Source organism: Aristolochia californica, unplaced genomic scaffold (assembly GCF_029961685.1).
Source record: "Aristolochia californica isolate CCGP_79_NKW_82.1479 unplaced genomic scaffold, dmAriCali1.0.hap1 SCAF_7, whole genome shotgun sequence".
NCBI lineage: Eukaryota > Viridiplantae > Streptophyta > Magnoliopsida > Piperales > Aristolochiaceae > Aristolochia > Aristolochia californica.
The window spans coordinates 19,218,106-19,362,284 of NW_027182268.1; positions in this window are offsets into that span (position 1 = coordinate 19,218,106).

The window sequence follows — 144,179 nt, forward strand, 5'->3', positions numbered from 1 at the left end:
TCTTTATTTAATTTTTTTATTTTTTAAAATTTTTTCCGTACATCAACAATAAAATTTCATTTTGTTGTGATCTTTTTATCTTTTTTGTTTACGGGTTGAAGGGAGAGCGAAAAACTCAAAGTTTTGATTTAAGAAAAATGTGTACATCTAAAATGGAAATGCACAATGCACAAATGTAGAGAGAGATAATTCCAAAGAGTGTTTGAAATTTTTAGGGATTTTAAGCACTTTTTCGTTTTTATATCTCAGGTTTCGCAATTGTCGGGAAAAATTGGTGGCGAAGGATTTTTAACTGAGTGTTGAATTGCAATCCATTAGTCATTTCTTACAAAACTATAGCCCGTTACGCACGATAAATCACTTTACAATCATCTATGACTGTTAAGTCAAATTTTTGAAAATGGGCAAAATAATGACTTGTTAGACTCGGTTAAATATCCCCCCACACGTTCACTTGAGAATTTAATGAGCGTTTCTTATTCTCTTTAATAGCTTTGAATCCATAGGTCATTTGAATCTTTAACATGTTTCAAGCAACATATCCATTTTTAAAACATGTGCAGAAAAAATCTCCTTCATGTAAAATTCCAAGCATAATAGGTTGGACTAATGGAATTTCCCCAACTTGGATAACTAAACTTTTGTGTTCATTTGTGGTGTGTGAATAAGAATTTTTTATTTACATTAGTTATTGTTTTAAATTTTTTCCACACATCCATTATGAAAATTTTATTTTATTGTGATCTTTTTGCCTTTTCTGTTTACGGGATGAAGGGAGAACGAAAACTCAAAGTTCAGATTTAAGAAAAAAGTGTACATCTATAATGGAAATGCACAATGCACAAATGTAGAGAGAGATAATTACAAAGTGAGCCTGTAATTTTTAGGGATCGTAAGCACTTTTTCGTTTTTATATCTAATGTTTTGCAATCGTCGGGTAAAGGGGGAGGCGGGCGATTTTTAACTGAGTGTTGACTTCCAATCCATAAGTCATTTTTAACAAAAATATGGCCCGTTACGCATGACAAATTACTTTACAATCATCAATGATTGTTAGGTCAACTTTTTTAAAATGGGCAAAATAATGGCTTGTTTGATCCGGGCAAATATCCCACCGCACGTTCACTAGAGAATTTAAAGAGCGTTTGTTATTCTCTTTAAAATCGTTGGATCCATAGGTCATTTCAATCTTTAACATGTTTCTAGCATGCATATCCATTTTTAAAACATGGGTAGAAAAAATCTCCTTCATGTAAAATTCCAAGATATTAGTGTTGGACTAGTGGAATTTCCCAAAGTTGGATAACAAAAATTTTGTGTTCATTTGTGGTGTGTGAATAAATTTTCTTTATTTACTTTACTTACTGTTTTAAATTTTTTCCGTACATCAACTATAAAATTTTCATTTTGTTGTGATCTTTTTGTCTTTTTTGTTTACGGGTTGAAGGGAGAGCGAAAAACTCGAAGTTTTGATTTAAGAAAAATGTGTACATCTAAAATAGGAATGCACAATCCACAAATGTAGTGAGAAATAATTCGAAAGAGTGTCTGTAATTTTTAGGGATCGTAAGCACATATTCGTTTTTATATCTAAGGTTTTGCAATCATAGGGAAAAGGGGGAGGCGGGGGATTTTTAACTGAGTGTTGACTCCAAATCCAAAAGTCATTTCTTTCAAAAATATAGCCCGTTACGACAGATAAATCACTTTAAAATCATCTATGATTATTATGTTAGCTTTTTTAAAATGGGTAAAATAATGGCATGTTTGACTCCGGTAAATATCCCACTGCAAGTTCACGTGAGAATTTAATGAGCGTTTGTTATTCTCTTTAAAAGCTTTGCATCCATAGCTCATTTGCATCTTCAACATGCTTCAAACATGCATATCCATTTTTAAAACATGTGTAGAATAAATCTCTTTCTTGTAAAATTCCAAGCTATTAGGGTTAAACTAGTAGAATTTCCCAAACTTGGATAACAAAACTTTTGTGTTCATTTGTGTTGTGTGATTAAATTTTCTTTATTTACATTTGTTATTATTTTAAATTTTTTCCATACATCAACGATAAAATTTTTATTTTGTTATGAGCTTTTTGCCTTTTTTGTTTTCGGGATGAAGGGAGAGCGAAAACTCAAAGTTTTGATTTAAGAAAAAAGTGTACAACTAAAATGGAAAAGCACAATGCACAAATGTAGAGAAAGATAATTCCGAAGAGTGACTGTAATTTTTAGGGATTGTAAGCTCTTTTTAGTTTTTATATCTCAGGTTGTGCAATCGTCCGGAAACATGGGTGGTGGAGGATTTTTAACTGAGTGTTGAATTGCAATCCAATAGTCATTTCTTACAAAAATATTGCCCGTTATGCATGATAAATCACATTACAATCATCTATGATTGTTAGGTAAAATTTTTGAAAATGGGCAAAATAATGACTTGTTAAACTCTGGCAAATCTCCCACCGCACGTTCACTTGATAATTTAATGAGCGTTTGTTATTCTCTTTAAAAGCTTTGGATCCATAGGTCATTTGAATCCTTAACAAGTTTCAAGCATGCACATCCATTTTTAAAACATGTGTAGAAAAAATCACCTTCATGTAAAATTCCAAGTTATTTGGGTTGGACTAATGGAATTTCCCAAACATCGATAACAAAACTTTTGTGTTCATTTGTGGTGTGTGAATAAATATTTTTTATTTAAATTACTTATTTTTTTAAATTTTTTCCACGCATCAACTATAAAATTTTATTTTGTTGTGATCTACTTGCCTTTTTCGTTACGGGATGAAGAGAGAGCGAAAATTCAAAGTTCTGATTTAAGAAAAAAGTGTACATCTAAAATGGAAATGCACAATGAACAAATGTAGAGATAGATAATTCCAAAGTGTGTGTGTAATTTTAGGGATCGTGAGCACTTTTTCGTTTTTATATCTCAGGTTTTGCAATCGTCGGGAAAAGGGGGAGGCGGGCGATTTTTAACTGTGTGTTGACTTCCAATCCATAAATAATTTCTTACAAAAATATAGCCCGTTACGCATGACAAATCACTTTAAAATCATCTATGATTGTTAGGTAAAATTTTTGAAAATTGGCAAAAAAATGGCATGTTTGACTCGGGCAAATATCCCACCGCACGTTCACTTTAGAATTTAATGAGAGTTTGTTATTCTCTTTAAAAGCTTCAGATCCATAGGACATTTGAATCTTTAACATGTTTCAAGCATGCATATCCATTTTTAAAATATGTGTAGAAAAAATCTCCTTCATGTAAAATTCTAAGCTATTAGGGTTGGACTAATGGAATTTTCCAAACATGGATAACAAAACTTTTGTGTTCATTTGTGGTGTGTGAATAAATATTTTTTATTTACATTAGTTATTGTTTTGAATTTTTTTCACACATCAACTATAAAAATTTTATTTTGTTGTGATCTATTTGCCTTTTCTGTTACGGGATGAAGGGAGAGCGAAAACTCAAAGTTCTGATTTAAGAAAAAAGTGTACATCTAAAATGGAAATGCACAATGTACAAATGTAGAGAGAGATAAGTCCAAAGAGTTTTTGTAATTTTTAGGGATCGTAAGAACTTTTTCGTTTTTATATCTAAGGTTTTCTAATCGTCGGGAAAAGAGGGAGGCGAGCGATTTTTAACCGAATGTTGACTTCCAATCCGTAAATCATTTCTTACAAAAATATAGCCCGTTACGCATGACAAATCACTTTACAATCATCTATGATTGTTAGGTCAACTTTTTCAAAATGGGCAAAATAATGGCTTGTTTGTCTCGGGCAAATATCCCACCTCACGTTCACTTGAGAATTTAATGAGCGTTTTTTTTCTCTTTAAAAGCTTTGGATCCATAGGATAATTGAATCTTTAAGATGTTTCTGGCATGCATATCCATTTTTAAAACATGTGTAGAAAAAATCTCCTTCATGTAAAATTCCAAGATATTAGTATTGGACTAGTGGAATTTCCCAAACTTGGATAACAAAACTTTTGTGTTCATTTGTGGTGTGTGAAAAAATTTTCTTTAATTACTTTTTTTATTGTTTTAAATTTTTTTCGTAAATCAACTATAAAATTTTCATTTTGTTGTGATTTATTTCCCTTTTTTTTTACGGGACGAAGGGAGAGCCAAAAACTCGAAGTTTTGATTTAAGAAAATTGTGTACATCTAAAATGGAAATGCAAAATGCACGAATGTAGAGAGAGATAATTCCAAAGAGTGTCTGTAATTTTTAGGGATTGTAAGCACTTTTCGTTTTTATATCTCAGGTTTTGCAATCGTCGGGAAAAGGGGGAGGCGGGGGATTTTTAACTGAGTGTTGACTCCCAATCCAAAAGTCAATTCTTAAAAAAACAAAGCCCATTATGCATGATAAATCACTTTACAATCATCTATGATTATTATGTCAGCTTTTTTCTCATGGGCAAAATAATGACATGTTTGACTCGAGTAAATATCCCACCGCAAGTTCACTTGAGAATTTAATGAGCGTTTGTTATTCTCTTTAAAAGCTTTGCATCCATAGCTCATTTGCATCTTTAACATGTTTCAAACATGCATATCTATTTTTAAAACATGTGTAGAAGAAATCTATTTCTTGTAAAATTCCAAGCTATTGGGGTTAAACTAGTGGAATTTCCCAAACTTGGATAACAAAATTTTTGTCTTCATTTGTGTTGTGTGAATAAATTTTCTTTATTTACATTTTTTATTGTTTTAAAATTTTTCCATACATCAACTATAAAATTTTTATTTTGTTGTGAGCTTTTTGCCTTTTTTGTTTTCGGGATGAAGGGAGAGCGAAAACTCAAAGTTTTGATTTAAGAAAAAAGTGTACATCTAAAATGGAAAAGTACAATGCACAAATGTAGAGAGAGATAATTCCGAAGAGTGTCTGTAATTTTTAGGGATTGTAAGCTCTTTATCTTTTCTATATATCAGGTTTTGCAATCGTCGGGAAAAGGGGGTGGCGGGGGATTTTTCACTGAGTGTTGAGTCCCAATCCAAAAGTCATTTCTTCCAAAAATATAGCCCGTTATGCTTGATAAATCAGTTTACAATCATCTATGATTATTATGTCGGCTTTTTGCAAATGGGCAAAATAATGGCATGTTTGACTCGGGTAAATAGCCCATCGCAAGTTCACTTGAAAAATTAATTAGCGTTTGTTATTCTCTTTAAAAGCTTTGCATCCATAGCTCATTTGCATCTTCAACTTGTTTCAAACATGCATATCCATTTTTAAAACATGTGTAGAAGAAATCTCTTTCTTGTAAAATTCCAAGCCATTAGGGTTAAACAAGTGGAATTTTCCAAACTTGGATAACAAAAATTTTGTGGTCATTTGTGTTGTGTGAATAAATTTTCTTTATTTAAATTTTTTTTTTTTTTAAATTTTTTCCATACATCAACTATAAAATTTTTATTTTGTGTTCAGCTTTTTGCCTTTTTTTCTTTCGGGATGAAGGGAGAGTGAAAACTCAAAGTTTTGATTTCAGAAAAAAGTGTACATCTAAAATGGAAAAGCACAATGCACAAATGTAGAGAGAGATAATTCCGAAGAGTGTTTGTAATTTTTAGGGATTGTAAGCTCTTTTTAGTTTTTGTATCTCTGGTTTTGCAATCGTCGGGAAAAATGGGTGGTGGAGGATTTTTAACTGAGTGTTGAATCGCAATCCATAAGTCATTTCTTACAAAAATATAGCCCGTTACACCTGATAAATCACTTTACAATCATCTATGATTGTCAAGTCAAATTTTTGAAAATGGGCAAAACAATGACATGTTAGACTCGGGTAAATATCCCACCACACGTTCACTTGAGAATTCAATGAGTGTTTATTATTCTCTTTAAAAGCTTTGGATCCATAGGTCATTTGAATCTTTAATATGCTTCAAGCATGCATACCCATTTTTAAAACATGTGTAGAAAAAATCTCCTTCTTGTAAAATTCCAAGCTATTAGGGTTGGACAAATGGAATTTCCCAAACTGGGATAACAAAATTTTTGTCTTCATTTGTGGTGTGTGAATAAATATTTTTGATTTACATTAGTTATTGTTTTAAAATTTTTCCACACTTCAATTGTAAAATATTTATTTTGTTGTGATGTATTTGCCTTTTCTGTTTACAGGATGAAGGGAGAGCGAAAACACAAAGTTCTGACTTAAGAAAAAAGTGTATATCTAAAATGGAAATGCACAATGCAGAAATGTAGAGAGAGATAATTCCAAAGAGTGTCTGTAATTTTTAGGGATTGTAAGCACTTTTTAATTTTTATATCTAAGGTTTTGCAATCGTCGGGAAAAGGGGGAGGCGGACGATTTCTAATTGAGTGTTAATTTCCGATCCTTAAGTCATTTCTTACAAAAATATAGCCCGTTACGCATGAAAAATCACATTACAATCATCTATGATTGTTAGGTCAACTTTTTGAAAATGGGCAAAATAATGGCTTGTTTGACTCGGGCAAATATCCCACCGCACGTTCACTAGAGAATTTAATGAGCGTTTGTTATTCTCTTTAAAAGCTTTGGATCCATAGGTCATTTGAATCTTTAACATGTTTCTAGAATGCATATCCATTTTTAAAGCATGTGTAGAAAAAATCTCCTTCATGTAAAATTCAAAGATATTGGTGTTGGACTAGTGAAGTTTCCCAAACTTGGATAACAAAATTTTGTGTCCATTTGTGGTGTGTGAATAAATTTTCTTTATTTACTTTTTTTATTATTTTAAACGTTTTCCGTACATCAACTATAAAATTTTCATTTTGTTTTGATCTATTTGCCTTTATTGTTTACGGAATGAAGGGAGAGCAAAAAACAAAGTTTTAATTGAAGAAATAAGTGTACATCTAAAATGGTAAAGTACAATGCACAAATGTAGAGAGAGATAATTCTGAAGAGTGTCTGTAATTTTTAGGGATTGTAAGCTCTTTATCGTTTTTATATCTCAGGTTTTGCAATCATCGGGAAAAGGGGGTGGCGGGGGATTTTTAACTGAGTGTTGACTCCCAATCCAAAAGTCATTTCTTACAAAAATATAGCCCGTTATGCATGATAAATCACTTTACAATCATCTATGATTATTATGTCGACTTTTTGCATCTGGGCAAAATAATGGCATGTTTGACTCAGGTAAATATCCCATCGCAAGTTCGCTTGAGAATTTAATGAGTGTTTGTTATTCTCATTAAAATCTTTGCATCCATAGCTCATTTGCATCTTTAACATGTTTCAAACATGCATATCCATTTTTAAAAGATGTGTAGAAGAAATCTCTTTCTTGTAAAATTCCATGCCATTAGGGTTAAACAAGTGGAATTTCCCAAACTTGGATAACAAAAATTTGTGTTCATTTGTGTTGTGTGAATAAATTTTCTTTATTTACATTTTTTATTGTTTTAAATTTTTTCCATACATCAACTATAAAATTTTTATTTTGTGTTGAGCTTTTTGCCTTTTTTGCTGTTGGGATGAAGGGAGAGTGAAAACTCAAAGTTTTGATTTCAGAAAAAAGTGTACATCTAAAATGGAAAAGCACAATGTACAAATTTAGAGAGAGATAATTCCGAAGAGTGTCTTTAATTTTAAGGGATTGTAAGCACTTTTTAGTTTTTACCTCTCTAGTTTTGCAATCGTCGGGAAAAATGGGTGGTGGAGGATTTTTAACTGAGTGTTGAATCGCAATCCATAAGTCATTTCTTACAAAAATATAGTCCGGTACGCCTGATAAATCACTTTACAATCATCTATGATTGTCAGGTCAATTTTTTTAAAATGGGCAAAATAATGACATGTTAGACTCGGGTAAATATCCCACCGCACGTTCACTTGAGAATTCAATGAGTGTTTGATATTCTCTATAAAAGCTTTGGATCCATAGGTCATTTGAATCTTTAACATGTTTCAAGCATGCATACCCATTTTTAAAACATGTGTAAAAAAATCTCCTTCTTGTAAAATTCCAAGCTATTAGGGTTGGACTAATGGAATTTCCCAAACATGGATAACAAAAATTTTGTGTTCATTTATGGTGTGTGAATAAATATTTTTTATTTACATTCGTTATTGTTTTAAATTTTTTCCACACATCAAATGTAAATGTTTTATTTTGTTGTGATCTATTTGCCTTTTCTGTTGACGGGATGAAGTGAGAGCAAAAACACAAAGTTCTGACTTAAGAAAAAAGTGTACATCTAAATTGGAAATGCACAATGCACAAATGTAGAGAGAGATAATTCCAAAGAGTGTCTGTAATTTTTAGGGATCGTATGAACTTTTTCATTTTTATATCAAAGGTTTTGCAATCGTCGAGAAAAGGGGGAGGCGGGCGATTTTTAATTGAGTGTTAATTTCCGATCCATAAGTAATTTATTACAAAAATATAGCCCGTTACGCATGAAAAATCACATTACAATCATCTATGATTGTTAGGTCAACTTTTTAAAAATGGGCAAAATAATGGCTTGTTTGACTCGGGCAAATATCCCACCGCACGTTCACTAGAGAATTTAATGAGTGTTTGTTATTCTCTGTAAAAGCTTTGGATCCATAGGTCATTTGAATCTGGAACATGTTTCTAGAATGCATATCCATTTTTAAAGCATGTGTAGAAAAAATCTCCTTCATGTAAAATTCCAAGATATTGGTGTTGGACTAGTGGAATTTCCCAAACTTGGAGAACAAAACTTTTGTGTTCATTTGTGGTGTGTGAATAAATTTTCTTTATTTACTTTGTTTATAGATTTAAATTTTTTCCGTACATCAACTGTAAAACTTTCATTTTGTTGTGATCTATTTGCTTTTTTTGTTTACGGAATGAAGGGAGAGCGAAAAAATCAAAGTTTTGATTTAAGAAAAAAGTGTAGATCTAAAATGGTAAAGTACAATGCACAAATGTAGAGAGAGATAATTCTGAAGAGTGTCTGTAATTTTTTGGGATTGTAAGCTCTTTATCTTTTCTATATCTCAGGTTTTGCAATCGTCGGGAAAAGGGGGTGGCGGGGAATTTTTCACTGAGTGTTGAGTCCCAATCCAAAAGTCATTTTTTCCAAAAATATAGCCCGTTATGCTTGATAAATCAGTTTACAATCATCTATGATTATTATGTCGGCTTTTTGCAAATGGGCAAAATAATGGCATGTTTGACTCGGGTAAATATCCCATCGCAAGTTCACTTGAAAAATTAATTAGCGTTTGTTATTCTCTTTAAAAGCTTTGCATCCATAGCTCATTTGCATCTTCAACTTGTTTCAAACATGCATATCCATTTTTAAAACATGTGTAGAAGAAATCTCTTTCTTGTAAAATTCCAAGCCATTAGGGTTAAACAAGTGGAATTTCCCAAACTTGGATAACAAAAATTTTGTGTTCATTTGTGTTGTGTGAATAAATTTTCTTTATTTACATTTTTTATTGTTTTAAATTTTTTCCATACATCAACTATAAAATTTTTATTCTGTGTTGAGCTTTTTGCCTTTTTTTCTTTCGGGATGATGGGAGAGTGAAAGCTCAAAGTTTTGATTTCAGAAAAAAGTGTACATCTAAAATGGAAAAGCATAATGCACAAATGTAGAGAGAGATAATTTCGAAGAGTGTCCATAATTTTAAGGGATTGTAAGCTCTTTTTTTTTATCTCTCTGGTTTCGTAATCGTCGGGAAAAATGGGTGGTGGAGGATTTTTAACTGAGTGTTGAATCGCAATCCATAAGTCAATTCTTACAAAAATATCGCCCGTTATGCATGATAAATCACTTTACAATCATCTATGATTGTTAGATCAAATTTTTGAAAATGGGCAAAATAATGACTTGTTAGACTCGGGTAAATATCCCACTGCACGTTCACTTGAGAATTTAATGAGCGTTTGTTATTCTGTTTAAAAGTTTTGGATCCATAGGTCATTTGAATCTTTAACATGTTTCAAGCATGCATATCCATTTTTTAAACATGTGTAGAAAAAAGCTCCTTCTTGTAAAATTCCAAGCTATTAGGGTTGGACTAATGGAATTTCCCAAACTTGGATAACAAAAATTTTGTGTTCATTTGTGGTGTGTGAATAAATATTTTTTATTTACATTAGTTATTTTTTAAAAAATTTTCCACACATCAACTGTAAAATTTTTATTTTGTTGTGTTCTATTTGCCTTTTCCGTTTACAGGATAAAGGGAGAGCGAAAACACAAAGTTCTGACTTAAGAAAAAAGTGTACATATAAAATGGAAATGCACAATGCACAAATGTAGAGAGAGATAATTCCAAAGAGTGTTTGTAATTTTTAGGGATCGTAAGCACTTCTTGATTTTTATATCTAAGGTTTTGCAATTGTCGGGAAAAGGGGGAGGCGGGGGATTTTTAATTGAGTGATAATTTCCAATCCATAAGTCATTTCTTAAAAAAATATAGCCCGTTACGCATGAAAAATCACATTACAATCATCTATGATTGTAAGGTCAACTTTTTGAAAATGGGCAAAATAATGGCTTGTTTTACTCGGGCAAATATCCCACCGCACGTTCACTAGAGAATTTAATGATCGTTTGTTATTCTCTTTAAAAGATTTGGATCCATAGGTCATTTGAATCTTTAACATGTTTCTAGAATGCACATCCATTTTTAAAACATGTGTAGAAAAAATCTCCTTCATGTTAAATTCCAAGATATTGGTGTTGGACTAGTGGAGTTTCCCAAACTTGGATTAAAAAACTTTTGTGTTCATTTGTGGTGTGTGAATAAATTTTCTTATTTTAATTTTTTTATTTTTTAAAATTTTTTCCGTACATCAACTATAAAATTTTCATTTTGTTGTGATCTATTTGCCTTTTTTGTTTACGGAATGAAGGGAGAGCAAAAACTCAAAGTTTTGATTTAAGAAAAAATTGTACATCTAAAATGGTAAAGTACAATGCACAAATGTAGAGAGAGATAATTCCGAAGAGTGTCTGTAATTTTTAGGGATTGTAAGCTCTTTATCATTTTTATATCTCAGGTTTTGCAATGGTCGGGAAAAGGGGGTGGCGGGGGATTTTTAACTGAGTGTTGACTCCCAATCCAAAAGTCATTTCTTCCAAAAATATAGCCCGTTATGCTTGATAAATCACTTTACAATCATATATGATTATTATGTCGGCTTTTTGCAAATGGGCAAAATAATGGCAAATTTGACTCGGGTAAATATCCCATCGCAAGTTCACTTGAGAATTTAATGAGCGTTTGTTATTCTCTTTAAAAGCTTTGCATCCATAGCTCATTTGCATCTTTAACATGTTTCAAACATGCATATTCATTTTTAAAACATGAGTAAAAGAAATCTCTTTCTTGTAAAATTGCAAGCCATTAGGGTCAAACAAGTGGAATTTCCCAAACTTGGATAACAAAAATTTTGTGTTCATTTGTGTTGTGTGAATAAATTTTATTTATTTACATTTTTTATTGTTTTAAATTTTTTCCATACATCAACTATAAAATTTTTATTTTGTGTTGAGCTTTTTGCCTTTTTTGCTTTCGGTATGAAGGGAGAGTGAAAACTCAAAGTTTTGATTCCAGAAAAAAGTGTACATCTAAAATGGAAAAGCGCAATGCACAAATATTGAGAGAGATAATTCCGAAGAGTGTCTATAATTTTTAGGGATTGTAAGCTCTTTTTGGTTTTTATCTCTCTGGTTTTGCAATCGTCGGGAAAAATGGGTGGTGGAGGATTTTTAACTGAGTGTTGAATCGCAATCCATAAGTCATTGATTACAAAAATATAGCCCGTTACGCCTGATAAATCACTTTACAATCATTTATGATTGTCAGGTCAAATTTTTGAAAATGGGCAAAATAATGACATGTTAGACTCGGGTAAATATCCCACCGCACGTTCACTTGAGAATTCAATGAGTGTTTGTTATTCTCTTTCAAAGCTTTAGATCCATAGGTCATTTGAATCTTTAACATGTTTCAAGCTTGCATACCCATTTTTAAAACATGTGTAGAAAAAATCTCCTTCTTGTAAAATTCCAAGCTATTAGGGTTGGACTAATGGAATTTCCCAAACTTGGATAACAAAAATTTTGTTTTCATTTGTGGTGTGTGAATAAATATTTTTTATTTACATTCGTTATTGTTTTAAATTTTTTCCACACGTCAACTGTAAAATTTTTATTTTGTTGTGATCTATTTGCCTTTTCTGTTTACTGGATGAAGGGAAAGCGAAAACACAATGTTCTGACTTAAGAAAAAAGTGTACATCTAAAATGGAAATGCACAATGCACAAATGTAGAGAGAGATAATTCCAAAGAGTGTCTGTAATTTTTAGGGATCGTAAGCACTTTTTCATTTTTATATCTAAGGTTTTGCAATCGTCGGGAAAAGGGGGAGGCGGACGATTTTTAATTGAGTGTTAATTTCCAATCCATAAGTCATTTCTTACAAAAATATAGCCCATTACACATGAAAAATAACATTACAATCATCTATGATTGTAAGGTCAACATTTTGAAAATGGGCAAAATAATGGCTTGTTTTACTCGGGCAAATATCCCACCGCATGTTCACTAGTGAATTTAATGAGCGTTTGTTATTCTCTTTAGAAGCTTTGGATCCATAGGTCATTTGAATCTTTAACATGTTTCTAGAATGCATATCCATTTTTAAAGCATGTGTAGAAAAAATGTCCTTCATGTTAAATTCCAAGATATTGGTGTGGGACTAGTGGACTTTCCCAAACTTGGATAACAAAACTTTTGTGTTCATTTGTTGTGTGTGAATAAATTTTCTTTATTTACTTTTTTTTTTGTATTAAATTTTTTCCGGACATCAACTATTAAATTTTCATTTTGTTGTGATCTATTTGCCTTTTTTTTACGGGATGAAGGGAGAGCGAAAAACTCGATGTTTTGATTTAAGAAAAATGTGTACATCTAAAATGGTAAAGTACAATGCACAAATGTAGAGAGAGATAATTCCGAAGAGTGTCGGTAATTTTTAGGGATTGTAAGCTCTTTATCGTTTTTATATCTAGGGTTTTGCAATCGTCGGGAAAAGGGGGTGGCGGGGGATTTTTAACTGAGTGTTGACTCCCAATCCAAAAGTCATTTCTTCCAAAAATATAGCCCGTTATGCTTGATAAATCACTTTACAATCATCTATGATTATTATGTCGGCTTTTTGCAAATGGGCAAAATAATGACATGTTTGACTCGGGCAAATATCCCATCACAAGTTCACTTGAGAATTTAATGAGCGTTTGTTATTCTCTTTAAAAGCTTTTCATCCATAGCTCATTTGCATCTTTAACATGTTTCAAGCATGCATATCCATTTTCAAAACATGAGTAGAAAAAATCTCCTTCATGTTAAATTCCAAGATATTGGTGTTGGACTAGTGGAGTTTCCCAAACTTGGATAACAAAACTTTTGTGTTCATTTGTGGTGTGTGAATAAATTTTCTTTATTTACTTTTTTTTTGTTTTAAATTTTTTCCGTACATCAACTGTAAAATTTTCATTTTGTTGTGATCTATTTGCCTTTTTTATTTACGGGATGAAGGGAGAGCGAAAAACTCAAAGTTTTGATTTAATAAAAATGTATACATCTACAACGGAATGCAAAATGCACAAATGCAAAGAGAGATAATTCCAAAAAGTGTCTATAATTTTTAGGGATTATAAGCACTTTTTCTTTTTTATATCTCAGGTTTTGCAATCGTTGTTAAAAGGCGGAGGCAGGGGATTTTTGACTGAGTGTTGACTCCCAATCCACAAGTCATTCCTTAAAAAAATATAGCCCGTTACGCATGATAAATCACTTTACAATCATCTATGATTATTATGTCGGCTTTTTCCAAATGGACAAAATAATGACATGTTTGACTCGGGTAAATATCCCACCGCAAGTTGACTCTAGAATTTAATGAGTGTTTGTTATTCTCTTTAAAAGCTTTGCGTCCATAGCTCATTTTCATCTTTAACATGTTTCAAACAGGCATATCCATTTTTAAAATATGTATAGAAGAAATCACTTTCTTGTAAAATTCCAAGCTATTAGGGTTAAACTAGTGGAATTTCCCAAACTAGGATAACAAAACTGTTGTGTTCATTTGTGTTGTGTGAATAAATTTTCTTTATTTACATTCGTTATTGTTTTAAATTTTTTCCATACATGAACTATAAAATTTTTATTTTGTTGTGAGCTTTTTGCCTTTTTTTTTTCGGGATGAAGGGAGAGCGAAAACTCAAAGTTTTGATTTAAGAAAAAGTGTACATCTAAAATGGAAAAGTACAATGAAAAAATGTAGAGAGAGATAATTCCGAAGAGTGTTTGTAATTTTTAGGGATTGTAAGCTCTTTTTAGTTTTTATATCTCAGGTTTTACAATCGTCGGGAAAAATGGGTGGCAGGCGAATTTTAACTGAGTGTTGAATTGCAATCCATAAGTCATTTCTTACAAAAAATATAGCCCGTTACGCACCATACATCACTTTACAATCATCTATGATCGTTAGGTCAAATTTTTGAAAATGGGCAAAATAATGGTTTTTTTGACTCAGGCAAATATCCCACCGCACGTTCACTTGAGAATTTAATGAGTTTTTGTTATTCTCTTTAGAAGCTTTGGACCCATAGGTCATTTGAATCTTTAACATGTTTCTAGCATGCATATCCACTTTTAAAACATGTGTAGAAAAAATCTCCTTCATGTAAAATTCCAAGATATTAGTGTTGGACTAGTGGAGTTTCCCAAACAAGGATAAAAAAACTTTTGTGTTCATTTGTGGTGTGTGAATAAATTTTCTTTATTTACTTATTTTATTGTTTAAAATTTTTTCCGTACATCAACTATAAAATTTTCATTTTGTTGTGATCCATCTGCCTTTTTTGTTTACAGGATGAAGGGAGAGTGAAAAACTTGAAGTTTTCATTTAATAAAAATGTGTACATCTAAATCGGAAATGCACAATGCACAAATGTAGAGAGAGATAATTCCCAAGAGTGTCGGTAATTTTTAGGGATCGTAAGCACTTTTTCGTTTTTATGTCTAAGGTTTTGCAATCACCGGGAAAAGGGGGAGGCGGGCGATTTTTAACTGAGTATTGACTTCCAATCCATAAGTCATTTCTTACTAAAATATGGCCCATTACGCATGACAAATCACTTCACAATCATCTATGATTGTTAGGTCATCTTTTTGAAAATGGGCAAAAAAATGGCTTGTTTGACCCGGGCAAATATCCCACCGCACGTTCACTTGAGAATTTAATGAGCGTTTGTTATTCTCTTTAAAAGCTTTGGATCCTTAGGTCATTTGAATCTTTAACATGTTTCTAGCATGCATATCCATTTTTAAAACATGGGTAGAAAAAATCTCCTTCATGTAAAATTCCAAGATATTAGTGTTGGACTAGTGGAATTTCCCAAACTTGGATAACAAAACTTTTGTGTTCATTTGTGGTGTGTGAATAAATTTTCTTTATTTACCTTTTTTATTGTTTTAAATTTTTTCAGTACATCAACTATAAAATTTTCTTTTTGGTATGGTCTATTTGCCTTTTTTGTTTACGGGATGAAGGGAGAGCGAAAAACTCGAATTTTTGATTTAAGAAAAATGTGTACATCTAAAATGGAAATGCACAATGGACAAATGTAGAGAGAGATAATTCCAAAGAGTGTTTGCAATTTTAAGGGATTGTTAGCACTTTTTCGTTTTTATATCTCAGGTTTTGCAATCGTCGGGAAAAGGGGGAGGCGGGAGATTTTTAACTGAGTGTTGACTCCCAATCGAAAAGTCATTTCTTACAAAAATATAGCCCGTTACGACTAATAAATCACTTTACCATCATCTATGATTATTGTGTCAGCTTTTTGGAAATGGGCAAAATAATGGCATGTTTGACTCAGGTAAATATCCCACTGCAAGTTCACTTGAGAATTTAATAAGCGTTTGTTATTCTCTTTCAAAGCTTTACATCCATACCTCATTTGCATCTTTAACATGTTTCAAACATGCATATCCATTTTTAAAACATGTGTAGTAGAAATCTCTTTCTTGTAAAATTCCAAGCTATTAGGGTTAAACTAGTGGAATTTCCCAAACTTGGATAAAAAAACTTTTGTGTTCATTTGTTTTGTGTGAATAAACTTTCTTTATTTACATTTGTTATTGTTTTAAATTTTTTCCATACATCAACTACAAAGTTTTTATTTTGTTGTGAGCTTTTTGCCTTTTTTGTTTTCGGAATGAAGGGAGAGTGAAAAAAAAAAAGTGTACATTTAAAATGGAAAAGCACAATGCACAAATGTAGAGAGAGATAATTCCGAAGAGAGTCTGCAATTTTTAGGGATTGTAAGCTCTTTTTAGTTTTTATATCTCATGTTTTGCAATCGTCGGGAAAAATGGGTGGTGGAAGATTTTTAATTGAGTGTTAAATTGCTATCCATAAGTCATTTCTTACAAAAATATAGCCCTTTACGCATGATAAATCACTTTACAATCATTTATGATTGTTTGGTCAAATTTTTGAAAATGGGCAAAATAATGACGTGTTAGACTCGGGTAAATATCCCACCGCATGTTCACTTGAGAATTTAATGAGCGTTTGTTATTCTCTTTAACATCTTTGGATCAATAGGTCATTTGAATCTTTAATAGGTTTCAAGCATGCATATCCATTTTTAAAACATGTGTAGAAGAAATCTCCTTCATGTAAAATACTAAGCTATTAGGGTTGGACTAATGGAATTTCCCAAACTTGGATAAAAAAACTTTTGTGTTCATTTGTGGTGTGTGAATAAATATTTTTTATTTACATTAGTTATTGTTTTAAATTTTTTCCACACATCAACTATAAAATTTTTATTTTTTTGTGATCTATTTGCCTTTTCTCTTTTCGGGATGAAGGGAGTGCGAAAACTCAAAGTTCTAATTTAAGAAAAAAGTGTACATCTAAAATGCAAATGCACAATGCACAAATGCAGAGAGAGATAATTCCAAAGAGAGTCTGTAATTTTTAAGGATCGTAAGCTCTTTTTCGTTTTTATCTCTAAGGTTTTGCAATCGTGGGGAAAAGGGGGAGGCGGGCGATTTTTAACTAAGTGTTGACTTCCAATCCATAAGTCATTTCTTACAAAAATATAGCCCGTTACGCATGACAAACCACTTTACAATTATTTATGATTGTTAAGTCAACTTTTTGAAAATAGCAAAATAATGGCTGGTTTGACTCGAGCAAATATCCCACCGCACGTTCACTTGACCATTTAATGAGCGTTTCTTATTCTCTTTAAAAGCTTTGGATCCATAGGTCATTTGAATCTTTAAGATGTTTCTATCATGCATATCCATTTTTAAAACAAGTGTTGAAAAAATCTCCTTCATGTAAAATTCCAAGATATTAGTGTTGGACTAGTGGAATTTCCCAAACTTGGATAACAAAACTTTTGTGTTCATTTGTGGTGTGTGAATAAATTTTCTTTATTTAATATTTTTACTGTTTCAAATTTTTTCCTGACATCAACTATAAAATTTTCATTTTGTTGTGATCTATTTGCCTTTTTTGGTTACGGGATGAAGGGAAAGCGAAAAACTTGAAGTTTTGATTTAATAAAAATGTGTACATCTAAAACGGAAATGCACAATGCACAAATGTAGAGAGAGATAATTTCCAAAGTGTGTATGTAATTTTTAGGGATAGTAAGCACTTTTTCGTTTTTATATATTAGGTTTTGCAATCGTCGGGAAAAGGGGGAGGCGGGGGATTTTTAACTGAGTGTTGACTCCCAATCCAAAAGTGATTTCGTACAAAAATATAGCCCGTTATGACTGATAAATCACTTTACAATCATCTATGATTTTTATGTAAGCTTTTTGCAAATGGGCAAAATAATGGCATGTTTATCTCAGGTAAACATCCCACCGCAAGTTCACTTGAGAATTTAATGAGCATTTGTTATTCTCTTTAAAAGCTTTGCATCCATTGCTCATTTGCATCTTTAACATGTTTCAAGCATGCATATCCATTTTTAAAACATGTGTAGTAGAAATCTCTTTCTTGTAAAATTCCAAGCTATTAGGGTTAAACTAGTGGAATTTCCCAAACATGGATAACAAAACTTTTATGTTCATTTGTGTTGTGTGAATAAATTTTCTTTATTTACATTTTTTATTGTTTTTAAATTTTTTCCATACATCAACTATAAAATTTTTTTTTTTCTGAGCTTTATGCCTTTTTTGTTTCCGGGATGAAGGGAGAACAAAAACTCAAAGTTTTGATGTAAGGAAAAAGTGTACATCTAAAATGGAAAAGCACAATGCACAAATGTAGAGAGAGATAATTCTGTAGAGTGTCTGTAATTTTTAGGGATTGTAAGCTCTTTTTAGTTTTTATATCTCAGGTTTTGCAATCGTCGGGAAAAATGGGTGCCGGAGGATTTTTAACCGATTGTTGAATTGCAATCTATAAGTCATTTCTGAAAAAAATATAGCCCGTTATGCATGATAAATCACTTTACAATCATCTATTATTGTTAGGTCAAATTTTTAAAAATGGGAAAAATAATGACTTGTTAGACTCGGGTAAATATCCCACCGCACGTTCACTTGAGAATTTAATGAGCGTTTATTTTTCTCTTTAAAGTCTTTGGATCCAGAGGTCATTTGAATCTTTCAAATGTTTCAAGCATGCATATCCATTTTTAAAACATGTGTAGAAAAAATCTCCAGCATGTAAAATTCCAAGCTAGTAGGGTTGGACTATTGCAATTTCCCAAACTTGGATAACAAAACTTTTATGTTCATTTGTGGTGTGTGAATAAATTTTTTTTATTTACATTAGTTATTGTTTTAAATTTTTTCCACACATCAACTATAAATTTTTTATTTTGTTGTGATCTATTTGCCTTTTCTGTTTACGGGATGAAGGGAGCGCGAAATCTCAAAGTTCTGATTTAAGAAAAAAGTGTGCACCTAAAATGGAAGTGCACAATGCACAATTGTAGAGAAAGATAATTCCAATGTGTGTCTTTAATTTTTAGGGATCATAAGCACTTTTTCGTTTTTATATGTAAGGTTTTGCAATCGTCCGTAAAAGGGGGAGGCGGGCGATTTTTTACTGAGTGTTGACTTCCAATCCATAAGTCATTTCTTACAAAAATATAGCCCGTTACGCACGACAAATCACTTTACAATCGTCTATGATTGTTAGGCCAATTTTTTGTAAATGGGCAAAATAATGGCTTGTTTGACTCCGGCAAATATCCCACCGCACGTTCACTTGAGAAATTAATGAGCGGTTGTTATTCTCTTTAAAAGCTTTGGATCCATAGGTCATTTGAATCTTCAACATGTTTCAAGCATGCATATCCATTTTTAAAACATGTGCAGAAAAAATCTCCTTCATGTAAAATTCCAAGCTATTAGGGTTGGACTAATGGAATTTCCCAAACTTGGATAACAAAACTTTTGTGTTCATTAGTGGTGTGTGAATAAATTTTTTTATTTAAATTAGTTATTGTTTTAAATTTTTTCCACACATCAACTATAAAATTTTTATTTTTTCGTGATCTATTTGCCTTTTCTGTTTACAGGATGAAGGGAGAGCGAAAACTCAAAGTTTTGATTTAAGAAAAAAGTGTACATCTAAAATGGAAAAGCACAATGCACAAATGTAGAGAGGGATAATTCCAAAGAGTGTCTGAAATTTTTAGGGATCGTAAGCACTTCCTTGTTTTTTTATCTAAAATTTTCCAATCGTCGGGAAAAGGGGAGTCAGGCGATTTCGAACTGAGTGTTGACTTCCAATCCATAAGTCATTTCTTACAAAAATATAGCCCGTTACGCATCACAAATCACTTTACAATTATTTATGATTGTTAGGCCAACTTTTTGAAAATGGGCAAGATAATGGCTTGTTTGACTCGGGCAAATAATCCACCGCACGTTCTCTTGAGAATTTAATGAGCGTTTGTTATTCTCTTTAAAAGCTTTGGATCCATAGGTCATTTGAATCTTTAACATGTTTCTTGCATGCATATCCATTTTTAAAACTCGTGTAGAAAAAATCTCCTTCATGTAAAATTCCAAGATATTAGTGTTGGACTAGTGGAATTTCCCGAACTTAGATAAAAAAACTTTTGTGTTTATTTGTGGTGTGTGAATAAATTTTCTTTATTTAATTTTTTTATGTTTTTAAATTTTTTCAGTACATACTCTATAAAATTTCATTTTGTTGTGATCTTTTTGTCTTTTTTGTTTACGGGTTGAAGGGAGAGCGAAAAACTCAAAGTTTTGATGTAAGAAAAATTTGTACATCTAAAATGGAAATGCACAATGCACAAATGTAGAGAGAGATAATTCCAAAGAGTGTCTGAAATTTTTAGGGATTGTAAGCACTTTTTTGTTTTTATATCTCAGGTTTCGCAATCGTCGGGAAAAATAGGTGGCGAAGGATTTTTAACTGAGTGTTGAATTGCCCATTAGTCATTTCTTACAAAAATATAGCCCGTTACGCACAATAAATCACTTTACAATCATCTATGACTGTTAAGTCAAATTTTTGAAAATGGGCAAAATAATGACTTGTTAGACTCGGGTAAATATCCCCCCACATGTTCACTTGAGAATTTAATGAGGGTTTCTTATTCTCTTTAATAGCTTTGAATCCATAGGTCATTTGAATCTTTAACATGTTTCAAGCATGCATATCCATTTTTAAAACATGTGTAGAAAAAATCTCCTTCATGTAAAATTCCAAGCTTAATAGGGTTGGACTAATGGAATTTCCCAAACTTGGATAACTAAACTTTTGTGTTCATTTGTGGTGTGTGAATAAGAATTTTTTATTTACATTAGTTATTGTTTTAAATTTTTTCCACACATCAATTATGAAATTTTTAGTTTGTTGTGATCTTTTTGCATTTTCTATTTACGGGATGAAGGGAGAGCGAAAACTCAAAGTTCAGATTTAAGAAAAAAAAGTATACATCTAAAATGGAAATGCACAATGCACAAACGTAGAGAGAGATAATTGCAGAGTGTGTCTGTAATTTTTAGGGATCGTAAGCATTTTTTCGTTTTTACATCTAATGTTTTGCAATCGTCGGGAAAAGGGGGAGGCGGGCGATTTTTAACTCAGTGTTGACTTCCAATCCATAAGTCATTTCTTACAAAAACATAGCCCGTTACCCATGAAAAATCACTTTTCAATCATCTATGATTGTTAGGTCAACTTTTTGAAAATGGGCAAAATAATGGCTTGTTTGACTCGGGCAAATATCCCACCGCACGTTCACTTGAGAATTTAATGAGCGTTTGTTATTCTCTTTAAAAGCTTTGCATCCATAGGTCATTTGAATCTTTAACATGTTTCTGGCATGCATATCCATTTTTAAAACATGTGTAGAAAAAATCTCCTTCATGTAAAATTCTGAGATATTAGTGTTGGACTAGTAGAATTTCCCGAACTTAGATAACAAAACTTTTGAGTTAATTTGTGGTGTGTGAATAAATTTTCTTTATTGACTTTTTTTATTTTTTAAATTGTTTTCGTACATCAACTATAAAATTTTCATTTTGTTGTGATCTTTTTGTTTTTTTTGTTTACGGGTTGAAGGGAGAGCGAAAAACTCAAAGTTTTGATTTAAGAAAAATGTGTACATCTAAAATAGAAATGCACAAAGATAAAATGTAGAGAGAGATAATTCCAAAGAGTGTCTGAAATTTTTAGGGATTGTAAGCACTTTTTCGTTTTTATATCTCAGGTTTTGCAATCGTCGGGAAAAGGGGGAGGCGGGGGATTTTTAACTGAGTGATGACTCCCAATCCAAAAGTCATTTCTTACAAAAATATATCCCGTTACGACTGATAATTCAATTTACAATCATCTATGATTATTATGTCGGCTTTTTGCAAATGGGCAAAATATTGGCCTATTTGACTCGGGTAAATATCCCACCGCAACTTCACTTTTGAATTTAATGAGCATTTGTTATTCTCTTTAAAAGCTTTGCATACATAGCTCATTTGCATCTTTAACATGTTTCAAACATGCATATCCATTTTTAAAACATGTGTAGTAGAAATCTTTTTCTTGCAAAATTCCAAGCTATTAGGGTTAAACTAGTCGAATTTCCCAAACTTGGATAACAAAACTTTTGTGTTCATTTGTGTTGTGTGAATAAATTTTCTTTATTTACATTTTTTATTGTTTGAAATTTTTTCAATACATCAACTATAAAATTTTTATTTTGTTCTGAGCTTTTTGCCTTTTTTGTTTTCGGGATGAAGGGAGAGCGAAAACTCAAACTTTTGATTTAAGAAAAAAGTGCACATCTAAAATGGAAAGGCACAATGCACAAATGTATAGAGAGATAATTCCAAAGAGTGTCTATATTTTTTAGGGATTTTAAGCTCTTTTTATTTTTTATGACTCAGGTTTTGCAATCGTCGGGAAAAATGGGTGGCGGAGGATTTTTAACTGAGTGTTGACTTCCAATCCATAAGTCATTTCTTAAAAAAATATAGCCCGTTACGCTTGACAAATCACTTTACAATCATCTATGATTTTTAGGTCAACTATTTGAAAATGGGCAAAATAATGGCTTGTTTGACTCGGGCAAATATCACACCGCACGTTCACTTGAGAATTTAATAAGTGTTTGTTATTCTCCTTAAAAGCTTAGGATCCATGGTGATTTGAATCTTTAACATGTTTCTAGCATGCATATCTATTTTTAAAACATGTGTAGTAAAAATCTCCTTCATGTAAAATTCCAAGATATTAGTGTTGGACTAGTGGAGTTTCCCAAACTTGGATAACAAAACTTTTGTGTTCATTTGAGGTGTGTGAACAAATTTTTTTAATTTATTTTTTATTTTTTAAAATTTTTTCAGTACATCAACTATAAAAGTTCATTTTGTTGTCATCTATTTTCCTTTTTTGTTTACGGTATGAAGGGAGAGCGAAAAACTCGAAGTTTTGATTTAAGAAAAATGTGTACATCTAAAATGGAAATGCACAATGCACAAATGTAGAGAGAGATAATTCCAAAGAGTGTCTGTAATTTTTAGGGATTGTAAGCACTTTTTGGTTTTTATATCTCATGTTTTGCAATCGTCGGGAAAAGGGGGAGGCGGGGGATTTTTAATTGAATGTTGACTCCCAATCCAAAAGTCATTTCTTACAAAAATATAGCCCGATACTACTGATAAATTACTTTGCAATCATCTATGATTATTATGTCGGCTTTTTGCAAATCGGCAAAATAATGGTATGTTTGACTCGGGTAAATATCCCACCGCAACTTCACTTGAGAATTTAATGATCGTTTGTTATTCTCTTTAAAAGCCTTGCATCCATAGCTCATTCGCTTCTTTAACATGTTTCAAAATGCAAATCCATTTTTAAAACATGTGTAGAACAAATCTCTTTCTTGTAAAATTCCAAGCTATTAGGGTTAAACTAGTGGAATTTCTCAAACTTGGATAACAAAACTTTTGTGTTCATTTGTGTTGTGTGAATAAATTGTCTTTATTTATATTTGTTATTGTTTTAAATTTTTTCCATACATCAACAACAAATTTTTTATTTTGTTGTGAGCTTTTTGCCTTTTTTGTTTTCGGGATGAAGGGAGAGCGAAAACTCAAAGTTTTGATTTAAGAAAAAAGTGTACATCTAAAATGGAAAAGCACAATGCACAAATGTAGAGAGAGATAATTCCAAAGAGTGTGTGTAATTTTTAGAGATCATAAGCACTTTTTCGTTTTTAGATCTCAGGTTTTGCAATCGTCGGGAAAAGGGGGAGGCAGGCAATTTTTAACTGTGTGTTGACTTCCAATCCATAAATAATTTCTCACAAAAATATAGCCCGTTACGCATGACAAACCACTATACAATCATCTATGATTGTTAGGTCAACTTTTAGAAAATGGGCAAAATAATGGCTTGTTTGACTCGGGCAAATATCCCACTGCACGTTCACTTGAGAATTTAATGAGCGTTTGTTATTCTCTTTAAAAGCTTTGGTTCCATAGTACATTTGAATCTTTATCATGTTTCAAGCATGCATATCCATTGTTAAAACATGTGTAGAAAAAATCTCCTTCATGTAAAATTCCAAGCTATTAGGGTTGCACTAATGGAATTTTCCAAACTTGGATAACAAAACTTTTGTGTTCATTTGTGGTGTGTTAATAAATATTTTTTATTTAGATTAGTTATTTTTTTAAATTTTTTCTACACATAAACTATAAAATTTTTATTTTGTTGTGATCTGTTTGCCTTTTCTGTTACGGGATGAAGGGAGAGCGAAAACTCAAAGTTTTGATTTAAGCAAAAAGTGTACATCTAAAATGGAAATGCACAATGCCCAAATGTAGAGAGAGATAATTCCAAAGAGTGTCTGTAATTTTTAGGGATCGTATGCATTTTTTTGTTTTTATATCTAAGGTTTTCTAATCGTCGGGAAAAGAGGAAGGCGAGCGATTTTTAACTGAATATTGATTTCCAATCCATAAGTCATTTCTTACAAAAATATTGCCCGTTACGCATGACAAATCACTTTACAATCATATATGATTGTTAGGTCAACTTTTTGAAAATGGGCAAAATAATGGCTTGTTTGACTCAGCCAAATATCCCACCGCACGTTCACTTGAGATTTTAATGAGCGTTTGTTATTCTCTTTAAACGCGTTTGTTATTCTCTTTAAAAGCTGTGGATCCATAGGTCATTTGAATCTTTAACATGTTTCTAGCATGCATATCCATTTTTAAAACATGTGTAGAAAAAATCTCCTTCATGTTAAATTCCAAGATATTAGGGTTGGACTAGTGGAATTTTCCAAACTTGGATAACAAAACTTTTGTGTTCATTTGTGCTGTGTGAATAAATTTTCTTTATTTACTTTTTTATTGTTTTAAATTTTTTCCGTACATCAACTATAAAATTTTCATTTTGTTGTGATCTATTTGCCTTTTTTGTTTACGAGACGAAGGGAGAACGAAAAATTCGAAGTTTTTATTTAAGAAAAAAGTGTACATCTAAAATGGAAATGCACAATGCACAAATGTAGAGAGACATAATTCCAAAGAGTGTCTGTAATTTTTAGGGATTGTAAGCTCTTTTTTGTTTTATATCTCAGGTTTTGCAATTGTCGGGAAAAGGGGGAGGCGGGGGATTTTTAACTGAGTGTAGACTCCCAATCCAAAAGTCATTTCTTACAAAAATAAAGCCCGTTACGCATGATAAATCACTTTACAATCATCTATGATTATTATGTCAGCTTTTTGCACATGGGAAAAATAATGACATGTTTGATTCGAGTAAATATCCCACCGCAAGTTCACTTGAGAATTTAATGAGCATTTGTTATTCTCTTTAAAAGCTTTGCATCCATAGCTCTTTTGCATCCTTAACATGTTTCAAACATGCATATCCATTTTTAAAACATGTGTAGAAGAAATCTATTTCTTGTAAAATTCCAAGCTATTAGGGTTAAACTAGTGGAATTTCCCAAACTTGGATAACAAAACTTTTCTGTTCATATGTGTTGTGTGAATAAATTTTCTTTATTTACATTTGTTATTGTTTTAAATTTTTTCCATACATCAACTATAAAATTTTTATTTTTTTGTGAGCTTTTTGCCTTTTTTATTTTCGGGATGAAGGGAGAGCGAAAACTCAAAGTTTTGATTTAAAAACATGTGTACATCTAAAATGGAAAAGCACAATGCACAAATGTAGAGAGAGATAATTCCGAAGAGTGTCTATAATTTTTAGGAATTGAAGCTCTTTATCATTTTTATATCTCAGGTTTTGCAATCGTCGAGAAAAGGGGGTGGCGGAGGATTTTTAACTGAGTGTTGATTGCCAATCCAAAAGTCATTTCTGACAAAAATATAGCCCGTTATGCATGATAAATCACTTTACAATCATCTATGATTATTATGTCGGTTTTTTGCAAATGGGCAAAATAATGGCATGTTTGACTCGGGTAAATATCCCATCGCAAGTTCACTTGAGAATTTAATGAGCATTTGTTATTCTCTTTAAAAGCTTTGCATCCATAGATCATTTGCATCTTTAACATGTTTCAAACATGCATATCCATTTTTAAAACATGTGTAGAATAAATCTCTTTCTTGTAAAATTCCAAGCCATTAGGATTAAACAAGTGGATTTTCCCAAACTTGGATAACAAAAATTTTGTGTTTATTTGTGTTGTGTGAATAAATTTTCTTTATGTACATTTTTTATTGTTTTAAATTTTTTCCATACATCAACTATAAAATTTTTATTTTGTGTTGAGTTTTTTACCTTTTTTGCTTTCGGGATGAAGGGAGAGTGAAAGCTCAAAATTTTGTTTTCAGAAAAAAGTGTACATATAAAATGAAAAAGCACAATGCCCAAATGTAGAGAGAGTTAATTTCGAAGAGTGTTTGTAATTTTTAGGGATTGTAAGCTCTTTTTAGTTTTTATCTCTCAGCTTTTGCAATCGTCGGGAAAAATGGGTAGTGGAGGATTTTTAACTTAGTGTTGAATTGCAATCCATAAGTCATTTCTTAAAAAAATATAGCCCGTATGCCTGATAAATCTATTTACAATCACTTATGATTGTCAGGTCAAATTTTTGAAAATGGGCAAAATAATGACATGTTAGACTCGGGTAAATATCCCACCCCACGTTCACTTGAGAATTCAATGAGTGTTTTTTATTCTCTTTAAAAGCTTTGGATCCATAGGTGATTTGAATCTTTAACATGTTTGAAGCATGCGTATCCATTTTTAAAACATGTGTAGAAAAAATCTCCTTCATGTAAAATTCAAAGCTATTAGGGTTGGACTAATGGAATTTCCCAATCTTGGATAACAAAAATTTTGTGTTCATTTGTGGTGTGTGAATAAATATTTTTTATTTACATTAGTTATTGTTTTAAATTTTTTCCACACATCAACTATAAAATTTTTATTTTGTTGTGATCTATTTGCCTTTTCTATTTACGGGATGAAGGGAGAGCGAAAACACAAAGTTCTGACTTAAGAAAAATGTGTATATCTAAAATGGAAATGCACAATGCAAAAATGTAGAGAGAGATAATTCCAAAGAGTGTCTGTAATTTTTAGGGATTGTAAGCATTTTTTCATTTTTGTATCTCAGGCTTTGCAATTGTCGGGAAAACGGGGTGGCAGGGGATTTTTAACTGAGTGTTGACTCCCAATCCAAAAGTTATTTCTTAAAAAAATATAGCCTGTTACAGATGATAAATCACTTTACAATCATCTATGATTATTACGTCGACTTTTTGCAAATGGGCTAAATAATGGCATGTTTGACTCGGTTAAATATCCCACTGAAGGTTCACTTTAGAATTTAATGAGCGTTTGTTATTCTCTTTAAAAGCTTTGCATTCATAGCTCATTTGCATCTTTAACATGTTTCTAACATGCATCTGCATTTTTAAAACATGTGTAGTAGAAATCTCTTTCTTGTAAAATTCCAAGCTATTAGGGTTAAACTAGTGGAATTTCCAAAACTAGGATAACAAAACTTTTGTGTTCATTTTTGGTGTGTGAATAAATTTTATTTATTTAACTTTGTTATTGTTTTAAATTTTTTCCATGCATCAACTATAAAATTTTTATTTTGTTGTGAGCTTTTTGCCTTTTTTGTTTTCGGGATGAAGGGAGAGCGAAAACTCAAAGTTTTGATTTAAGAAAAAAGTGTACATCTAAAAAGGAAAAGCACAATGCACAAATGTAGAGAGAGATAATTCCGAAGAGTGTCTGCAATTTTTAGGGATTGTAAGCTCTTTTTAGTTTTTATATCTCAGGTTTGGCAATCGTCGGGAAAAATGGGTGGCAGAGGATTTTTTACTGAGTGTTGAATTGCAATCCATAAGTCATTTTTTACAAAAATATAGCCCGTTATGCATGATATATCACTTCACAATCATCAGTGATTGTTTGGTCAAATTTTTGAAAATGGGCAAAATAATGACTTGTTAGACTCGGGTAAATATCCCACCGCACGTTAACTTGAGAATTCAATGAGTGTTTGTTATTCTCTTTAAAAGCTTTGGATCTATAGGTCATTTGAATCTTTAACATGTTTCAAGCATGCAGATCCATTTTTAGAACATGTGTAGAAAAAATCTCCTTCATGTAAAATTCCAAGCTATTAGGGTAGGACTAATGGAATTTCCCAAACTTGGATAACAAAACTTTTGTTTTCATTTGGGGTATGTGAATAAATATTTTTTATTTACATTGGTTATTGTTTTAAATTTTTTCCGCACATCAACTATAAAATGTTTATTTTGTTGTGATGGATTTGCCTTTTCTGTTTACGGGATGAAGGGAGAATGAAAACTCAAAGTTCTGATTTAAGAAAAATGTGCACATCTAAAATGGAAATGCACAATGCAAAAATGTAGAGAAAGATAATTCCAAAGAGTGTCAATAATTTTTAGGTATCGTAAGCACTTTTTCGTTTTTATATCTAAGTTTTGCAATTGTCGGGAAAAGGGGGAGGCGGGAGATTTTTCACTGAGTGTTGACTTCAATCCATGAGTCCTTTCTAACCAAAATAAAGCCCATTACGCATTGCAAATCACTTTACAATCATCTATAATTTTTAGGTCAACTTTTTGAAAATGGGCAAAATATTGGCTTGTTTGATTCAGGCAAATATCCCACCGCACGTTCACTTGAGAATTTAATCAGCGTTTGTTATTCTCTTTAAAAGCTTTGGATCCATAGGTCATTTGAATCTGTAACATGTTTCTAGCATGCATATCCATTTTTAAAACATGTGTAGAAAAAATCTTCTTCATGTAAAATTCCAAGATATTAGTGTTGGACTAGTGGAATTTCCCAAACTTGGATAACAAAACTTTTGTGTTCATTTGTGGTGTGTGAATAAATTTTCTTTATTTACTTTTTTTATTTTTTTAAATTTTTTCCGTACATCAACTATAAAATTTTCATTTTGTTGTGATCTATTTGCCTTTTTGTTTTACGGGATGAAGGGAGAGCGAAAAACTCATAGTTTTGATTTAAGAAAAATGTGCACATCAAAAACGGAAATGCACAATGCACAAATGTAGAGAGAGATAATTTCAAAGAGTGTCCGTAATTTGTAGGGATTGTAAGCACTTTTTCGTTTTTATATCTCAGGTTTTGCAATTGTCGGGAAAAGGGGGAGGCGGGGGATTTTTAACTGAGTGTTGACTCCGAATCCAAAAGTCATTTCTTACAAAAATATAGCCCGTTATGTATGATAAATCACTTTACAATCATCTATGATTCTTATGTCGGCTTTTTGCAAATGGGCAAAATAATGGCATGTTTGACTCTGGTAAATATCCCACCGCAAGTTCACTTGAGAATTTAATGAGCATTTGTTATTCTCTATTAAAGCTTCGCATCCATAGCTCATTTGCATCTTTAACATGTTTCAAACATGCATATCCATTTTTAAAACATGTGTAGCAGAAATCCATTTCTTCTAAAATTCCAAGCTATTTGGGTTAAACAAGTGGAATTTCACAAACTTGGATAACAAAAATTTTGTGTTCATTTGTGTTGTGTGAATAAATTTTCTTTATTTAAATTAGTTATTGTTTTAAATTTTTTCCATACATCAACTATAAAATTTTTATTTTGTTGTGAGCTTTTTTCCTTTTTGTTTTTCGGGAAGAAGGGTGAGCGACAATTCAAAGTTTTGATTTTAGAAAAAAGTGTACATCTAAAAATGAATAGCACAATGCACAAATATAGAGGGAGATAATTCCAAAGAGTGTCTGTAATTTTTAGGGATTGTAAGCTCTTTTTATTTTTTATTTCTATGGTTTTGCAATTGTCGGGAAAATGGGTGGCGGAGGATTTTTAACTGAGTGTTGAATTGAAATCCATTACTCATTTTTTACAAAAATATAGCCCGTTACGCATGATAAATCACTTTGCAATCATCTATGATTGTTAGGTCAAATTTTTGAAAATGGGCAAAATAATGACTTGTTAGACTCGGGTAAATATCCCACCGCACGGTCACTTGAGAATTTAATGAGCGTTTGTTATTCTCTTTAAAATATTTGGATCCATAGGTCAGTTGAATCTTTAACATGTTTCAAGCATGCATATCCATTTTTAAAACATGTGTAGAAAAAATCTCCTTCATGTAAAATTCCAAGCTATTAGGCTTGGACTAATGAAATTTCCCAAACTTAGATAACAAAAATTTTGGTGTTCATTTCTGGTGTGTGAATGAATATCATTTATTTACATTAGTTATTTTTTAAAATTTTTTCCACACATCAACTATAAAATTTTTATTTTGTTGTGATTTATTTGCCGTTTCTATTTACGAGATGAAGGGAGAGCAGAAACTCAAAGTTCTGATTTAAGAAAAAAGTGTACATCTAAATTGGAAATGCACAATGCACAAATGTAGAGAGTGATAATTCCAAAGAGTGTCTGTAATTTTTAGGGATCGTAAGCACTTTTTCCTTTTTATATCTAAGGTTTTACAATCGTCGGGAAAAGGGGGAGGCGGGTTATTTTTAACTGTGTGTTGACTTCTAATCCATAAATCATTTCTTACAAAAATATAGCCCGTTACGCATGACAAATCACTTTACAATCATCTATGATTGTTAGGTCAACTTTTTGAAAATGGGCAAAATAATGGCCTGTTTGACTCGGGCAAATATCCCACCGCACGTTCACTTGACAATTTAGTGAACATTTGTTATTCTCATTAAAAGCTTTGGATCCAAAGGTTATTTGAATCTTTAACATGTTTCTAGCTTGCATATCCATTTTTAAAACATGTGTAGAAAAAATCTCCTTCATGTAAAATTCCAAGATATTCGTGTTGGACTAGTGGAATTTCCCAAACTTGGATAACAAAACTTTTGTGTTCATTTGTGGCGTGTGAATAAATTTCTTTATTTATTTTTTTTATTGTTTTAAATTTTTTTTGTACATCAACTATAAAATTTTCACTTTGTTGTGGGCTATTAGCCTTTTTTATTTACGGGATGATGGGAGAGAGAAAAACTCAAAGTTTTGATTTAATAAAAATGTCTACATCTAAAACGGAAATGCACAATGCACAAATCTAGAGAGAGTTAATTCCAAAAGGTGTCTATAATTTTTAGGGATTGTAAGCACTTTTTTGTTTTTATATCTCATGTTTTGGAATCGTCAGAAAACGGGTGAGGCGGGGGATTTTTAACTGAGTGTTGACTCCCAATCCAAAAGTAATTTCTTAAAAAAATATAGCCCGTTACGCATGATAAATCACTTTACAGTCATCTATGATTATTATGTCGGCTTTTCAAAAATTGGCCAAATAATGGCACGTTTGGCTCAGGTAAATATCCCACCGCAAGTTCACTTGAGAATTTAATGTGCGTTTGTTATTCTCTTTAAAAGCTTTGCATCCATAGCTTATTTGCATCTTTAACATGTTTCAAACATGTATATCCATTTTTAAAACATGTGTAGAAGAAATCTCTTTCTCGTAAAATTCGAAGCTATTAGGGTTAAACTAGTGGAATTTTCCAAAATTGGATAAAAAAACTTTATTGTTCATTTGTGCTGTGTGAATAAATTTTCTTTATTTACATTTGTTATTGTTTTAAATTTTTTCCATAAATCAACTATAAAATTTTTATTTTGTTGTGAGCTTTTTGCCTTTTTTGTTTTCGGGATGAAGGGAGAGCGAAAACTCAAAGTTTTGATTAATGAAAAACGTATACATCTAAAATGGAAAAGCACAATGCACAAATGTAGAGAGAGATAATTTTGAAGAGTTTCTGTAATTTTTAGGGATTGTAAGCTCTTTTTGGTTTTTAAATCTCTGGTTTTGCAATCGTCTGAAAAATGGGTGGTGGTGGAATTTTAACTGAGTGTTGAATTGCAATCAATAAATCATTTCTTACAAAAATATAGCCCGTTACGCATGATAAATCACTTTACAATCATCAATGATTGTTAGGTCAAATTTTTGAAAGTGGGAAAAATAATGACTTATTAGACTCGGGCAAATATCCCCCCGCACGTTCACTTGAGAATTTAATGAGCGTTCGTTATTCTCTTTAAAAGCTTTGGATCCATAGGTCATTTCAATCTTTAACATGTTTCAAGCATGCATATCCATTTTTAAAACATGTGTTGAAAAAATCTCCTTCTTGTAAAATTTCAAGCTATTAGGGTTGGACTAATGGAATTTCCCCAACTTGGATAACAAAACTTTTGTGTTCATTTTTGGTGTGTGAATAAATATTTTTTATTTAAATTAGTTATTGTTTTAAATTTTTTCCACACATCAACTATAAAATTTTTATTTTGTTGTGATCTATTTGCCTTTTCTGTTTACGGGATGAAGGGAGAGCGAAAACTAAAAGTTCTGATTTAAGAAAAAAGTGTTCATCTAAAATGGAAATGCACAATGCACAAATGTAGAGAGAGATAATTCCAAAGAGTGTCTGTAATTTTTAGGGATCCGAAGAACATTTTCATTTTTATATCTAAGGTTTTGCTATCGTCGTGAAAAGGGGGAGGCGAGCGATTTTTAACTAAGTGTTGACTTCGAATCTATAAGTCATTTCTTTAAAAAATATAGCCCATTACGCATGACAAATCACTTTACAATCATCTATGATTGTTACGTCAACTTTTTGAAAATGGGCAAAATAATGGCTTGTTTGACTCGGGCAAATATCCCACCGCACGTTCACTTGAGAATTAAATGAGCGTTTGTTATTCTCTTTAAAATCTTTGGATCCATAGGTCATTTTAATCTTTAACATGTTTCTAGCATGCATATCCATTTTTAAAACATGTGTAGAAAAAATCTCCTTCATGTAAAATTCTAAGATATTGGTGTTGGACAAGTGGAATTTCCCAAACATCGATAACAAAACTTTTGTGTTCATTCGTGGTGTGTGAATAAATTTTCTTTATTTACTTTGTTTATTGTTTTAAATTTTTTCCGTACATCAACTATAAATTTTTCATTTTGTTGTAGTCTATTTGCGATTTTTTTACGGGATGAAGGGAGAACGAAAAACTCGAAGTTTTGATTTAAGAAATTTGTGTACATCTAAAACGGAAATGCACAATGCACAAATCTAGAGAGAGATAATTCCAAAGTGTGTGTGTATGTTTTAGGGATTGTAAGCACTTTTTCGTTTTTAGATTTCAGGTTTTGCAATCGTCGGGAAAAGGGGGAGGCGGGGGATTTTTAACTGAGTGTTGACTCCCATCCAAAAGTCATTTCCTACAAAAATATAGCCCGTTATGCATGATAAATCACTTTACAATCATCTATGATTATTATCTTGGCTTTTTGCAAATGGGCAAAATAATGGCATGTTTGACTCGGGTAAATATCCCACCGCTAGTTCACTCTAGAATTTAATGAGCGTTTGTTATTCTCTTTAAAAGATTTGCATCCATAGCTCATTTGCATCTTTAACATGTTTCAAACATGCATATCCATTTTTAAAACTTGTGTAGAAGAAATCTCTTTCTTGAAAAATTCCAAACTATTAGGGTTAAACTAGTGGAATTTCCCAAACTTGGATAACAAAACTTTTGTGTTCATTTGTGTTGTGTGAATAAATTTTATTTATTTAAATTTGTTATTGTCTTAAATTTTTTCCATACATCAACTATAAATTTTTATTTTGTTGTCAGATTTTTGCCTTTTTTGTTTTCGGGATGAAGGGAGAGCGAAAACTCAAAGTTTTCATTTAAGAAAAAAGTTTACTTTTAAAATGGAAAAGCACAATGCACAAATGTAGAGGGAGATATTTCCGAAGTTTGTTTGTAATTTTCAGGGATTGTAAGCTCTTTTTAGTTTTTATATCTCAAGTTTTGCTATCGTCGGAAAAAATGGGTGGCGGAGGATTTTTAACTGAGTGTTGAATTGCAATCCATAAGTCATCTCACACAAAAATATAGCCCGTTACGCATGATAAATCACTTTACATTCATCTATGATTGTTAGGTCAAGTTTTTGAAAATGGGCAAAATAATAACATGTTAGACTCGGGTAAATATCCCACCGCACGTTCACTTGAGAATTTAATGAGCGTTTGTTATTCTCTTTAAAAGCTTTGGATCCATTGGTCATTTGAATCTTTAACATGTTTCAAGCATGCATATCCATTTTTAAAACATGTGTTGAAAAAATCTCCTCCATGTAAAATTCCAAGCTATTAGGGTTGGACTAGTGGAATTTTATCCACACATCAGCTATAAAACTTTTATTTTGTTGTGATCTATTTACCTTTTCTGTTTACGGGTTGAAGGGAGAGCGAAAACTCAAAGTTCTGATTTAAGAAAAAAGTGTACATCTAAAATGGGAATGCACAATGTAAAAATGTAGAGAGAGATAATTCAAACGAGTGTCTGTAATTTTTAGGGATCGTAAGAACATTTTCGTTTTTATATCTAAGTTTTGGCAATCGTCGGGAAAAGGGGGAGGCGGCTGATTTTTAACAGAGTGTTGACTTCCAATCCATAAGTCATTTCTTACAAAAATATAGCCCGTTACGCTTGACAAATCACTTTACAATCATCTATGATTGTTAGGTCAACTTTTTTAAAATGGGCAAAATAATGGCTTGTTTAACTCGGGCAAATATCCCACCGCACGGTCACTTGAGAATTAAATGAGCGTTTGTTATTCTCTTTAAAATCTTTGGATCCATAGGTCATTTTAATCTTTAACATGTTTCTAGCATGCATATCCATTTTTCAAACATGTGTAGAAAAAATCTCCTTCATGTAAAATTCCAAGATATTAGTGCTGGACAAGTGGAATTTCCCAAACTTGGACAACAAAACTTTTGTGTTCATCTGTGGTGTGTGAATAAATTTTCTTTATTTACTTTTTTTATTGTTATAAATTTTTTCCACATATCAACTATAAAATTTTCATTTTGTTGTGATGTATTTGCCTTTTTTGTTTACGGGATGAAGGGAGAGCGAAAAACTCTAAGTTTTGACTTAAGAAAAATGTGTATATCTAAAATGGAATTGCACAATGTAAAAATGTAGAGAGAGATAATTCCAAAGAGTGTCTGTAATTTTTAGGGGTTGTAAGCACTTTTTCGTTTTTGTATCTCAGGTTTTGCAAACGTCAGGAAAAGGGGGTGGCAGGGGACTTTTAACTGAGTGTTGACTCCCAATCCAAAAGTCATTTCTTACAAAAATATAGCCCGTTACGCATGATAAATCACTTTACAATCATCTATGATTATTATGTCGGCTTTTTGCAAATGGGCTAAATAATGGCATGTTTGACTCGGGTAAATATCCCACCAAAGGTTCACTTTAGAATTTAATGAGCGTTTGTTATTCTCTTTAAAAGCTTTGCATTCATAGCTCATTTGCATCTTTAACATGTTTCAAACATGCATATCCATTTTTAAAACATGTGTAGAAGAAATCTCTTTCTTGTAAAATTCCAAACTATTAGGGTTAAACTAGGGGAATTTCCCAAACTTGGATAACAAAACTTTTGTGTTCATTTGTATTGTGTGAATAAATTTTTTTTATTTAATTTTTTTAATGTTTTAAATTTTTTCCATACATCAACTATAAAGTTTTTATTTTGTTGTGATCTTTTTGCCTTTTTTGTTTTTGGGATAAAGGAAGAGTGAATTCTCAAATTTCTGATTTAAGAAAAAAGTGTACATCTACAATGGAAAAGCAAAATGCACAAATGCAGAGAGATCATTTTGAAAAGTGTCTGTAATTTTTAGGGATTGTAAGCTCTTTTTAGTTTTTATATCTCAGGTTTTGCAATCGTCAGGAAAAATGGGTGGCGGAGGATTTTTAACGGAGTGTGTAATTGCAATCCATAAGTCATTTCTTACAAAAATATATCCCGTTACGCATGATAAATCACTTTACAATCATCTATGATTGTCAGGTTAAATTTTTGAAAATGGGCAAAATAATGACATGTTAGACTCGGGTAAATATCCCACTGCACGTTCACTTTAGAATTTAATGAGCGTTTGTTATTCTCTTCAAAAGCTTTGGATCCATTGGTCATTTGAATCTTTAACATGTTTCTAGCATGCATATCCATTTTAAAACATGTGTAGAAAAAAATTTCTTCATGTAAAATTCCAAGATATTAGTGTTGGACAAGTGGAATTTCCGAAACTTGGATAACACAACTTTTGAGTTCATTTGTGGTGTGTGAATAAATTTTCTTTATTTTTTTTATTGTTTTAATTTTTTTTCTGTACATCAACTACAAAATTTTCATTTTGTTGTGATCTATTTGCCTTTTTTGTTTACGGGATGAAGGGAGAGCGAAAAACTCGAAGTTTTGATTTAAGAAAAATGTGTACATCTAAAATGGAAATGCACAATGTCTAAATGTAGAGAGAGATAATTCCAAAGAGTGTTTGTAATTTTTAGGGATTGTAAGTACTTTTTCATTTTTATATCTCAGGTTTTGCAATCGTCGAGAAAAGGGGGAGGCGGGGGATTTTTAACTGAGTGTTGACTTCCAATCCAAAAGTCATTTATTACAAAAATATAGCCCAGTACGACTAATAAATCACTTTACAACCATCTATGATTATTATGTCAGCTTTTTGCAAATGGGCAAAATAATGGCATGTTTTACTCGGGGAAATATCCCACGCAAGTTCACTTAAAAATTTAATGAGCGTTTGTTATTCTCTTTAAAAGCATTGTATCCATAGCTCATTTGTATCTTTAACATGTTTCAAACATGCATATCCATTTTTAAAACATGTGTAGTAGAAATCTCTTTCTTGTAAATTTCCAAGCTATTAGGGTTAAACGTGGAATTCCCAAAAGTTGGATAACAAAACTTTTGTGTTCATTTGACGTGTGTAAATAAATTTTATTTATTTACATTTGTTATTGTTTTAAATTTTTTCCATATGTAAACTATAAAATTTTAATTTTTTTATGAGCTTTTTGCCTTTTTTGTTTTCGGGATGAAGGGAGAGCGAAAACTCAAAGTTTTGATTTAAGAAAAAAGTGTACAGCTAAAATGGAAAAGCACAATGCACAAATGTAGAGATAGATAATTCCGAAAAGTGTCTGTAATTTTGAGGGATTGTAAGCTCTTTTTAGTTTTTATATCTTAGGTTTTGCAATCGTTGGGAAAAATGGGTGGCGGTGGATTTTTAACTGAGTGTTGAATTGCAATCCATAAGTCAATTCTTAAAAAAATATAGCCCGTTACGTATGATATATCACTTTACAATCATCAATGATTGTTAGGTCAAATTTTTGAAAATGGGCAAAATAATGACTTGTTAGACTCGGGTAAATATTCCACCGCACGTTTACTTGAGAATTTAATGAGCGTTTTTTATTCTCTTTAAAAGCTTTGGATCCATACGTCATTTCAATCTTTAACATGTTTCATGCATGCATATCCATTTTTAAAACATGTGTAGAAAAATCTCCTTCATGTAAAATTCCAAGCTATTAGGGTAGGACTAATGGAATTTCCCAAACTTGGATAACAAAACTTTTGTTTTCATTTGTGGTATGTGAATAAATATTTTTATTTACATTAGTTATTGTTTTAAATTTTTTCCACACATCAACTATAAAATTATTATTTTGTTGTGATGTATTTCCCTTTTCTGTTTACGGGATGAAGGGAGAACGAAAACTCAAAGTTCTTATTTAAGAAAATGTGTACATCTAAAATGGAAATGCACAATGCACAAATTCAGAGAGAGATAATTCCAAAGAGTGTCTGTAATTTTTAGGGATTGTAAGCACTTTTTCGTTTTTATATCTAAGGTTTTGCAATTGTCGGGAAAAGGGGGAGGCGGGAGATTTTTAACTGAGTGTTGACTTCCAATCCATGAGTTATTTCTTACAAAAATATAGCCCATAACGCATTGCAAATCACTTTACAATCATCTATAATTGTTAGGTCAACTTTTTGAAAATGGGCAAAATAATGGCTTGTTTGACTCGGGCAAATATCCCACCGCATGTTCACTTGAAAATTTACTGAGCGTTTGTTATTCTCTTTAAAAGCTTTGGATCCATAGGTCATTTGAATCTTTAATATGTTTCTAGCATGAATATCCATTTTTAAAACATGTGTAGAAAAAATCTTCTTCATGTAAAATTCCAAGATATTAGTGTTGGACTAGTGGAATTTCCCAAACTTGGTTAACAAAACTTTTGTGTTCATTTGTGGTGTGTGAGTAAATTTTCTTTATTTACTTTTTTTATTGTTCTAAATCTTTTCCATACACCAACTGTAAAATTTTCATTTTGTTGTGGCCTATTTGCCTTTTTTGTTTACGGGATGAAGGGAGAGCGAAAAACTCAAAGTTTTGATTTAAGAAAAATGTGTAGATCTAAAACGGAAATGCACAATGAAAAAATGTAGAGAGAGATAATTCCAAAGAGTGTCTATATTTGTTAGGGATTGTAAGCACTTTTTCGTTTTTATATGTCATGTTTTGAAATCGTCGGGAAAAGGGGGAGGCGGGGGATTTTTAACTGAGTGTTGACTCCATCTCCAAAAGTCATTTCTTACAAAAATATTGCCCGTTATGACTGATAAATCACTTTACAATCATCTATGATTATTATGTCAGATTTTTGCAAATGGGCAAAATAATGGCATGTTTGACTTTGGTAAATATCCCACCGCAAGTTCACTTGAGAATTTAATGATCGTTTGTTATTCTCTTTAAAAGCTTTGCATCCATAGCTCATTTGGATCTTTAACATGTTTCAAACATGCATATCCAATTTTAAAACATGTGTAGTAAATATCTCTTTCTTGTAAAATTCCAAGCTATTAGGGTTAAACTAGTGGAATTTCCAAAACTTGGATAGCAAAACTTTTGTGTTCATTTGTGTTGTGTGGATAATTTTTCTTTATTTACAGTTTTTATTGTTTTAAATTTTTCCTTACATCAACTATAAAATTTTTATTTCGTCATCAGCTTTTTGCCTTTTTTGTTTTCGGGATGAAGAGTGAGCGAAAACTCAAAATTTTGATTTGAGAAAAAAGTGTACATCTAAAACGGAAAAGCACAATGCACAAATGTAGGGAGAGATAATTCCGAAGAGTGTCTGTAATTTTTAGGGATTGTAAGCTCTTTTTAGTTTTTATATCTCAGGTATTGCAATCATCGGGAAAAATGGGTGGCGGTGGATTTTTAACTGAGTGTTGAATTGCAATCCATAAGTCATTTCTTACAAAAATATAGCCAGTTATGCATGATAAATCACTTTACAATCATCTATGATTGTTAGGTCAAACTTTGTAAAATGGTCAAAATAATGACTTGTTAGACTCGGGTAAATATCCCACCGCACGTTCACTTGAGAAGTTAATGAGTGTTTGTTATTCTCTTTAAAAGCTTTAGATCTATAGGTCATTTGAATCTTTAACATGTTTGAAGCATGCATATCCATTTTTAAAACATGTGTAGAAAAAATCTCCTTCATGTAAAATTCCAAGCTATTAGGGTTGGACTAATGGAATTTTCCAAACTTGGATAACAAAACTTTTGTGTTAATTTGTGGTGTGTGAATAAATATTTTTTATTTACATCAATTATTGTTTTAAATTTTTTCCACACATCAACTATAAAATTTTTATTTTTTTGTGATCTATTTGCCTTTTCTGTTTACGGGATGAAGGGAGAGCGAAAACTCAAAGTTCTGATTTAAGAAAAAAGTTTACATCTAAAATGGAAATGTACAATGCACAAATGTAGAGAGAGTGTCTGTAATTTTTAGGGATCGTAAGCACTTTTTCGTTTTTATATCTAAGGTTTTGCAATCGTCGCGAAAAGGGGGAGGTGGGCGATTTTTAACTGAGTGTTGACTTCCAATCCATAAGTCATTTCTTACAAAAATATAGCCCGTTATGCATGACAAAGCACTTTCCAACCATCTATGATTGTTAGGTCAACTTTTTGAAAATGGGCAAAATAATGGCTTATTTGACTCGGGCAAATATCCCACCGCACATTCACTTGAGAATTTAATGAGCGTTTGTTATTCTCTTTAAAAGCTTTGGATCCATAGGTCCTTTGAATCTTTGACATGTTTCTAATATGCATATCCATTTTTAAAACATGTGAAGCAAAAATCTCCTTCATGTAAAATTCCAAGATATTAGTGTTGGCTTGGTGGAATTTCCCAAACTTGGATAAAAAAACTTTTGTGTTCATTTGTGGTGTGTGAATAAATTTTCTTTATTTACTTTTTTTATTGATTTAAATTTTTTCCTTACATCAACTATAAAATTTTCATTTTGTTGTGGTCTATTTGCCCTTTTTGTTTTTGGGATGAAGGGAGAACGAAAAACTCGAAGTTTAGATTTAAGAAAAATGTGTACGTCTAAAATGGAAATGCACAATACATAAATCTAGAGAGAGATAATTCCTAAGAGTGTCTGTAATTTTTAGGGATTGTAAGCACTTTTTCGTTTTTATATCTCAAGTTTTGCAATCGTCGGAAAAAGGGGGAGGCGAGGGATTTTTCACTGAGTGTTGACTCCCAATCCAAAAGTCATCTCTTACAAAAATATAGCCCGTTACTACTAATAAATCACATTCCAATCATCTATGATTATTATGTCAGCTTTTTACAAATGGGCAAAATAATGGCATGTTTGACTCGGGTAAATATCCCACGGCAAGTTCACTTGAGAATTTAATGAGCGTTTGTTATTCTCTTTGAAAGCTTGGCAACCATAGCTCATTTGCATCTTTAACATGTTTCAAACATGCATATCCATTTTTAAAACATGTGTAGTAGAAATCTCTTTCTTGTAAAATTCCAAGCTATTAGGGTTAAACTAGTGGAATTTTCAAAACTTGGATAACAAAACTTTTGTGTTCATTTGTGCTGTGTGAATAAATTTTTTTTATTTGCATTTGTTATTGTTTTAAATATTTTCCATTCCAAATATAAATTTTTTATTTTGTTGTGACCTTTCTGCCTATTTTGTTTTCGGGATGAAGGGAGAGCGAAAACTCAAAGTTTTGATTTAAGAAAAAAGTGGACATCTAAAATGGAAAAGCAAAATTCACAAATGTAGAGAGAGATAATTCCGAAGAGTGTCTGTAATTTTTAGGGATTGTAAGCTCTTTTTATTTTTTATATCTCAGGTTTTACAATCGTCGGGAAAAATGGGTGGCGGAGGATTTTTAACTGAGTGTTGAATTGCAATCCATAAGTCATTTCTTTAAAATATATAGCCTGTTACGCATGATGAATCACTTTACAATCATATATGATTGTTAGGTCAGATTTTTGAAAATGGGCAAAATAATGACTTGTTAGACTCGGGTAAATATCCCAACGCACGTTCACTTGAGAATTTAATGAGCGTTTGTTATTCTTTTTAAAAGCTTTGGATCCATAGGACATTTCAATCTTTAACATGTTTCAAGCATGCATATCCATTTTTAAAACATGTGTAGAAAAAATCTCCTTCATGTAAAATTCCAAGCTATTGGAGTTGGAGTAATGGAATTTTCCAAACTTGGATAACAAAACTTTTGTGTTCATTTGTGGTGTGTGAATAAATATTTTTTATTTACATTAGTTATTGTTTGAATTTTTTTCCACACATCAACTATAAAATTTTTATTTTGTTGTGAGGTATTTGCCTTTTCTGTTTACGGGATGAAGGGAGAGCGAATACTCAAAGTTCTGATTTATGAAAAATGTGTACATCTAAAATGGTAATGCACAATGCACAAATGTAGAGAGAGATAATTCCAAAGAGTGTCTGTAATTTTTAGGGATCGTAAGCACTTTTTTCGTTTTTACATCTAAGGTTTTGCAATTGTCGGGAAAAGGGGGAGGTGGGTGATTTTTAAATGAGGGTTGACTTCCAATCCATAAGTATTTCTTACAAAAATATAGCTTGTTACGCATGACAAATCACTTTACAATCATCTATGATTGTTAGGTGAACTTTTTGAAAATGGGCAAAATAATGGCTTGTTTGCCTCGGGCAAATATCCCACCGCACGCTCACTTGAGAATTTAATGAGCATTTTTTATTCTCTTTAAAAGCTTTGGATCCACAGGTCATTTGAATATTTAACATGTTTCTAGCATGCATATCCACTTTTTAAACAAGTGTAGAAAAAATCTCCTTCATGTAAAATTCCAAGATATTAGTGTTGGACTAATGGAATTTCCCAAACTTGGATAACAAAACTTTTGTGTTCATTTTTGGTGTGGGAATAAATTTTCTTTATTTTATTTTTTTATTGTTTTAAATTTTTTCCGTACATCAACTATAATATTTTCCTTATGTTGCGGTCTATTTGCCTTTTTTGTTTTCGGGTTGAAGGGAGAGCGAAAACTCAAAGTTTTGATTTAGGAAAAAAATGTACATCTAAAATGGAAAAGCACAATGCACAAATGTGGAGAGAGATAATTCCGAAGAGTGTCTGTAATTTTTAGGGATTGTAAGCACTTTTTAGTTTTTATATCTCAGGTTTTGCAATTGTTGGGAAAAATGGGTGGCAGAGGATTTTTAACTGAGTGTTGAATTGCAATCCATAAGTCATTTCTTACAAAAATATAGCCCGTTACGCATGACAAAACATTTTACAATCATCTATGATTGTTTTGGTCAAATTTTTTAAAATGGGTAAAATAATGATTTGTTAGACTTGGGTAAATATCCCACCGCACGTTCACTTGAGAATTTAATGAGCGTTTGTTATTCTCTTTAAAAGCTTTGGATCCATAGGTCATTTGAATATTTAACATGTTTCATGCATGCATAACCATTTTTAAAACAGTGTAGAAAAAATCTCCTTGATGTAAAATTCCAAGCTATTAGGGTTGGACTAAAGGAATTTCCAAAACTTGGATAAAAAAACTTTTGTGTTCATTTGTGGTGTAAGAATAAATATTTTTTATTTACATTAGTTATTTTTTAAAATTTTTTCCACACATCAACTATAAATTTTTTATTTTGTTGTGATTTATTTGCCTTTTCTGTTTACGGGATGAAAGGAGAGCGAAAACTCAAAGTTCTGATTTAATAAAAAAGTGTACATCTAAAATGGAAATGCACAATGCAAAAATGTACAGAGAGATAATTCCAAAGAGAGTCTATAATTTTTAGGGATTGTAAGCACTTTTTCGTTTTTATGTCTCAGGTTTTGCAATCGTCGGGAAAAGGGGGAGGTGGGGGATTTTTAACCGAGTGTTGACTCTTAATCTAAAAGTCATTTCTTAGAAAAATATATCCCGTTACGAGTGATAAATCACTTTACAATCATCTATGATTATTATTTCAGCTTTTTGCAAATGGGCAAAATAATGGCATGTTTTACTCGGGTAAATATCCCACCGCAATTTCACTTGAGAATTTAAGAATTTAATGAGCGCTTGTTATTCTCTTTAAAAGCTTTGCATCCATAGCTCATTTGCATCTTTAACATGTTTCAAACATGCATATCCATTTCTAAAACATGTGTAGTAGAAATCTCTTTCTTGTAAAATTCCAAGCTATTAGGGTTAAACTAGTGGAATTTCCCAAACTTTGACAACAAAATTTTGTTCATTTGTGTTGTGTGAATAAATTTTCTAAAGTTACATTTTTTATTGTTTTAAATTTTTCCATACATCAACTATAAAATTTTTATTTTGTTGTGAGCTTTTTGTCTTTTTTGTTTTCGGTATGAAGGGAGGGCGGAAACTCAAAATTTTTATTTATGAAAAAAGTGTACATCTAAAATGAAAAAGCACAATGCACAAATATAAAGAGAGATAATACCAAAGAGTGTCTGTAATTTTTAGGGATTGTAAGCTCTTTTTAGTTTTTATATCCCAGGTTTTGCAATCGTTGGGAAAAATGGGTGGCGGAGGATTTTTAATTGAGTGTTGAATTGCAATCCATAAGTCATTTCTTACAAAAATATAGCCCGTTACGCATGATAAATCACTTTACAATCATCTATGATTGTTAGGTCAAATTATTGAAAAAGGCAAAATAATGACTTGTTAGACTCGGGTAACCCCATCGCACGTTCACTTGAGAATTTAATGAGCGTTTGTTATTCTCTTTAAAAGCTTTGGATCCATAGGTCATTTGAATCTTTAAGATGTTAATACATGTGAAGAAAAAATCTCCTTCATCTTAAATTCCAAGATATTAGTGTTGGACTAATGGAATTTCCCAAACTTGGATAACAAAATTTTTGGGTTCATTTGTCGTGTGTGAATAAATATTTTTTATTTACATTAGTTATTGTTTGAAATTTTTTCCACACATCAAGTATAAAATTTTCATTTTGTTGTGATCTATTTGCCTTTTTTGCTTACGGCATGAAAGGAGAGCGAAAACTCAAAATTTTGATTTAAGAAAAATGTGTACATCTAAAATGGAAATACACAATGCACAAATGTAGAGAGAGATAATTCCAAAGATTGTCTGTAATTTTTAGGGATTGTAAGCACTTTTTCGTTTTTATATCTCAGGTTTTGCAATCGTCGGGGACAGGGGGAGGCGGGCGATTTTTAACTGAGTGTTGACTTCCAATCCATAAGTAATTTCTTACAAAAATATAACCCGTTACGCATGACAAATCACCTTACAATCATCTATGGTTGTTAGGTCAACTTTTTGAAAATGGGCAAAATAATGGCTTGTTTGACTCTGGCAAATTTCTCACCGCACGTTCACTTGAGAATTTAAAGAGCGTTTGTTATTCTCTTTAAAAGTTTTGGATCCATTAGTCATTTGAATATTTAACATGTTTGAAGCATGCATATCCATTTTTAAAACATGTGTAGAAAAAATCTCCTTCATGTAAAATTCATAGCTATTAGGGTTGGTCTAATGGAATTACCCAAACTGGGATAAGGAAACTTTTGTGTTCATTTGTGGTGTGTGAATAATATTTTTTATTTACATTAGTTATTGTTTTAAATTTTTTCCACACATAAACTATAATTTTTTTATTTTGTTGTGATCTATTTGCCTTTTTTGTTTATAGGATGAAGGGAGAGCGAAAAACTCAATGTTTTGATGTAAGAAAAATGTGTACATCTAAAATGGAAATGCACAATGCACAAATGTAGAGAGAGATAATTACAAATAGTGTCTATAATTTTTACGAATTGTAAGCACTTTTTCGTTTTTATATCTCAGGTTTTGCAATCGTTGGGCAAAGGGGGAGGCGGGGGATTTTTAACTGAGTGTTGACTCCTAATCCAAAAGTCATTTCTTGCAAAAATATAGCCCATTACGACTGATATATCACTTTACAATCATCTATGATTATTATGTCAGCTTTTTGCAAATGGGCAAAAAAATGGCATGTTTGACTCGGGTAAATATCCCACCGGAAGTTCACTTGAGAATTTAATGAGCGTTTTTTATTCTCTTTAAAAGCTTTCCATCCATAGCTCATTTGCATCTTTAACAAGTTTCAAACATGCATATCCATTTTTAAAACATGTGTAGCAGAAATCTTTTTCTTGTAAAATTCCAAGCTATTAGGGTTAAACTAGTGGAATTTCCCAAACTTGGATAACAAAACATTTGTGTTCATTTGTGTTGTGTGAATAAATTTTATTTATTTAAATTTGTTATTGTTTCAAATTTTTTCCATACATCAACTATAAATTTTTTATTTTGTTGTGAACTTTTTGCCTTTTTTGTTTTCGCGATGAAGGGAGAGCGAAAACTCGAAGTTTTGATTTGAGAAAAAAGTTTACATCTAATATGGAAAAGCATAATGCACAAATGTGGAGAGAGATAATTCCAAAGAGTGTCTGTAATTTTTTGGGATTGTAAGCACTTTTTCGTTTTTATATCTCAGGTTTTGAAATCGTCAGGAAAAGGGGGAGGCGGGGGATTTTTAATTGAGTGTTGATTCCCAATCGAAAAGTAATTTCTTGCAAAAATATAGCCCGTTACGACTTATAAATCACTTTACAATCATCAATGATTAATATGTCAGCTTTTTGCAAATGGGAAAAATAATGATATGTTTGACTCGGGTAAATATCCCACCGCAAGTTCACTTGAGAATTTACTGAGCGTTTGTTATTCTCTTTAAAAGCTTTGGATCCATAGGTCAAATCAATCTTTAACATGTTTCAAGCATGCATATCCATTTTTAAAACATGTGTAGAAAAAATCTCCTTCATGTAAAATTCCAAGCTATTAGGGTTGGACTAATGGAATTTCCCAAACTTGGATAACAAAACTTTTGTGGTCATTTGTCGTGTGTGAATAAATATTTTTTATTTACATTAGTTATTGTTTTAAATTTTTTTCACACATCAAATATAAAATTTTTATTTTGTTGTGATGTATTTGCCTTTTTTGTTTTCTGGATGAAGGGAGAGCGAAAACTCAAAGTTTTGATTTAAGAAAAAAGTATACAACTAAAATGGAAAAGCACAATGAAAAAATGTAGAGGGAGATAATTCAAAAGAGTGTCTGTAATTTTAGAGGATTGTAAGCACTTTTTCGTTTTTATATCCCAGGTTTTGCAATCGTCGGGAAAAGGGGGAGGCGGGGGATTTTTAATTGAGTGTTGACTCCCAATCCAAAAGTCATTTCTTACAAAAATATTGCCCGTTACGACTGGTAAATCACTTTACAATCATCTATGATTATTATGTCAGGTTTTTGCAAATGGGCAAAATAGTGGCATGTTTGGCTCGGGTAAATATCCCACCGCAAGTTCACTTGAGAATTTAATGAGCGTTTGTTATTCTCTTTAAAAGCTTTGCATCCATAGCTCATTTGCATCTTTAACAAGTTCCAAACATGCATATCCATTGTTAAAACATGTATAGTAGAAATCTCTTTCTTGTAAAATTCCAAGCTATTAGGGTTAAACTAGTGGAATTTCCCAAACTTTGATAACAAAACTTTTGTGTTCATTTGTGTTGTGTCAATAAATTTTCTTTATTTGCATTTATTTTTGTTTCAAATTTTTTCCATACATCAACTATAAAATTTTTATTTTGTTGTGAGCTTTTTGCCTTTTTTGTTGTCGGGATGAAGGGAGAGTGAAAACTTAAAGTTTTGATTTAAGAAAATATTTTAAATCTAAAAAGGAAAAGCACAATGTACAAATGTAGAGAGAGATAATTACAAAGAGTGTCTATAATTTTTAGGGATTGTAAGCTCTTTTTAGTTTTTATATCTCAGGTTTTCCAATCGTCGGGAAAAAGGGAGGCGGGGGATTTTTAACTGAGTGTTGGCACCCAATCCAAAAGTAATTTCTTACAAAAATATAGCCCGTTACGTATGATAAATCACATTACAATCATCAATGATTGTTAGGTCAAATTTTTGAAAATGGGCAAAATAATGACTTGTTAGACTCTGGTAAATATCCCACTGCACGTTCACTTGAGAATTCAATGAGCGTTTGTTATTCTCTTTAAAAGCTTTGGTTCCATAGATCATTTGAATCTTTAACATGTTTCAAGCTTGTATATCCATTTTTAAAACATGTGTAGAAAAAATCCCCTACATGTAAAATTCCAAGCTATTAGGGTTGGACTAATGGAATTTCTGAAACTTGGATAACAAAACTTTTGTGTTCATTTGTGGTGTGTGAATAAATATTTTTTATTTACATTAGTTATTGGTTTAAATTTTTTCCACACATCAACTATAAAAATTTTATTTTGTTGTGATCTATTGGCCTTTTCTGTTTACAGGATGAAGGGAGAGCAAAAACTCAAAGTTCTGTTTTAAGAAAAAATTGTACATCTAAAATGGAAATGCACAATGCACAAATGTAGAGAGAGATAATTCCAAAGATTGTCTGTAATTTTTAGGGATCGTAAGCACTTTTTTCTTTTTATATCTAAGGTTTTGCAATCTTCGGGAATAGGGGGTGGCGGGCGATTTTTAACTGAGTGTTGACTTCCACTCCATAAGTCATTTCTTGCAAAAATATAGCCCGTTACGCATGACAAATCTCTTTACAATCATCTATGATTGTTAGCTCTACTTTTACATAATAGGCAAAATAATGGCTTGTTTTACTCGGGCAAATATCCCACCGCACGTTCGCTTGAGAATTTAATGAGCATTAGCTATTCTCTTCAAAATATTTTGATCCATAGGTCATTTGAATCTTTAACATGTTTTTAGCATCCATATCCATTTTTAAAACATGTGTAGAAAAAATCTCCATCATGTAAAATTCCAAGATATTAGTGTTGGACTAGTGGAATTTCCCAAACTTCGATAACAAAAATTTAATGTTCATTTGTGGTGTATGAATAAATATTTTTTATTTACATTAGTTATTGTTTTTAATTTTTTCAACACATCAACTATTAAATTTTTATTTTGTTGTGATCTATTTGCCTTTTCTGTTTACCGGATGAAGGGAGAGCGAAAACACAAAGTTCTGATTTAAGAAAAAAGTGTAGATCTAAAATGGAAATACACAATGCACAAATGTAGAGAGATAATTCCAAAGAGTGTCTGTAATATTTAGGGATCGTAAGCACTTTTTCATTTTTATATCGAAGGTTTTGCAATCGATGGGAAAAGGGGGAGGCGGGCCATTTTTAACTGAGTGTTGACTTCCAATCCATAAGTCATTTCTTACAAAAATATAGCCCATTACGCAAGACAAATCACTTTGCAATTATCGATGATTGTTAGGTCAACATTTTGAAAATCGGCAAAATAATGGCTTGTTTGACTCCGGCAAATATCCCACCGCACATTCACTTGAGAATTTAATGAGTGGTTGTTATTCTCATTAAAAGCTTTGGATCCATAGGTCATTTGAATCTTTAACATGCTTCTAGCATGCATATCCATTTTTAAAACATGTGTAGAAAAAACCTCCATCAGGAAAAATTCATAGATATTAGTGTTTGACTAATGGAGTTTCCCAATCTTGGATAACAAAACTTTTGTGTTCATTTGTGGTGTGTGAATAAATTTTCTTTATTTACTTTTTTTATTATTTTAAATTTTTTCCATACATCAACTACAAAATTTTCATTTTGTTGTGATCTATTTGCATTTTTTGTTTACAGGATGAAGGGAGAGCGAAAAAATCAAAGTTTTGATTTTAGAAAAATGAGTACATCTAAAACGGAAATGCACAATGCACAAATATAGAGAGAGATAATTCCAAGGAGTGTCAGTAATTTTTATGGATTGTAAGCACTTTTTCGGTTTTATATCTCCGGTTTTGCAATCATCGGGAAAAGGGGGAGGCGGGAGATTTTTAACTGAGTGTTGACTCCCAATCCAAAACTCATTTCCTACGAAAATATAGCCCGTTACCCATGATAAATAACTTTACAATCAACTACGATTATTATGTCGGCTTTTTGCAAATGGGCAAAATAATGGCATGTTTGACTCGGCTAAATATCCCACGGCGAGTTCACTTGAAAATTAATGAGCGTTTGTTATTCTCTTTAAAAGCTTTGCAGCCATAGCTCATTTGCTTCTTTAACATGTTTCAAACATGCATATCCATTTTTAAAACATGGGTAGAAGAAATTTCTTTCTAGGAAAATTCCAAGCTATTAGGGTTAAACTAGTGGAAATTCCCAAACTTGGATAACAAAACTTTTGTGTTAATTTGTGTTATTTGAATAAATTTTCTTTATTTACATTTGTTATTGTTTAAAATATTTTCCACACATCAACTATAAATTTTTTATTTTGCTGTGAGTTGTTTGCCTTTTTTGTTTTCAGGATGAAGGGAGAGAAAAAACTCAAAGTTTTGATTTAAGAAAAAAGTGTACATCTAAAATGGAAAAGCAGAATGCAAAAATGTAGAGAGAGATAATTTCGAAGAGTGTCTGTAATTTTTAGGGATTGTAAGCTCTTTTTAGTTTTTATATCTCAGGTTTTGCAATCGTCGGGAAAAGCGGGAGGCGGGCGATTTTTAACTGAGTGTTGACTTCCAATCCATAAGTCATTTCTTACAAAAATATAGCCCGTTACGCATGACAAATCACTTTACAATCATCAATGATTGTTAGGTCAACTTTTTGAAAATGGGCAAAATAATGGGTTGTTTGACTCGGGCAAATATCCCACTGCACGTTCACTTGAGAATTTAAAGAGCGTTTGTTATTCTCTATAAAAGCTTTGGATCCATAGGTCATTTGAATCTTTAACATGTTTCAAGCATGCTTATCCATTTTTAAAACATGTGTAGAAAAGAGCTCCATAAAGTAAAATTCATAGCTACTAGGGTTGGACTAATGGAATTACCCACACTTGGATAACGAAACTTTTGTGTTCAATTGTGGTGTGTGAATAAATATTTTTTATTTACATTAGTTATTGTTTTAAATTTTTTCCACACATCTACTATAAATTTTTTATTTTGTTGTGATCAATTTGCCTTTTCTGTTTACAGGATGAAGGGAGAGCGCAAAACTCGAAGTTTTGATTTAAGAAAAATGTGTACATCTAAAACGGAAATGCACAATGCACAAATGTAGAGAGAGATAATTCAAAAGAGCGTCTGTAATTTTAGAGGATTGTAAGCACTTTTTCGTTTTTATATCCCAGGTTTTGCAATCGTCGGGAAAAGGGGGAGGCGGGGGATTTTTAATTGAGTGTTGACTCCCAATCCAAAAGTCATTTCTTACAAAAATATTGCTCGTTATGACTGATAAATTACTTTACAATCATCTATGGTTATTATGTCAGGTTTTTGCAAATGGGCAAAATAGTGGCATGTTTGACTCGGGTAAATATCCCACCGCAAGTTCACTCGAGAATTTAATGAGCGTTTGTTATTCTCTTTAAAAGCTTTGCATCCATAGCTCATTTGCATCTTTAACATGTTTCAAATATGCTTATCCAATTTTAAAAACTGGGTAGAAGAAATTTCTTTGTTGGAAAATTCCAAGCTATTAGGGTTAAACTAGTGGAATTTCCCAAACTTGGATAACAAAACTTTTGTGTTAATTTGTGTTGTGTGAATAAATTTTCTTTATTTACATTTGTTATTATTTAAAATATTTTCCACACATCAACTATAAAATTTTTAGTTTGCTGTGAGTTGTTTGCCTTTTTGGTTTTCGGGATGATGGGAGAGCGAAAACTCAAAGTTTTGATTTAAGAAAAAAGTGTACAACTAAAATGGATATGCACAATGCAAAAATGTAGAGAGAGATAATTTCGAAGAGTGTCTATAATTTTTAGGGATTGTAAGCTCTTTTTAGTTTTTATATCTCAGGTTTTGCAATCGTTGGCAAAAGGGGGAGGTAGGGGATTTTTAACTGAGTGTTGACTCCCAATCCAAAAGTCATTTGTTACAAAAATATAGCCCGTTACGCATGATAAATCACTTTACAATCATCTATGATTATTATGTCGGCTTTTTGCAAATGGGCAAAATAATGCCATGTTTGACTCGGGTAAATATCCCACCGCACGTTCACTTGAGAATTTAATGAGCGTTTGTTATTATCTTTAAAAGCTTTGGATCCATAGGTCATTTGAATCTTTAACATGTTTCAAGCATGCATATCGATTTTTAAAACATGTGTAGAAAAAACCTACTTCATGTAAAATTCCTAGCTATTAGGGTTGGACTAATGGAATTCCCCAAACTTGGATAACAAAACTTTTGTGTTCATTTGTGGTGTGTGAATAAATATTTTTTATTTTCAATAGTTATTGTTTTAAATTTTTTCCACACATCAACTATAAATTTTTTATTTTTTGTAGATCTATTTGCCTTTTCTTTTTACGGGATGAAGGGAGAGCGAAAACTCAAAGTTCTGATTGAAGAAAAAAGTGTACATCTAAAATGGAAATGCACAATGAACAAATGTAGGGAGAGGTAATTCTGAAGAGTGTCTGTAATTTTTAGGGATTGTAAGCTCTTTTTTGTTTTTATATCTCTGGTTTTGCAATCGTCGGGAAAAATAGGTGGCGGAGGATTTCCAACTAAGTGTTGAATTGCAATCCATAAGTCATTTCATTCAAAAATATAGCCCGTTACGCATGATAAATCACTTTACAATCATCTATGATTGTTAGGTCAAATTTTTGAAAATGGGCAAAATAATGACTTGTTAGACTCGGGTAAATATCCCACCGCACGTTCACTTGAGAATTTAATGAGTGTTTTTTATTCACTTTAAAAGCTTTGGATCTATAGGTCATTTGAATCTTTAACATGTTTCAAGCATGCATATCCATTTTTAAAACATGTGTAGAAAAAATCTCCTTCATGTAAAATTCCAAGCTTTTAGGGTTGGACTAATGGAATTTCCCAAACTTGGATAACAAAACTTTTGTGTTCATTTGTGGTGTGTGAATAAATATTTTTTATTTACATTAGTTATTGTTTTAAATTTTTTCCACACATCAACTATAAAATTTTTATTTTGTTGTGATCTATTTGCCTTTTCTGTTTACGTGATGAAGGGAGAACGAAAAGTCAAAGTTCTGATTGAAGAAAAAAGTGTACATTTAAAATTGAAATGCACAATGCACAAATTTAGAGAGAGATAATTCCAAAGATTGTCTGTAATTTTTAGGGATCGTAAGTACTTGTACGTTTTTATATCTAAGGTTTCACAATCGTCGAGAAAAAGGGGAGGCAGGCGATTTTTAACTAAGTGTTGACTTCAAATCCATAAGTCATTTCATAAAAAAATGTGGCCCATTATGCATGTCAAATCACTTTACAATCATCTATGATTGTTAGGTCAACTTTTTGTAAGTGGGCAAAATAATGGCTTGTTTGACTTGGGCAAATACCCCGCCGCACGTTCACTTGAGAATTTAATGACCGTTTGTTATTCTCTTTAAAAGCTTTGGATCCATAGGTCATTTGAATCTTTAACATGTTTCTTGCATGTATATCCATTTTTAAAACATGTGTAGAAAAAATCACCTTCATGTAAAATATTAGTGTTGACCTAGTGGAGTTTCCCAAACTTGGATAATAAAACTTTTGTGTTCATTTGTGGCGTGTGAATAAATTTTCTTTATCCACTTTTTTTATTGTTTTAAATTTTTTCCGTACTTCAACTATAAAATTTTCATTTTGTTGTGATCTATTTGCCTTTTTTGTTTACATGATGAAGGGAGAGCGAAAAACTCAAAGTTTTGATTTAAGAAAAATGTGTACATCTAAAACGGAAATGCACAATGCACAAATGTAGAGAGAGATAATTCCAAAGAGTTTCTGTAATTTTTAGGGATTGCAATCACTTTTTCGTTTTTATATCTCAGGTTTTGCAATCGTTGGCAAAAGGGTGAGGTAGGGGATTTTTAACTGAGTGTTGACTCCCAATCCAAAAGTCATTTCTTACAAAAATATAGCCCGTTACGCATGATAAATCACTGTACAATCATCTATGATTATATGTCGGCTTTTTGCAAATGGGCAAAATAATGCCATGTTTGGCTCGGGCAAATATCCCACCGCAAGTTCACTTGAGAATTTAATGAGCGTTTGTTATTCTCTTTAAAAGCTTTGGATCCATAGGTCATTTGAATCTTTAACATGTTTCAAGCATGCATATCCATTTTTAAAACATGTGTAAAAAAAATCTCTTTCATGTAAAATTCCAAGCTATTAGGGTTGGACTAATGGAATTTCCCAAACTTGGATAACAAAACTTTTGTGTTCATTTGTGGTGTGTGAATAAATATTTTTTATTTTCATTAGTTATTGTTTTAAATTTTTTCCACACATCGACAATAAAATTTTTATTTTGTGTTGATCTATTTGCCTTTTCTGTTTACGGGATGAAGGAAGAGCGAAAACTCAAAGTTCTGATTTAAGAAAAAAGTGTACATCTAAAATGGAAATGCACAATGCACAAATTTAGAGAGAGATAATTCCAAAAGAGTGTTTGTAATTTTTACGGATCGTAAGCACTTTTTCGTTTTTGTATCGAAGGTTTTGCAATCGTCGGGAAAAGGGGGAGGCGGGCGATTTTTAACTGAGTGTTGACTTCCAATCCATAAGTCATTTCTTACAAAAATATGGCTTGTTACGCATGACAAATCACTTTACAATCATCTATGATTGTTAGGTCAACTTTTTGAAAATGGGCAAAATAATTGCTTGTTTGACTCGGGCAAATATCCCACCACACGTTCACTAGAGAATTTAATAAGCGTTTGTTATTCTCTTTAAAAGCTTTGGATCCATAGGTCCTTTCAATATTTAACATGTTTCTAACATGCATATCTATTTTTAAAACATGTGTAGAAAAAATCTCCTTCATGTAAAATTCCAAGATATTAGTGTTGGACAAGTGGAGTTTCCCAATCTTGGATAATAAAACTTTTCTGTTCATTTGTGGTGTGTGAAAAAAATTTCTGTGTCAACTTTTTTTATTGTTTTAAATTTTTTCCGTACATCAACTATAATATTTTCATTTTGTTGTGATCTATTTGCCTTTTTTGTTTACGGGATGAAGGGAGAGCAAACAACTCAAAGTTTTGATTTAAGAAAAAAGTGTACATCTAAAAAGGAAAAGCACAATGCACAAATGTAGAGAGAGATAATTCCGAAGAGTGTTTGTAATTTTTAGGGATAGTAAGCTCTTTTTAGTTTTTATATCTGAGGTTTTGCAATCGTCGGGAAAAATGGGTGGCGGAGAATTTTTGACTGAGTGTTCAAAGGCAATCCATAAGTCATTTCTTAAAAAAATGTAGCCCGTTACGCATGATAAATCACTTTACAATCATCTATGATTGTTAGGTCAAATTTTTGAAAATGGGCAAAATAAAAACTTGTTAGACTCGGGTAAATATCCCACCGCACGTTCACTTGAGAATTTAATGAGCATTTGTTTTCTCCTTAAAAGCTTTGGATCCATAGGTCATTTGAATCTTTAACATGTTTCAAGCAGGCATATCCATTTTTAAAACATGTGCAGAAAAAATCTCTTTCATGTAAAATTCCAAGCTATTAGGGTTGGACTAATGGAATTTCCCCAACTTGGACAACAAAACTTTTGTATTCATTTGTGGTGTGTGAATAAATATTTTTTATTTATATTATTTATTGTTTTAAATTTTTTCCACACATCAACTATAAAATTTTTATTTTGTTGTGATCTATTTGCCTTTTCTGTTGACGGGATGAAGGGAGAGCGAAAACTCAAAGTTCTTCTTTATGAAAAAAGTGTACATCTAAAATGTAAATGTACAATGCACAAATGTAGAGAGAGATAATTCCAAAGAGTGTCTGTAATTTTAAGGGATCGTTGGCACCTTTTCGTTTTATTATCTAAAGTTTTGCAAACATTGGGAAAAGTGGGAGGTGGGCGATTTTTAACTGAGTGTTGACCTCCAATCCATAAGTCATTTCTTACAAAAATATAGCCCGTTACGCATGACAAATCACTTTACAATCATCTATGATTGTTTGGTCAAATTTTTGGAAATGGGCAAAATATCCCACCGCACGTTCACTTGAGAATTTAATGAGCGTTTGTTATTCTCTTGAAAAGCTATGGATCCATAGGTCATTTGAATCTTTAACATGTTTCTAGCATGCATATCCATTTTTATAACATGTGTAGAAAAAGTCTCCATCATGTAAAATTGAAAGATATTATTGTTGGACTGGTGGAGTTTCCCAATCTTGGATAACAAAACTTTTGTGTTCACTTGTGGTGTGTGATAAAATTTTCTATATTTACTTTTTTTATTGTTTTAAATTTTTTCCGTACTTCAACTATAAAATTTTCATTTTGTTGTGATCTATTTGCTTTTTTTGTTTACGGGATGAAGGGAGAGCGAAAAACTCGAAGTTTTGATTTAAGAAAAATGTGCACATCTAAAACGGAATTGCACAGTGAATAAATGTAGAGAGAGATAATTCCAAAGAGCGCCTATAATTTTTAGGGATTGTAAGCACTTTTTCGGTTCTATATCTCAGGTTTTGCAATCGTCGGGAAAAGGGGGAGGCAGGGGATTTTAAACTGAGTGTTGACTCCCAATCCAAAAGTCATTTCTTACAAAAATATAGCCTGTTACACATGATAAATCACTTTACAATCTTCTATGATTATTATGTCGGCTTTTTGCAAATGGGCAAAATAATGGCACGTTTGACTAGGGTAAATATCCCACCGCAAGTTCACTATAGAATTTAATGAGCATTTGTTATTCTCTTTAAAAGCTTTGCATCCATAGCTCATTTGCATCTTTTACATGTTTCAGACATGCATATCCATTTTTAAAACAGGTGTAGTAGAAATCTCTTTCTTGAAAAATTCCAAGCTATTAGGGTTAAATTAGTGGAATTTCCCAAACTTCGATAACAAAACTTTTGAGTTCATTTGTGTTGTGTGAAATATTTTTTTATTTACATTTTTTATTGTGTTAATTTTATTTTCGTACATCAACTATAAAATTTTCATTCTGTTGTGAGATATTTCTGTAGAGTGTCTGTAATTTTTAGGGATTGTAAGCACTTTTTTGTTTTTATATCTAAGGTTTTCATATCGTCGGGAAAAGGGGGAATATCTAAGGTTTTCATTTGTGGTGTGTGAATAAATATTTTTTATTTACATTAGTTATTCTTTTAAATTTTTTCCACACATCAACATTAAAAATTTTTTTTTTTGTGATCTATTTGCCTTTTCTGTTTACGGGATGAAGGGAGAGCGAAAACTCAAACTTCTGATGTAAAAAAAAAAGTGTACATCTAAAATGGAAATGCACAATGCACAAATGTAGAGAGAGATAATATCAAAGAGTATCTGTATTTTTTAGGGATCGTAGGTACTTTTTGGTTTTTATATATAAGGTTTTGCAATCGTCGGGAAAAGTGGGAGGCGGGCGATTTTTAACTGAGTGTTGACTTCCAACCCATAAGTCATTTCTTACAAAATTATAGCCCATTACGCATGATGATTTCAAAAACTTGGATAACAAACTTTTGTGTTCATTTGTGGTGTATCAATAAATATTTTTTATGTACATTAGTTAATGTTTAAAATTTTTTCCACATATCAACTATAAAATTTTTATTTTTTCTTCTGATCTATTTACCTTTTCTGTTTATGGGATGAAGGGAGAGCGAAAGCTCAAAGTTCTGATTTGAAAAAAAGTGTACATCTAAAGTGGAAATGCACAATGCACAAATGTAGAGAGAGATAATTCCAAAGAGTGTCGGTAATTTTTAGGGATTGTAAGCACTTTTTTGTTTTTAAATCGAAGGTTTTGCAATCATCGGGAAAAGGGGGAGGCGGGCGATTTTTAACTGAGTGTTGACTTCCAATCCATATGTCATTTCTTAAAAAAATATAGCCCGTTACGCATGATGAATCACTTTACAATCATCTAAGATTGTTAGGTCAATTTTTTGAAAATGGGCAAAATATTGGCTTGTTTGACTCGGGCAAATATCCCACCGCACGTTCACTTGAGAATTTAATGAGGGTTTGTTATTCTCTTTAAAAGCTTTGGATCCATAGGTCCTTTGAATCTTTAACATGTTTCTAGCATGCATATCCATTTTTAAAACATGTGTAGAAAAAATCTCCTTCATGTAAAATTCCAAGATATTAGTGTTGGACTAGTGGAGTTTCCCAATCTTGGATAACAAAACTTTTGTGTTCATTTGTGGTGTATGAATAAATTTTCTTTATTTACTTTTTTTATTATTTTATATTTTTTCTGTACAAGCTCTATAAAATTTTCATTTTGTTGTGATCTATTTGCCTTTTTTGTTTACGGGATGAAGGGAGAGCGAAAACTAGAAGTTTTGATTTAAGAAAAATGTTGACATCTAAAATGGAAATGCACAATTTACAAATGTAGAGAGAGATAATTCAAAAGTGTGTCTGTAATTTTTAGGGATTGTTAGCACTTTTTTCGTTTTTATATCTCAGGTTTTTCAATCGTCAGGAAAAGGGGGAGGCGTGGGATTTTTAACTAAGTGTTGACTCCCAATCCAAAAGTCATTTCTTTCAAAAATATAGCCCGTTATGCATGATAAATCACTTTAAAATCATGTATAACTATTATGTAAGCTTTTTGCAAATGGGCAAAATAATGGCATGTTTGACTCGGGTAAATATCCCACCGCAAGTTCACTTGAGAATTTAATGAGCATTTGTTATTCTCTTTAAAAGCTTTGCATCCACAGCTCATTTGCATCTTCAACGTGTTTCAAACATGTATATCCATTTTGCGAACATGTGTAGAAGAAATCTCTTTCTTGTAAAATTTCAAGCAATTAGGGTTAAACTAGTGGAATTTCCCTAACTTGGATAACAAAACTTTTGTGTTCATTTGCGTTGTGTGAATAAATTTTATTTATTTAAATTTGTTATTGTTTTAAATTTTTTCCATACATCAACTATAAAATTTTTATTTAGTTGTGAGCTTTTTGCCTTTTTTGTTTTCGGGATGAAGGGAGTGCGAAAACTCGAAGTTTTGATTTAAGAAAAAAATGTACGTCCAAAAAGGAAAAGCACAATGCAAAAATGTAGGCAGAGATAATTCCGAACAGTGTCTGTAAATTTTAGGGATTGTAAGCTCTTTTTAGTTTTAATATCTCAGGTTTTGCAATCGTCGGGAAAAGTGGGTGGCAGAGGATTTTTAATTGAGTGTTGAATAGCAATCCATAAGTCATTTCATACAAAAATATAGCTTGTTATGCATGGTAAATCACTTTACAATCATCTATGATTGTTAGGTCAAATTTTTGAAAGTGGGCAAAATAATGACTTGTTAGACTCGGGTAAATATCCCACCGCACGTTCACTTGAGAATTTCATGTGCGTTTGTTATTCTCTTTAAAAGCTTTGGATCCATAGGTCATTTGAATCTTTAACATGTTTCATGCATGCATATCCATTTTTAAAACTTGTGTAGAAAAAATGTACTTCATGTAAAATTCCAAGCTATTAGGGTTGGACTAATGGAATTTCCCAAAGTTGGATAACAAAACTTTTGTGTTCATTTTTGGTGTGTGAATAAATATTTTTTATTTACATTGTTTATAGTTTTAAATTTTTTCCATACATCAACTATAAAATTTTTATTTCGTTGTGATCTATTTGCCTTTTCTGTTTACGGGATGAAGGGAGAGCGAAACTTCAAAGTTCTGATTTAAGAAAAAAGTGTACATCTAAAATGGAAATGCACAATGCACAAATGTAGAGAAAGATAATTCCAATGAGTGTCTTTAATTTTTAGGGATCGGAAGAACTTTTTCATTTTTATATCTAAGGTTTTGCAATCGTCGTGAAAAGGGGGAGGGGGGCAATTTTTAACTGAGTGTTGACTTCGAATCCATAAGTCATTTCTAACAAAAATATAGCCCGTTACGCATGACAAATCACTTGACGATCATCTATGATTGTTAGGTCATTTTTTAGAAAATGGGCAAAATAAGGGCTTGTTTGACTCGAGAAAATATCCCATTGCACATTCACTTGAGAATTTAATCAGCGTTTGTTATTCTCTTTAAAAGTTTTGGATCCATAGGTCATTTGAATCTTTAACATGTTTCTAGCTTGCATATCCATTTTTAAAACATGTGTAGAAAAAATCTCCTTCATGTAAAGTTCCAAGATATTAGTGTTGGACTAGTGGAGTTTCCCAAACTTGGATAACAAAACTTTTGTGTTCATTTGTGGTGTGTGAATAACTTTTCTTTATTTACTATTTTTATTGTTTTAAATTTTTTCCGTACATCAACTATAAAATTTTCATTTTGTTGTGATCTATATGCCTTTTTTGTTTACGGGATGAAGGGAGAGTGAAAACTAGAAGTTTTGATATAAGAAAAATGTGTACATCTAAAACGGAAATTCACAATGAACAAATATTGAGAGAGATAATTCCAATGTGTGTCTGTAATTTTTAGGGATTGTAAGAACTTTTTCGTTTTTATATCTAAGGTTTTGCAATCGTCGGGAAAAGGGGGAGGCGGGCGATTTTTAACTGAGTGTTGACTTCCAATCCATACATCATTTTTAAAAAATTTATATTCCATTACGCATGGTGAATCACTTTACAATCATCTATGATTTTTAGGTCAAATTTTTTAAAATGGGCAAAATAATTACTTGTTTGACTCGGGTAAATATCCCACCGCACGTTAACTTGGGAATTTAATGAGAGTTTGTAATTATCTTTAAAACCTTTGGATCCATAGCTCATTTCAATCTTTAACATATTTCAAGCATGCATATCGTTTTTAAAACATGTGTAGAAAAAATCTCCTTCATGTAAAATTCATGGCTATTAGGGTTGGACTAATGGAATTTCCCAAACTTGGATGACAAAAGTTTATGTTCATTTGTGATGTTTGAATAAATATTTTTTATTTACATTAGTTATTGTTTTAAATTTTTTCCATACATCAACTATGAAATTTTTATTTTGTTGTGATCTATTTGCCTTTTCTGTTTACGGGATGAAGGGAGAGCAAAAACTCAAAGTTCTGATTTAAGAAAAAAGTGTACATCTAAAATGGAAATACACAATGCACAAATGTAGAGAGAGATAATTCCAAAGAGTGTCTGTAATTTTTAGGGATCGTAAGAACTTTTTTGTTTTTATATCTAAGGTTTTGCAATCATCGGGAAAAGGGGGAGGCGGGCGATTTTTAACAGAGTGTTGACTTCCAATCCGTAAGTCATTTCTTACAAAAATATAGCCCGTTACGCATGACAAATCACTTTACAATCATCTATGATTGTTAGGTGAACTTTTTGAAAATGGGCAAAATAATGGCTTGTTTGACTCAGGCAAATATCCCACCGCACGTTCACTTGAGAATTTAATGAGCGTTTGTTATTCTCTTTAAAAGCTTTGGATCCATAGGTCATTTGAATCTTTAACATGTTTCTAGCATGCATATCCATGTTTAAAACATGTGTAGAAAAAATCTCCTTCATATAAAATTCCAAGATATTAGTGTTGGACTAGTGGAATTTCCCAAACTTGGATAACAAAAATTTTGTATTCATTTGTGGTGTGTGAATAAATTTTCTTTATTTAATTTTTTTATTGTTTTAAATTTTTTCCGTACATCAACAATAAAATTTTCATTTTGTTGTGATCTATTTTCCTTTTTTGTTTTCAGGATGAAGGGAGAGTGAAAACTCAAATTTTTGATTTGAGAAAAAAGTGTAGATCTAAAACTGAAAAAAATAATGAACCAATGTAGGGAGAGATAATTCTGAAGAGTGTCTGTAATTTTTAGGGATTGTAAGCTCTTTTTAGTTTTTATATCTCTGGTTTTGCAATCGTCGGGAAAAATAGGTGGCGAAGGATTTCTAACTGAGTGTTGAATTGCAATCGATAAGTCATTTCATACAAAAATATAGCCCGTTACGCATGATAAATCACTTTACAATCATCTATGATTGTTATGTCAATTTTTTTAAAATGGGCCAAATAATGACTTGTTAGACTCGGGTAAATATCCCACCGCACGTTCACTTGCGAATTTAATGAGCGTTTGTTATTCTCTTTAAAAGTTTTGGATCCATAGATCATTTGACTCTTTAACATGTTTCAAACATGCATATCCATTTTTAAAACATGAGTAGAAAAAATCTCCTTCATGTAAAATTTCAAGCTTTTAGGGTTGGACTAATGGAATTTCCCAAACTTGGATAACAAAACTTTTGTGTTCATTTGTGGTGTGTGAATAAATATTTTTTTTTACATTAGTTAATGTTATAAATTTTTTCCTCACATCAACTATAAAATTTTTATTTTGTTGTGATCTATTTGCCTTTTCTGTTTACGTGATGATGGGAGACCGAAAACTCAAAGTTCGGATTGAAGAAAAAAGTGTACATCTAAAATTGAAATGCACAATCCACAAATGTAGAGAGAGATAATTCCAAAGATTGTCTGTAAATTTTAGAGATCGCAAGCACTTGTTCGTTTTTATATCTTAGGTTTCGCAATCGACGGGAAAAGGGGGAGGTGGGCGATTTTTAACTAAGTGTTGACTTCAAATCCATAAGTCATTTCTTAAAAAAATGTGGCCCGTTACGCATGACAAATCACTTTACAATCTTCTATGATTGTTAGGTCAGCTTTTTGTAAGTGGGCAAAATAATTGCTTGTTTGACTTGGGCAAATACCCCACCGCACGTTCACTTGAGAATTTAATGAGCGTTTGTTATTCTCTTTAAAAGCTTAGGATCCATAGGTCATTTGAATCTTTAACATGTTTCTAGCTTGCATATCCATTTTTTAAACATGTGTAGAAAAAATCTCCTTCCTGTAAAATATTAGTGTTGGACTAGTAGAGTTTCCCACACTTGGATAACAAAACTTTTGTGTTCATTTGTGGTGTGTGAATTAATTTTTTTTATTGTTTTAAATTTTTTCCGTACATCAACTATAAAATTTTCATTTTGTTGTGATCTATTTGCCTTTTTTGTTTACATGATGAAGGGAGAGCGAAAAACTCAAAGTTTTGATTTAAGAAAAATGTGTACATCAAAAACGAAAATGCACAATGCACAAATGTAGAGAGAGATAAATCCAAAGAGTTTCTATAATTTTTAGGGCTCGCAAGCACTTTTTTGTTTTTATATCTCAGGTTTTGCAATCGTTGGGAAAAGGGGGAGGCAGGGGATTTTTAACTGAGTGTTGACTCTCAATCCAAAAGTCATTTCTTACAAAAATATAGCCCGTTACACATGATAAATCACTTTACAATCATCTATGATTATTATGTCGGCTTTTTGAAAATGGGCAAAATAATGGCATGTTTGACTCGAGTAAATATCCCACTGCAAGTTCACTTGAGAATTTAATGAGCGTTTGTTATTCTCTTTAAAAGCTTTGGATCCATAGGTCATTTGAATCTTTAACATTTTTCAAGCTTGCATATCCATTTTTCAAACATGTGTAGAAAAAATCTGTTTCATGTAAAATTCCACGCTATTAGGGTTGGACTAATGGAATTTCCCAAACTTGGATAACAAAAGTTTTGTGTTCATTTGTGGTGTGTAAATAAATATTTTTTATTTACATTAGTTATTGTTTTAAATTTTTTCCCACATCAACTATAAATTTTTTATTTTGTGGTGATCTATTTGCCTTTTCTGTTTACGGGATGAAGGGAGATCGAAAACTAAAAGTTCTGATTTAAGAAAAAAGTGTACATCTAAAATGGAAATGCACAATGAACAAATGTAGAGAGAGATAATTCCAAAGAGTGTTTGTAATTTTTAGGGATCGTAAGCAATTTTTTGTTTTTATATCGAAGGTTTTGCAATCGTCGGGAAAAGAGGGAGGCGGGTGATTTTTAACTGAGTGTTGACTTCCAATCCATAAGTGATTTCTTACAAAAATATAGCCTGTTACGCATGACAAATCACTTTACAATCATCTATGATTGTTAGGTCAACTTTTTGAATTTGGGCAAAATAATTGCTTGTTTGACTCGGGCAAATATCCCACTGCACGTTCACTTGAGAATTTAATGAGCGTTTGTTATTCTCTTTCAAAGCTTTGGATCCATAGGTCCTTTGAATCTTTAATATGTTTCTAACATGTATATCCATTTTTAAAACATGTGTAGAAAAAATTTCCTTCATGTAAAATTCCAAGCTATTAGGGTTGGACTAATGGAATTTCCCAAACTTGGATAACAAAACTTTTGTGTTCATTTGTGGTGTCTGAATAAATATTTTTTTTATTTACAATAGTTATTTTTTTAAATTTTTTCCACACTTCAACTATAAATTTTTTATTTTATTGTGATCTATTTGCCTTTTATGTTTACGGGATGGAGGGAGAGCGAAAACTCAAAGTTCTGATTTAAGAAAAAAGTGTACATCTGAAATGGAAATGCACAATGCACAAATGTGGAGAGAGATAATTCCAAAGAGTGTCTGTAATTTTTAGGGACCGTAAGCACTTTTTCGTTTTTATATCTAACGTTTTCCAATCGTCGGGAAAAGGGGGAAGTGGGAAATTTTTAACTGAGTGTTGACTTCCAATCTATAAGTCATTTCTTACAAAAATATAGCCCATTATGCATGACAAATCACTTTACAATCATCTATGATTATTATGTCGGCTTTTTGCAAATGGGCAAAATAATGGCTTGTTTGACTCGGGCAAATATCCCACCGCTCGTTCACTTGAGAATTTAATGAGCATTTGTTATTCTCTTTAAAAGCTTTGGATCCATAGGTCATTTGAATCTTTAACATGTTTCTAGCTTGCATATCCATTTTTAAAACATGTGTAGAAAAAATCTCATTTATGTAAAATTCCAAGATATTAGTGTTGGACTAGTGGAGTTTCCCTAACTTGAATAACAAAACTTTTGTGTTCATTTGTGGTGTGTGAATAAATTTTCTTTGTTTACTTTTTTTATTATTTTAAATTTTTTCCGTACATCAACTATCAAATTTTCATTTTATAGTGATCTATTTGCATTTTATGTTTACGGGATGAAGGGAGAGCGAAAAACTCGATGTTTTAATTTACGAAAAATGTGTACATCTAAAACGGCAATGCACAATGCACAAATGTAGAGAGAGATAATTCCAAAGAGTATCTTTAATTTTTATAGATTGTAAGCACTTTTTTGTTTTTATATCTCAGGTTTTGCAAACGTCGGGAAAAGGGGGAGGCGGCGGATTTTTAACTGAGTGTTGACTCCCAATCCAAACGTCATTTCTTACAAAAATATAGCCCGTTACACATGATATATCACTTTACAATCATCTGTGACTATTATGTCGGCTTTTTGAAAATGGGCAAAATAATCGCATGTTTGACTCGGGTAAATATCCCACCGCAAGTTCACTTGAGAATTTAATGAGCGTTTGTTATTCTCTTTAAAAGCTTTGCATCCATAGCTCATTAGTATCTTTAACATGTTTCAAACATGCATATCCATTTTTAAAACATGTGTAGAAGAAATCTCTTTCTTGTAAAATTCCAAGCTATTAGGGTTAAACTAGTGGAATTTCCAAAACTTGGATAACAAAACTTTTATGTTCATTTGTGTTGTTGTGAAAAGATTTTCTTTATTTACATTTGTTATTGTTTTAAATTTTTTCCATACATCAACTATAAAATTTTTATTCGTTGTGAGCTTTTTGCCTTTTTTATTTTTGGGATGAAGGGAGAGCGAAAACTAAAAGTTTTGATTTAAGAAAAAAGTGGACATCTAAAATGGAAAAGCGCAATGCACAAATGTAGAGAGAATGAATTCCGAAGATTGTCGGAAATTTTTTGGGATTGTAAGCTCTTTTTAGTTTTTATATCTTAGGTTTCGCAATCGTCGGGAAAAATGGGTGGCGGAGGATTTTTAACTGAGTGTTGAATTGCAATCCATAAGTCATTTCTTACGAAAATATAGCCCGTTACGCATGATAAATCACTTTTGAATAACCTTTGATTGTTAGGTCAAATTTTTGAAAATGGGCAAAATAAATTACTTGTTAGATAGGGGTAAATATCCCACCGCACGTTCACTTGAGAATTTAATGAGCGTTTGTTATTATCTTTAAAACCTTTGGATCCATAGGTCATTTAAATCTTTAACATGTTTCAAGCATGCATATCGATTTTTAAAACGTGTAGAAAGAATCTACTTCATGTAAAATTCCTAGCTATTAGGGTTGGACTAATGGAATTCCCCAAACTTGGATAACAAAACTTTTGTGTTCATTTGTGGTGTGTGAATAAATTTTCTTTATTTAATTTTTTTATTGTTTTAAATTTTTTCCATACATCAACAATAAAATTTTTATTTTGTTGTGAGCTTTTTGCCTTTTTTGTTTTCAGGATGAAGGGAGAGCGAAAACTCAAAGTTTTGATTTGAGAAAAAAGTGTAGATCTAAAACTGAAAAGCATAATGAACAAATGTACGTATAGATAATTCTGAAGAGTGTCTGTAATTTTTAGGGATTGTAAGCTCTTTTTAGTTTTTATATCTCTGGTTTTGCAATCGTCGGGAAAAATGGGAGGCGGAGGATTTCTAACTGAGTGTTGAATTGCAATCCATAAGTCATTTCTTACAAAAATATTGCCCGTTACGCAGGACAAATCACTTTACAATCATCTATGATTGTTAGGTCAATTTTTTCAAAAAGGGCAAAACAATGACTTGTTAGACTTGGGTAAATATCCCACCTCACGTTCACTTGAGAATTTAATGAGTGTTTGTTATTCTCTTAAAAATATTTGGATCCATAGGTCATTTCAATCTTTAACATGTTTCAAGCATGCATATCCATCTTTAAAACATGTGAAGAAAAAATCTCCTTCATGAAAAATTCCTAGCAATTAGGGTTGGACTAATGGAATTCCCCAAACTTGGATAACAAAACTTTTGTGTTCATTTGTGGTGTGTGAATAAATTTTATTTCTTTACATTTGTTATCGTTTTAAATTTTTTCCATAAATCAACTATAAAATTTTTATTTTGTTGTGAGCTTTTTGCCTTTTTTTTTTTAAGGGAGAGCGAAAACTCAAAGTTTTGATTTGAGAAAAAAGTGTAGGTCTAAAACTGAAAAGCATAATGAATAAACGTAGGGAGAGATAATTCTGAAGAGTGTCTGTAATTTTTAGGGAATGTAAGCTCTTTTTAGTTTTTATATCTCTGGTTTTGTAATCGTCGGGAAAAATGGGAGGCGGAGGATTTCTAACTGAGTGTTGAATTGCAATCCATAAGTCATTTCTTACAAAAATATAGCCCGTTACGCATGATAAATCACTTTACAATACCTATGATTGTTAGGTCAATTTTTTTAAAAAGGGCAAAATAATGACTTGTTAGACTAGGGTAAATATCCCACCACACGTTCACTTGAGAATTTAATGAGCATTTGTAATTCTCTTAAAAAGATTTGGATCCATAGGTCATTTCAATTTTAACATGTTTCAAGCATGCATATCCATTTTTAAAACATGTGTAGAAAAAATCTCCTTCATGAAAAATTCCTAGCTATTAGGGTTGGATTAATGGAATTCCCCAAACTTGGATAACAAAACTTTTGTGTTCATTTGTGGTGTGTGAATAAATTTTCTTTATTTAAATTTGTTATTCTTTTAAAATTTTTCCATACATCAACTATAAAATTTTTATTTTGTTGTGAGCTTTTTACCTTTTTTGTTTTCAGGATGAAGGGAGAGCGAAAACTCAAAGTTTTGATTTGTGAAAAAAGTGTAGATCTAAAACTGAAAAGCATAATGAAAAAATGTAGGGAGAGATAATTCTGAAGATTGTCTATAATTTTTAGGGATTGTAAGCTCTTTTTAGTTTTTATATCTCTGGTTTTGCAATCGTCGGGAAAAATAGGTGGCGGAGGATTTCTAACTGAGTGTTGAATTGAAATCCATAAGTCATTTCACACAAAAATATAGCCTGTTACGCATGATAAATCACTTTACAATCATCTATGATTGTTAGGTCAAATTTTTTAAAATGGGCCAAATAATGACTTGTTAAACTCGGGTAAATATCCCACCGCACGTTCACTTGAGAATTTAATGAGTGTATGTTATTCGCTTTAAAAGCTTTGGATCCATAGGTCATTTGAATCTTTAACATGTTTCAAGCATGCATATCCATTTTTAAAACATGTGTAGAAAAAATCTCCTTCATGTAAAATTCCAAGCTTTTAGGGTTGGACTAATGGAATTTCCCAAACTTGGATAACAAAACTTTTGTGTTCATTTGTGGTGTGCGAATAAATATTTTTTATTTACATTAGTTATTGTTTTAAATTTTCCCACACATCAACTATAAAATTTTCATTTTGTTGTGATCTATATGCCTTTTCTATTTACGTGATGAAGGGAGAGCGAAAACTCAAAGTTCTGATTGAAGAAAAAAGTGTACATCTAAAATTGAAATGCACAATGCACAAATGTAGAGAGAGATAATTCCAAAGATTGTCTGTAATTTTTAGGGACCGTAAGCACTTGTTTGTTTTTATATCTAAGGTTTCGCAATCGTCGGGAAAAGGGGGAGGCGGGCGATTTTTAACTAAGTGTTGACTTCAAATCCATCAGTCATTTTTTAAAAAAATGTGGCCCGTTATGCATGACAAATCACTTTACAATCATCTATGATTGTTAGGTAAACTTTTTGTAAGTGGGCAAAATAATGGCTTGTTTGACTTGGGCAAATACCCCACCGCACGTTCACTTGAGAATTTAATGAGCGTTTGTTATTCTCTTTAAAAGCTTTGGATCCATAGGTCATTTGAATCTTTAACATGTTTCATGCATGCATATCCATTTTTAAAACATGTGTAGAAAAAATGTACTTCATGTAAAATTCCAAGCTATTAGGGTTGGACTAATGGAATTTCCCAAACTTGGATAACAAAACTTTTTGTGTTCATTTTTGGTGTGCGAATAAATATTTTATATTTACATTAGTTATTGGTTTAAATTTTTTTCCACACATCAACTATAAAATTTTAATTTTGTTGTGATCTATTTGCCTTTTCTGTTTACGGGATGAAGGGAGAGCGAAAACTCAAAGTTCTGATTTAAGAAAAAGGTGTGCATTTAAAATGCAAATGCACAAAGCACAAATGTAGAGAGAGATAATTCCAAAGTGTGTCTGTAATTTTTAGGGATCGGAAGAATTTTTTCATTTTTATATCTAAGGTTTTGCAATCGTCGGGAAAAGGGGGAGGCGGGCGATTTTTAACTGAGTGTTGACTTCGAATCCATAAGTCATTTCTAACAAAAATATAGCCCATTAAGCATGAAAAATCACTTTACAATCATCTATGATTGTTAGGTCATCTTTTAGAAAATGGGCAAAATAAGGGCTTGTTTGACTCGGGCAAATATCCCATCGCACATTCACTTGAGAATTTAATGAGCGTTTGTTATTCTCTTTAAAAGCTTTGGATCCATAGGTCATTTGAATCTTTGACATGTTTCATGCATGCATATCCATTTTTAAAACATGTGTAGAAAAAATGTACTTCATGTAAAATTCCAAGCTATTAGGGTTGGACTAATGGAATTTCCCAAACTTGGATAACAAAACTTTTTGTGTTCATTTTTGGTGTGTGAATAAATATTTTTTATTTACATTAGTTATTGTTTTAAATATCTTTCCACACATCAACTATAAAATTTTAATTTTGTTGTGATCTATTTGCCTTTTCTGTTTACAGGATGAAGGGAGAGCGAAAACTCAAAGTTCTAATTTAAGAAAAAGGTGTACATTTGAAATGGAAATGCACAAAGCACAAATGTAGAGAGAGATAATTCCAAAGAATGTCTGTAACTTTTAGGGATCGGAAGAATTTTTTCTTTTTTATATCTAAGGTTTTGCAATCATTAGGAAAAGGGGGAGGCGGGTGATTTTTAACTGAGTGTTGACTTCGAATCCATAAGTCATTTCTAACAAAAATATAGCCCGTTACGCATGACAAATCAGTTTACAATCATCTATCATTGTTAGGTCATCTTTTAGAAAATGGGCAAAATAAGGACTTGTTTGACTCGGGCAAATATCCCACCGCACGTTCACTTGAGAATTTAATAATTGTTTGTTATTCTCTTTAAAAGCTTTGGATCCATAGGTCATTTGAATCTTTATCATGTTTCTGGCAAGCCTATTTATTTTTAAAACATGTGTAGAAAAAATCTCCTTCATGTAAAATTCCAAGATATTAGTGTTGGACTAGTGGAGTTTCCCAAACTTGGATAACAAAACTTTTGTGTTCATTTGTGGTACGTGAATAAATTTTCTTTATTTACTTTTTTTTTTTTAAATTTTTTCCGTACATCAACTATAAAATTTTCATTGTGTTGTGATCTATATGCCTTTTTTGTTTACGGGATGAAGGGAGAGTGAAAACTAGAAGTTTTGATTTGAAAAGAATGTGTACATCTAAAATGGAAATGCACAATGCACAAATGTAGAGAGAGATAATTCCAAAGAGTGTCTATAATTTTTAGGGATTGTAAACACTTTTTCGTTTTTATATCTCCGGTTTTGCAATCGTCGGGAAAAGGGGGAGGCGAGGGATTTTTAACTGAGTGTTGACTCACAATCCAAAAGATATTTATTACAAAAATATAGCCCGTTACGCATGATAAATCACTTTACAATCATGTATAAATATTATGTCGGCTTTTTGCAAATGGGCAAAATATTGGCATGTTTCTAGCTTGCATATCCATTTTTAAAACATGTGTAGAAAAAATCTCCTTCATGTAAAGTTCCAAGTTTTTAGTGTTGGAATAGTGGAGTTTCCCAAACTTGGATAACAAAACTTTTGTGTTCATTTGTGGCATGTGAACTAATTTTCTTTATTTACTTTTTTTATTGTTTTTAATTTTTTCCGTACATCAACTATAAAATTTTCATTTTGTTGTGGTCTATTTGTCTTTTTTTTTTACGGGATGAAGGGAGAGCGAAATCTAGAAGTTTTGATTTAAGAAAAATGTGTACATCTAAAATGGAAATGTACAATGCACAAATGTAGACAGAGATAATTCCAAAGAGGTTCAGTAATTTTTAGGGATTGTAAGCACTTTTTCTTTTTTCTGTCTCCGGTTTTGCAATCGTCGGGAAAAGGGGGAGGTGGGGGATTTTTAACTGAGTGTTGACTCCCAATCCATAAGTCATTTCTTACAAAAATATAGCCCGATACGCATGATAAATCACTTTACAATCATGTATAATTATTATGTCGGCTTTTTGCAAATGGGCAAAATATTGGCATGTTTGACTCGGGTAAATATCCCACTGCAAGTTCACTTGAGAATTTAATGAGTATTTGTTATTCTCCTTAAAAGCTTTGCATCCATAGCTCAATTGCATCTTTAACGTGTTTCAAACATGCATATCCCTTTTTAAAACATGTGTAGAAGAAATCTTTTTCTTGTAAAATTCCAAGCTATTAGGGTTAAACCAGTGGAATTTCCCAAACTTGGATAACAAAACTTTTGTGTTCATTTGTGTTGTGTGAATAAATTTTCTTTACTTACATTTTTTTTATTGTTTTAAATTTTTTCCATACATCAACTATAAAATTTTTATTTTGTTGTGAGCGTTTTGCCTTTTTTGTTTTCAGGATCAAGGGAGAGTGAAAACTGAAAGTTTTGATTTAAGAAAAAAGTGTACATCTAAAATGGAAAAGCACAATGCAAAAATGTAGACGGAGATAATTCCGAACAGTGTCGGTAAATTTTAGGGATTATAAACACTTTTTAGTTTTTATATCTCAGGTTTTGCAATCGTCGGGAAAAATGGGTGGCGGAGGATTTTTAACTGAGTGTTGAATTGCAATCCATAAGTCATTTCTTACAAAAATATAGCATGTTACGCATGATAAATCACTTTACAATCATCTATGATTGTTACGTCAAATTTTTGAAAGTCGGCAAAATAATGACTTGTTAGACTCGGGTAAATATCCCACCACACGTTCACTTGAGAATTTAATGAGCCTTTGTTATTCTCTTTAAAAGCTTTGGATCCATAGGTCATTTGAATCTTTATCATGTTTCATGCATGCATATCCATTTTTAAAACATGTGAAGAAAAAATGTACTTCTTGAAAAATTCCAAGCTAATAGGGTTGGACTAATGGAATTTCCCAAACTTGGATAACAAAACTTTTCTGTTCATTTGTGGTGTGTGAATAAATATTTTTTATTTACATTTGTTATTGTTTTAAATTTTTTCCACACATAAACTATAAAATTTTTATTTTATTGTGATCTATTTGCTTTTTCTGTTTACGGGATGAAGGGAGATCGAAAACTCAAAGTTCTGATTTAAGAAAAAAGTGTACATCTAAAATGGAAATGCACAATGCACAAATATAGAGAGAGATAATTCCAAAGAGTGTCTATAATTTTTTCAGATTATAAGAACGTTTTCGTTTTTATATCTAAGGTTTTGAAATTGTCGGGAAAAGGGGGAGGCGGGCGATTTTTAACTGAGTGTTGACTTCGAATCCATAAGTCATTTCTAACAAAAATATTGCCCGTTATGCATGACAAATCACTTTACAATCATCTATGATTGTTAGGTCATCTTTTTTAAAATGGGAAAAATAAAGGCTTGTTTGACTCAGGCAAATATCCCATTGCACATTCACTTGATAATTTAATGAGCGTTTGTTATTCTCTTTAAAAGCTTTGGATCCATAGGTCATTTGAATCTTTAACATGTTTCTAGCTTGCATATCCATTTCAAAAATATGTGCAGGAAAAATCTCCTTCATGTAAAATTCCAAGTTATTAGTGTTGGACTAGTGGAGTTTCCCAAACTTGGATAACAAAACTTTTGTGTTCATTGTGGTGTGTGAATAAATTTTCTTTATTTAATTTTTTTTTGTTTTAAATTTTTTCCGTACATCAACTATAAAATTTTCATTTTGTAGTGATCTATTTGCCTTTTATGTTTACGGGATGAAGGGAGAGCGAAAAACTCGAAGTTTTGATTTACGAAAAATTTGTACATCTAAAACGGAAATGCATAATGCACAAATGTAGAGAGAGATAATTCCAAAGAGTGTCTATAATTTTTAGGGATTGTAAGCACTTTTTCGTTTTTATATCTCAGATTTTGCAATCGTCGGGAAAAGGGGGAGGCGGGGGATTTTTAACTGAGTGTGACTCCCAATCCAAAAGTCATTTCTTACAAATCACTTTACAATCATCTATGATTATTATGTCAGTTTTTTGCAAATGGGCAAATTAATGGCAAGTTTGACTCGGGTAAATATCCCACAACAAGTTCACTTGAGAATTTAATGAGCGTTTGTTATTCTCTTTAAAAGCTTTGCATCCATAGCTCATTTCCATCTTTAATATGTTTCAAAGAGGCATATTCATTTTTAAAACAAGTGTAGAAGAACTATCTTTATTCTAAAATTCGAAGCTATTAGGGTTAAACTAGTGGAATTTCCCAAACTTGGATAACAAAACTTTTGTGTTCATTTGTGTTGTGTGAATAAATTTTCTTTATTTACATTTGTTATTGTTTTAAATTTTTTCCATACATCAACTATAAAATTTTTATTTTGTTGTGAACTTTTTGCCTTTTTTGTTTTCGGGATGAAGGGAAAGAGAAAACTCAAAGGTTTGATTTAAGAAAAAAGTGTACATCTAAAATGGAAACGCACAATGCAAAAATGTAGAGAGAGATAATTCCGAACAGTGTCTGTAAATTTTAGGGATTGTAAGCTCTTTTTAGTTTTTATATCTCAGGTTTTGCAATCGTCGGGAAAAATGGGTAGCGAAGGATTTTTAACTGAGTGTTGAATTGCAATCCATAAGTCATTTCTTACAAAAATATAGCCTGTTACGCATGATAAATCACTTTACAATCATCTATGATTGTTTGGTCAAATTTTTGAAAGTGGGCAAAATATTGACTTGTTAGACTCGGGTAAATATCCCACCGCACGTTCATTTGAGAATTTAATGAGCGTTTGTTATTCTCTTTAAAAGCTTTGGATCCATAGGTCATTTGAATCTTTAACATGTTTCATGCATGCATATCCATTTTTAAAACATGTGTAGAAAAAATCTCCTTGAAGTAAAATTCCAAGCTATTAGGGTTGGACTAATGGAATTTCCCAAACTTGGAAAATAAAACTTTTGTGTTCATTTGTGGTGTGTGAATAAATATTTTTTATTTACATTTGTTATTGTTTTAAATTTTTTCCACACATAAACTATAAAATTTTATTTTGTTGTGATCTATTTGCTTTTTCTGTTTACGGGATGAAGGGAGATCTAAAACTCAAAGTTCTGATTTAAGAAAAAAGTGTATATCTAAAATGGAAATGCACAATGCACAAATATACAGAGAGATAATTCCAAAGAGTGTCTATAATTTTTTCGGATCGTAAGAACGTTTTCGTTTTTATATCTAAGGTTTTGCAATTGTCGGGAAAAGGGGGAGGCGGGCGATTTTTAACTGAGTGTTGACTTCGAATCCATAAGTCATTTCTAACAAAAATATAGCCCGTTACGCATGACAAATCACTTTACAATCATCTATGATTGTTAGGTCATCTTTTTGAAAATGGGAAAAATAAGGGCTTGTTTGACTCAGGCAAATATCCCATCGCACATTCACTTGAGAATTTAATGAGCGTTTGTTATTCTCTTAAAAAGCTTTGGATCCATAGGTCATTTGAATCTTTAACATGTTTCTAGCTTGCACATCCATTTCTAAAACATGTGCAGGAAAAATCTCCTTCATGTAAAATTCCAAGTTATTAGTGTTGGACTAGTGGAGTTTCCCAAACTTGGATAACAAAACTTTTATGTTCATTGTGCCGTGTGAATAAATTTTCTTTATTTAATTTTTTTTTGTTTTAAATTTTTTCCCTACATCAACTATAAAATTTTCATTTTGTAGTGATTTATTTGCCTTTTATGTTTACGGGATGAAGGGAGAGCGAAAAACTCGAAGTTTTGATTTACGAAAAATTTGTACATCTAAAACGGAAATGCACAATGCACAAATGTAGAGAGAGATAATTCCAAAGAGTGTCTATAATTTTTAGGGATTGTAAGCACTTTTTCGTTTTTATATCTCAGATTTTGCAATCGTCGGGAAAAGGGGGAGGCGGAGGATTTTTAACTGAGTGTTGACTCCCAATCCAAAAGTCATTTTTTACAAATCGCTTTACAATCATTTATGATTATTATGTCGGCTTTTTGAAAATGGGCAAATTAATGGCAAGTTTGACTCGGGTAAATATCCCACAACAAGTTCACTTGAGAATTTAATGAGCGTTTGTTATTCTCTTTAAAAGCTTTGCATCCATAGCTCATTTCCATCTTTAACATGTTTCAAAGAGGCATATTCATTTTTAAAACATGTGTAGAAGAACTATCTTTATTCTAAAATTCGAAGCTATTAGGGTTAAACTAGTGGAATTTCCCAAACTTGGATAACAAAACTTTTGTGTTCATTTGTGTTGTGTGAATAAATTTTCTTTATTTACATTTGTTATTGTTTTAAATTTTTTCCATACATCAACTATAAAATTTTTATTTTGTTGTGAGCTTTTTGCCTTTTTTGTTTTCGGGATGAAGGGAGAGAGAAAACTCAGAGGTTTGATTTAAGAAAAAAGTGTACATCTAAAATGGAAACGCACAATGCAAAAATGTAGAGAGAGATAATTCCGAACAGTGTCTGTAAATTTTAGGGATTGTAAGCTCATTTTAGTTTTTATATCTCAGGTTTTGCAATCGTCGGGAAAAATGGGTGGCGGAGGATTTTTAACTGAGTGTTGAAGTGCAATCCATAAGTCATTTCTTACAAAAATATAGCCTGTTACGCATGATAAATCACTTTACAATCATCTTTGATTGTTAGGTCAAATTTTTGAAAGTGGGCAAAATATTGACTTGTTAGACTCGGGTAAATATCCCACTACACGTTCATTTGAGAATTTAATGAGCGTTTGTTATTCTCTTTAAAAGCTTTGGATCCATAGGTCATTTGAATCTTTAACATGTTTCATGCATGCATATCCATTTTTAAAACATGTGTAGAAAAAATCTCCTTGAAGTAAAATTCCAAGCTATTAGGGTTGGACTAATGGAATTTCCCAAACTTGGATAGCAAAACTTTTGTGTTCATTTGTGGTGTGTGAATAAATATTTTTTATTTACATTTGTTATTGTTTCCAATTTTTTACACACATCAACTATAAAATTTTTATTTTGTTGTGATCTATTTGCTTTTTCTATTTACGGGATGAAGGGAGTGCGAAAACTTAAAGTTCTGATTTAGGAAAAAATTATACATCTAAAATGGAAATGCACAACGCACAAATGTAGAGAGAGATAATTCCACTCGTAACAACTTTTTCGTTTTTATATCTAAGGTTTTGCAATCGTGGGGAAAAGGGGGAGGCGGGCGATTTTTAACTGAGTGTTGACTTCGAATCAATAAGTCATTTCTAACAAAAATATAGCCCGTTATGCATGACAAATCACTTTACAATCATCTATGATTGTTAGGTCATCCTTTTGAAAATGGGAAAAATAAGGGCTTGTTTGACTCAGGCAAATATCCCATCGCACATTCACTTGAGAATTTAATGAGCGTTTGTTATTCTCTTTAAAAGCTTTGGATCCATAGGTCATTTGAATCTTTAACATGTTTCTAGCTTGCATATCTATTTTTAAAACATGTGCAGAAAAAATCTACTTCATGTAAATTTCCTACTTATTAGTGTTGGACTAGTGGAGTTTCCCAAACTTGGATAACAAAACTTTTGTGTTCATGTGTGGCATGTGAATAAATTTTATTTATTTACTTTCTTTATTGTTTTATGTTTTTTCCGTAGATCAACTATAAAATTTTCATTTTGTAGTGATCTATTTGCCTTTTATGTTTACGGGATGAAGGGAGAGCGAAAAACTCGAAGTTTTGATTTACAAAAAATTTGTACATCTAAAACGGAAATGCACAATGCACAAATGTAGAGAGAGATAATTCCAAAGAGTGTTTGTAATTTTTAGGGATTGTAAGCACTTTTTCGTTTTTATATCTCAAGTTTTGCAATCGTCGGGAAAAGGGGGAGGCGGGAGATTTTTAACTGAGTGTTGACTCCCAATCCAAAAGTCATTTCTTACAAAAATATAGCCCGTTACACATGATAAATCACTTTATATTCATCTATGATTATTATGTCGGCTTTTTGCAAATGGGAAAATTAATGGCAAGTTTGACTCTGGTAAATATCCCACCGCTAGTTCACTTGAGAATTTAATGAGCGTTTGTTATTCTCTTTAAAAGCTTTGCATCCATAGCTCATTTCCATCTTTAACATGTTTCAAAGATCCATATTCATTTTTAAAACATGTGTAGAAGAACTATCTTTATTCTAAAATTCCAAGCTATTAGGGTTAAACTAATGGAATTTCCCAAACTTGGATAACAAAACTTTTGTGTTCATTTGTGATGTGTGAATAAATTTTCTTTATTTACATTTGTTATTGTTTTAAATTTTTTCCATACATCAACTATAAAATTTTTTATTTTCTTGTGAGCTTTTTGCCTTTTTTGTTTTCGGGATGAAGGGAGAGCGAAAACTCAAAGTTTTGATTTAAGAAAAAAGTGTACATCTAAAATGGAAAAGCACAATGCAAAAATGTAGAGAGAGATAATTCCGAACAGTGTCTGTTAATTTTAGGGATTTTAAGCTCTTTTTAGTTTTTATATCTCAGGTTTTGCAATCGTCGGGAAAAATGGGTGGCGGAGGATTTTTAACTGAATGTTGAATTGCAATCCATAAGTCATTTCGACAAAAATAATAGCCTGTTACGCATGAAAAATCACTTTACAATCATCTATGATTGTTAGGTCAAATTTTTGAAAGTGGGCAAAATATTGACTTGTTAGACTCGGGTAAATATCCCACCGCACGTTCACTTGAGAATTTAATGAGCGTTTGTTATTCTCTTTAAAAGCTTTGGATCCATAGGTCATTTGAATCTTTAACATGTTTCATGCATGCATATCCATTTTTAAAACATGTGTAGAAAAAATCTCCATCATGTAAAATTCCAATCTAATAGGGTTGGACTAATGGAATTTCCCAAACTTGGATAACAAAAGTTTTGTGTTCATTTGTGGTGTGTGAATAAATATTTTTTATTTACATTTGTTATTGTTTTAAATTTTCTCCTCACATCAACTATAAAATTTTTCTTTTGTTGTGATCTATTTGCTTGTTCTGTTTACGGGATGAAGGGAGAGCGAAAACTCAAAGTTCTGATTTGAGAAAAAAGTGTACATCTAAAATGGAAATGCACAATGCACAAATGTAGAGAGAGATAATTCCAAAGAGTGTCTGTATTTTGTAGGGATCGTAAGAACTTTTTTGTTTTTATATCTAAGGTTTTGTAATCGTCAGGAAAAGGGGGAGGCGGGCGATTTTTAACTGAGTGTTGACTTCGAATCCATAAGTCATTTCTAACAAAAATATAGCCCGTTACGCATGACAAATCACTTTACAATCATCTATCATTGTTAGGTCATCTTTTTGAAAATGGGCAAAATAAGGGCTTGTTTGACTCAGGCAAATATCCCATCGCACATTCACTTGAGAATTTAATGAGCGTTTGTTATTCTCTTTAAATGCTTTGGATCCATAGGTCATTTGAATCTTTAACATGTTTCAAGCTTGCATATCCATTTTTAAAACATGTGTAGAAAAAATCTTCTTCATGTAAAATTCCAAGTGATTAGGGTTAGATTAATGGAATTTCCCAAACTTGGATAACAAAAATTTTGTGTTCATTTGTGGTGTGTGAATAAATATTTTTTTTACATTAGTTATTGTATTAAATTATTTCTAGACATCAACTATAAAATTTTTATTTTGTTGTGATTTATTTGCCTTTTCTGTTTACGGGATGAAGGGAGAGCGAAAACTCAAAGTTCTGATTTAAGAAAAAAGTGTAGATCTAAAAGTGAAATGCACAATGCACAAATGTAGAGAGAGATAACTCCAAAGATTGTCCATAATTTTTAGGGATCGTAAGAACTTTTTCGTTTTTATATCTAACGTTTTGCAATCGTTGGGAAAAGGGGGAGGCGGATGATTTTTAACCGAGTGTTGACTTCCAATCCATAAGTCATTTCTTACAAAAATATAGCCCGTTACACATGACAAATCACTTTACAATCATCCTATGATTGTTAGGTGAACTTTTTGAAAATGGGCAAAATAATGGCTTGTTTGAGTCGGGCAAATATCCCACCGCACTTTCACTTGAGAATTTAATGAGAGTTTTTTATTCTCTTTAAAAGCTTTAGATCCATAAGTCATTTGCATCTGTAACATGTTTCAAGCATACATATCCATATTTAAAACATGTGTAGAAAAACTCTCCTTCATGTAAAATTCCAAGATACTAGTGTTGGACTAGTGGAGTTTCCCAAACTTGGATAACAAAACTTTTGTGTTCATTTCTGGTGTGTGAATCAATTTTCTTTATTTCCTTTTTTATTGTTTTAAATTATTTCCGTACATCAACTATAAAATTTTCATTTTGTTGTGATCTATTTGCCTTTTTTGTTTACGGGATGAAGGGAGAGCGAAAAATTCGAAGTTTTGATTTAAGAAAAATGTGTACATCTAAAACGGAAATGCACAATGCAAAAATGTAGAGAGAGATAATTCCAAAGAGTGTCTGTATTTTTTAGGGATTGGAAGCACATTTTCTTTTTTATATCTCAGGTTTTGCAATCGTCGGGAAAAGGGGGTGGCGGGGGTTTTTTAACTGAGTGTTGAATCCCAATCCAAAAGTCATTTATTAAAAAAATATAGCCCGTTATGCATAATAAATCACTTTACAATCATGTATGATTATTATGTCGGCTTTTTGCCAATGGGCAAAATATTGGCATGTCTGACTCGGGTAAATATCCCACAGCAAGTTCACTTGAGAATTTAATGAGCGTTTGTTATTCTCTTTAAAAGCTTTGCATCCATAGCTTATATGCATCTTTAACATGTTTCAAACATGCATATCCTTTTTTAAAACATGTGCAGACGAAATCTCTTTCTTGTAAAATTCCAGGATATTAGGGTAAAATTAGTGGAATTTCCCAAACATGGATAACAAAACTTTTGTGTTCATTTGTGTTCTGTGAATAAATTTTCTTTATTTATATTTTTTATTTTTTTCAATTTTTTCTATACATCAACTATAAAAGTTTTATTTTGTTGTGAGCTTTTTGCCTTTTTTTGTTTCGGGATGAGGGGAGAGCGAAAACTCAAAGTTTTGATTTAAGAAAAAACTGTACATCTAAAAAAGAAAAGCACAATGCAAAAATGAAGAGAGAGATAATTCTGAACAGTGTCTGTAAATTTTAGGGATTGTAAGCTCTTTTTAGTTTTTATATCTCAGGTTTTGCAATCGTCTGGAAAAATGGGTGGTGGAGGATTTTTAACTGAGTGTTGAATTGCAATCCATAAGTCATTTCTTACAAAAATATAGCCTGTTACGCATGATAAATCACTTTACAATCATCTATCATTGTTACGTCAAATTTTTGAAAATGGGCAAAATAATGACTTGTGAGACTCGGGTAAATATCCCACTGCCCGTTCACTTGAGAATTTAATGAGCGTTTGTTATTCTTTTTAAAAGCTTTGGATCAATAGGTCATTTGAATCTTTAACATGTTTCTAACATGCATATCCATTTTTAAAACATGTGTAGAAAAAATTTCCTTCATGTAAAATTCCAAGCTATTAGGGTTGGACTAATGGAATTTCCAAAACTTGGATAACAAAACTTTTGTGTTCATTTGTGGTGTGTGAATAAATATTTTTTATTTACATTAGTTATTGTTTTAAATTTTTTCCACACATCAACTATAAAATTTTTATTTTGTTGTGATCTATTTGCCTTTTCTGTTTACGGGATGAAGGGATAGCGAAAACTCAAAGTTCTGATTTTAGAAAAAAGTGTACATCTAAAATGGAAATGTACAATGCACAAATGTGGAGAGAGATAATTCCAAAGAGTGTCTGTAATTTTTAGGGATCGTAAGAACTTTTTCATTTTTATATCGAAGGTTTTGCAATCGTCGGGAAAAGGGGGAGGCGGGCGATTTTTAACTGAGTGTTGACTTCCAATCCATAAGTCATTTCTAACAAAAATATAGCCCGTTACGCATGACAAATCACTTTACAATCATCTATGATTGTTAGGTCATCTTTTTGAAAATGGGAAAAATAAGGGCTTGTTTGACTCGGGCAAATATCCTATCGCATGTTCACTTGAGAATTTAATGAGCGTTTGTTATTCTCTTTAAAAACTTTGGATCCATAGGTCATTTTAATCTTTAACATGTTTCAAGCATGCTTATCCATTTTTAAAACATGTGTAGAAAAAATCTCCTTCATGTAAAATTTCAAGATATTAGTGTTGGATTAGTGGAGTTTCCCAAACTTGGATAACAAAACTTTTGTGTTCATTTGTGGTGTGTGAATAAATTTTCTTTATTTACTTTTTTTATTGTTTTAATTTTTTTTCGTACATCAACTATAAAATTTTCATTTTGTTGTGATCTATTTGCCTTTTTTGTTTATGGGATGAAGGGAGAATGAAAAACTAAAAGTTTTGATTTAAGAAAAATGTTTACATCTAAAATGGAAATGTACAATGCACAAATGTAGAGCAAGGTAATTCCAAAGAGTGTGTGTAATTTTTAGGGATTGTAAGCACTTTTTCGTTTTTATATCTCAGGTTTTGCAATCATCGGGAAAAGGGGGAGGCGGGGGATTTTTAACTGAGTGTCGACTCCCAATCCAAAAGTCATTTCTTACAAAAATATAGCCCATTACGCATGATAAATCACTTTACAATCATCTATGATTATTATGTCGGCTTTTTGCAAATGGGCAAATTAATGGCATGTTGGACTCGGGTAAATATCCCACCTCAAGTTCACTTGAGAATTTAATGAGCGTTTGTTATTCTCTTAAAAAGCTTTGAATCCAAAGCTCATTTGCATCTTTAACATGTTTCAAACAAGCATATCCATTTTTAAAACATGTGAAGATGAAATCTCTTTCTTGTTAAATTCCAAGCTATTATGGTTTAACTTTTGGAATTTCCCAAACTTTGATAACAAAAGTTTTGTGTTCATTTGTGTATTGTGAAAAAAATTTCTTTATTTACATTTGTTTTTGTTTTAATTTTTTTCCATACATCAACCATAAAATTTTTATTTTGTTGTGAGCTTTTTGCCTATTTTATTTTCGGGAAGAAGGGAGAGCGAAAACTCAATGTTTTGATTTAAGAAAAAAGAGTACATCTAAAATGGAAAAGCACAATGGACAAATTTAGAGAGAGATATTTCCGAAGAGTGTCTGTAATTTTTAGGGATTGTAAGCTCTTTATAGTTTTTATATCTCAGGTTTAGCAATCGTCGGGAAAAATGGGATGCGGAGGATTTTTAACTGAGTGTTGAATTGCAATCCATAAGTCATTTCTTACAAAAATCCGTTATGCATGATAAAACAATTTACAATCATCTATGATTGTTAGGTCAGAATTTTGAAAATGGGCAAAATAAAAACTTGTTAGACTCGGGTAAATATCCCACCGCACGTTCACTTGAGAATTTAATGAGCGTTTGTTATTCTCTTTAAAAGATTTGGATCCATAGGTCATTTGAATCTTTAATATGTTTCAAGCATGCATATCCATTTTTAAAACATGTGTAGAAAAAATCTCCTTCATGTAAAATTGCAAGATATTAGTGTTGGATTAGTGGAGTTTCCCAAACTTGGATAACAAAACTTTTGTGTTCATTTGTGGTGTGTGAATAAATTTTCTTTATTTACTTTTTTTATTGTTTTAATTTTTTTTCGTACATCAACTATAAAATTTTCATTTTGTTGTGATCTATTTGCCTTTTTTGTTTATGGGATGAAGGGAGAATGAAAAACTAAAAGTTTTGATTTAAGAAAAATGTTTACATCTAAAACGGAAATGTACAATGCACAAATGTAGAGCGAGGTAATTCCAAAGAGTGTGTGTAATTTTTTGGGATTGTAAGTTCTTTTTAGTTTTTATATCTCAGGTTTTGCAATCGTTGGGAAAAATAGGTGGTGGAGCATTTTTAACTGAGTGTTGAATTGCAATCCATAAGTCATTTCTTACAAAAATATAGCCCGTTACGCATGATCAATCACTTTACAATCATCTATGATTGTTAGGTCAATTTTTTTAAAATGGGCAAAATAATGACTTGTTAGACTGGGGTAAATATCCCACCGCACGTTCACTTGAGAATTTAATGAGCGTTTTTTATTCTCTTTAAAAGCTTTGGATCCATAGGTCATTTGAATCTTTAATATGTTTCAAGCATGCATATCCATTTTTAAAACATGTGTAGAAAAAATGTCCTTCATGAAAAATTCCTAGCTATTAGGGTTGGACTAATGGAATTCCCCAAACTTGGATAACAAAACTTTGGTGTTCATTTGTGGCGTGTGAATAAATTTTATTTATTTACATTTGTTATTGTTTTAATTTTTTTCCAAAGATCAACTATAATATTTTTATTTTGTTGTGAGCTTTTTGCCTTTTTTGTTTTCGGGATGAAGGGAGCGCGAAAACTCGAAGTTTTGATTCAAGAAAAAAGTGTTGATCTAAAACTGAAAAGCATAATGAAAAATGTAGGGGGAGATAATTCTGAAGAGTGTCTGTAATTTTTTGGGATTGTAAGTTCTTTTTAGTTTTTATATCTCAGGTTTTGCAATCGTTGGGAAAAATAGGTGGTGGAGCATTTTTAACTGAGTGTTGAATTGCAATCCATAAGTCATTTCGTACAAAAATATAGCCCGTTACGCATGATCAATCACTTTACAATCATCTATGATTGTTAGGTCAATTTTTTTAAAATGGGCAAAATAATGACTTGTTAGACTGGGGTAAATATCCCACCGCACGTTCACTTGAGAATTTAATGAGCGTTTTTTATTCTCTTTAAAAGCTTTGGATCCATAGGTCATTTGAATCTTTAACATGTTTCATGCATGCATATCCATTTTTAAAACATGTGTAGAAAAAATCTCCTTCATGTAAAATTCCAAGCTTTTAGGGTTGGACTAATTGAATTTCCCAAACTTGGATAACAAAACTTTTGTGTTCATTTGTGCTGTGTGAATAAATATTTTTTATTTACATTAGTTATTGTTTTAAATTTTTTCCACACATCAACTATAAAATTTTTATTTTGTTGTGATCTATCTGCCTTTTCTATTTACGTGATGAAGGGAGAGCGAAAACTCAAAGTTCTGATTGAAGAAAAAAGTGTACTTCTAAAATTGAAATGCACAATGCACAAATGTAGACAAAGATAATTCCAAAGATTGTCTTTAATTTTTAGGGATCGTAAGCACTTATTCGTTTTTATATCTAAGATTTTGCAATCGTCGGGAAAAGGGGGAGGAGGGCGATTTTTAAGTAAGTGTTGACTACAAATCCATAAGTCCTTTCTTAAAAAAATGAGGCCCGTTACGCAATGACAAATCACTTGACAATCATCTTTGATTGTTAGGTCAACTTTTTGAAAGTGGGCAAAATAATGGATTGTTTGCCTTGGGCAAATACCCCACCTCACGTTCACTTGAGAATTTAATGAGCGTTTGTTATTCTCTTTAAAAGCTTTGGATCCATAGGTCATTTGAATCTTTAACATGTTTCTAGCATGCATATCCATTTTTAATACATGTGTAGAAAATATCTCCATGATGTAAAATATTAGTGTTGGACTAGTGGAGTTTCCAGAACTTGGATAACAAAACTTTTGTGTTCATTTGTGGTGTGTCAATAAATTTTCTTTATTTAATTTTTTTATTGTTTTATATTTTTTCTGTACATCAACTATAAAATTTTTATTTTGTTGTGATCTATTTGCCTTTTTTGTTTACATGATGAAGGGAGAACAAAAAACTCAAAGTTTTGATTTAAAAAAAATGTGTACATCTAAAACGGAAATGCACAATGCACAAATGAAGAGAGAGATAATTCCAAAGAGTTTCTGTAATTTTTATGGATTGCAGGCACTTTTTCGTTTTTATATCTCAGGTTTTGCAATCATTGGGAAAAGGGGGAGGCAGGGGATTTTTAACTGAGTGTTGACTCCCAATCCAGAAGTCATTTCTTACAAAAATATAGCCCGTTACACATGATAAATCACTTTAAATTCATCTATGATTATTATGTCGGCTTTTTGGAAATGGGCAAAATAATGGCATGTTTGACTCGGGTAAATATCCCACCAAAAGTTCACTTGAGAATTTAATGACCGTTTGTTATTCTCTTTAAAAGCTTTGGAACCATAGGTCATTTGAATCTTTAACATGTTTCAAGCATGCATATCCATTTTTAAAACATGTGTAGAAAAAATCTCTTTCATGTAAAATTCCAAGCTATTAGGGTTGGACTAATGGAATTTCCCAAACTTGGATAACAAAACTTTTGTGTTCATTTTTGGTGTGTGAATAAATATTTTTTATTTACATTAGTTATTGTTTTAAATTTTTTCCACACATCAACTATAAAATATTTATTTTGTTGTGATCTATTTGCCTTTTCTGTTTACGGTATGAAGGGAGAGCGAAAACTCAAAGTTCTGATTTAAGAAGAAAGTATACATCTAAAATTGAAATGCACAATGCACAAATGTAGAGAGTGATAATTCCAAAGAGTGTCTCTAATTTTTAGGGATTTTAAGCACTTTTTCGTTTTTATATCTTAGGTTTTGCAACCGTCGAGAAAAGGGGGAGATGGGGCATTTTTAACTGAGTGTTGACTCCCAATCCAAAAGTCATTTCTGACAAAAATATAGCCCGTTACGCATGATAAATCACTTCACAATCATCTATGATTGTTGGGTATAAGTTTTGAAAATGGGAAAAATAATGACTTGTTAGACTCGGGTAAATATCCCACTGCACGTTCACTTGAGAATTTAATGAGAGTTTGTTATTCTCTTTAATAGCTTTGGAACCATAGGTCTTTTGAATCTATAACATGTTTCTAGCATGCATATCCATTCTTAAAACATGTGTACAAAAAATCTCCTTCATGTAAAATTCGAAGATATTAGTGTTGGACTAGTGGAGTTTCCCAAACTTGGATAACAAAAATTTTGTGCTCATTTGTGGTGTGTGAATAAATTTTCTATATTTATGTTTTTATTGTTTTAAATTTTTTCCGTACATCAACAATAAAATTTCATTTTGTTGTGATCTATTTGCCTTTTTATTTTACAGGATGAAGGGAGAGCGAAAAACTCGAAGTTTTGATTTAAGAAAAATGTGTACGTCTAAAACGGAAATGGTCAATGCACAAATGTAGAGAGAGATAATTCCAAAGTGTGTCTATTATTTTTAGGGATTGTAAGAACTTTTTTGTTTTTATATCTCAGGTTTTGCAATCGTTGCGAAAAGGGGGAGGCAGGGGATTTTAACTGAGTGTTGACTCCCAATCTAAAAGTCATTTCTTACAAAAATATAGCCCGTTACGCATGATGAATCACTTTACAATCATCTACGATTATTAGGTCGGCTTTTTGCAAATGGGCAAAATAATGGCATGTTTGACTCGGGTAAATATCCCACCGCAAGTTCACTTGAGAATTTAATGAGCGTTTGTTATTCTCTTTAAAAGCTTTGAATCCATAGCTCATTTGCATCTTTAACATGTTTCAAACTTGCATATCCATTTTTAAAACATGTGTAGATGAAATCTCTTTCTTGTTAAATTCCCAGCTATTAGGGTTAAACTTGTGGAATTTCCAAAACTTGGATAACAAAACTTTTGTGTTCATTTGTGTTGTTGTGAAAAAAAAAATTTTATTTACATTTGTTATTGTTTTAAATTTTTTCCATACATCAACTATAAAATTTTTATTCGTTGTGAGCTTTTTGTCTTTTTTGTTTTCAGGATGAAGGGAGAGCGAAAAATCAAAGTTTTGATTTAAGAAAAAAGTGTACATCTAAAATGGAAAAGCACAATGCACAAATGTAGAGAGAGAAAATTCCGAAGAGTGTCTGTAATTTTTAGGGATTGTAAGCTCTTTTTAGTTTTTATATCTCAGGTTTCGTAATCGTCGAGAAAAATGGGTGGTGGAGGATTTTTAACTGAGTGTTGAATTGCAATCCATAAGTCATTTCTTACAAAAATATAGCCCGTTACGCATGATAAATCACTTTAGAATCAACTTTGATTGTTAGGTCAAATTTTTGAAAATGGGCAAAATAATTACTTGTTAGACTTGGGTATATATGCCACCACACGTTCACTTGAGAATTTAATGACCGTTTGTTATTGTCTTTAAAAGCTTTGGCTCCATAGGTCATTTGAATCTTTAACATGTTTCAAGCATGCATATCCATTTTTAAAACATGTGTAGAAAAAATCTCCTTCATGTAAAATTCCAAGTTTTTAGGGTTGGACTAATGGAATTTCCCAAACTTGGATAACAAAACTTTTGTGTTCATTTGTGGTGTGTGAATAAATATTTTTTATTTACATTAGTTATTGTTTTAAATTTTTTCCACACATCAACGATAAAAATTTTATTTTGTTGTGATCTATTTGCCATTTCTGTTTACGTGATGAAGGGAGAGCGAAAACTCAAAGTTCTGATTGAAGAAAAAAGTGTAAATCTAAAATTGAAATGCACAATGCACAAATGTACAGAGAGATAATTCCAAAGATTGTCTGTAATTTTTAGGGATCGTAAGCACTTGTTCGTTTTTATATCTAAGGTTATGTAATCGTCGGGAAAAGGGGGAGGCGGGTGATTTTTAACTAAGTGTTGACTTCTAATCCATAAGTCATTTCTTAAAAAAATGTGGCCTGTTACGCATGACAAATCACTTTAAATTCATCTTTGATTGTTAGGTCAACTTTTTGAAAGTGGGAAAAATAATGGATTGTTTGATTTGGGCAAATACCGCACCGCACGTTCACTTGAGAATTTAATGAGCGTTTTTTATTTTCTTTAAAAGCTTTGGATCCATAGGTCATTTGAATCTTTAACATGTTTTTAGCATGCATATCCATTTTTAAAACATGTGTAGAAAATATCTCCTTCATGTAAAATATTAGTGTTGGACTAGTGGAGTTTCCCAAACTTGGATAACAAAACTTTTGTGTTCATTTGTGGTGTGTGAATAAATTTTCTTTATTTACTTTTTTTATTGTTTTAAATTTTTTCCGTACATCAACTACAAAATTTTCATTTTGTTGTGATCTATTTGCCTTTTTTGTTTACATGATGAAGGGAGAGCCAAAAACTAAAAGTTTTGATTTAAGAAAAATGTGTACATCTAAAACGGAAATGCACAATGCACAAATGTAGAGAGAGATAATTCCAAAGAGTTTCTGTAATTTTTAGGGATTGCAAGCACTTTTTTATTTTTATATCTCAGGTTTTGCAATCGTTGGGAAAAGGGGGAGGCAGGGGATTTTTAACTGAGTGTTGACTCCCAATCCAAAAGTCATTTCTTAAAAAAATATACCCCGTTACGTATGATAAATCACTTTACAATCATCTATGATTATTATGTCGGCTTTTTGCAAATGGGCAAAATAACAGCATGTTTGACTCGGGTAAATATCCTACCGCAAGTTCACTTGAGAATTTAATGAGCGTTTGTTATTCTCTTTAAAAGCTTTGGATCCATAGGTCATTTGAATCTTTAACATGTTTCAAGCATGCATATCCATTTTTAAAACATGTGTAGAAAAAATCTCCTTCATGTAAAATTCCAAGCTATTAGGGTTGGACTAATGGAATTTCCCAAACTTGCATAACAAAACTTTTGTGTTCCTTTGTGGTGTGTGAATATATATTTTTTATTTACATTAGTAATTGTTTTAAATTTTTTCCACACATCAACTATAAAATTTTTATTTTGTTGTGATCTATTTGCCTTTTCTGTTCACGGGATGAAGGGAAAGCGAAAACTCAAAGTTCTGATTTAAGAAAAAAGTATACATCTAAAATTGAAATGCACAATGCACAAATGAAGAGAGCGATAATTCCAAAGTGTGTCTCTAATTTTTAGGGATTTTAGGCACTTTTCGTTTTTATATCTTAGGTTTTGCAATCGTCGGGAAAACGGGGAGGCGGGGCATTTTTAACTCTGTGTTGACTCCCAATCCAAAAGTCATTTCTTACAAAAATATAGCCCGTTACGCATGATGAATCACTTTACAATCATCTTCGATTATTATGTCGGCTTTTGCAAATGGGCAAAATAATGGCATGTTTGACTCGGGTAAATATCCCACCGCAAGTTCACTTGAGAATTTAATGAGTGTTTGTTATTCTCTTTAAAAGCTTTGAATCCATAACTTATTTGCATCTTTAACATGTTTCAAACATGCATATCCATTTTTAAAACATGTGTAGATGAAATCTCTTTCTTGTTAAATTCCAAGCTATTAGGGTTAAACCTGTGGAATTTCCCAAACTTGGATAACAAAGCTTTTGTGTTCATTTGTGTTGTTGTGAAAAATTTTTCATTATTTACATTTGTTACTGTTTTAAATTTTTTCCATACATCAACTATAAAAATTTTATTCGTTGTGAGCTTCTGCCTTTTTTGTTTTCAGGATGAAGGGAGAGCGAAAACTCAAAGTTTTGATTTAAGAAAAAAGTGTACATTTAAAATGAAAATGCACAATGCACAAATGTAGAGAGAGAGAATTCCGAAGAGTGTCTATAATTTTTAGGGATTGTAAGCTCTTTTTAGTTTTTATATCTCAGGTTTCGCAATCGTCGGGAAAAATGGGTGGCGGAGGATTTTTAACTGAGTGTTGAATTGCAAATCCGTAAGTCATTTCTTACAAAAATATAGCCCGTTACGCATGATAAATCACATTAGAATGAACTTTGATTGTTAGGTAAATTTTTTGAAAATGGGCAAAATAATTACTTATTAGACTCGGGTAACTATCCCACCGCCCGTTCACTTGAGAATTTAATAAGTGTTTGTTATTCTCTTTAAAAGCTTTAGATCCATAGGTCATTTGAGTCTTTAACATGTTTCAAGCATGCATATCCATTTTTAAAACATGTGTAGAAAAAATCTCCTTCATGTAAAATTCCAAGCTTTTAGGGTTGGACTAATGGAATTTCCCAAACTTGGATAACAAAACTTTTGTGTTCATTTGTGGTGTGTGAATAAATATTTTTTATTTACATTAGTTATTGTTTTAAATTTTTTCCACACATCAACTATAAAATTTTTATTTTGTTGTGATCTATTTGCCTTTTCTGTTTACGTGATGAAGGGAGAGCGAAAACTCAAAGTTCTGATTGAAGAAAAAAGTGTAAATCTAAAATTGAAATGCACAATGCACAAATGTAGAGAGAGATAATTCCAAAGATTGTCTGTAATTTTTAGGCATCGTAAGCACTTGTTCGTTTTTATATCTAAGGTTTTGTAATCATCGGGAAAAGGGGGAGGCGGGCGATTCTTAACTAAGTGTTGACTTCAAATCCATAAGTCATTTCTTAAAAAAATGTGGCCCGTTACGCATGACAAATCACTTTACAATCATCTTTGATTGTTAGGACTACTTTTTGAAAGTGGGCAAAATAATGGATTGTTTGACTTGGGCAAATACCGCACCGCACGTTCAGTTGAGAATTTAATGAGCGTTTGTTATTCTCTTTAAAACCTTTGCATCCATACGTCATTTGAATCTTTAACATGTTTCAAGCATGCATATCCATTTTTAAAACATGTGTAGAAAAAATCTCCTTCATGTAAAATATTAGTGTTGGATTGGTGGAGTTTCCCAAACTTGGATTAAAAAACTTTTGTGTTCATTTGTGGTGTGTGAATAAATTTTCTTTATTTACTTTTTTTATTGTTTTAAATTTTTTCCGTACATGCAATATAAAATTTTCATTTTGTTGTGATCTATTTGCCTTTTTTGTTTACATGATGAAGGGAGAGCGAAAAACTCAAAGTTTTGATTTAAGAAAAATGTGTACATCTAAAACGGAAATGCACAATGCACAAATTTAGAGAGAGATAATTCCAAAGAGTTTCTGTAATTTTTAGGGATTGCAAGCACTTTTTCATTTTTATATCTTAGGTTTTGCAATCGTTGGGAAAAGGGGGAGGCAGGGGATTTTTAACTGAGTGTTGACTCCCAATCCAAAAGTCATTTCTTACAAAAATATAGCCCGTTACTCATGATAAATCACTTTACAATCATCTATGATTATTATGTCGGATTTTTGAAAATGGGCAAAATAATGGCTTGTTTGACTCGGGTAAATATCCCACAGCAAGTTCACTTGAAAATTTAATGAGCGTTTGTTATTCTCTAAAAAAGATTTGAATCCATAGCTCATTTGCATCTTTAACATGTTTCAAACATGCATATCCATTTTTAAAACATGTGTAGATGAAATCTCTTTCTTGTTAAATTCCAAGCTATTAGGGTTAAACTTTTGGAATTTGCCAAAATTGAATAACAAAACTTTTGTGTTCATTTGTGTATTCTGAGTTAATTTTCTTTATTTACATTTTTTTCATTTTTTTAAATTTTTTCCATACATCAATTATAAAATTTTTATTTTGTTGTGAGCTTTTTCCCTTTTTTGTTTTCGGGAAGAAGAGAGACCGAAAACTCAACGTTTTGATTGAAGAAAAAAGAGTACATCTAAAATGGAAAAGCACAATCCACAAATGTAGAGAGAGATATTTCCGAAGAGTGTCTGTCGTTTTTACGGATTGTAAGCTCTTTATAGTTTTTATTTCTCAGGTTTTGCAATCAGGAATAATGGGAGGCAGGGGATTCTTAACTTAGTGTTGAATTGAAATCCATAAGTCATTTCTTACAAAAATATAGCCCGTTACGCATGATAAATCACTTTACAATCATCTATGATTGTTAGGTCAAATTTTCTAAATGGGCGAAATAATGACTTGTTAGACTCGGGTAAATATCCCACCGCACGTTCACTTGAGAATTTAATGACCGTTTGTTATTCTCTTTAAAAGCTTTGGATCCATAGGTCATTTGAATCTTTAACATGTTTCAAGCATGCATATCCATTTTTCAAACATGTGTAGAAAAAATCTCCTTCATGTAAAATTCCAAGCTATTAGTGTAGGACTAATGGAATTTCCAGAACTTGGATAACAAAACTTTTGTGTTCATTTGTGGTGTGTGAATAAATATTTTTTATTTACATTAGTTATTGTTTTAAATTTTTTCCACACATCAACTATCAAATTTTTCTTTTGTTGTGATCTATTTGCCTTTTCTGTTTACGGGATGAAGGGAGAGCGAAAACACGATGTTCGGATTTAAGAAAAAAGTGTACATCTAAAATGGAAATGCACAATGCACAAATGTAGAGAGAGATAATTCCAAAGAGTGTCTGTAATTTTGAGGGATCTTAAGGACTTTTTCGTTTTTATATCTAAGGTTTTGCAATCGTCGGGAAAAAGGGGAGGCGGGAGATTTTTAACTGAGTGTTGACTTCCAATCCATAAGTCAATTCTAACAAAAATATAGCCCGTTACGCATGACAAATCACTATACAATCATCTATGATTGTTAGGTCAACTTTTTTAAAATGGGCAAAATAATGGCTTGTTTGACTCGGGAAAATATCCCACCGCACGTTCACTTGAGATTTTAATGTTTGTTTGTTATTCTCTATAAAAGCTTTGGATCCATAGGTCATTTGAATCTTTAACATGTTTCTAGCATGCATATCCATTTTAAAAACATGTGAAGAAAAAATCTCCTTCATGTTAAATATTAGTATTGGACTAGTGGAGTTTCCCAAACTTGGATAACAAATCTTTTGTGTTCATTTGTGGTGTGTGAATAAATTTATTTATTTACTTTTTTTATTATTTTAAATATTTTCCTTACATCAACTATAAAAGTTTCATTTTGTTGTAACCTATTTGCCTTATTTGTTTACGGGATGAAGGGAGAGCGAAAAACTCGAAGTTTTTTATTTAAGAAAAATGTGTACATCTAAAATGGAAATGCATATTGCACAAATGTAGAGAAAGATAATTCCAAAGAGTGTCTTTAATTTTTAGGGATTGTGAGCACTTTCTCGTTTTTATATCTCAGGTTTTGTAGTCATCGGGAAAAGGGGGAGGCATGGGACTTTTAACTGAGTGTTGACTCCCAATCCATATGTCATTTCTTACAAAAATATAGCCCGTTACCCATGATAAATCACTTTACAATCATCAATCATTATTATGTCGGATTTTTGCAAATGGGCAAAATAATGGCATGTTTGACTCGGGTAAATATCCCACCGCAAGTTCACTTGAGAATTTAATGAACATTTGTTATTCTCTTTAAAAGCTTTGCATCCATAGCTCATTTGCATCTTTAACATGTTTCAAATATGCATATCCATTTTTAAAACATGTGTAGAAGAAATCTCTTTCTCGTAAAATTCCAAACTACTAGGGTTAAACTAGTGGAATTTCCCAAACTTGGATAACAAAACTTTTGTGTTCATTTGTGTTGTGTGAATAAATTTTAATTCTTTACATTTGTTATTTTTTTAAATTTTTTCCATACATCAACTATAAAAATTTTATTTTGTTGTGAGCTTATTGCCTTTTTTGTTTTCAGGATGAAGGGAGAGCGAAAACTTAAAGTTTTGATTTAAGAAAAAAGTGTACATCTAAAACTGAAAAGCACAATGCACAAATGTAAAGAGAGATAATTCCGAAGAGTGTCTGTAATTTTTAGGGATTGTAAGCCCTTTTTAGTTTTTATATCTCAGGTTTTGCAATTGTCGAGAAAAATGGGTGGCGGAGGATTTTTAAGTGAGTGTTGAATTGCAATCCATAAGTCATTTCTTAGAAAAATATAGCCCATTACGCATGTCAAATCACTTTACAATCATCTATGATTGTTAGGCCAACTTTTTGAAAATGGGCAAAATAATGGCTTGTTTGACTAGGGCAAATATCCCACCGCACGTTCACTTGAGAATTTAATGAGAGTTTGTTATTATCTTTAAAAGCTTTGCACCCATTGGTCATTTGAATCTTTAACATGTTTCTAGCATGCATATCTATTTTTAAAACATGTGTAGAAAAAATCTCTTTCATGTAAAATTCCAAGATATAAGTGTTGGACTAGTGGTGTTTCCCAAACTTGGATAACAAAACTTTTGAGTTCATCTGTGGTGTGTGAATAAATTTTCTTTATTTAGTTTTGTTATTGTTTTAAATTTTTTCCGTATAACAACTATAAAATTTTCATTTTGTTGTGATCTTTTTGCCTTTTTTGTTTACGGGATGAAGGGAGAGCGAAAAACTCAAAGTTCAGATTTAAGAAAAATGTGTACATCTAAAATGGAAATGCACAATGCACAAATGTAGAGAGAGATAATTCCAAAGAGTGTCTGTAATTTTTAGGGATTGTAAGCACTTTTTCGTTTTTATATATCTGGTTTTGCAATCATCGGGAAAAGGGGGAGGCGGGGGATTTTTAACTAAGTGTTGACTCCCAATCCAAAAGTCATTTCTTAAAATAATATAGCCCGTTACACATGATAAATCACTTTACAATCATCTATGATTATTATGTCGGTTTTTTGAAAATGGGCAAAATAATGGCATGTTGACTCGGCTAAATATCACACCGCAAGTTCACTTGAGAATTTAATGAGCGTTTGTAATTCTCTTTAAAAGCATTGCATCCATAGCTCATTTGCATCATTAACTTGTTTCAAACATGCATATCCATTTTTAAAACATGTGTAGAAGAAATCTCTTTCTTGTAAAATTCCAAGCTATTAGGGTTAAACAAGTGGAATTTCCCAAACTTGGATAACAAAACTTTTGTGTTCGTTTGTGTTGTGTGAATAAATTTTCTCTATTTAAATTTTTTATTGTTTTAAAATTTTTCCATACTTCAACTATAAAATTTTAAATTTGTTGGGAGCTTTTTGCCTTTTTTTTTTCGGGATGAAAGAAGAGCGAAAACTCAATGTTTTAAATTAAGAAAAAAGTGTACATCTAAAATGGAAAATCACAATGCAAAAATGTAGAGAGAGATAATTTCGAAGAGTATCTATAATTTTTAGAGATTGTAAGCTCTTTTTAGTTTTTATATCTCAGGTTTTGCAGTCGTTGGGAAAAATGGGTGGCGGAGGATTTTAAACTGAGTGTTGAATTGCAATCCATAAGTCATTTCTTACAAAAATATAGCCCGTTACGCATATTAAATCACTTTACCATCATCTATTATTGTTAGGTCAAATTTTTTAAAATGGGAAAAATAATGGCTTGTTTGACTCGTGCAAATATCCCACCGCACGTTCACTTTAGAATTTAATGAGCGTTTGTTATTCTCTTTAAAAGCTTTGGATCCATAGGTCATTTGAATCTTTAACATTTCTAGCATGCATATCCATTTTTAAAACATGTGTAGAAAAAATCTCCTTCATGTAAAATTCCAAGATATTAGTGTTGGACTAGTGGAGTTTCCCAAACTCTGATAACAAAACTTTTTTGTTCATTTGTGGTGTGTGAATAAATTTTCTTTATTTACTTTTTTTATTGTTTTAAATTTTTTCTGTACATCAACTATAAAATTTTCATTTTGTTGTGATCTATTTGCCTTTTTTCTTTACGGGATGAAGGGAGAAAGAAAAACTCGAAGTTTTGATTTAAGAAAAATGTGTACATCTAAAATGGAAATGCACAATGCACAAATGTAGAGAGAGATAATTCCAAAGAGTGTCTGTAATTTTTAGGGATTGTAAGCACTTTTTCATTTTTATATCTCAGGTTTTGTAATCGTCGTGAAAAGGGGGAGGCGGGGTATTTTTAACTGAGTGTTGAATCCCAATCCAAAAGTTATTTCTTTAAAAAATATAGCCCGTTACGCATGATAAATCACTTTACAATCATCTATGATTATTATGTCGGCTTTTTGCAAATGGGCAAAATAATGGCATGTTTGACTCGGGTAAATATCCCACCGCAAGTTCACTTGAGAATTTAATGACCGTTTGTTATTCTCTTTAAAAGCTTTCCATCCATAGCTCATTTGCATCTTTAACATGTTTCAAACATGCATATCCATTTTTAAAACATGTGTAGAAGAAATCTCTTTCTTGTAAAATTCCTAGCTATTAGGGTTAAACTAGTGGAATTTCCAAACTTGGATAAAAAAAACTTTTGTGTTCATTTGTGTTGTGTGAATAAATTTTCTTTATTTACATTAGTTATTGTTTTAAATTTTTTCCATACATCAACTCTAAAATTTTTATTTTGTTGTGAGCTTTTTGCCTTTTTTTGTTTTCGGGATGAAGGGAGAGCGAAAAATCAAAGTTTTGAGTTAAGAAAAAAGTGTACATCTAAAATGGAAAAGCACAACGCACAAATGTAGAGAGAGATAATTCCGAAGAGTGTCTTTAATTTTTAGGGATTGTAAGCTCTTTTTAGTATTTATGTCACAGGTTTTGTAATCGTAAGAAAAAAAGAGTGGCGGAGGATTTTTAACTGAGTGTTGATTTGCAATCCATAAGTCATTTCTTACAAAAATATAGCCCATTACGCATGATAAATCACTTTACAATTATCTATGATTGTTAGGTCAAATTTTTTAAAATCGGCAAAATAATGACTTGTTAGACTCGAGTAAATACCCCACCGCATGTTCACTTAAGAATTTAATGTGCGTTTGTTATTCTCTTTAAAAGCTTTGGATCCATCGGTCATTTGAACATTTAACATGTTTCTAGCATGCATATCCATTTTGAAAACATGTGTAGAAAAAATCTCCTTCATGTAAAATTCACAGATATTAGTGTTGGACTAGTGTAGTTTCCCAAACTTGGATTACAAAAATTTTGTGTTCATTTGTGGTGTGTGAATAAATTTTATTTATTTAATTTTTTGATTGTTTTAAATTATTTTCATACATCAACTATAAAATTTTCATTTTGTTGTGATCTATTTGCCTTTTTTGTTTACGGGATGAAGGGAGAGCGAAAAATTCGAAGTTTTGATTTAAGAAAAATGTGTACATCTAAAATGAAAAATCACAATGCACAAATGTAGAGAGAGATAATTCTAAAGAGTGTCTATAATTTTTAGGGATTGGAAGCTCTTTTTAGTTTTTATAGCTTCGGTTTCTCAATCGTCGGAAAAAACGGGTGGCGGCGAATTTTTAACTGAGTGTTGAATTGCAATCTATAAGTCATTTCTTACAAAAATATAGCCCGTTACGCATGATAAATCACTTTACAATGATCTGTGATTGTTAGGTCAAATTTTTTAAAATTAGAAAAATAATGACATGTTAGACTCGGGTAGATATCCCACCGCACACTCACTTGAGAATTTAATGAGCGTTTGTTATTCTCTTTAAAAGCTTTGGATCCATAGGTCAGGGATTGTAACCTCTTTTTAGTTTTTATATCTCAGGTTTTGCAATCGTCGGGAAAAATTGGTGGCAGAAGATTTTTAACTGAGTGTTGAATTGCAATCCATAAGTCATTTCATACAAAAATATACCCCGTTACGCATGATAAATCACTTTACAATTATCTATGATTGTTAGATCAAATTTTTGAAAATGGGCAAAATAATGACTTGTTAAACTCGGGTAAATATCCCAGCGCACGTTCACTTGAGAATTTAATGAGCGTTAGTTATTCTCTTTAAAAGCTTTGGATCCATAGGTCATTTGAATCTTTAACATGTTTCAAGCATGCATATCCATTTTTAAAACATGTGTAGAATAAATCTCCTTCCTGTAAAATTCCAAGCTTAATAGGGTTGGACAAATGGAATCTCCCAAAATTGGATAACAAAACTTTTGTGTTCATTTGTGGTGTGTGAATAGATATTTTTTATTTACATTAGTTATTATTTTAAATATTTTCCGCACATCAACAGTAAAATTTTTATTTTGTTGTGATCTTTTTTACCTTTTTTGTTTACAGGATGAAAGTGGAACGAAAACTCATAATTCTGATTGAAGAAAAAAGTGTACATGTAAAATGGAAATGCACAATGCACAAATGTAGAGAGAGATATTTCCAAAGAGTGTCTATATGTTTTAGGGATCGTATGCACTTTATTCTTTTTTATATCTATGGTTTTGCAATCGACAAGAAACGGGGGAGGCGGGTGATTTTTAACTGAGTGTTGACTTCAAATCCAAAAGTCATTTCTTACAAAAATATATCCAGTTACACATGACAAATAACTTTACAATCATCTATGATTGTTAGCTCAACTTTTTGAATATGGGCAAAATAATGGCTTGTTTGACTTGGGCAAATATCCCACCGCACGTTCACTTGAGAATTTAATGTGCGTTTGTTATTCTCTTTAAAAGCTTTGGATCCATAGGTCATTTGAATCATTAACATGTTTCTGGCATGCATATCCATTTTTAAAACAAGTGTAGAAAAAATCTCTTTTCATGTAAAACTCCAAGATATTAGTTACGAACTAGTGGAATTTCGCAAACTTGGATAACAAAACTTTTGTGTTCATTTGTGGTGTGTGAATAAATTTTCTTCATTTACCTTTTTTATTGTTTTAAACTTTTTCCGTACATCAACTATGAAATTTTCATTTTTCTGAGATCTATTTGTCTTTTTTGTTTACATGATGAAGGGAGAGCGAAAAACTCGAAGTTTTGATTTAAGAAAAATGTGTACATCTAAAACGGAAATGCACAACGCACATATGTAGAGAGAGGAAATTCCGAAGAGTGTCTGTAATTTTTAGGGATTATAAGCACCTTTTCGTTTTTATATGTTAGGTTTTGCAATCGTCGGGAAAAATGGGTTGCGGAGGAATTTTAACTGAGTGTTGAATTCCAATCCATATGTCATTTCATACAAAAATATAGCCCGTTGCGCATCATAAATCACATTACAATCATCTATGATTAATTATGTCAGCTTTTTGCAAATGGGAAAAATAATGGCATGTTTGACTCGGGTAAATATCCCACCGCAAGTTCACTTGAGAATTTAATGAGCGTTTGTTATTCTCTTTGAAAGCTTTGCATCCATAGCTCATTTGCATCTTTAACATGTTTCAAGCATGCATATCCTTCATGTAAAATTCCAAGCTTAATAGGGTTGGACTCATGGAATTTCCCAAACTTGGATAACAAAACTTTTGTGTTCATTTGTGGTGTGTCAATAGATATTTTTTATTTACATTCGTTATTATTTTAAATATTTTCCAGACATCAACTGTAAAATTTTTATTTTGTTATGATCTTTTTTGCTTTTTTTGTTTACGGGATGAAGGGGGAGCGAATACTCAAAGTTCTGATTTAAGAAAAAAGTGTACATCTAAAATGGAAATGCACAATGCACAAATGTAGAGAGAGACATTTCCAAAGAGTGTCTGTATGTTCTCGGGATCGTATGCACTCTTTCGTATTTATATGTAAGATTTTGCAATCGTCGGGAAATGGGGGAGGCGGGCAATTTTTAACTGAGTGTTGACTTCAAATCCGTAAGTCATTTCTTACAAAAATATAGCCCGTTACGTATGACAAATCACTTTACAATAATCTATGATTGTTAGCTCAACTTTTTGCATAAGGGCAAAATAATGGCTTGTTTGACTCGGGCAAATATCCCACCGCACGTTCACTTGAGAATTTAAGGAGCGTTTGTTATTCTCTTTAAAAGCTATGGATCCATAGGTCATTTGAATCTTTAACATGTTTCTGGCACGCATATCCATTTTTAAAACATGTGTAGAAAAAATCTCCTTCATGTAAAATTCCAAGATATTAGTTTTGGACTAGTGGAATTTCCCAAACTTGGATAACAAAACTTTTGTGTTCATTTGTGGTGTGTGAATAAATTTTCTTCATTTAGTTTTTTTATAGTTCTAAACTTTTTTCGTACATCAACTTTGAAATTTTCATTTTGCTGTGATCTATTTGCCTTTTTTGTTTACAAGATGAAGGGCGGGCGAAAAACTCGAAGTTTTGATTTAAGAAAAATGTGTACATCTAAAACGGAAATGCACAACGCACATATGTATAGAGAGATAATTCCAAAGTGTGTCTGTAATTTTTAGGGATTTTAAGCAACTTTTCATTTTTATATCTCAGGTTTTGCAATCGTCGGGAAAAATGGGTTGCAGAGGATTTTTAACTTAGTGTTGAATTGCAATCCATAAGTCATTTCATACAAAAATATAGCCCGTTATGCATGATAAATCACTTTACATTCATCTATGATTGTTAGATCAAATTTTTGAAAAGGGGCAAAATATTGACTTGTTAGACTCGGGTAAATATCCCACCGCACATTCACTTGAGAATTTAATGAGCATTTGTTATTCTCTTTAAAATCTTTGGATCCATAGGTCATTTGAATCTTTAACATGTTTCAACATTGCATATCCATTTTTAAAACATGTGTGGAAAAATTCTCCTTCATGTAAAATTCCGAGCTTAATAGGGTTGGACTAATGGAATTTCCCAAACTTGGATAACAAAACTTTTGTGTTCATTTGTGGCGTGTGAATAGATATTTTTTATTTACATTAGTTATTATTTTAAATATTTTCCACACATCAACTATAAAATTTTTATTTTGTTGTGATCTTTTTTGCCTTTTTTGTTTACGGGAAAAAGGGGGAGCGAAAACTCAGAGTTCTGATTTAAGAAAAAAGTGTGCATCTAAAATGGAAATGCACAATGCACAAATGTAGAGAGAGATATTTCCAACGAGTGTCTGTATGTTTTAGGGATCGTATGCACTCTTTCGTTTTTATATCTAAGGTTTTGCAATCGTTGGGAAACAAGGGAGGTGGGCGATTTTTAACTGAGTGTTGACTTCAAATCCATAAGTCATTTCTTACAAAAATATAGCCCGTTACACATGCCAAATCACTTTACAATCATCTATGATTGTTAGCTCAACTTTTTGCATATGGGCAAAATAATGGCTTGTTTGACTCGGGCAAATGTCTCACCGCACGTTCACTTGAGAATTTAAGGAGCGTTTGTTATTCTCTTTAAAAGCTTTGGATCCATAGCTCATTTGAATCTTTAACATGTTTTTGGCATGCATATCCATTTTTAAAACATGTGTAGAAAAAATCTCCTTCATGTAAAATTCCAAGATATTGGTTTTGGACTAGTGGAATTTGCCAAACTTGGATAACAAAACTTTTGTGTTCATTTGTGGTGTGTGAATAAATTTTCTTCATTTAGTTTTTTTATAGTTTTAAACTTTTTTCATACATCAACTATGAAATTTTCATTTTGTTGTGATCTATTTGCCTTTTTTGTTTACGGGATGAAGGGAGAGCGAAAAACTCGAAGTTTTGATTTAAGAAAAATGTGTACATCTAAAACGGAAATGCATAACGCACATATGTAGAGATGGATAATTCCAAAGAGTGTCTGTAATTTTTAGGGATTGTAAGCACCTTTTCGTTTTTATATCTCAGGTTTTGCAATCGTCAGGAAAAAAGGGTTGCGGAGGATTTTTAACTGAGTGTTGAATTGCAATCCATAAGTCATTTCATACAAAAATATAGCCCGTTAAGAATGATAAATCACATTAAAATCATCTATGACTAATTATGTCAGCTTTTTGCAAATGGACAAAATAATGGCATGTTTGACTCGGGTAAATATCCCACCGCAAGTTTACTTGAATATTTAATGAGCGTTTGTGATTCCCTTTAAAAGCTTTGCATCCATAGCTCATTTGCATCTTTAACATGTTTCAAACATGCATATCCATTTTTAAAACATGTGTGGATGAAATCTCTTTCTTGCAAAATTCCAAGCTATTAGGGTTAAACTAGTGGAATTTCCAAAAATTGGATAACAAAACTTTTGTGTTCATTTTTGTTGGCTGAATAAATTTTTTTTATTTATATTTGTTATTGTTTTAAATTTTTTGCATACATCAACTATTAAATTTTCATTTTGTTGTAAGCTTTTTGCCTTGTTTGTTTTCGGGATGAAGGGAGAGCGAAAAGTCAAAGTTTTTATTTAAGAAAAAAGTGTACAACTAAAATGGAAAAGCAAAATGCACAATTGTAGGGAGAGATAATTCCAAAGAGTGTCGGTAATTTTTAGGGATTGTAAGCTCTTTTTAGTTTTTATATCTCAGGTTTTGCAATCGTGGGGAAAAATTGGTGGCAGAGGATTTTTAACTGAGTGTTGAATTGCAATCCAAAAGTCATTTCATACAAAAATGTAGCCCGTTACGCATGATAAATCACTTTACATTCATCTATGATTGTTAGATCAAATTTTTTAAAATGGGCAAAATAATGACTTGTTAGACTCAGGTAAATATCCCACAGCACGTTCACTTGAGAATTTAATGAGCGTTTGTTATTCTCTTTAAAAGCTTTGGATCCATAGGTAATTTGAATCTTTAACATGTTTCAAGCATGCATATCCATTTTTAAAACATGTGTGGAAAAAATCTACTTCATGTAAAATTCCAAACTTAATAGGGTTGGACTAATGGAATTTCCCAAACTTGGATAACAAAAATTTTGTGTTCATTTGTGGTGTGTGAATAGATATTTTTTATTTACATTAGTTATTATTTTAAATAGTTTCCACACATCAACTATAAAAATTTTATTTTGTTGTGATCTTTTTTGCCTTTTTTTTTTTATGGGATGAAGGGGGAGCGAAAACTCAATGTTCTGATTTAAGAAAAAGTGTAGATCTAAAATGGAAATGCACAATGCACAAATGTAGAGAGAGATATTTCCAAAGAGTGTCTGTATGTTTTAGGGATCGTATGCACTCTTTCGTTTTTATATGTATGGTTTTGCAATCGTCGGGACATGGGGGAGGCGGGCGATTTTTAACTTAGAGTTGACTTCAAATCCATAAGTCATTTCTTACAAAAATATAACCCGTTACGTATGACAAATCACTTTACAATTATATATGATTGTTAGCTCAACTTTTTGCATATGGTCAAAATAATGGCTTGTTTGACTCGGGCAAATATCCCACCGCACGTTCACTTGAGAATTTAAGGTGCGTTTGTTATTCTCTTTAAAAGCTTTGGATCCATAGGTCATTTGAATCTTTAACATGTTTCTGGCATGCACATCCATTTTTAAAACATGTGTAGAAAAAATCCCCTTCCTGTAAAATTCCAGGATATTAGTTTTGGACTAGTAGAATTTCGCAAACTTGGATAACAAAACTTTTGTGTTCATTTGTGGCGTGTGAATAAATTTTCTTCATTTAGTTTTTTTATTGTTTTAAACTTTTTTCGTACATCAACTATGAAATTTTCATTTTGCTGTGATCTATTTGCCTTTTTTGTTTACGGGATGAAGGGAGAGCGAAAAACTCGAAGTTTTGATTTAAGAAAAATGTGTACATCTAAAACGGAAATGCACAACGTACATATGTAGAGAGAGATAATTCCAAAGAGTGTCTATAATTTTTAGGGATTTTAAGCACCTTTTCGTTTTTATATCTCAGGTTTTTAACTGAGTGTTGAATTGCAAAATAATGACTTGTTAGACTCGGGAAAATATCCCACCACACGTTCACTTGAGAATTTAATGAGCGTTTGTTATTCTCTTTAAAATCTTTGGATCCATAGATCATTTGAATCTTTAACATTTTTCAAGCATGCATATCCATTTTTAAAACATGTGTAGAAAAAATCTCCTTCATGTAAAATTCCAAGCTTAATGGGGTTGGACTAATGGAATTTCCCAAACTTGGATAACAAAAATTTTGTGTTCATTTGTGGTGTGTGAATAGATATTTTTTATTTACATTAGTTATTATTCTAAATATTTTCCACACATAAAGTTTAAAATTTTTATTTTGTTGTGATTTTTTTTGCCCTATTTGTTTACGGGATGAAGGGTGGAGCGAAAACTCAAAGTTCAGATTTAAGAAAAAAGTGTACGTCTAAAATGGACATGCACAATGCACAAATGTAGAGAGAGATATTTCCAAAGAGTGTCTGTATGTTTTAGGGATCGTATGCACTCTTTCGTGTTTATATCTAAGGTTTTGTAATCGTCGAAAACCGGGGAGGCGGGCGATTTTTAACTGAGTGTTGACTTCAAATCCATAAGTAATTTCTTAAAAAAATATAGCCCGTTACGCATGACAAATCACTTTACAATCATCTATGATTGTTAGCTCAACTTTTTGAGTATGGGAAAAATAATGGCTTGTTTGACTCGGGTAAATATCCCACCGCACGTTCACTTGAGAATTTAATGAGCGTTTGTTATTCTCTTTAAAAGGTTTGGATCCATAGGTCATTTGAATCTTTCACATGTTTCAAGCATGCATATCCATTTTTAAAACATGTGTAGAAAAATTCTCCTTCATGTAAAATTCCAAGCTTAACAGGGTTGGACTAATGGAATTTCCCAAACTTGGATAACAAAACTTTTGTGTTCATTTGTGGTGTGTGGATAGATTTTTTATTTATATTAGATATTATTTTAAATATTTTCCACACATGAACTATACAATTTTTATTTTGTTGTGATTTTTTTTGCGTTTTTTGTTTACGGGATGAAGGGGGGAGCAAAAACTCAAAGTTCAGATTTAAGAAAAAAGTGTACATCTAAAATGGAAATGCACAATGCACAAATGTAGAGAGAGATATTTCCAAAGAGTGCCTGTATGTTTTAGGGATCGTATGCACTCTTTCGTTTTTATATCTAATGTTTTTCAATCGTCGGGAAACAGGAGAGGCGGGCGATTTTTAACTGAGTGTTGACTCCAAATCCATAAGTAATTTCTTAAAAAAATATAGCCCGTTACACATGACAAATCACTTTACAATCATCTACAATTGTTAGCTCAACTTTTTGAATATGGGCGAAATAATGGCTTGTTTGACTCGGGCAAATATCCCACCGCACGTTCACTCTTGAATTTCATGAGCGTTTGTTATTCTCTTTAAAAGCTTTGGATCCATAGGTCATTTGAATCTTTAACATGTTTCTGGCATGCATATCTATTTTTAAAACAAGTGTAGAAAAAATCTCCTTCATGTAAAATTCCAAGATATTAGTTTTGGACTAGTGGAATTTCCCAAACTTGGATAACAAAACTTTTGTGTTCATTTGTGGTGTGTGAATAAATTTTCTTCATTTACTTTTTTTATTGTTTTAAAATTTTTACGTACATCAACTATGAAATTTTCATTTTGCTGTAATCTATTTGCCTTTATTGTTTACGGGATGAAGCGAGAGCGAAAAACTCGAAGTTTTGATTTAAGAAAAATGTGAACATCTAAAACGGAAATGCACAATGCACATATGTAGAGAAAGATAACTCCAAAGAGTGTCTGTAATTTTTAGAGATTGTAAGCACCTTTTCATTTTTATATCTCAGATTTTGCAATCGTCGGGAAAAATGGGTTTCGCAGGATTTTTAACTGAGTGTTGAATTGCAATCCATAAGTCATTTCATATAAAAATATAGCCCGTTACGCATGATAAATCACATTACAATCATCTATGATTAATTATGTCAGGTTTTAGCAAATGGGCAAAATAATGGCATGTTCGGGTAAATATCCCACCGCAAGTTCACTTGAGAATTTAATGAGTGTTTGTTATTCTCTTTAAAAGCTTTGCTTCCATAGCTCATTTGCATCTTTAACATGTTTCAAACATGCATATCCATTTTTAAAACATGTGTGGATGAAATCTCTTTCTTGCAAAATTCCAAGCTATTAGGGTTAAACTAGTGGAATTTCCCAAAATATGATAAAAAAACTTTTGTGTTCATTTGTGTTGGGTGAATAAATTTTCTTTATTTATATTTGTTATTGTTTTAAATTTTTTCCATACAACCACTATAAAATATTCATTTTGTTGTAAGCTTTTTGCCTTGTTTGTTTTCGGGATGAAGGGAGAGCGAAAAGTCAAAGTTTTGATTTAAGAAAAAAGCGTACATCTAAAATGAAAAAGCACAATGCACAATTGTAGGGAGAGATAATTCCAAAGAGTGTCTTTAAATTTTAGGGATTGTAAGCTCTTTTTAGTTTTTATATCTTAGGTTTTCCAATTGTCATTGGTGGTAGAGGATTTTAACTGAGTGTTCAATTGCTATCCATAAGTCATTTCATACAAAAATATAGCCCGTTAAGCATGATAAATCACTTTACAATCATCTATGATTGTTAGATCAAATTTTTGAAAATGGGCAAAATAATGACTTGTTAGACTCAGGTAAATATCCCACCGCACGTTCACTTGAGAATTTAATGAGTGTTTGTTATTCTCTTTAAAAGCTTTGGATCCATTGGTCATTTGAATCTTTAACATGTTTCAAGCATGCATATCCATTTTTAAAACATGTGTAGAAAAAATCTCCTTCATGTAAAATTCCAAGCTTAATAAGGTTGGACTAATGGAATTTCCCAAACTTGGATAACAAAACTTTTGTGTTCATTTGTGGTGTGTGAATAGATATTTTTTATTTACATTAGTTATTATTTTAAATATTTTCCACACATCAACTATAAAATTTTTATTTTGTTGTGATCTTTTTTGCCTTTTTTGTTTACGGGATGAAGGGGGAGCGAAATCTCAAAGTTCTGATTCAAGAAAAAAGTGTACGTCTAAAATGGAAATGCACAATGCACAAATGTAGAGAGAGATATTTCCAAAGTGTGCCTGTATGTTTTAGGGATCGTATGCACTCTTTCGTTTTTATATCTAAGGTTTTGCAATCGTCAGGAAATCGGGGAAGCGTGCGATTTTTAACTGAGTGTTGACTTCAAATCCATAAGTCATTTCTTAAAAAAATATTGCTCGTTACGCAAGACAAATCACTTTACAATCACCTATCATTGTTAGCTCAACTTTTTGAATATGGGCAAAATAATGGCTTGTTTGACTCTGGCAAATATCCCACCGCACGTTGACTTGAGGATTTAATGAGCGTTTGTTATTCTCTTTAAAAGCTTTGGATCCATAGGTGATTTGAATCTTTAACATGTTTCTGGCTTGCATATCCATTTTTAAAACATGTGTAGAAAAAATCTCCTTCATATAAAATTCCAAGATATTAGTTTTGGACTAGTGGAATTTCCCAAACTTGTATAACAAAACTTTTGTGTTCATTTGTGGTGTGTGAATAAATTTTCTTCATTTACTTTTTTTATTGTTTTAAACTTTTTCCGTACATCAATTATGAAATTTTCATTTTGTTGTGATCTATTTGCCTTTTTTGTTTACTGGATGAAGGGAATGCGAAAACTCGAAGTTTAGATTTAAGAAACATGTGTACATCTAAGACAAAAATGCACATTGCACATATGTAGAGAGAGATAATTCGAAAGAGTGTCTATAATTTTTAGGGATTGTAAGCACCTTGTCGTTTTTATATCTCAGGTTTTGCAATCGTCGGGAAAAATGGGTTGCGGAGGATTTTTAACTGAGTGTTGAATTGCAATCCATAAGTCATTTCATACAAAAATATAGCCCGTTACGCATGATAAATCACATTATAATCAACTACAATTAATTATGTTAGCTTTTTGAAAATGGCAAAATAATGGCATGTTTATCTCGGGTAAATATCCCACCACAAGTTCACTTGAGAATTTAATGAGCGTTTTTTATTCTGTTTAAAAGTTTTGGATCCATAGGTCATTTGAATCTTTATCATGTTTCAAGCACGCATATCCATTTTTAAAACATGTGTAGAAAAAATCTCCTTCATGTAAAATTCCAAGTTTAATAGGGTTGGACTAATGGAATTTCCCAAACTTGGATAACAAAACTATTGTATTCATTTCTGGTGTGTGAATAGATATTTTTTATTTACATTAGTTATTATTTTAAATATTTTCCACACATCAACTATAAATTTTTTATTTTTTTGTGATCTTTTTTGCCTTTTTTGTTTACGGGATGAAGGGGGAACGAAAACTCAAAGTTCCGATTTAAGAAAAAAGTGTACATCTAAAATGGAAATGCACAATGCACAAATGTAGAGAGAGATATTTCCAAAGAGTGTCTATATGTTTTTGGGATCGTATGCACTTTTTCGTTTTTATATCTAAGGTTTTGAAATCGTCGGGAAACGGGGGAGGCGGGCGATTTTTAACTGAGTGTTGACTTCGAATCCATAAGTCATTTCTTACAAAAATATAGCCCGTTACGCATGACAAACCACTTTACAATCACCTATGATTGTTAGCTCAAGTTTTTGAATATGGGCAAAATAATGGCTTGTTCGACTCGGGAAAATGTCCCACAACACGTTCACTTGAGAATTTAATGAGCGTTTGTTATTCTCTTTAAAAGCTTTGGATCCATAGGTCATTTGAATCTTTAACATGTTTCTGGCCTGCATATCCACTTTTAAAACATGTGTAGAAAAACTCTCCTTGATGTAAAATTCCAAGATATTAGTTTTGGACTAGTGGAATTTTCCAAACTTGGGTAACAAAACTTTTGTGTTCATTTGTGGTGTGTGAATAAATTTTCTTCATTTACTTTTTTTATTGTTTTAAACTTTTTCCGTAGATCAACTATGAAATTTTCATTTTGCTATGATCTATTTGCCTTTTTTTGTTTACGGGATGAAGGGAGAACCAAAACCTCGAAGTTTTGATTTAAGAAAAATGTGTACATCTAAAATGGAAATGCACAATGCACATATGTAGAGAGAGATAATTCCAAAGTGTGTCTGTAATTTTTAGGGATTGTAAGCACTTTTTCGTTTTTATATCTCAGGTTTTGCAATCGTCGGGAAAAATGGGTTGCGGATGATTTTTAACTGAGTGTTGAATTGCAATCCATAAGTCATTTCATACAAAAATATAGCCCGTTACGCATGATAAATCACATTACAATCATCTTCGATTAATTATGTCAGCTTTTTGCAAATGGGCAAAATAATGGCATGCTTGACTCGGGTAAATATCCCACCGCTAGTTCACTTGAGAATTTAATGAGCATTTGTTATTCTCTTTAAAAGCTTTGCGTCCATAGCTTATTTCCATCCTTAACATGTTTCAAACATGCATATCCATTTTTAAAACATGTGTCGATCAAATCTCTTTCTTGCAAAATTCCAAGCTATTAGGGTTAAACTAGTGGAATTTCGCAAAATTGGATAACAAAACTTTTGTGTTCATTTGTGTTGGGTGAATAAATTTTATTTATTTATATTTGTTATTGTTTTAAATTTTTTCCATACATCAACTATAAAATTTTCATTTTGTTGTAACCTTTTTGCCTTGTTTGTTTATGGGATGAAGGGAGAGCGAAAAGTCAAAGTTTTGATTTAAGAAAAAACTGTACATCTAAAATTGAAAAGCACAATGCACAATTGTAAGGAGAGATAATTCCAAAGAGTGTCTGTAATTTTTAGGGATTGTAAGCTCTTTTTAGTTTCTATATCTCAGGTTTTCCCGTTGTCGGGAAAAATTGGTGGCAGAGGATTTTTAACTGAGTGTTGAATTGCAATCCATAATTCATTTCATACAAAAATATTGCCCATTACGCATGATAAATCACATTACAATCATGTATGATTAATTATGTCAGCTTTTTGCAAATGAGCAAAATAATGGCATGTCTGACTCGGGTAAATATCCCACCGCAAGTTCACTTGAGAATTTAAAGAGCGTTTGTTATTCTCTTTGAAAGCTTTGCATCCATAGCTCATATTCATCTTTAACATGTTTCAAACATGCATATTCATTTTTAAAACATGTGTGGACGAAATCTCTTTCTTGCAAAATTCCAAGCTATTAAGGTTAAACTAGTGGAATTTCCAAAAATTGGATAAAAGAACTTTTGTGTTCATTTGTGTTGGGTGAATAAATTTTCTTTATTTATATTTATTATTTTTTTAAAATTTTTTCCATACATCAACTATAAAATTTTCATTTTGTTGTAAGCTTTTTGCGTTGTTTGTTTTCGGGATGAAGGGAGAGCGAAAAGTCAAAGATTTGATTTAAGAAAAAAGTGTAAATCTAAAATGGAAAAGCACAATGCACAATTGTAGGGAGATATAATTCCAAAGAGTGTTTGTAATTTTTAGGGATTGTAAGCTCTTTTTAGTTTTTATATCTCAGGTTTTGCAATCGTCGGGAAACATTGGTGCCAGAGGATTTTTAACTAAGTGTTGAATTGCAATCCACAAGTCATTTCATTCAAAAATATAGCCCGTTACGTATGATAAATCACTTTATAATCATCTATGATTGTTAGATCAAATTTTTGAAAATGGGCAAAATAATGACTTGTTAGACTTGGGTAAATTTCCCACCGCACGTTCACTTCAGAATTTAATGAACGTTTGTTATTCTCTTTAAGAGCTTTGGATCCATAGGTAATTTGAATCTTTAACATGTTTCAAGCATGCATATCCATTTTTAAAACATTTGTAGAAAAAATCTCCTTCATGTAAAATTCCAAGCTTAATTGGGTTGGACTAATGGAATTTCCCAAACTTGGATAACAAAACTTTTGTGTTCATTTGTGGTGTGTGAATAGATTTTTTTATTTACATTAGTTAATATTTTAAATATTTTCCACACATCAACTATAAAATTTTTATTTTGTAGTGATCTTTTTTGCCTTATTAGTTTACGGGATGAAGGGGGGGCGAAAACTCAAAGTTCTGATTTAAGAAAAAAGTGTACATCTAAAATGGAAATACACAATGCACAAATGTAGAGAGAGATATTTCCAAAGAGTGTCTGTATGTTTTAGGGATCGTATGCACTTTTTCGATTTTATATCTAAGGTTTTACAATCGTCGGGAGACGGAGGAGGCGGGCGATTTTTAACTGAGTGTTGACTTCAAATCCATAAGTCATTTCTTACAAAAATAAAGCCCATTACGCATCACAAATCACTTTACAATCATCTACGATTGTTAGCTCAACTTTTTGAATATGGGCAAAATAATGGCTTTATTGACTCGGGAAAATATCCCACCGCACGTTCACTTGAGAATTTAATGAGCATTTGTTATTCTCTTTAAAAGCTTTGGATCCATAGGTCATTTGAATCTTTAACATGTTTCTGGCATGCATATCCATTTTTAAAACATGTGTAGAAAAAATCTCCTTCATGTAAAATTCCAAGATATTAGTTTTGGACTAGTGGAATTTCCCAACCATGGAGAAATAAACTTTTGTGTTCATTTGTGGTGTGTGAATAAATTTTCTTCATTTACTTTTTTTTATTGTTATAAACTTTTTCTGTACAAAAACTATGAACTTTTCATTTTGCTGTGATCTATTTGCCTTTTTTGTTTTCGGGATGAAGGGAGAGTGGAAAACTTGAAGTTTTGATTTAAGAAAAATGTGTACATCTAAAACGGAAATGCACAATGCACATAAGTAGAGAGGGATAATTTCAAAGAGTGTCTGTAATTTTTAGGGATTGTAAGCTCTTTTTAGTTTTTATATCTCAGGTTTTGCAATCGTCGGGAAAAATTGGTGGCAGAGGATTTTTGACTGAGTGTTGAATTGCAATCCATAAGTCATTTCATACAAAAATATAGCCCGTTATGCATGATAAATCACTTTACAATCATCTATGATTAATTATGTCAGCTTTTTGAAAATGGGTAAAATAAAGGAATGTTTGACTCGGGTAAATATCCCACCACAAGTTCACATGAGAATTTAAAGTGCGTTTGTTATTCTCTTTAAAAGCTTTGCATCCATAGCTCATTTGCATCTTTAACATGTTTCAAACATGCATATCCATTTTTGAAACATGTGTGGACGAAAACTCTTTCTTGCAAAATTCCAAACTATTAGGGTTAAACTAGTGGAATTTCCCGAAATTGGATAACAAAAATTTTGTGTTCATTTGTGTTGAGTGAATAAATTTTCTTTATTTATATTTGTTATTGTTTTAAATTTTTTCCATACATCAACTATAAAATTTTCATTTTGTTGTAAGCTTTTTTGCCTTTTTTGTTTTCGAGATGAAGGGAGAGCGAAAAGTCAAAGTTTTGATTTAAGAAAAGAGTGTACATCTAAAATAGAAAAGAACAATGCACAATTGTAGGGAGAGATAATTCCAAAGAGTGTCTATAATTTTTAGGGATTGTAAGCTCTTTTTAGTTTTTATATCTCAGGTTTTGCAATGTTCGGGAAAAATTGGTGGCAGAGGACTTTTAACTGAGTGTTGAATTGCAATCCATAAGTCATTTCATAAAAAAATATAGCCCGTTACGCATGATAAATCAGTTTAAAATTATCTATGATTGTTAGATCAAATTTTTGAAAATGGGCAAAATAATGACTTGTTAGACTCGGGTAAATATCCCACTGCACGTTCACTTGAGAATTTAATGAGCGTTGGTTATTCTCTTTAAAAGCTTTGGATCCATAGGTCATTTGAATCTTTAACATGTTTCAGGCATGCATTATCCATTTTTAAAACATGTGTAGAAAAAATCTCCTTCATGTAAAATTCCAAGCTTAATAGGGTTGGACTAATGGAATTTCCCAAACTTGGATAAAAAAACTTTTGTGTTCATTTGTGATGTGTGAATAGATATTTTTTAGTTACATTAGTTATTATTTTAAATATTTTCCACACATCAACTATAAATTTTTTATTTTGTTGTGATCTTTTTTGCCTTTTTTGTTTACGGGATGAAGGGGGAGCGAAAACTCAAAGTTTTGATGTAAGAAAAAAGTGTACATCTACAATGGAAATGCACAATGCACAAATGAAGAGAGAGATATTTCCAATGAGTGTCTGTATGTTTTAGGGATCTTATGCACTTTTTCGTTTTTATATCTAAGTTTTTGCAAATCGTAGGGAAACGGGGGAGGTGAGCAATTTTTAACTGAGTGTTGACTTCAAATCCATAAGTCATTTCTTAAAAAAATATAGCCCATTACACATGACAAATAACTTTACAATCATCTATGATTGTTAGCTCAACTTTTTGAATATGGGCAAAATAATGGCTTCTTTGACTCGGGCAAATATCCCACCGCACGTTCACTTGAGAATTTAATGAGCGTTTGTTATTCTCTTTAAAAGTTTGTATCCACAGGTCATTTGAATCTTTAACATGTTTCAAACATGTATATCCATTTTTAAAACATGTGTGGAAAAACTCTCCTGCTTGCAAAATTGGAAGATATTAGTTTTGGACTAGTGGAATTTCCCTAACTTGGATAACAAAACTTTTGTGCTCATTTGTGGTGTGTGAATAAATTTTCTTCATTTACTTTTTTTATTGTTTTAAATTTTTTCCGTACATCAACTTTGAAATTTTCATTCTGTTGTGAGCTTTTTGCCTTGTTTGTTTTCGGGATGAAGGAAGAGCGAAAAGTCAAAGTTTTGATTTAAGAAAAAAGTGTACATCTAAAACGGAAAAGCACAATGAACATATGTAGAGAGAGATAATTCCAAAGTGTGTCTGTAATTTTTAGGGATTGTAAGTACCTTTTCGTTTTTATATCTCAGGTTTTGCAATCGTCGGGAAAAATTGGTGGCAGAGGATTTTTAGCTAAGTGTTGAACTGCAATCCATAAGTCATTTCATACAAAAATATAGCCCGTTACGCATGATAAATCACATTACAATCATCTATTACTAATTATGTCAGCTTTTTGCAAATAGGCAAAATAATGGTATGTTTGACTCGGGTAAATATCCCATCGCAAGTTCACTTGAGAATTTAATGAGCGTTTATTATTCTCTTTAAAAGCTTTGCATCCAGAGCTCATTTGCATCATTAAATTTTTTCAAAAATGCATATCCATTTTTAAAACATGTGTGGATGAAATCTCTTTCTTGCAAAATTCCAAGCTATTAGGGTTAACCTAGTGGAATTTCCCAAAATTGGATAACAAAAATTTTGTGTTCATTTGTGTTGGGTGAATAAATTTTCTTTATTTATATTTGTTATTGTTTTAAATTTTTTCCATACATCAACTACAAAATTTTCATTTTGTTGCAAGTTTTTGAATTTTTTGTTTTCGGGATGAAGGGAGAGCGAAAAGTCAAAGTTTTGATTTAAGAAAAGAGTGTACATCTAAAATAGAAAAGCACAATGCACAATTGTAGGGAGAGATAATTCCAAAGAGTGTCGGTAATATTTAGGGATTGTAAGCTCTTTTTAGTTTTTATATCTCAGGTTTTGCAATCGTCAGGAAAAATTGGTGGCTGAGGATTTTTATCTGAGTGTTGAATTGCAATCCATAAGTCATTTCATACAAAAATATAGCCCGTTATGCATAATAAATCACTTTCAAATCATCTATGATAGTTTCATCAAATTTTTTGAAAATGGGCAAAATAATGACTTGTTAGACTCGGGTAAATATCCCACCGCACGTTCACTTGAGAATTTAATGAGCGTTGGTTATTCTCTTTAAAAGCTTTGGATCCATAGGTCATTTGAATCTTTAACATGTTTCAAGCATGCATATCCATTTTTAAAACATGTGTAGAAAAAATTTCCATCATGTAAAATTCCAAGCTTAATAGGGTTGGACTAATGGAATTTCCCAAACTTGGATAACAAAACTTTTGTGTTCAATGGTGATGTGTGAATAGATTTTTTTTTTACATTACTTATTATTTTAAATATTTTCCACACATCAACTACAAAATTTTTATTTTTTTGTGATCTTTTTTGCCTTTTTTATTTACAGGATGAAGGGGGAGCGAAAACTCAAAGTTCTGCTGTAAGAAAAAAGTGTACATCTAAAATGGAAATGCACAATGCACAAATGTAGAGAGAGATATTTCCAAAGAGTTTCTGTATGTTTTGGGGATCGTATGAACTTTTTCGTTTTTATATCTAAGGTTTTGCAATCGTAGGGAAACGGGGGAGATGGGCGATTTTTAACTGAGCGTTGACTTCAAATCCATAAGTCATTTCTTACAAAAATATAGCCCGTTACGCATGACAAATCACTTTACAATCATCTATGATTGTTAGCTCAACATTTTGAATATGGGCAAAATAATGACTTGTTTGACTCGGGCAAATATCCCACCGCACGTTCACTTGAGAATTTAATGAGAGTTTGTTATTCCCTTTAAAAGCTTTGGATCCACAGGTCATTTGAATCTTTAACATGTTTCAAACATGCATATCCATTTTTAAAACATGTGTGGAAAAAATCTCCTTCATGCAAAGTTGCAAGATATTAGTTTTGGACTAGTGGAATTTCCCAAACTTGGATAACAAAACTTTTGTGTTCATTTTTGGTGTGTGAATAAATTTTCTTCATTTACTTTTTTTATTGTTTTAAAGTTTTTCCGTGCATCAACTATGAAATTTTCATTTTGCTGTGATCTATTTGCCTTTTTTGTTTATGGGATGAAGGGAGAGCAAAAAACTCGAAGTTTTGGTTTAAGAAAAATGTGTACATCTAAAATGGAAATGCACAATGCACATACGTAGAGAGAGATAATTCCAAAGAGTGTCTATAATTTTTAGGGATTGTAAGCACCTTTTCGTTTTTATATCTCAGGATTTGCAATCGTCGGGAAAAATGGGATGCGGAGGATAAGTCATTTCATACAAAAATATAGCCCGTTATGCATGATAAATCACATTACAATCATCTATGATTACTTATGTTAGCTTTTTGAACTTGGGCAAAATAATGACATGTTTGACTCGGGTAAATATCCCACTGCAAGTTCACTTGAGAATTTAATGAGCGTTTGTTATTTTCTTTAAAATCTTTGCATCCATAGCTCATTTGCATCTTTAACATCTTTCAAACATGCATATCCATTTTTAAAACATGCGTGGACGAAATCTCTTTGTTGCAAAATTCCAAGCTATTAGGGTTAAACTAGTGGAATTTCCAAAAATTGGATTAAAAAACTTTTGTGTTCCTTTGTGTTGGGTGAATAAATTTTCTTTATTTATATTTGTTATTTTTTAAAATTTTTTGCATACATCAACTATAAAATTTTCATTTTGTTGTAAGCTTTTTGCCATGTTTGTTTTCGGGATGAAGGGAGAGCGAAAAGTAAAAGTTTTGATTTAAGAAAAAACTGTACATCTAAAATGGAAAAGCACAATGCACAATTGTAGGGAGAGATATTTCCAAAGAGTGTCTATAATTTTTAGGGATTGTAAGCTCTTTTTAGTTTTTATATCTCAGGTTTTGCAATCGTTGGGAAAAATTGGTGGCATAGAATTTTTAACAGAGTGTTGAATTGCAATCCATAAGTCATTTCATACAAAAATATAGCCCGTTATGCATGATAAATCACATTACAATCATCTATGATTAATTATGTCAGCTTTTTGCAAATGGGCAAAATAATGGCATGTTTGACTCGGGTAAATATCCCACCGCAAGTTCATTTCAGAATTTAATGAGCGTTTGTTATTCTCTTTAAAAGCCTTGCATCCAAAGCTCATTTGCATCTTTAACATGTTTCAAACATGCATATCCATTCTTAACACATGTGTGGATGAAATCTCTTTCTGCCAAAATTCCAAGCTATTAGGATTAAACTAGTGGAATTTCCCAAAATTTGATATAAAACTTTTGTGTTCATTTGTGTTGGGTGAATGAATTTTCTTTATTTATATTTGTTATTGTTTTAAAGTTTTTTCAAACATCAACTATAAAATTTTCATTTTGTTGTAACTTTTTTGCCTTGTTTGTTTATGGGATGAAGGGAGAGCGAAAAGTCAAAATTTTGATTTAAGAAAAAAATGTACATCTAAAATGGAAAGAACAATGCACAATTGTAGGGAGAGATAATTCCAAAGAGTGTCTGTAGTTTTTAGGGATTGTAAGCTCTTTTTAGTTTCTATATCTCAGGTTTTCCCGTTGTTGGGAAAAATTGGTGGCAGAGGATTTTTAACTGAGTGTTGAATTGCAATCCATAAGTCATTTCATACAAAAATATAGCCCGTTACGCATGATAAATCACATTATAATCATCTATGATTAATTATGTCAGCTTTTTGCAAATGAGCAAAATAATGGCATGTTTGATTCGGGTAAATATCCCACCGCAAGTTCACTTGAGAATTTAATGAGCGTTTGTTATTCTCTTTAAAAGCTTCTCATCCATGGCTCATTTGCATCTTTAACATGTTTCAAACATGCATATCCATTTTTAAAACATGTATGGACGAAATCTCTTTCTTGCAAAATTCCAAGCTATTAGGGTTAAACTAGTGGAATTTCCCAAAATTGGATAACAAAACTTTTGTGTTAATTTGTGTTGGGTGAAAAAATTTTCTTTATTTATATTTGTTATTGTTTTAAATTTTTTCCATACATCAATTATAAAATTTTCATTTTTTTGTATGCTTTTTGCGTTGTTTGTTTTCGGGATGAAGGGAGAGCGAAAAGTCAAATATTTGATTTAAGAAAAAAGTGTAAATCTAAAATGGAAAAGCAAAATGCACAATTGTTGGGAGAGATAATTCCAAAGAGTGTTTGTAATTTTTAGGGATTGTAAGCTATTTTTAGTTTTATATCTCAGGTTTCGCAATCGTCGGGAAACATTGGTGGCAGAGGATTTTTAACTAAGTGTTGAATTGCAATCCACAAGTCATTTCATTCAAAAATAAAGCCTGTTACGTATGATAAATCACTTTACAATCATCTATGATTGTTAGATCAAATTTTTGAAAATCGGCAAAATAATGATTTGTTAGACTTGGGTAAATTTCCCACCGCACGTTCACTTGAGAATTTAATGAGCGTTTGTTATTCTCTTTAAGAGCTTTGGATCCATAGGTCATTTGAATCTTTAACATGTTTCAAGCATGCATATCCATTTTTAAAACATGTCTAGAAAAAATCTCCTTCATGTAAAATTCCAAGCTTAATAGGGTTGGACTAATGGAATTTCCCAAACTTGGATAACAAAACTTTAGTATTCATTTGTGGTGTGAGAATAGATATTTTTTATTTACATTAGTTATTATTTTAAATATTTTCCACACATCAACAATAAAATTTTTATTTTTTAGTGATCTTTTTTGCCTTTTTTGTTTAAGGGATGAAGGGGGAGCGAAAACTCAATGTTCTGATTTAAGAAAAAAGTGTACATCTAAAATGGAAATGTACAATGCACAAATGTAGAGAGAGATATTTCCAAAGAGTGTCTATATGTTTTAGGGATTGTATGCACTTTTTCATTTTTATATCTAAGGTTTTGGAATCGTCGGGAAACGGGGGAGATGGGCAATTTTTAACTGAGTGTTGACTTCAAATCCATAAGTCATTTCTTAAAAAAATATAGCCCGTTACGCATGAAAAATCACTTTACAATCACCTATGATTGTTAGCTCAAGTTTTTGAATATGGGCAAAATAATGGCTTGTTTGACTCGGGTAAATATCCCACCGCACGTTCACTTGAGAATTTAATGAGCGTTTGTTATTCTCTTTAAAAGCTTTGGATCCATAGGTCATTTGAATCTTTAACATGTTTCTGGTATGCATATCCATTTTTAAAACATGTATAGAAAATATCTCCTTCATGTAAAATTCCAAGATATTAGTTTTGGACTAGTGGAATTTTCCAAACTTGGATAACAATACTTTTGTGTTCATTTGTGGTGTGTGAATAAATTTTTTTCATTTTCTTTTTTTTATTGTTTTAATCATTTTCCATACATCAACTATGAAATTTTCTTTTTGCGGTGATCTATTTGCCTTTTTTGTTTACGGGATGAAGGGAGAGCGAAAAACTCGAAGTTTTGATTTAAGAAAAATGTGTACATCTAAAACAGAAATGCACAATGCACATATGTAGAGAGAGATAATTCCAATGAGTGTCTGTAATTTTTAGGGATTGTAAGCACCTTTGCGTTTTTATATCTCAGGTTTTGCAATCGTCGGGAAAAATGGGTTGCTGAGGATTTTTAACTGAGTGTTGAATTGCAATCCATAAGTCATTTCATGCAAAAATATAGCCCGTTACGCATGATAAATCATATTACAATCATCTATGATTGTTAGATCAAATTTTTGAAAAAAGGCAAAATAATGACTTGTTAGGCTCGGGTAAATATCCCACCGCACGTACACTTGAGAATTTAATGAGCGTTTGTTATTCTCTTTAAAATCTTTGGATCCATAGGTCATTTGAATCATTAACATGTTTCAAGCATGCATATCCATTTTTAAAACATGTGTAGAAAAAATCTCCTTCATGTAAAATTCCAAGCTTAATAGGGTTGGACTAATGGAATTTCCCAAACTTGGATAACAAAACTTTTGTGTTCATTTGTGGTGTGTGAATAGATATTTTTTATTTACATTAGTTATTATTTTAAATAATTTCCACACATCAACTATAAATTTTTTATTTTTTAGTGATCTTTTTTGCCTTTTTTGTTTCAGGGATGAAGGGGGAGCGAAAACTCAAAGTTCTGATTTAAGAAAAAAGTGTACATCTAAAATGGAAATGTACAATGCACAAACGTAGAAAGAGATATTTCCAAAGAGTGTCTATATGTTTTAGGGATCGTAAGCACTTTTTTGTTTTTATATCTAAGGTTTTGGAATCGTTGGGAAACGGGGGAGGCGGGCGATTTTTAACTGAGTGTTTGATTTCAAATCCATAAGTCATTTCTTACAAAAATATAGCCCGGTACGCATGACAAATCACTTTACAATCACCTATGATTGTTAGCTCAAGTTTTTGAATATGGGCAAAATAATGGCTTGTTAGACTCGGGTAAATATCCCGCCGCACGTTCACTTGAGAATTTAATGAGCGTTTGTTATTCTCTTTAAAAGCTTTGGATCCATAGGTCATTTGAATCTTTAACATGTTTCTGGTATGCATATCCATTTTTAAAACATGTGTAGAAAATATCTCTTTCATGTAAAATTCCAAGATATTAGTTTTGGACTAGTGGAATTTTCCAAACATGGATAACAATACTTTTGTGTTCATTTGTGGTGTGTGAATAAATTTTCTTCATTTTATTTTTTTATTGTTTTAAACATTTTCCGTACATCAACTATGAAATTTTCTTTTTGCAGTGATCTATTTGCCTTTTTTGTTTACGGGATGAAGAGAGAGCAAAAAACTCGAAGTTTTGATTTAAGAAAAATGTGTACATCTAAAACGAAAATGCACAATGCACATATGTAGAGAGAGATAATTCCAAAGAGTGTCTTCAATTTTTAGGGATTGTAAGCACCTTTGCGTTTTTATATCTCAGGTTTCGTAATCGTCGGGAAAAATGGGTTGCTGAGGATTTTTAACTGAGTGTTGAATTGCAATCCATAAGTCATTTCATACAAAAATATAGCCCGTTACGCATGATAAATCACATTACAATCATCTATGATTGTTATATCAAATTTTTGAAAAAGGGCAAAATAATGACTTGTTAGGCTCGTGTAAATATCCCACCGCACGTTCACTTGAGAATTTAATGAGCGTTTGTTATTCTCTTTAAAATCTTTGGATCCATAGGTCATTTGAGTCATTAACATGTTTCAAGCATGCATATCCATTTTTAAAACATGTGTAGAAAAAATCTCCTTCATGTAAAATTCCAAGCTTAATAGGATTGGACTAATGGAATTTCCCAAACTTGGATAAAAAAACTTTTGTGTTCATTTGTGGTGTGTGAATAGATATTTTTTATTTACATTAGTTATTATTTTAAATATTTTCCACACATCAACTATAAAATTTATATTTTTTTGTGGTCTTTTTTGCCTTATTTGTTTACGGGATGAAGGGGGAGCGAAAACTCAAAGTTCTGATTTAAGAAAAATGTGTACATCTAAAATGGAAATGCACAATACACAAATGTAGAGAGAGATATTTCCAATGTGTGTCTGTATGTTTTAGGGATCGTATGCACATGTTCGATTTTATATCTAAGGTTTTGCAATCGTCAGGAAACGTTGGAGGCGGGCGATTTTTAACTTAGTGTGTTGACTTCAAATCCATAACTCATTTCTTACAAAAATGTAGCCCGTCACGCATGACAAATCACGTTAGAATCACCTATAATTGTTAGCTCAACTTTTTGAATATGGGAAAAATAATGGCTTGTTTGACTTGGGCGAATATCCCACCGCACGTTGACTTGAGAATTTAGTGAGCGTTTGTTATTCTCTTTAAAAGTTTTGGATTCATAGGTCATATGAATCTTTAACATGTTTCTGGCATGCATATCCATTTTTAAAACATGTGTTGAAAAAATCTCTTTCATGTAAAATTCTAAGATATTAGTTTTCGACAAGTGGGATTTTCCAAACTTGGATAACAAAACTTTTGTGTTCATTTTGTGGTGTGTGAATAAATTTTCTTCATTTACTTTTTTTATTGTTTTAAACTTTTTCCGTACATCAACTATGAAATTTTCATTTTGTTGTGATCTATTTGCCTTTTTTGTTTACGGGATGAACGGAGATGGAAAAACTAGAAGTTTTGATTTAAGAAAAATGTGTACATCTAAAACGGAAATGCACAATGCATATATGTAGAGAGAGATAATTCCAAAGAGTGTCTGTAATTTTTAGGGATTGTAACTACCTTTTCGGTTTTATATCTCAGGTTTTGCAATCGTTGGGAAAAATAGGTTGCGGAGAATTTTTAACTGAGTGTTGAATTGCAATCCATAAGTCATTTCATACATAAATGTAGCCCGTTACGCATGATAAATCACATTACAATCATCTATGATTAATTATGTCAATTTTTTGCAAATGGGCAAAATAATGGCATGTTTGACTCGGGTAAATATCCCACCGCAAGTTCACTTGAGAATTTAATGAGCGTTTGTTATTCTCTTTAAAAGCTTTGCATCCAAAGCTCATTTGCATCTTTAACATGTTTTAAACATGCATATCCATTTTTAAAACATATATGTGGATGAAATCTGTTTCTTGCAAAATTCCAAGCTATTAGGGATAAACTAGTGGAATTTCTAAAAATTGGATAACAAAACTTTTGTGTTCATTTGTGTTGGGAGAATAAATTTTATTTATTTATATTTTTTATTTTTTGAAATTTTTTCCTTACATCAACTATAAAATTTTCTTTTTGTTGTAAGCTTTTTGCCTTGTTTGTTTTCGGGATGAACGGAGAGCGAAAAGTCAAACTTTTGATTTAAGAAAAAAGTGTACATCTAAAATGGAAAAGCACAAAGCACAATTGTAGGGAGAGATAATTCCAAAGAGTGTCTGTAATTTTTAGGGATTGTAAGCTCTTTTTAGTTTTTATATCTCAGGTTTTGCAATCGTCGGGAAAAATTGGTGGCAGAGGATTTTTAACTGAGTGTTGAATTGCAATCCATAAGTCATTCCATAAAAAAATATAGCCCGTTACGCACGATAAATCACTTTACAATCATCTATGATTGTTAAATCAAATGTTTGAAAATGGGCAAAATAATGACTTGTTAGACTCGTGTAAATATCCCACCGCACGTTCACTTGAGAATTTAATGAGCGTTTGTTATTCTCTTTAAAAGCTTTGGATCCATAGGTCATTTGAATTTTTAACATGTTTCAAGTATGCATATCCATTTTTAAAACATGTGTAGAAAAAATCTCCTTCTTCTAAAATTCCAAGTTTAATACGGTTGGACTAATGGAATTTCCAAAACTTGGATAACAAAACTTTTGTGTTCATTTGTGGTGTGTGTGGTTTGTGAATTGATATTTTTTATTTTCATTAGTTATTATTTTAAATATTTTCCACACATCAAGTATAAAATTTTTATTTTGTTGTGATCTTTTTTGCCTTTTTTGTTTACGGGATGAAGGGGGGAGCGAAAACTCAAACTTCTGATTTAAGAAAAAAGTGTACATCTAATATGGAAATGCACAATGCACAAATGTAGAGAGAGATATTTCCAAAGAGTGTCTGTATGTTTTAGAGATCGTATGAACTCCTTCGTTTTTATATCTAAGGTTTTGCAATCGTCGGGAAAAGGGGGAGGCGGGTGATTTTTAACTGAGTGTTGACTTCAAATCCATATGTCATTTCTTACAAAAATATAGCCCGTTACGCATGACGAATCACTTTACAATCAACTATGATTGTTAGCTCAACTTTTTGAATATGGGCAAAATAATGGCTTGTTTGACTCGGGCAAGTATCCCACCATACGTTCACTTGAGAATTTAATGAGCGTTAGTTATTCTCTTTAAATGCTTTGGATCCATAGGTCATTTGAATCATTAACATGCTTTTGGTATGCATATCCATTTTTAAAACATGAGTAGAAAAAATCTCCTTCATGTTAAATTCCAAGATATTATTTTTGGACTAGTGGAATTTCCGAAACTTGGATAACAAAACTTTTGTGTTCATTTGTGGTGTGTGAATAAATTTTCTTCGTTTACTTTTTTTATTTTTTAAAACTTTTTCCGTACATCAACTATGAAATTTTCATTTTTCGGTGATCTATTTGCCTTTTTTATTTACTGGATGAAGGGAGAGTGACAAACTCGAAGTTTTGATTAAAGAAAAATGTGTACATCTAAAATGGAAATGGACAATGCACATATGTAGAGAGAGATAATTGCAAAGAGTGTCTGTAATTTTTAGGGATTGTAAGCACATTTTCGTTTTTATATCTCAGGTTTTGCAATCGTCGGGAATAATGCGTTGCGGAGGATTTTTAACTCAGTGTTGAATTGCAATCCATCAGTCTTTTCATACAAAAATATAGCCCGTTACGCATGAGAAATCACATTACAATCATCTATGATTAATTATGTCAGCTTTTTGTAAATGGGCAAAATAATGGTATGTTTGACTCGGGTAAATATCCCACCGCAAGTTCACTTGAGAATTTATTGAGCGTTTGTTATTGTCTTTCAAAGCTTTGCATCCATAGCTCATTTGCGTCTTGAACATGTTTCAAACATGCATATCCATTTTTAAAACATGTGTGGATGAAATCTCTTTCTTGCAAAATTCCAAGCTATTATGGTTAAACTAGTGGAATTACCCAAAATTGGATAGCAAAACTTTTGTGTTCATTTGTGTTTGGGGAATAAATTTTCTTTATTTATATTTTTTATTGTTTTAAATTTTTTTCCCACATCAACTATAAAATTTTCATTTTGTTCTAAGCTTTTTCCCTTGTTCGTTTTCGGGAAGAAGGGAGAGCGAAAAGTCAAAGTTTTGATTTAAAAAAAGAGTGTACATCAAAATTGAAAAGCATAATGCACAATTGTAGGGAGAGAAAATTCCAAAGAATGTCAGTAATTTTTAGGGATTGTAGGCTCTTTTTAGTTTTTATATCTCAGGTTTTGCAATCGTTGGGTAAAATTGGTGGCAGAGGATTTTTAACTGAGTCTTGAATTGCAATCCATAATTCATTTCATACAAAAATATGGCCCGTTACGCATGATCAATAACTTTACAATCATCTATGATTGTTAGATAAAATTTTTTAAAAAGGAAAAAATCTGGACTAGTTAATGAGCGTTTGTTATTCTCTTTAAAAGCTTTGGATCCATAGGTCATTTGAATCTTGAACATGTTTCTAGCATGCATATCCATTTTTAAAACATGTGTAGAAAAAATCTCCATCATGTAAAATTCCAAGCATAATAGGGTTGGACTAATGGAATTTCCCAAACTTGGATAACAAAACTTTTGTGTTCATTTGTGGTGTGTCAATAGATAGTTTTTATTTAAATTAGTTATTATTTTAAATATTTTCCACACATCAACTATAAAATTTTTATTTTGTTGTGATCTTTTTTGACTTTTTTTTTACGGGATGAAGAGGGAGCAAAAACTCAAAGTTCTGATTTAAGAAAAAAGTGTACATCTAAAATGGAAATGCACAATGCACAAATGTAGAGAGAGATATTTTGAAAGAGTGTCTGTACGTTTTAGGGATCGTATGCACTTTTTTCGTTTTTATATCTAAGGTTTTGCAAACGTCGGGAAACGGGGTAGGCGGGCGATTTTTAACGGAGTGTTGACTTCAAATTCATAAGTCATTTCATACAAAAATTTAGCCCGTTACGCATGACAAATCACTTTACAATCATCTATGATTGTTAGCTGAACGTTTTGAATATGGGCAAAATAATGGCTTGTTTGACTCGGACAAATATCCCACCGCATGTTCACTAGAGAATTTAATGAGCGTTTGTTATTCTCCTTAAAAGATTTGGATCCATAGGTCATTTGAATCTTTAACATGTTTCTGGCATGCATATCCTTTTTTAAAACTTGTGTAGAAAAAATCTTCTTCATGTAAAATTCCAAGATATTAGTTTTGGACTAGTGGAATTTCCCAAACTTGGATAACAAAACTTTTGTGTTCATTTGTGGTGCGTGAATAAATTTTCTTCATTTAATTTTTTTATTGTTTTAAACTTTTTCCATACATCAACTATGAAATTTTCATTTTGTTGTGATCTATTTGCCTTTTTTGTTTACGGGATGAAGGGAGAGCGAAAAACTCGATGTTTTGATATAAGAAAAATGTATACATCTAAAACGGAAATGCACAAAGCACATATGTAGAGAGAGATAATTCCAAAGAGTGTCTGTAATTTTTAGGGATTGTAAGCACCTTCTCATTTTTATATCTCAGGTTTTGCAATCGTCGGGAAAAATGGCTTGCAGAGGATTTTTAAATGAGTGTTGAATTGCAATCCATAAGTCATTTCATACAAAAATATAGCCCGTTACGCATAATAAATCACATCACAATAATCTATGATTAATTATGTCAGCTTTTTGCAAATGGTCAAAATAATGGCATGTCTGACTCGGGTAAATATCCCACCGCAACTTCACTTGAGAATTTAATGAGCGTTTGTTATTGTCTTTAAAAGTTTTGCATCCATAGCTCATTTGCGTCCTGAACGTGTTTCAAACATGCATATCCATTTTTAAAACATGTGTGGATGAAATCTCTTTCTTGCAAAATTCCAAGCTATTAGGGTTAAACTAGTGGAATTTCCCAAAATGGGATAACGAAACTTTTGTGTTCATTTGTGTTGGGTGAATAAATTTTCTTTATTTATTTTTGTTATTGTTTTAAATTTTTTCCATACATCAACTTTAAAATTTTCATTTTCTTGTAAGCTTTTTGCCTTGTTTGTTTTCGGGGATGAAGGGAGAGCGAAAATTCAAAGTTTTGATTTAAGAAAAAAGTGTACATCTAAAATGGAAAAGCACAATGCACAATTGTAGGGAGAGATAATTCCAAAGAGTGTCTGATATTTTTAGGGATTGTTAGCTCTTTTTAGTTTTTATATCTCAGGTTTTGCAATCGTCGGGAAAAATTGGTGGCAGAGGATTTTTAACTGAGTGTTGAATTGGAATCCATAAGTCATTTCATACAAAAAGATAGCCCGTTACGCATGATAAATCAATTTACAATCATCTATGATTGTTAGATCAAATTTTTGAAAATGGGCAAAATAATGACTTGTTAGACTCGGGTAAATATCCCACCACACGTTCACTTGAGAATTTAATGAGCGTTTGTTATTCTCTTTAAAAGTTTTGGATCCATAGGTCATTTGAATCTTTAACATGTTTCAAGCATGCATATCCATTTTTAAAATATGTGTACAAAAATTCTCCTTCATGTAAAATTCCAAGCTTAATAGGGTTGGACTTATGGAATTTCCCAAACATGGGTAACAAAACTTTTGTGTTCATTTGTGGTGTGTGAATATATATTTTTTATTTACATGAGTTATTATTTTAAATATTTTCCACACATCAACTATAAAATTTTTATTTTGTTGTGATCGTTTTTGCGTTTTTTCTTTACGGGATGAAGGGGGAGCGAATGCTCAAAGTTCTTATTTAAGAAAAAAAGTGTACATCTAAAATGGAAATGCACAATGCACAAATGTAGAGATAGATATTTCCAAAGAGTGTCTGTATGTTTTATGGATTGTATGCACTTTTTTCGTTTTTATATCTAAGGTTTTGCAATCGTCAGGAAACGGGGGAGGTGGGCAATTTTTAACTGAGTGTTGACTTCAAATCCATAAGTCATTTGTTACAAAATTATAGCCCGTTACCCATGACAAATCACTTTACAATCATCTATGATTTTTAGATCAACTTTTTTAATATGGGGAAAATAATGCCTTGTTTGACTCAGGCAAATATCCCACCGCACGTTCACTTGAGAATTTAATGAGCATTTGTTATTATCTTTAAAAGCTTTGGATCCATATATCATTTGAATCTTTAACATGTTTTCTGGCATGCATATCCATTTTTAAAACATGTGTAGAAAAAATCTCCTTCATGTAAAATTCCAAGATATTAGTTTTGGACTAGTGGAATTTCCCAAACTTGGATAACAAAACTTTTGTGTTCATTTGTGGTGTGTGAATAAATTTTCTTCATTTACTTTTTTTGCTGTTTTAAACTTTTTCCGTACACCAACTATGAAATTTTCATTTTGCTATGATCTATTTGCATTTTTGGTTTACGGGATGAAGGGAGAGTGAAAAACTCGAAGTTTTGATTTAAGAAAAATGTGTACATCTAAAATGGAAATGCACAATGCACATATGTGGAGAGAGACAATTCCAAAGAGTGTCTATAATTTTTAGGGATTGTAAGCACCTTTTCGTTTTTATATCTCAGGTTTGGCAATCGTCGGGAAAAATGGGTTGCAGAGGATTTTTAACTGAGTGTTGAATTGCAATCCATAAGTCATTTGATACAAAAATATTACCCGTTACACATAATAAATCACTTTACAATCAACTATGATTGTTAGGTCAAATTTTTGAAAATGGGCAAAATAATGACTTGTTAGACTCGGGTAAATTTCCCACAGCACGTTCACTTGAGAATTTAATGAGCGTTTGTTATTCTCTTTAAAACCTTTGGATCCATAGGTCATTTGAATATTTAACATGTTACAAGCATGCATATCCATTTTTAAAACATGTGTAGAAAAAATCTCCTTCATGTAAAATTCCAAGCTTAATAGGGTTGGACTAATGGAATTTTCCGAACTTTGATAACAAAACTTTTGTGTTCATTTGTGGTGTGTGAATAGATATTTTTTATTTAAATTAGTCATTATTTTAAATATTTTCCACACATCAACTATAAAATTTTTATTTTGTTTTGATCTTTTTTGCCTTTTTTGTTTACGGGATGAAGGGGGAGCGAAAACTCAAAGTTCTGTCTTAAGGAAAAAGTGTACATCTAAAATGGAAATGCACATTGCACAAATGTAGAGAGAGATATTTCCAAAGAATGTCTGTATGTTTTAGGGATCGTATGCACTTTTTTCGTTTTTATATCTAAGGTTTTGCATTTGTCGGGAAACAGGGGAGGCAGGCGATTTTTAACTGAGTGTTGACTTCAAATCCATAAGTCATTTCTTACAAAAATATAGCCCGTTACGCATGACAAATCACTTTACAATCATCTATGATTGTTAGCTCAACTTTTTGAATATGGGCAAAATAATGGCTTGTTTGACTCGAGCAAATATCCCACCGCACGTTCACTTGAGAATTTAATGAGCGTTTGTTATTCTCTTTAAAAGCTTTGGATCCATAGGTCATTTGAATCTTTAACATGTTTCTGGCATGCATACCCATTTTTAAAACATGTGTTGAAAAAATCTCCTTCATGTAAAATTCCAACCTTAATAGGGTTGGACTAATAGAATTTCCCAAACTTGGATAACAAAAATTTTGTTTTCATTTGTGGTGTGTGAATAGATATTTTTTATTTACATTAGTTATTATTTTAAATATTTTCCACACATCAACTATAAACTTTTTATTTTGTTGTGATCTGTTTTGCCTTTTTTGTTTATCGGATGAAGGGGGGTGCGAAAACTCAAAGTTCTGAATTAAGAAAAAAGTGTACATCTAAGATGGAAATGCACAAAGCACAAATGTAGAGAGAGATATATCCAAAGAGTGTCTGTAATTTTTAGGGATTGTAAGCACCTTTTCGTTTTTATATCTCAGGTTTGGCAATCGTCGGGAAAAATGGGTTGCGGAGGATTTTTAACTGAGTGTTGAATTGCAATCCATAAGTCATTTCATACAAAAATATAGCCTGCTACGCATGATAAATCACATTACAATCATCTATGATTAATTATGACAACTTTTTTCAAATTGGCAAAATAATGGCATGTTTGACTCGGGTAAATATCCCACCGCAAGTTCACTTGAGAATTTAATGAGCGGTTGTTATTCTCTTTTAAAGCTTTGCATCCATAGCTCATTTTCGTCTTTAACATGTTTCAAACATGCATATCCATTTTTAAAACATGTGTGGACGAAATCTCTTTCTTGCAAAATTCAAAGCTATTAGGGTTAAACTAGTGGAATTTCCCAAAATTGGATAACAAAACTTTTGTGTTAATTGGTATTGGGTGAATAAATTTTCTTTATTTATATTTGTTATTGTTTAAAATTTTTTCCATACATCAACTATAAAATTTTCATTTTGTTGTAAGCTTTTTGCCTTGTTTGTTTTCGGGATGTAGGGAGAGGTAAAAGTCAAAGTTTTGATCTACGAAAAAAGTGTACATCTAAAATGGAAATGCACAATGCACAATTGTAGGGAGAGATATTTCCAAAGAGTGTATGTAAATTTTAGGATTGTAAACTCTTTTTAGTTTTTATATCTCAGGTTTTGCAATCGTAGGGAAAAATTGGTGGCAGAGGATTTTTAACTGAGTGTTGAATTGCAATCCATAAGTCATTTCATACAAAAATATAACCCGTTACGCATGAGCAAAATAATGACTTGTTTGACTTGGGCAAATATCCCACCGCACGTTCGCTTGAGAATTTAATGAGCGTTTGTTATTCTCTTTAAAAGCTTTGGATCCATAGGTCATTTGAATCTTTAACATGTTTCTGGCATGCATATCCATTTTTAAAACATGTGTAGAAAAAATCTCCTTCATGTAAAATTCCAAGATATTAGTTTTGGACTAGTGGAATTTCCCAAACATGGATAACAAAACTTTTGTGTTCTTTTGTGGTGTGTGAATAAATTTTCTTCATTTAGTTTTTTCATTGTTTAAAACTTTTTCCGTCCATCAACTATGAAATTTTCATTTTGCTGTGATCTATTTGCCTTTTTTGTTTACGAGATGAAGGGAGATCGAAAAACTCGAAGTTTTGATTTAAGGAAAATGTGTACATCTAAAATGGAAATGAACAATGCACATATGTAGAGAGAGATAATTCCAAAGTGTGTCTGTAATTTTTAGGGATTGTAAGCACCTTTTCGTTTTTATATCTCAGGTTTTGCAATCGTCGGGAAAAATGGGTTGCGGAGGATTTTTAACTGAGTGTTGAATTGCAATCAATAATTCATTTCATCCAAAAATATAGCCCGTTACACATAATAAATCACATTACAATCATCTATGATTCATATTTCAGCTTTTTGCAAATGGGCAAAATAATGGCATGTTTGACTCGGGTAAATATCCCACCGCAAGTTCACTTGAAAATTTAATGAGCATTTGTTATTCTCTTTAAAAGCTTTGCATCCATAACTCATTTGAGTCTTTAAAATGTTTCAAAAATGCATATCCATTTTTAAAACATGTGTGGACGAAATCTCTTTCTTGCAAAATTCCAAGCTATTAGGGTTAAACTAGTGGAATTTCCCAAAATTGGATAACAAAACTTTTGTGTTCTGTGTTGGGTGAATAAATTTTCTTTATTTATATTTGTTATTTTTTTAAATTTTTTCCATACATCAACTATAAAATTTTCATTTTGTTATAAGCTTTTTGCCTTGTTTGTTTTCGGGATGATGGGAGAGCGAAAAGTCAAAGTTTTGATTTAAGAAAAAAGTGTACATCTAAAAAGGAATAGCACAATGCACAATTGTAGGGAGAGATAATTCCAAAGAGTGTCTTTAATTTTTAGGGATTGTATGGGATTGTAAGCTCTTTTTAGTTTTTATATCTCAGGTTTTGCAATCGTCGGGAAAAATTGGTGGCAGAGGATTTTTAACTGAGTGTTGAATTGCAATCCAAAAGTCATTTCATACAAAAATATAGCCTGTTACGCATGCTAAATCACTTTATAATCATCTATGATTGTTAGATCAATTTTTTTCAAAATGGGCAAAATAATGACTTGTTAGACTCAGGTAAATATCCCAACGCACGTTCACTTGAGAATTTAATGAGCGTTTGTTATTCTCTTTAAAATATTTGGATCCATAGGTCATTTGAATCTTTAACATGTTTCAAGCATGCATATGCATTTTTAAGACATGTGTAGAAAAAATTTCCTTCACGTAAAATTCCAAGCTTAATAGGGTTGGGCTAATGGAATTTCCCAAACTTGGATAACAAAACTTTTGTGTTCATTTGTGGCGTGTGAATAGATATTTTTTATTTACATTAGTTATTATTTTAAATATTTTCCACACATCAACTAGAAAATTTTTATTTTGTTGAGATCTTTTTTGCCTTTTTTGTTTACGGGATGAAGGGGGAGCGAAAACTCAAAGTTCTGATTTAAGAAAAAAGTGTACATCTAAAATGGAAATGCACAATGCACAAATGTAGAGAGAGTTATTTCCAAAGAGTGTCTGTATGTTTTAGGGATCGTATGCACTTTTTTCGTTTTTATATCTAAGGTTTTGCAATCGTCAGGAAACGGGGGAGGCTGGCGATTTTTAACTGAGTGTTGACTTCAAATCCATAAGTCATTTCTTACAAAAATATAGCCCGTTACGCATGACAAATCACTTTACAATCATCTATGATTGTTAGCTCAACTTTTTGAATATGGGCAAAATAAAGCCTTCTTTGACTTTGCCAAATATCCCACCGCACGTTCACTTGAGAATTTAATGAGCGTTAGTTATTCTCTTTAAAAGCTTTGGACCCATAGGTCATTTGAATGTTTAACATGTTTCTGGCATGCATACCCATTTTTAAAACATGTGTGGAAAAAATCTCCTTCATGTAAAAATCCAAGCTTAATAGGGTTGGACTAATGGAATTTCCCATACTTGGATAACAAAACTTTTATGTTCATTTGTGGTGTGTGAATAGATATTTTTTATTTACATTAGTTATTATTTTAAATATTTTCCACACATCAACTATAAATTTTTTATTTTGTTGTGATCTGTTTTGCCTTTTTTGTTTACCGGATAAAGGGGGGAGCGAAAACTCAAAGTTCTGATTTAAGAAAAAAGTATACATCTAGAATGGAAATGCACAATGCACAAATGTAGAGAGAGATATATCCAAAGAGTGTCTGTAATTTTTAGGGATTGTAAGCACCTTTTCGTTTTTATATCTCAGGTTTGGCAATCGTCGGGAAAAATTGGTTGCGGAGGATTTTTAACTGAGTGTTGAATTGCAATCCATAAGTCATTTCATACAAAAATATAGCCCGTTGCGCATGATAAATCACATTACAATCATCTATGATTAATTATGATAGCTTTTTTCAAATTGGCAAAATAATGGCATGTTTGACTCGGGTAAACATCCCACCGCAAGTTCACTTGAGAATTTAATGAGCGTTTGTTATTCTCTTTAAAAGCTTTGCATCCACAGCTCATTTGCGTCTTTAACATGTTTCAAATATGCATATCCATTTTTCAAACATGTGTGGACGAAATCTCTTTCTTGCAAAATTCAAAGCTATTCGGGTTAAACTAGTGGAATTTCCCAAAATTGGATAACAAAACTATTGTCTTCATTTGTGTTGGGTCAATAAATTTTCTTTATTTATATTTGTTATTGTTTAAAATTTTTTCCATACATCGACTATAAAATTTTCATTTTGTTGTAAGTTTTTTGCCTTGTTTGTTTTCGGGATGAAGGGAGAGGTAAAAGTAAAAGTTTTGATTTAAGAAAAAAGTGTACATCTAAAATGGAAAAGCACAATGCACAATTGTAGGGAGAGATAATTCCAAAGAGTGTCTGTAAATTTTAGGGATTGTAAGCTCTTTTTAGTTTTTATATCTCAGGTTTTGCAATCATCGGGATAAATAGGTGGCAGAGGATTTTTATGTGAGTGTTGAATTGCAATCCATAAGTCATTTCATACAAAAATATAACCCGTTACGCATGATAAATCACTTTACACTCATCTATGATTGTTAGATCAATATTTTTGAAAATGGGCAAAATAATGACTTGTTAGACTCAGGTAAATATCCCACCACATGTTCACTTGAGAATTTAATGAGCGTTTGTTATTCTCTTTAAAAGCTTTGGATCCATAGGTCATTTGAATCTTTAACATGTTTCAAGCATGCATACCCATTTTTAAAACATGTGTGGAAAAAATCTCCTTCATGTAAAATTCCAAGCTTAATAGGGTTGGACAAATGGAATTTCTCAAACTTGGATAACAAAACTTTTTTGTTCATTTGTGGTGTGTGAATAGATATTTTTTATTTACATTAGTTACTATTTTAAATATTTTCCACAGATCAACTATAAAATTTTTATTTTGTTGTGATCTGTTTTGCCTTTTTTTTTACCGGATAAAGGGGGAAGCGAAAACTCAAAGTTCTGATTTATGAAAAAAGTATACATCTAAAATGGAAATGCACAATGCACAAATGTAGGGAGAGATATATCCAAAGAGTGTCTGTAATTTTTTGGGATTATAAGCACCTTTTCGTTTTTATATCTCAGGTTTGGCAATCGTCGGGAAAAATTGGTTGCGGACGATTTTTAACTGAGTGTTGAATTGCAATCCATAAGTCATTTCATACAAAATTATAGCCCGTTACGCATGATAAATCACATTACAATCATCTATGATTAATTATGACATCTTTTTTCAAATTAGCAAAATAATGGCATGTTTGACTCGGGTAAATATCCCACCGCAAGTTCACTTGAGAATTTAATGAGCATTTGTTATTCTCTTTAAAAGCTTTGCATCCATAGCTCATTTGCGTCTTTAACATGTTTCAAATATACATTTCCATTTTAGGGTTAAACTAGTGGAATTTCCAAAAATTGGATAACAAAACTTTTGTGTTCATTTGTGTTGGGTGAATAAATTTTTTTTATTTATATTTTTTATTGTTTAAAATTTTTTGCATACATCAACTATAAAATTTTCAATTTTTTGTAAGCTTTTTGCCTTGTTTGTTTTCGGGATGAAGGGAGAGGTAAAAGTCAAAGTTTTGATTTAAGAAAAAGTGTACATCTAAAATGGAAAAGCACAATGCACAATTGTAGGGAGAGATAATTCCAAAGAGTGTCTGTAAATTTTAGGGATAGTAAGCAGTTTTTAGTTTTTAAATCTCTGGTTTTGCAATCATCGGGAAAAATTGGTGGCAGAGGATTTTTAACTGAGTGTTGAATTGCAATCCATTAGTCATTTCATACAAAAATATAGCCCGTTATGCATGATAAATCAAATTACAATCATCTATGATTAATTATGTCAGCTTTTTGCAAATGGGCAAAATAATGGAAATGCACAATGCACATATGTAGAGAGAGATAATTCCAAAGAGTGTCTATAATTTTTAGGGATTGTAAGCACCTTTTCGTTTTTCTATCTCAGGTTTTGCAATCGTCGGGAAAAATTGGTGGCAGAGGATTCTTAACTTAGTGTTGAATTGCAATCCATAAGTCATTTCATACAAAAATATAGTCCGTTACACATGATAAATCACTTTACAATCATCTATGATTGTTAGATCAAATTTTTGAAAATGGGCAAAATAATGACTTGTTAGACTCGTGTAAATATCCCACCGCAGTTCACTTGAGAATTTAATGAGCGTTTGTTATTCTCTTTAAAAGCTTTGGATCCATAGGTCATTTGAATCTTTAACATGTTTCAAGCATGCATATCCATTTTTAAAACTTGTGTAGAAAAAATCTCCTTCATGTAAAATTCCAAGCTTAATAGGGTTGGACTAATGGAATTTCCCAAACTTGGATAACAAAACTTTTGTGTTCATTTGTGTTGTGTGAATAAATATTTTTTATTTACATTAGTTATTATTTTAAATATTTTCCACACATCAACTATAAAATTTTTATTTTGTTGTGATCTTTTTTGCCTTTTTTGTTTATGGGATGAAGGGGGAGTGAAAACTCAAAGTTCTGATTTAAGAAAAAAGTGTGCATCTAAAATGGAAATGCACAATACACAAATGTAGAGAGAGATATTTCCAAAGAGTGTCTGTATGTTTTAGGGATCGTATGCACTCTTTCATTTTTATATCTACGGTTTTGCAATCATCGAGAAACAGGGGAGGCGGGCGATTTTAAACTGAGTGTTGACTTCAAATCCACAAGTCACTTCTTAAAAAAATATAGCCCATTACGCATGACAAATCACTTTACAATCATCTATGATTGTTAGCTCAACTTTTTGAATATTAGCAAAATAATGGCTTGTTTGACTCGGGCAAATATCCCGTCGTACGTTCATTTGAGAAATTAATGAGCGTTTGTTACTCTCTTTAAAAGCTTTGGATCCATAGGTCATTTGAATCTTTAACATGTTTCTGGCATGCGTATCCATTTTTAAAACATGTGTAGAAAAAATCTCCTTCTTGTAAAATTCCAAGATATTAGTTTTGGACTAGTGGAATTTCCCAAACTTGGATAACAAAACTTTTGTGTTCATTTGTGGTGTGTGAATAAATTTTCTTCATTTAATTTTTTTATTGTTTTAAACCTTTTTCGTACATCAACTATGAAATTTTCATTTTGGTGTGATCTATTTGCCTTTTTTGTTTAGAGGCTGAAGGGAGAGCAAAAAACTCGAAGTTTTGATTTAAGAAAAATGTGTATATCTAAAACGGAGATGCACAATGCACATATGTCGAGAGAGATAATTCCAAAGAGAGTCTGTAATTATTTGGGATTGTAAGCACCTTTTCATTTTTCTATCTCAGGTTTTGCAATCGTCGGGAAAAATGCGTTGCGGAGGATTTTTAACTGAGTGTTGAATTGCAATCCATAAGTCATTTCATAAAAAAATATAGCCCGTTACGCATGATAAATCACTTTACAATCATCTATGATTGTTAGATCAAATTTTTGAAAATGGGCAAAATAATTACTTATTAGACTCAGGTAAATATCCTACCTCACGTTCACTTGAGAATTTAATGAGCGTTTGTTATTCTCTTTAAAAGCTTCGCATCCATAGCTCATTTGCATCTTTAACATGTTTCAAACATGCATATCCATTTTTAAAACTTGTGTGGATTAAATCTCTTTCTTGCAAAATTCCAAGCTATTAGGGTTAAACTAGTGGAATTTCCCAAAATTGACTTTTATGTGCATTTGTGTTGGGTGAATAAATTTTCTTTAATTATATTTGTTATTGTTTTAAATTTTTTCCATACATCAACTATAAAATTTTCATTTTGTCGTAAGCTTTTTGCCTTGTTTGTTTTCGGGATGAAGGGAGAGCGAAAAGTCAAAGTTTTGATTTTAGAAAAAAGTGTACATCTAAAATGGAAAATCACAATGCACAATTGTAGGGAGAGATAATTCCAAAGAGTGTCTGTAATTTTTAGGGATTGTAAGCTCTTTTTAGTTTTAATATCTCAGGTTTTGTAATCGTCAGGAAAAATTGGTGGCAGAGGATTTTTAACTCAGTGTTGAATTGCAATCCATAAGTCATTTCATACAAAAATTTAGCACGTTACGCATGATAAATCACTTTACAATCATCTATGATTGTTAGATCAAATTTTTGAAATGGGCAAAATAATGACTTGTTAGACTCGGGTAAATATCCCACCGCACGTTCACTTGAGAATTTAATGAGCGTTTGTTATTCTCTTTAAAAGCCTTGGATCCATAGGTCATTGGAATCTTTAACATGTTTCAAGCTGGCATATCCATTTTTAAAACATGTGTAAAAAATATCTCCTTCATGTAAAATTCCAAGCTTAATAGGGTTGGACTAATGGAATTTCCAAAACGTGGATAACAAAACTTTTGTGTTCATTTGTGGTGTGAGAATAGATTTTTTTATTTACATTAGTAATTTTTTTAAATATTTTCCACACATCAACTATAAAATTTTTATTTTGTTGTGATCTTTTTTGCCTTTTTTGTTTATAGGATGAAGGGGGACTGAAAACTCAAAGTTCTGATTTAAGAAAAAAGTGTACATCTAAAATGGAAATGCACAATGCACAAATGTAGAAAGAGATATTTCCAAAGTGTGTCTGTATATTTTAGGGATCGTATGCACTTTTTCATTTTTATATCTAACGTTTTGCAATCGTCGGGAAACGAGGGAGGCGGGCAATTTTTAACTGAGTGTAGACTTCAAATCCATAAGTCATTTCTTACAAAAATATGGCCCATTACAGATGACAAGTGACTTTAGAATCATCTATGATTGTTGGCTCAACTTTTTGAATGTGGGCAAAATAATGGCTTGTTTGACTCGGGCAAATATCCCACTGCACGTTCACTTGAGAATTTAATGAGCGTTTGTTATTCTCTTTAAAAGCTTTGGATCCATAGGTCATTTGAATCTTTAACATGTTTCTGGCATGCATATCCATTTTTAAAACATGTGTAGAAAAAATCTCCTTCATGTAAAATTCCAAGATATTAGTTTTGGACTAGTGGAATTTTCCAAACTTGGATAACAAAAATTTTGTGTTCATTTGTGGTGTGTGAATAAATTTTCTTCATTTACTGTTTTTATTGTTTTAAACTTTTTCCGTACATCAACTATGAAATTTTCTTTTTGTTGTGATCTCTTAGCCTTTTTTGTTTGCGGGATGAAGGGAGAGCAAAAAACTTGAAGTTTTGATTTAAGAAAAATGTGTACATCTAAAATGGAAATGCACAATGCACATATGTAGTGAGGGATAATTCCAAAGAGTGTCTGTAATTTTTAGGGATTGTAAGCACCTTTTCGTTTTTATATCTCAGGTTTTGCAATCGTCGGGAAAAATGGGTTGTAGAGGATTTTTAACTGAGTGTTGAATTGCAATCCAAAAGTCATTTCATAAAAAAATATAGCCCGTTACGCATGATAAATCATATTACAATCATCTATGATTAATTATGTCAGCTTTTTGCAAATGGGCAAAATAATGGCATGTTTGACTCGGGTAAATATCCCACCGCAAGTTCACTTGAGAATTTAAAGAGAGTTTGTTATTCTCTTTAAAAGATTTGCATCCATAGATCATTTGCATCTTTAACATGTTTCAAACATGCATATCCATTTTTGAAACATGTGTGGATGAAATCTCTTTCTTGCAAAATTCCAAGCTATTAGGGTTAAACTAGTGGAATTTCCCAAAATTGGATAACAAAACTTTTGTGTTCGTTTGTGTTGGGTGAATAAATTTTCTTTATTTATATTTTTTATTGTTTCCAATTTTTTCCATACATCAACTATAAAATTTTCATTTTGCTTTAAGCTTTTCGCCTTGTTTGTTTTCGGGATGAAGGGAGAGCGAAAAGTCAAAGTTTTGATTTAAGAAAAAAGTGTACATCTAAAATGGAAAAGCACAATGCACAATTGGAGGGAGAGATAATTCCAAAGAGTATCTGTAATTTTCAGGGATTGTAAGCTCTTTTTAGTTTTTATATCTCAGGTTTTGTAATCATCGGGAAAAATTGGTGGCAGACGATTTTTAACTGAGTGTTGAATTGCAATCAATAAGTCATTTCATACAAAAATATAGCCCGTTACGCATGATAAATCACTTTACAGTCATCAATGATTGTTAGATTAAATTTTTGGAAATGGGCAAAATAATGACTTGTTAGACTCGGGTAAATATCCCCCGCACGTTCACTTGAGAATTTAATGAGTGTTTGTTATTCTCTTTAAAAGCTTTGGATCCATAGGTCATTTGAATCTTTGACATGTTTCAAGCATACATATTCATTTTTAAAACATGTGTAGAAAAAATCTCCTTCATGTAAAATTCCAAGCTTAATAGGATTGGACTAATGGAATTTCCAAAACTTGGATAACAAAACTTTTGTTTTCATTTGTGGTGTGTGAATAGATATAATTTATTTACATTAGTTATTATTTTAAATATTTTCCACACATCAACTATAAAATTTTTATTTTGTTGTGATCTTTTTGGCCTTTTTGTTTACGGGATGAAGGGGGAGCAAAAACTCAAAGTTCTGATTTAAGAAAAAAGTGTACATCTAAAATGGAAATGCACAATGCAAAAATGTAGAGAGAGATATTTCCAAAGAGTGTCTGTATGTTTTTGGGATTGTATGGACTTTTTCGTTTTTATTTCTATGGTTTTGTAATCGTCGGGAAATGGGGGTGGTGGGCGATTTTTAACTGAGTGTTGACTTCAAATCCATAAGTCATTTCTTACAAAAATATAGCCCATTACGCTTGACAAATCACTTTAAAATAATCTATGATTGTTAGCTCAACTTTTTGAATATGGGAAAAATAATGGCTTGTTTGACTCGGGCAAATATCCCACCGCACGTTCACTTGAGAATTTAATGAGCGTTTGTTATTCTCTTTAAAAGCTTATGATCCATAGGTCATTTGAATCTTTAACATGTGTAGAAAAAATCTCCTTCATGTAAAATTCCAAGAAATTAGTTTTGGACTAGTGGAATTTCCGAAACTTGGATAACAAAAATTTTGTGTTCATTTGTGGTGTGTGAATTAATTTTCTTCATTTACTTTTTTATTGTTTTAAACTTTTTCCGTACATCAACTATCAAATTTTCATTTTGCTATGATCTATTTGCCTTTTTTGTTTACGGGATGAAGAGAGAGCGAAAAACTCGAAGTTTTGATTTAAGAAAAATGTGTTCATCTAAAAAGGAAATGCACAATGCACATATGTAGAGAGGGATAATTCCAAAGAGTGTCTGTAATTTTTAGGGATTGTAAGCACCTTTTCGTTTTTATATCTCAGGTTTTGCAATCGTCGGGAAAAATGGGTTGCAGTGGATTTTTAACTGAGTGTTGAATTGCAATCCATAAGTCATTTCAAACAAAAATATAACCCATTACGCATGATAAATCACATTACAATCATCTATGATTAATTATGCCAGCTTTTTGCAAATGGGCAAAATAATGGCATGTTTGACTCGAGTAAATATCCCACCGCAAGTTCACTTGAGAATTTAAAGAGTGTTTGTTATTCTCTTTAAAAGCTTTGCATCCATAGCTCATTTGCATCTTTAACATGTTTCAAACTTGCATATCCATTTTTAAAACATGTGTGGACGAAATCTCTTTCTTCCAAAATTCCAAGCTATTAGGGTTAAACTAGTGGAATTTCCCAAAATTGGATAACAAAACTTGTGTTCATTTGTTTTGGGTGAATAAATTTTTTTTATTTATTTTTGTTATTGTTTTAAATTTCTTCCATACATCAACTATAAAATTTTCATTTTTTTGTAAGCTTTTTGCCTTGTTTGTTTTCGGGATGAAGGGAGAGCGAATAGATATTTTTTATTTACATTAGTTATTATTTTAGATATTTTCCACACATCAACTATAAATTTTTTATTTTGTTGTGATCTTTATTGCCTTTTTTATTTACGGGCTGAATGGGGAGCGAAAACTCAAAGTTCTGATTTAAGAAAAAACTGTACATAAAAAATGGAAATGCACAATGCACAAATGTAGAGAGAGATATTTCCAAAGAGTGTGTGTATGTTTTAGGGATCGTATGCACTTTTTCGTTTTTATATCTAAGTTTTGCAATTATCGAGAAACGGGGGAGGCAGGCGATTTTTAACTGAGTATAGACTTCAAATCCATAAGTCATTTTTTACAAAAATATAGCCCGTTACGCATGACAAGTCACTTTAGAATCATCTATGATTGTTAGCTCAACTTTTTGAATATGGGCAAAATAATGGCTTGTTTGACTCGGGCAAATATCCCACCGCACGTTCACTTAAGAATTTAATGAGCGTTTGTTATTCTCTTTAAAAGCTTGTGATCCATAGGTCATTTAAATCTTTAACATATTTCTGGCATGCATATCCATTTTTAAAACATGTGTAGAAAAAATCTCCTTCATGTAAAATTTCAAGATATTAGTTTTGGACTAGTGGAATTTCCCAAACTTGGATGACTAAAATTTTGTGTTCATTTGTGGTGTGTGAATAAATTTTCTTCATTTACTTTTTTTATAGTTTTAAACTTTTTCCGTACATCAACTATGAAATTTTCATTTTGCTGTGATCTATTTGCCTTTTTTGTTTACGGGATGAAGGGAGAGCGAAAAACTCAAAGTTTTGATTTAAGAAAAATGTGTACATCTAAAACGGAAATGCACAATGCACATATGTAGAGAGGGATAATTCCAAAGAGTGTCTGTAATTTTTAGGGATTGTAAGCACCTATTCGTTTTTATATCTCAGGTTTTGCAATCGTCGGGAAAAATGGGTTGCGGAGGATTTTTAACTGAGTGTTGAATTGCAAATCATAAGTCCTTTCATAAAAAAATATAGCCCGTTACGCATGATAAATCACATTACAATCATCTATAATTAATTATGTAACCTTTTTGCAAATGGGCAAAATGATGGCATGTTTGACTCGGGTAAATATCCCACCACAAGTTCACTTGAGAATTTAAAGAGCATTTGTTATTCTCTTTAAAAGCTTTGCATCCATAGCTCATTTGCATCATTAACATCTTTCAAACATGCAAATCCATTTTTAAAACATGTGTCGATGAAATCTCTTTCTTCCAAAATTCCAAGCTATTAGGGTTAAACTAGTGGAATTTCCCAAAATTGGATAACAAAACATTTGTGTTCGTTTGTGTTGGGTGAATAAATTTTCTTTATTTATATTTGTTATTGTTTTAAATTTTTTCCATACATCAACTATAAAATTTTCATTTTGTTGTATGTTTTTTGCCTTGTTTGTTTTCGGGATGAAGGGAGAGCGAAAAGTCAATGTTCTGATTTAAGAAAAAAGTGTACATCTAAAATGAAAAAGCACAATGCACAATTGTTGGGAGAGATAATTCCAAAGAGTGTCTGTAATTTTTAAGGATTGTAATCTCTTTTTAGCTTTTATATCTCAGGTTTTGCAATCGTCGGGAAAAATAGGTGGCAGAGGATTTTTAACTGAGTGTTGAATTGCAATCCATAAGTCATTTCATACAAAAATATGGCCCGTTACGCATGATAAATCACTTTACAGTCATCAATGATTGTTAGATCAAATTTTTGGAAATGGGCAAAATAATGACTTGTTAGACTCAGGTAAATATCCCACCGCACGTTCACTTGAGAATTTAATGAGCGTTTTTTATTCTCTTTAAAAACTTTGGATCCATAGGTCATTTGAATCTTTAACATCTTTCAAGCATGCATATCCATTTTTAAAACATGTGTAGAAAAAATCTCCTTCATGTAAAATTCAAAGCTTAATACGGTTGTACTAATGGAATTTCCCAAACTTGGATAATAAAACTTTTGTATTCATTTGTGGTGTGTGAATAGATATTTTTTATTTACATTAGTTATTATTTTAAATATTTTCAACACATTAACTGTAAAATTTTTATTTGTTGTGATCTTTTTTGCCTTTTTTGTTTACAGGATGAAGGTGGAGCGAAAACTCAAAGTTCTGATTTAAGAAAAAAGTGTACATCTAAAATGGAAATGCACAATGAAAAAAATGTAGAGAGTGATATTTCCAAAGAGTGACTGTATGTTTTAGGGATCGTATGCACTTTTTCATTTTTATATGTATTGTTTTGCAATCGTCGGGAAACGGGTGAGGCGGGCGATTTTTAACTGAGTGTTGACTTCAAATCCATAAGTCATTTCTTACAAAAATATGGCCCGTTACGCTTGACAAGTCACTTTAGAATCATCTATGATTGTTAGCTCAACTTTTTGAATATGGGCAAAATAATGGCTTGTTTGACTTGGGCAAATATCCCACCGCATGTTCACTTGAGAATTTAATGAGCATTTGTTATTCTCTTTTAAAGCTTTGGATCCATATGTCATTTGAATCTTTAACATGTTTCTGGCATGCATATCTATTTTTAAAACATGTGTAGAAAAAATCTCCTTCAAGTAAAATTCCAAGATATTAGTTTTGGACTAGTGGAATTTCCCAAACTTGGATCACAAAACTTTTGTGTTCATTTGTGGTGTGTGAATAAATTTTCTTCGTTTACTTTTTTTATTGATTTAAACTTTTTTCGTACATCAACTATGAAATTTTCATTTTGCAGTGATCTTTTTGCCTATTTTGTTTACGGGATGAAGGGAGAGCGAAAAACTCCTACTTTTGATTTAAGAAAAATGTGTACATCTAAAATGGAAATGCAACATGCACATATGTAGAGAGGGATAATTCCAAAGAGTGTCTGTAATTTTTAGGGATTGTAAGCACCTTTTCGTTTTTATATCTCAGGCTTCGCAATCGTCAGGAAAAATGGGTTGCGGAGGATTTTTAACTTAGTGTTGAATTGCAATCCATATGTCATTTCATAAAAAAATATAGCCCGTTACGCATGATAAATCACATTACAATCATCTATGATTAATTATGTCAGCTTTTTGCAAATGGGCAAAATAATGGCATGTTTGACTCGGGTAAATATCCCACCACAAGTTCACTTGAGAATTTAAAGAGCGTTTGTTATTCTCTTTAAAATCTTTGCATCCATAGCTCATTTGCATCATTAACATCTTTCAAACATGCAAATCCATTTTTAAAACATGTGTCGACGAAATCTCTTTCTTCCAAAATTCCAAGCTATTAGGGTTAAACTAGTGGAACTTCCCAAAATTCGATAACAAAACTTTTGTGTTCATTTGTGTTGGGTGAATAAATTTTATTTATTTATATTTGTTATTGTTTTAAATTTTTTCCATACATCAACTATAAAATTTTCATTTTGTTGTAAGCTTTTTGCCTTGTTTGTTTTCGGGAGGAAGGGTGAGCGAAAAGTCAAAGTTTTGATGTAAGGAAAAAGTGTACATCTAAAATGAAAAAGCACAATGCAAAATTGTAGGGAGAGATAATTCCAATGAGTGTCTGTAATTTTTAGGGATTGTAAGCTCTTTTTAGTTTTTATATCTCAGGTTTTGCAATCGTCGAAAAAAATTGGTGGCAGAGGATTTTTAACTGAGTGTTGAATTACAATCCATAAGTCATTTCATACAAAAATATAGCCCCTTATGCATGATAAATCACTTTACAATCATCTATGATTGTTAGATCAAATTTTTGAAAATGGGCAAAATAATGACTTGTTAGACTCAGGTAAATATCCCACCGCACGTTCACTTGTGAATTTAATGAGCGTTTGTTATTCTCTTTAAAAGCTTTGGATCCATAGGTCATTTGAATCTTTAACATGTTTCAAGCATGCATATCCATTTTTAAAACATGTGTGGAAATAATCTCCTTCATGTAAAATTCCAAGCTTAATAAGGTTGGACTAATGGAATTTCCCAAACTTGGATAACAAAACTTTTGTGTTAATTTGTGGTGTGTGAATAGATATTTTTTATTTAAATTAGTTATTATTTTAAACATTTTCCACACATCAACTATAAAATTTTTATTTTGTTGTGATCTTTTTTCCCTTTTTTGTTTACGGCATGAAGGGGGAGTGAAAACTCAAAGTTCTGATATAAGAAAAAAGTGTACGTCTAAAATGGAAATGCACAATGCACAAATGCAGAGAGAGATATTTCCAAAGAGTGACTGTATGTTTTAGGGATCGTATGCACTTTTTTCGTTTTTATATCTAAG